Genomic DNA, 131,527 nt, shown 5'->3' with positions numbered 1-131,527 from the left:
GAATAAGTTGGAAAAGGTATATCCCATATAAAATCGTCTCGTTTGTCATAACTGTAGTATTGAGATGACTTTGTATGTCAAATTCGAGGTATAAATCTAAAAATAAGGGCGAGAAAGCCGTGTCAGTGATTTTTATGGTTTCTAGTTCTGTGGGATATATTAATGGAACCAAATCAAAAAAGTTGGAATTGTTAATGGAAAGAACATCATCAATATATCTGAAAGTGAACTTAAATAGTCTGGCTTGTTTGATTTTTTTGTTTTTTGACACTTGTCTGAAGGAACTCCGATTCATATAAAAATAAGAAGAGGTCGGCAAGGAAAGGCGCATAGGTCGTTCCCATAGGAATGCCGACGATTTGTTGAAAAGTTTTCCTCCAAATTCAGCAAATATGTTGTCGATAAGAAACTCTTGCATACTGATCACTTATAAGTCTGTACGTGGAGCATGTTTTACCCTTTTGTTCACTATTAACAAAATACATGTATGCCTTATGATATCCCAAAGTAAGAAAATTTATAGCGTATGCTACCATTTTTATTATGAAAGGCTTTGTGGATTATTTCTTTTAAGCGATATTTCAATTTCACATGGGGAATGGTGGTATACAGGGTTGAAAAATCAAACCTTTTGATAGAACTCATTTCAGAAAAGGACCGAGATTTTAAATTACCCAGAAGTTCTTTGGAATTTTTAAGAATCCACATATGGTTAATACCATTACGCGATTCAAGTTTCACAGTATTTTTGAAGACTCTCTTTCACTGTGGACTGAATTTTAGTCAATCTAATGGACAATCTTTAATGGAGCATGCAGAAGAGCCGGCAATGTACCGTTGTGTGTACGGAATTTTGTGAAGCTTAGGCATAGGCGGATCCAGGGGGGGCCTGTGGTGCCCGGGCCCCCCCTTTCGTGGGAAAAATTTGGTTGGTTATATAGGGAATCATTGAAGCATGGCTGGAGCGGGCCCCCTCTTAGGTCAGTCAGCGCCCCCCCCCCCCCTTAGGAAAAGTTCCGGATCCGCCACTGTTAGGTATGTAGTACGAACAAGGTAAGTCCTCTGATTTGTTGTTAAATGTTATTTTCATTGAAGCCATGAATTGTTCTAGTTGTCTGAATTAAGAGGTCACTCGTAGGAATCGTTTTTTTCTCGCAATATAAACTATACAGGTTGTTTTTACTGTTTATATCTTCGTTCGTTGTATAGTTACCGCATTGGCAATCATACTTTATTTTTTACTTATTTTGATATTAAACAGTTGGGTTTCTAGAAACTATTGAATAAGGAAATGGTGGTGAAATATGGTAGAAAAGAGAGTTTAAAATTGATATTGATATCTGATAAACTGTAGTTTTGTTCACTTGCAATCCTCCTTTCTTACAGTATAGTGTGTGTACCCGAACATAATGTATTGTTCATTTATACATAATCATATGGAAATGATGGATTAAAGTAAACGACCCAGAAAAAAAAAGAAATATATAAGTTATAAACCCCATTTAAAATACAACTCTAAAATTGAGAAAGCAAATGGGGAATGTGCCAAAGCGACAACAACCCGACCATAGAGCAGACAACAGCCGAAGGTCACCAATGGGTCATCAATGTAGCGAGAAACTCTGTATGCTACACTTCTGACTTTGGTGAATACTGTACTGCATCAACTTAAACTGGGAACATAAAGAAAACACGTTCGACTTTCAACGCGTTCTTTGATCAGTGCATCATTAAAAAAGTACGCTTTATAACTAGATCAAACTTTAATATTGATTCCAGAAACAAAAAGGTGTCAGACCACCAATCCGAACCCTATCTAACCCACCAATATTTAGTTTTTCAATTTCCACATCTTCCTACATGCTTACCTTAAATTTTACTTCAAAGAAACCACAATTGTAAATGTATTCTTTCTGCATGCCAAATTTTCAACCAAAGTCTTGTGTCGAAAAAGCCGTTCGGACGGCAACTGCTACTAAAAATTACCAGTATACTAAGAAGCGCATTAATACTCAATTTCAATTCCAATCATGGACAAGTATAGCCCAAAATGGTATAAAAGTAAAATCAATAAAGTACTGAACTCAGAGTAAAATTCAAAACTAAATGTCCCTAATCAAAGGGCAAAATCAAAAGCTCAAACACATCAACATTATGCTATCAAATCAAACAAATGTGTAACAAAGAAGCACAAAAAGACATATAGACAAAGCACATTAGCAAAAATGAAAGACAAGAATACAAAAATTTATAATAACACAACAACACAATAAAGGGATGTATAGGTACAGAGACACGTCATATGCATCAAAGAAACACAAAAAAAGGCATATAAACAAACCACATTAGCAAAATTGAAAGACAAGAATACAATAATTATCATAAACAATAACACAATGACGGGATAAATAAGTACATAGTCACGTTTCATGGATATCACTAAAAACTAAATATATTTTTCTTCCACCAAAAGTTTCATTCGGCAAAATTGTTGGTAGGTATTATGTAAAAAAAAATGACGTCTAGAGCCCTATTTTTTTGTCAGGGAATAGCTAGTTTTTCATACGTTTTAATTGGAATGGATGAATTGGTGGTCTGACAACTAATCTAATGTCAAAGCTCCGTAGTTTTGATCTGGTTAGATTAATTTAATGTTTAAAATACAAATAGGCGTTTATATATAAGTATATATGCTATAAAATGAATAAAAAAAACTGTAGCACATACATGTATCTTCTAATATCTCTATACATCAATACATCAACCCAACTGACAAAATAAATAGAATGACAATATAGATTTCAACATGTCTGTACAATCAGACATGCAAAAATTCACATTGAGTCTAAATAAAAACAGACAAAAAAGTAAATAAACAAAAGAAAACACCAAATAACACCATTAACCTTAATTATTTAAATATATAAATAAAAACAGTATTTTCTTCCAAACGTAATCTATTTCCTGGAAATAATGTTTAACTGAGCTTTAGTTTATGTTACTACTAAAAAAAACATTCAAAACCAGTCGCTTCCGTACTTGATATATCAGACATGTTTCCCAGACACGTATTATTTGCCTTATATCATTGAAATTTATGAGAAATGCTTGGACATATATCAGTGACCTTCTCTAAAGTGTCAGAATGGTGGTAAATCAGTTCCATTTCAAGATGACTGTGGACATATATAAAAGATATCTAAAGAATAGTATGGTCATACATAAATGCCATTTCATATAGGCGTGTTGTCATATATAAAGGCGGTTCATAACCATTATTAAATGATAAAAGTATGTTAAAAGTTGTCCTTAAATAAAATACATGTCACTAAGAACCATCAACAAAGCAGAACATTTTTGGTCCTTGTTGGTCACTCATGTAGCCCCTTCAACTGTAAGGTTTCTTATGTACATCATTAGCGTTCCTGATTAATCCAGAAAAGCACTTCTGACGCAAGAAGTTTATAAAGTGTCGTTTTCATAGTGATTAAGATTATAACACTATTTTAACTGCTGTGACCAAATATTTAACATTTTCCTCTATTATACATGTCTGTTCGTTTTACTCACACATCGTTGTCACTTTAATGGAATTTAATGTGACTGTCATACAAGTGAGAGATTAGCTAGTTATACAACCAGGTTTAAAAACCATTTCTACATAATAAAACGCCTGTACCAAGTCAGGTATATGACAGTTGTTATCCATTTGTTTGGTGTGTTAGAGCTTTTGCTTTTGCCATTTCATTACGGAATTTCCGTTTTTTGTATTTTCCTCGGAGTTTGGTAACTTTGGTTATTTTACTTTTTTTCATCTTTTTATTTCCCTAGATATCTTTCAAACTTTATATTTCCTTGGTTTTTTTATTATTCGTTATGATCAATATAAATATTTGTTTCTGTTCAGTGCATGTGGTAATTTTGACATTATAAAGACAAATTCTAAAAGATCTTGTACGTAATGAACGGGTATGAAAAACAATGGTGAAGACAATTCCAATGGGTACACGTATAAATACATGTCACATTTACTGAGGCATCCTGACATTGCTTCACCATTCAATACATGTACTACAAAATGGCAATAAAAAACAATTAAATCATTATTTACATATATACTAAAAAGATCAAGATGAACGATTGTGATAGCGATTTAAATAACACGAACTAATTCATTGAAGTTCAAAATTGTTAATAAGTATCGATATAGTGACGAATCATTAATACAGTGTCATTATATATTGTAATTAGTGATTTAATTTGTAAAAGATTAAGCAGCAGAAAGATTTGTTTTAAGATATATGAAGTATGAGTTTATTAAGTAACACCTAATCCTAATAACGACATGGATATTAGAAAAATGGTAACTTTCTTCATCTTAGGGATACTTCTGGTCATAAATATAGATACATCAGAGGCAGGTTAGTAATATACCTTTGTTCTAATGACAAATATAATGATTTTCAGGGTTTGTTCATCTAATTTTATGCAGATCTGGAATGTTTCAGCAAGAATAAAATATTTATTTGAGATAAAAAAAAAATAATAACATCATTATTCGGTGTTTCGTGTATGAAAGGATGTTTATGATCACTCTCAACATTTCGTCTATTTCACTCTTAAAATTAGAAATATAACAGATTTCAAACATCATGTTTAGTTATGCACCTGTCTTTCTGAATAAACTATGTGTTTGTCATTGCGAAATTGTCTTACGTTTTCATTCAAACAGAAACATGGCAGAATGACGTAAAGATAAGTAAATGTGAATATACTCCACAACTATCCACCAGAGACCTTAGGACGTGAAAAAACTCATCATAGATACCAGGACTAAATTTGGAATATACGCCAGACGCGCGTTTCGTCTACAAAAGACTCATCAGTGACGCTCGAATCAAAACAAGTTTAAAAGGCCAAATAAAGTACGAAGTTGAAGAGCATTGAGGACCATAATTCCTAAAAGTTTTGCCAAATACAGCTAAGGTAATCTATGCCTGAGGTAGAAAAGCCTTAGTTTTTTTCAATAAACAGTAAATTTATAAATATAACAATATCAATGACAATTCATGTCAGCACAAAAAGTGCTGACTACTGGGCTTGTGATACCCTCGGGGAAATAAATCTCCACCAGCAGTGGCATCGACCCAGTGGTTGTAAATAAACTCATCATAGATACCAGGACTAAATTTAGTATATACGCCAGACGCGCGTTTCGTCTACAAAAGACTCATCAGTGACGCTCGAATCAAAAAAAGTTAAAAAGGCCAAATAAAGTACGAAGTTGAAGAGCATTGAGGACCGAAATTCATAAAAAAAAATTTGAAAATAGCATTCATAGGTTTTTCTTTTCCCCCTATCTTTCTATTGTGGTTATTGTACCTTTGACTTTAGAAAAATTATAAAAATTCAATTTTTCGTCGCAGTTAATTTTTCCATAGCAGATTAGATTAAAAAATGATTAAACATTCTAATTATCAAGAAATTTCTTTTTTAAATCAATATTTTCTGTTGTCAACTGCATTTTGAAATGCATACTCAAAACCTCCGTTCGTCAGATGTCTTATGTACAGTATACAAATGGATCGACATAATAGAAAGGTCGACTTTATAAAAGTTTCTTCTTTGCCCACTTTCAATATTAAGAAATAAAAAGTTGTAATTGTTATTAAAAGTTCTATCAAATTTTAAGAGATTTAATATAGAAAAATGTATAAAAATGACGTATTGTGTTTATGAATTTGATATACCGTGCATGGCCATGATATAATTCGACAGATAAAAAAATGAACAATTATAATTATAGAATAACACAGATACATTCAAAACCAATATTATGTCAATTTACCAAAATTATGAATACTTAATTAAAATACACATACGAGATATCATGTGTCATAATGAATTATATCTCGGTGGGCAATTTAAAACTATCAGAGTTTTAATTAAAAAAAAATGTTATTAAAAACTAGGGTTATCCTGCTTGAAAATGTCCAATATTCTTGAAAATGTTTCCCCCCTTTTAGTCGTGATGTCCCATGCGGTGTTGCCTTCTGTGATTTGGAAAGTAACATCAAAAGGTTGATTCTTAGATCGATAATGTCTTGTGAGAGGACACTTATTGTTGGTTTTGTAAAATAATCGATGGTTATACAGCTGAATATCAAATGTGTCCTTTCTTTCTGCAATATACCGGATGCTACAGGTGCTACATGAATACATAAATTGAGTTCTTCTTAGAATTTGAGTAGATGGTATAACTTTGTATTGTAAAGGAGATGACGAAAGAACAGCTAGTATTGGTAGCTTTACAACAAAACCAAAATCTTCTCCCACATTATTGTAGCAACCCGGAAGATGGAGTAGGTTGCATCCGTGACAAATTAGTAACACTTGAAGTTGTATTATCAAAATTAGTTTCATAAAATGCATATTCTACAACAAACAAAAGAACTACTAGTACGTCAATTGGACATTCGTTGATAATACATTCAAAAAGTACCCTTGAATTTTACTGGATAATATTTTTGTTCCCTTTAAAGATTCTGTATATCGTCAAGTTATCGGAATTCAAATATGGACTTACTGTACACCACTTATTGCGGACCTGTCTCTGCATTGTTATGAGTTACAATTTATGACTAAAATTAATTTAATAATAATTTAAAATATTTGGATGATATATTGGCTCTTAGTAATGACGACTTCAATATTTACACTAAAGAGATTTATCCGGTTAAAATAACCTTAAATAAAGCTAATACTAACAATGCATATTATACTGCCCTTTCCTGGATCTTGATATATATATCATTAACGGGAAGCACAATACCAAAATTAATGATGATAGAGATAATGTTTCATTTCCTATTAGATGGTGACTCACCATCGTATGGTTTTTATATAGGTTCACTCGTGTGTGTAACAACGTATTAGATTTTAGCAAAAGAAATTAATGTTTTACTGAGAGAAAAAGAATTACACCAGGGTTTTCGATATCACAAACTAGTCAAAACATTAACAAAATTTTATCCTCGGTACAGGAACATCATTCGTACTATAAATCTAATACGTTCAGGTATTTCATATCCAATATTTTATGGTAATAGTCTTTACAATGCACAAAAATGTTTGCGTTGACCTCACAAAACCTTTAAAAAGACGTACTAAGAATGGATATAATTACGATTCTGTTGCCAGGTCATTAACGATAGCATATTTTGGCTTTAATATTGATTCACTTATATGGTCTTTGCATCGTAAATAATAACACATTTATTCTAAAACAAGGTGTTGGCATGCAACGGGTTATGTTCTTCTTGTATATTTAAAATAGCATGATAATCAAACTCATACAGAAGGGATTATGCTTGATATTAATATGATGAAGACATAATCTTTCAATCAGTTCAATTGAGGTCTGGAGCTGACTTGTTATTAACTGCTAGTAGTCCTTTGTTATTTTATGTATCATTGTCATTTTTTGTTTCTTTTGTTACCTATCCTGACATCAGACTCGGGCTTCTTTTGAAATGAGTTTCACTGGGAGTATTGCTGTGTGTTTTTTTTTTTTACATTGGCTAGAGGTAAAGGGGAGATTTGAGATCTCAAAAACATGTTAAACCCCGCTGCATATTTTTTGCATTCATTATCACTGAACTAAAGGACTAGTTGAAACGCGTCTGCGGGTGCGGGATTTTTGCGTTGTATTGAAAACCCATTGTTGGCGTTCAACTGTTTTCGGCTCTTGGTCGCGTTGTTGTCTCTTTGACACATTCCCAATTTCTATTGTCCATTTAATCTTTGATGATTGTTTATATGTATTACAAAAAAAGTAAAATCACAAAAATACTGAACTTAAAGGAAAATCCAATCGGAAAGTCCATAATCACATGGAATAACAAAACACATAAAAAACGAATGGACAAGAACTGTCATATTCCTGACTTGATACAGGCATTTTCAAATGTAGAAAATGGTGGATTAAACCTGGTTTTATAGCGCTAAACCTCTCCCTTTGATGACAGTCTCATCAAATGCCGTTATATTTACAATGATGCGTTAACAAGTGCCTTATAGCATAAAGGATCTTTTGGCACCCTACAGGTTGATAAGGGCATTGAAATCAAATATATATATATATACTACAGAATGGATTTGTCACCAAAAGATAACTACGCGTGAAATGAAACATGGGAGTCTGATATAACTATTTACTATCGAATAAATGCCCCATGATTTAAAACAATAATAATGAACAGACATCTTATGATGAAAACTTAATACCATACAAGAAACACTATATGGCATGATTTGAATTATGATAAATGATATTTGCTACCTTACAAAAAGTTGAATTTGTTTGCATACTTACCTGTAATTTTTTTTAATTTTGTTTCAGGATGTGCTCCAATGAGATACGACATCGCATTTTATTTCGTTATTGATAGCCAAGTTTCAACAACAGGCTCAAAGAAGGGTCAGGTGGATTTTGCGAAGGCAGTTGTCGCAGCATTCAGTGTTGGGTACATGCAAACCCGTTTTTCCTGTCATTATTATGGGACTACTCCGACTGAACTTTTTGATTTCAAATCTAAAAGTACAGTTACTGGTATAAATGATGCTCTGGATGACTTCATCGATCTAAGAGGATCCGGAAGTGTAGAAACAATAGAAAACTTGAAGTATATATGGACAGACATATTTACCGAAATAAAGGGTGATAGACCAGATATACCAAATTACTGTCTTATGATAGCAATAGGTGAGAACAATGATACATACTCCCTAGCAGGAAACCAAAAACCAGACACTATTGATCTTAGGATATATGATGCTGAAGCTGCGTATACACATCGTAATTACTATACTGATAGACAACTTGCGCAGACAGCAACTAAATACATAACGATAAGTTCTTTGAGTAATTTTTTATCAGAAGCAGCAGTATTTACAGTTGACTTCACATGCGATTATTGTAAGTATACTTATATCCAATATGATTAAAATACATATCATGTGTCCAAGTTATGCTTACAAAGGATCAGAAAACGCTCAATGTTACTTTTCATTTAAAAGAACAATCGGGGTCCTTTGATTTTGTCTTTTAAAGCCATGGGTAAAGATTCACTAGATTCTATTATATTGTACGTTTTCGTTTTGCAATGTTTGTGTATACTATATTTCATCCTTGCGTTAAGGGAAATCAAAAATTAAATTTGAAATCAATGAATTTAAAGACAAAGATTTAAAATTAAAATCCACAATTTTAAAGACAAAGATTTGAACTAAAATCAATAATTCTATAGACAATGATTTGAGATTTAAATGACAATTATAACAGAACATTCTGTATATTACATTTAATAACGCATTCCTGACGGAGTTATGGTTAACAGTATACTGCATCAACCTCTCAACTATACTACTCTAATTTTAATTTCCTGTAAACAAAATAAGCACAGAAATAACATCAGTTGCTTGCAATAACATATTTGTTTTTCTTGCGATACAATTTTCGATTCAAATTGTTCAAATTTCTAAATTCGAAAAGCATATAAATACAACTGCGAGCACTCTAAAAAAATTTTTGTTGTGGGGATGTATGAATACCCTGCAGCCACGTCCGGTCTGTGTTTTTGCTAAATGCCTTTCTGCTTTGTATCTATCTGATGATTTAAGACCGTTTTTAATTAACTATTTTTATAGTTTAAAATTAAGAATGGAAATGGGTAATGCATCAAAGAGACAACAACTCGACCACATCTAGTTTTCTCTTTTGAATTACTTTACTTTTGTCATTTCGGGGTCTTTCATAGCTGACAGTTCAATAAGAAATTTGGTCATTGTTGATGGTCGTTCTGTGACCTATAGTTAAAACGGTTAATTTATCTTGGTCTCTTCTGGAGAGTTGTTACATTGCCAATCATTCTTATTTTATATATGTGTTAAACGTAGCAGCAACTATATAGACACATATGAGACAAACATCGTGCACCATGCACCTAACATCACACTTTATGAAAATAAGTACTGTTGCAAAATTAGTTATTCTAGTACCACTCTTTATATACTAGTAGTTCAAACAATTTTCAAACGGGAAGCCCCAACTTCAAAAGAAACGAATTGAGTGAATCTGAAACCTAATCTATGAATTTGTTCTTGTAATGGTTGTTAAAAATTAAAATTACATAAACACAGAGAACAGCTAAAACGCATTAGAACGACATCAGTTGAAACCCTTTTAGCCTCATATTATATAAGATAACATAAACTCAGGCAGCTACCACTTAATTTGTATACGGTTGGGGCTTAGGATAACATTTGAAAAAGTGGCAGAATGAGACACTTTGCAGAAAAATGGTAGGATGACAAATAATGTAAAAAAAAAAGGGTTGGACCGAATAGGGTGAAAAATAAAAAGACAGGACAGTTGTTACTGTTCAAAAAATAAATGCAGGACAAAATTTTCATCTTACTGAGTGTACACAACATATTTTTATCATTATATTAAAGCTGCTCTTCATGTCAACAAAACTGATGATCAAAAAGGGTATTTGATAAAATTGAAATGAAATTGACTTTTTATAAATTAAATGCATCCGAATCTATTTTCGGATTTACCTTCACAAGGAAAATCAAAATCGAAAGAACAAGGAATGTATAATAACGTAGTTGTATGATCAAAAGGGCCGACTTTATCTTTGTCGGAAGGAGTTATTTGCTGAAGTTTAGATTTTATCAATTTATATAATATTTTCATTGAAACTACCGTTTGAAAAAGTATACCTCCCGATATTGATAACATAGAACCAACTATGTATGCTATTATATGTATACACAACGTAAATCTAGTATAGTAACATAAACCGTCAACATCAAACATAATGCTATTTCAACATCAGACTGCATGTGAAACATTGAAGTATAGATAGGATCTCAATGGCCTTTTAATTACAGGGACTTCATCATCTTTTCAAGCAGCGAGGTTGTAACCTTTTTGAAAAAATACAAAATATTTCCTCCAACGAAAACAAATAGAAAAAACTGTCATCAGGTCATGAAAATTGCAATTCTATCCGATTTCAATCAAAAACATCAAGTGAATAAGTGAGTGTAACCAATAAAATCATTACTGAACAAATGGCAGGTATATATATGAAATCGCCGTCTGTCAGAAGAAAATAGCCTTACAGTACTAAATATAAAATTATGTTATTATGTTCCCCAAATTGAAATTATTTTATTTTTTTCAACATATCTATTGAATCATGTATATCTTTGTCTTTTTCATACTTTTTACAGTTTGTGATGTGAACTATTTTACTTATGATGAACCAGAAAATTTAAACACTAATGCAGATACAGCAGCAGGTAAGAAAATACTCTTTATTTTCATTTTTAATTTTTTAGGGGGGTCTCATTTGGGGTTTCCCATCCCGGACCCCGCTTACTGCTTTATCAGATTCCTGTATCTCGTTTACACTATGTACGTAAGCAATTCTCATTTTTTAGTAATTTCCCGTGCCCGCTAGACTTCATTTCCCGTTTTTACTGCACGGTAAGTTGAACTTCACGTGTCACGCTTACAAAAAATCGGCAATCCCGAGTCACGATTACACCCCAATGAGACCCACTTTTAGGGGAGTATGCAAATTTAATTGTTCTTACAATTTTTAAAAAGAGTTAAAGTTGAATGAAATAGATCTTGGGGAAATTAATTATGAAAATGTAATAAAATTTCAATACAGTGATGTGCATATTTCAGGTAAAATAACGATATTAATGGATTCGGCATGGGAAATAACATGTTGTGGAGTGATTACATCCTGGATCTTTTATGCAAAAGCCAGTGGAACACTAAAGATCGGAGTATTACGACCTATAGATACCAGTACTTACAGAATTATAGGATTCACTTCAATTATTATTCCAGGTATATTAATGCTTTGGTTTTGATAAATTTACCTAATTTCTGTCTAATGGATTGTTGATTATATGATTTGCTAAACATGCTCGTCCCAAGTGTCCTTATAGGGTAATCAAATTGACTATAATTGTATAGACGGGGAAATTATGGGTTGACCTTCAAGTTGGTGGAATCAAAGCAAGTAATCAGTGAGTAAGCATGTCCTTTTGTCTCAATAATTTAAACCAATTCAGGCTTTAATAGCACTGGGTCTGGTCGAATCTGTGAACTTAAAAGACTCATTATCCGAATACACATAAAACTGTCTTTTATCTTTCATTGATGTCTATCGCATGCTTTAGCAATCTAATTAAAATATAGATCTCCGATTTCGTTATACTACATATGATTTATGTATAAATATACAGCATGGTTGTATAGTGTTCTTATTGTTTCTGTGATATTTTTTGTGGGGAAATGTATCAATTCGGGTGTTTTAGCACTGATTGTGCTGTTTTGATAATACATAATGTGTAATAGGCTTCAAAACACGACAATTATGTATTTCAGTCAAATCAAAATAAACTGAGTGGGAACAAAAATTTATGATAATACGATATGGATGCGAAAAAAATTAATAAAATCGTGTCAGAGAAGACTTAGTTTATGATATATACATGCATTGGTTCAAGAATTTAATTAACAATTTATTTTCACAAGTCAAACGTTTCATGTCACTTTAATTGTCATTGTAAAATTTTCATTAGCATTATGTGCTTATTTCATTATCCGAGCCGACTATTTGTTGTTGTTTGCGATCCAATCAGGTACATGAAATACAAAATTCTATATTTAAAATAAAAATTCTAAGAAATGAATAGTATTATTCCTCCATCAGAGTTAATTTTGCTTATTTTATTATCCGAGCTGATCATTTGTTGTTAGTTGTAATTCAAGATGATGTCACCTTATCATCAGATTATTTAGTGTCAATTGATTTTGTAGACACTTACATAGATACCTTGGTTACTTATGATAATGCTGCCGACGAAAATATTGCTATCAAAGAGGGAGATAAAATTGCATGGTATGTACATGTTGTGTACAAGATGTAAGTTTGTACAAATTATGATTTGTACAGGGTTTTTGTACAAGTTTTTTGACACATACCTGATTGCGCTAGGTAATAAAAGTTTATCTTATAAAATGTATCAGTTTAATGTCTTAAATTCAAATGTATATTCTTCAACCTAACATTTAGTGTTATTCTCCTTGTTCTAAAACTGGAAACTGGACGGTTTAAATTATAATTTTATTTTTCTCCTTATACCAAAATCATATCCTTAAAAAGTCTGTTTGAGTTTTTATAATGTGTTTGTATCAGGCTCAATATTAGACTGTATCATGTAGTTGTGAAAATATGACAGACATATGCTAAACAAAAGACTAGGTGCTTTCATCATCCATTTGTGTTAAGCTGGTCATAAAACACTGACAACTTGTACACAAAATCTGTACAAATTATAATTTGTACAACATTACAACGTGTACACAACATACATATAAAAGGAGTGGAATAAGATTTCGCACAATAAATAAAACCTTAATTTCTATAATATAGTTACTGTTATAGTACATGCCAAACGTTATTTCTTAATAAGGATGATACCATTTTAAGGGATTAAAGACTTGTTAAAGTACATTATGAACCTGACTATTGAAAATATAGATTATTAATTGTTTGTTAATGATATATTTATTGTATATTAACTCAGGCTGTACAGTTATAAAAAACAATATTGTTCATGAAACGTTTAAGGAGTTTCCTAAGGAGCAGATTATTGGTGATATACAGTGTAATCGCATGATATATATCTCGAAAAAAAACGATACAACTTGGTCTAAACTTGAATATTGTAAATAGAACTATTCTTATAAGACAGAACATGATATACACTCACGTTTGAATCAAATTTAGTGTACACTGAGAAAAAAACGACCGTTAACACTGAATAAAACAGACCATTTACACTGCAAAAAAACCTACCGTTTACACTGAAAAAGATCGATCAATTGAAATCAAAATGGTGTTTACTTCAGTAGAAGTAATTAACATATTAAAGTTAAACATATTTACAAAGGTCACATTTTTTAAAATTCAACAAAAGATATGACACCATTCATATCACGACATTAAAAAAAATAACTAAATGGAGTACACTAGTTTTTTTTAAAATCTATAGGTACTCGTCTGGTGCCAACATAATATCGTATGCGACATGTACAACCACTACACGAAGTGACTGTCCACAGACAACAAGACAAGTAACGTATTCAGGAGAACTGGAAACTGGTGAAACGATCGACATTTCGTCTACGTCCCCTATCGCTAATAAAGCATGGGCTCTAAAATTTACAACTAAAAATAGTAAGTATATTTTAAGAAGCGTGTTTTAAATCAAGAATGAAGCTTCAGAATTGAAGCAAAACTTGAAGTAGGATCGTCTACTCTTATCCGTTCCTTTACCATCATTACAGTTTAGTGTCTCATAATTGCCTCGCATCACGACACAAAGCTATTAGTTTCATTAAATAAAAAATTCGTAAGGGTTCCACGGAACCCGGTGTCTCGCCTACTTTTTCTGTTAATCGCAGACTCAACAAAAATGAGGAAAAACATCAATAAAAATTTCCCTCACGATACTGTCTTTTGATTGAAAGAAGCTTCCAAGTTTGGTAAAAAAAATCCAGGATAGTTTATGAATCTAATAAATGTTTTATAAACTTTAACTGCAGACTGTATGTAATGTTAACTGGAAGAAAAACTAAGTCCATTTATAAGTAAAATACGGAAAAAGTGAATTTTTTTTTTATAAAATTTACTTCTGAATAATATCTTATGATCAGAAATAAGCTTTTGTCTAAGTTTGGTAGAAATCCAGGATAGTTTAAGAACATTATAAAAATTTTAAAAACTTATACCACAGAGTGAATGTTTTGTTTCTGGCAAAAAAACTAAGTCCATTTATAAGTAAAATACGGAAAAGTGGAAAGTTATTTTTACAAAATTTTCTTCTTGATACTATCTTATGATCATAAACAAGCTTCTGTCCAAGTTTGGTACAAATCAAGAATAGTTTATGAAAGTTATTAAAATTTTAAAAACTTTAACCACAGAGTGAATGTAATGTTTCCTCGCAGAAAAACTAAGTCCATTTATAAGTAAAATACGGAAAAGTGGAAATTTATTTTTACAACATTTTCTTCTTGATACTATCTTATGATCATAAACAAGCTTCTGTCCTAGTTTGGTACATATCAAGGATAGTTTATGAAAGTTATTAAAATTTTAAAAACTTTAACCACAGAGTGAATGTAATGTTTCCTCACAGAAAAACTAAGTCCATTTATAAGTAAAATACGGAAAAAATGGAATTTTATTTTTACAAAATTTACTTCTGGATACTTTCTTATGATCATAAACAAGCTTCTGTCCAAGTTTGGTAGAAATTCAGTATAGTTTAAGAAAGTTATTAAAATTTCAAAAACTTTAACCACAGAGTGAATATTTGTGGACGCCGCCGACGACGACGTAATGTAGGATCGCTTAGTCTCGCTTTTTCGACTAAAGTCGAAGGCTCGACAAAAAGACATCTTTTGATTGGTTTCCTGATTATGTTACTAATATTCTATTGGCTAAAATTGGTTACTAAATTGGAAGTTTTTACGAAAAGGAGAAGAAACTATACAAGAAAGAACAGAATCTGAATAGAATAAAGTAACATTATCGGTACTCGAGACCCGATCGCTGAATTATGCTGCTAAAGGTTAGCGTCAGATACACATTGTTGGATAATCGAACACATGGGGTCTCTTATATGTCTCTCAAATATGTTATTGCGGAAAACATTAATTTTCACTGAATGTAAATGGGTAGAAATGTATATATCAATATATCATAAATATTTATCTTCTGTTAAGATGTCTAAAAAAACTATGTTTTTATCTTTTTCATCTAATCATCATGAATGATAGCATGTCGATAACATATAATTCTAAAAGATTTAAAATTGTCCAAAAGCTTAGAAATATATAAATGCATTGATAAAAATAGGTAAAACGAGAAAAGCGAAGGTGGATTTGAGGATAACTTGAGTAAAACCATTTTCACGAGACTAATCATGACAAATTTAGTTATATTATAAAATTGAGAATGGAAATGGGGAATATGTCAAAGAGACAACAATCCGACCAAAGAGCAGATAACAGTCGAATGCCACCAATGGGTCTTCAACGCAGCGAGAAAATCCCACACTCGGAGGTCGGCCTCAGCTAGCCCCTAAATAAAAGTGTTTCTAGTTCAGTGGAAATGGTGTAATACTAACCTCCAAAGCATATAAATGAACTACAATTAAAAACATACTAGACTAACTACAATAACGGTTCCATACAACCTTCTACATTGACGCTAGACAGTTCTTAAAATCGTTTAATATCAATTTCCAAATAGCTGATAATTTGTATTGCAGACACTGAAATTATTATCAGGACGAATGAAAACGAAACAGAACTTGAAGAGAACACTGCAGTTGGTAAATCAGCAATTTTTCTGACAATTGAAGATCCTGATGCCTTCGAAGACTACCTATTTACAGTATCAGGGGATCTAGACCATTTGGAGTTAAACATTGAAACGAGTAAGCTTAACTAATGTTCATTTACCCGATACTTTTTATCAGGAAGTCACAATCCATAGTCAGGTGTTGTCCACATCTTCATCCTTAGTTCTCCCTTTTCTTCTTTGGTAACCGACCGTGCGAGTGCTGTATAGCCAGTCAAGGTCGTTAAACACTTCCATATACATTCTTTGGTAGAAGATTATCAAACAGTTTCACATTTCTAAGGAAACGGATGAGTCTAGAACAGTTCTAAAGAAAAGCACGGATCATTTGTCTTAAATACGTATTTTCAAATATGAGAGATACAAAGACAGATAACCCTTAAAGACAACCACTTAACGAGATTTTTTAGCAGGCAGATCAACATGTCACTGGATCAGACTATTTTCTCATTTGTGTCCCTTTTGAAATCGGTCTGGTTATAACGATCTTCATTGTGTCTGTGTCAAACTGCTCAGTTCTTCATAATCACGACTTTTTACCGTCAAATACAATGGTATGCAATCGCTGCACACACTTTACAAAAATCTTCATATTGTGACTCAAAGCTAATAGTTCCCTCAATCAATATACAGAATCCTAGATTATCGATTGATTTCACGGCTTTTTGAAGTCAAATGTACATGATCCGATCTTGATAACTTTTACCCAGACTTTCGCCGATCGCATGAATTACCAATCACTTTTGGGTATTTTTCAATAAATGTACTTTGATTCAATTGACCATGGACATTTTAATGGAAATTGAGTAAATAATTCAAGGTACTTAATTTCCTGACACTCATTGTTAAAGGATTTGTTTACATGTGAAATAATTGTTGGTTTTATCTTATTGGGAAAGTTTCAAAATAAAAATCTTAATTGGTCATCCTGGAAATTTTGACACAAACTTAAACTGTATAACTACACATAATACATGACTAGACTTAAATTCTAGATCAAAGTGTTTTAAGAACGCCATACTTAAAGCAGCTAGTGTAGTGTTTAGATATAAAACATATTTTCTTTTGAACGGAGTAATTTAATCTGTAATTTGCATAAATTGAAAAAAATATCAGTGATCAAAATTGAGAATGGACATGGGGAATGTGTCAAAGACACAACAATCCCAACAAAAGAGCAAAATTCAACCGAAGGCCACCAATGGGTCTTCAACACAGCGAGAAAATCCCGCACCCAAAGTAGTGCTTCAGCTGGCCCATAAACAAAAATGTGTACAAGTTTTACAAGGCCATACTAAACTCTAATCCATATATATAGATGAACTAAAATTAAAAAGCATACAAGACTGACATGGGCCAGAGGCCTGACTTGTGACAGTCACAGAAATGCGGCGGTGTAAGTCATTTTTTGTGAGATTTCAACACTTCCCCTATACCTGTAGCCAATGCTGAAAAAAACAAACACACAGCAATACGTACAGTAAACTCAGTTTTAAAGAAGTCCGAGTCCGATGTCAGAAAAAGTATCTAAAGAAACAAAGCAAAATAATACATAAATTAACAAAGGACTACTAGCAGCTACTGATATGCAAGCTCCAGACCTCGTATAAACGATTGAAAAAATATTTCTTCATCATATGAAAATCAAGCACAATCACTCTCGTTAGAGGTTTAGTATCATACCATCATCACATATAAGAGAGGAACATATCCCGTATCATGCCAACAACTGGTTTTAGAATGAATGTGTATATTTCCGAAGCAAAGACCCTATGAGTGAATCAATATTAATACTAAAATAAGCCATCCTTAGTGACCAGACAACAGTATTGTAACTATATCCCTTTTCAATAAGTCTGTTTAAAGGTTAGCGTAGCTTTTGAGATGGATGCCGATATGTTTGTGCTTTTTAAAGTATGTTACTATAAAAGATTGGATGGAAAATACATGAACGTATAAGATGTCTGCACGGCATGTTGATTTATATTTACGAATGATGTCCTTGTTCCGATGATAAAACTTAGTAAATGTTTTGATTTATTTGTCATATCGAAAAACCTGGTGTAATAATTTGTCAGTAATACATACATTTCGTTCGTTATAAACAAATACGTTGTTACCTACACTAACAAATCGAACAAGTTTGGATATATAAACACCTTAAGATGGTGACAAGGAAACGTCACCATCTAAACATGGATAATCAACAGTAGGAAATGAGAAAAATCATCTCTTTTATCATAAATCTTGGTATTAAGCTTACCGTTAAAGAAATTGATATCAATATCCAAGAAAGGGAAGTGTTGTAAGTATAAGCTTTCTTTAAAGTCAGTTCATCAGGATAACTCTCTCTAGTCTACATACTGAAGTCGTCATTATTGAGAACCAATGTATCATCCAAATATCTAAGTGTTATTAAATGTTTGTATCAAATGTTGTTTCGATGGGTCTTGGCTGAGTTTAGTCAATTGTTACTCATTACAATACAGAAACAGGTCCGCAATAAGTGGTGCATAGTTAGTCCCCATTGGAATTCCGATAACTTTACGATACACGGAATCTACAAAGAGAACAAAAATGTTATCTAGTAAAAATTTCAAGGGCAGTTATAGAATTAAAGCAGGTCCAAATGACATAGCTTTGTTGTTACTAAAAAATGACCTATATGTGTCAGGTGTTTTGTGCATATACCTACATATAATTTTATTTCATTTCTCAAAATATATGTACTTTTCATTTTTGTCTCAATATTTGCTACTCGGACATAGACATTTATCATACTATAGGATGATGCTCATATTCATTTTTATTATGCACGGAGCTTCCATTTCATTATTTCAAATGCTAATATAATAATTCTAACACCATTTTCTGCTCAATCATAACAACGAATTGATAGTTTTTTGTAAATATTAATAGCCTTTTATGTTCACAGTGACCCTTGATTTAAAAAAGAAGTGGCCACCAGGAGGAGTGGATAAACCACAAGTTGTGACAATTGTGGGCACTGATACATGTCAGCATACATCTACTGTCACCCTAACTGTTAACTCGTATAACGAGGTTAGTAAACGAGTGATTAATGTGTGCTGATACTATTGATACATGTTAGCATACTTCTACTGTAACCCTTACGTTTAACTCGTATAACGAGGTAAGTAAACTTAGTAAATACATGTGTACTGATTTTATTGATACATGTTCATATCATACATCTATTGTAACTATTACTGTTAACTCCTATACTAAGGTTAGTAAACTTAATAAGTAGTGTGTATTGGTAATAGTGTGATACTGTTAGCATACATCGATTATAAACCTTACTGTTAACATTTATAATAAGGTAAGTAGTAAGCAGTGTGTATTGGTTATATTGCTACTGTTAGCATACATCTATTATAACCCTTACTGTTAACCGGTATAACGAGGTTAGTAAACTTAGTAGCGCGTAGGTCATGATACATGTTTTTATTTTTTAACATACATCTAATGTTACTCCCACTGTTAACTCATACAACGAGGTTAGTAAACTTTGTTATGCTTTGGTACTCATACATGTTGTCAGACATCTACTGTGACCCTTACTAGTTAATCTTATAACTAGGATAGAAAATTTAGTAACACGAGGGTACTCATACATGTTGTCAGACATCTACTGTAACCCTTACTAGTTAATCTTATAACTAGGATAGAAAACTTAGTAACACGAGGGTACTTATACATGTCAGCATATATGCTATATAGATACATTGATAAGCGTGATTCTTGAAAAAGAAACCATGAGCCCGGAGGAATCAACGGTTAATGAATAGGCTGACGTCACGACAATTGTTTAACTACTGTTGACCTTACTGTTAACTATTATAACGAGGTTAGTTAAGTAAGTAAATAGTGGGTAATGATACATCTTAGCATACATCTACCGTTTCCCTTACTGTTTACTTTTATCACGAGGTAATTAGACTTAATAACGCGTGAATAATAATACATGTTACCTAAATTATAGTGGGTACTGATATATGTCAGTATAAATAAACTGTTTGCCTTCACGTTTGATCTTACTGTTAACTCTTACTTGGAGGTAAATAAAATCAAGTTTCGCATGGATACTGAAAAATGTCCCCATATATCTTCTGTGTGCGCATACTGTTAACCCTTATCAGGAGGTTAGTAAATAGTTATCAAAGGTACCAGGATTATAATTTAGTACGCCAGACGCGCGTTTCGTATACATAAGACTCATCAGTGACGCTCATATCAAAATATTTATAAGGCCAACCAAGTACAAAGTTGAAGAGCATTGAGGATCCAAAATTCCAAAAAGTTATGTCAAATACAACTAAGGTAATCTATGCCTGGAATAAAATAATCCTTAGTTTTTTTTAAAAATTAAAACTTTTGTAAACAGGAAATTTATAAAAATAACCACACTATTGATATTCATGTCAACACCGAAGTTTTGACTACTGGGCTGGTGATACCCCCCGGAAACAGTTGGAACTGATAATGACAACCTGTATCTACTGTTGCCTTACTGTTTATTCTTTTAACACGATTAGTAAACTAAATAAAGCGTGGGTACTAATGCATGTCAGCATAAATCTATTTTTGCCCTTACTGTTAACTCTAATTACGAGGTAACTAAACTTTGGTGAAGCTGTTGGTTGTTCTATGGTCGGGTTGTTGTCTCGTTGGCACATTCCCCATTTCCATTCTCAATTTTTTTTTTCGCTTGCTACTGATACATGTAACATGTCAGCATACATTGTACGCCTATTGGTACCCTTAATGTTGACTCCTGTAAAGAGGTGAGTATATAGCTATCAAAGGTATCATGCTTACAATTTAATACGCTAGATGCACGTTCGTCTACATAAGACTCATCAGTGACGCTCAGATAAAAATAGTTATAAGCCAAACAAGTACAAAGTTGAAGAGCATTGAGGACCTTAAATTTCAAAAAGTTATGCCAAATACGGCTAAGGTAATCTCTGCCAGGGATAAGAACATCCTTAATATTTCGAAAAATTCATAATTTTGTAAACTTGAAATTTATGAAAATTACCATATAACTGATATTCATGTCAACACCGAAGTGCTGACTACTATGCTTGTGATACCTTCTGTTCAGGACTGTGTTCAAAAGACGTTCGCGGTACCGCTATGCATGTATTGTAGCGTCACGCTACTTATGACGTTGAGATTTATGTGCAAATGGAGTTTAGAACCATTACAAGTAGAAACAGCTAGTATTTCTTATTGTGCCTAACAAGTCTGATAATACCACTCTAAGATATTGGTACCGAAGGACCAAGATGAGTTCCAAACTACTTTCGATACGTGCAGGACACAGAAGTGTTGTTTCCCGACTTTTGAAGAAATTAGAGGACATCCGAGACGACGGAGATGAGCTGAAGAGTTAACTAAAATTGTGAACAATCTGTTGAAGAAACAGGAAACACTACAAAAACTAAATGAGGACATTCTAGAAAATCTTGATGAAGGAGAAGTAGAAGCCCAGATCGTCTATTCAGATGAGTATGCTGACACATTAGATGGAAAAATAACGCAAATACAAAAGCTCATTCTTGTCAATACATCCGCACTCAGTACAAATGTAAAAGATTTCATCAGTTATAGCGGCCCTTCTCATTCCGCCCATGCTCAACCCGCTCATGATCATCCAAGTTATGCTCAACCCGCTCATGATCATCCAAGTTATGCTCAACCCGCTCATGATCAACAAAGTTATGCTCAACCCGAGAGATACACTAAACAGAATACATGTAATTCAAACTTCCGTGAACCGGAAACTCAGTTTTCACGTAGTAACACTAGAGTAAATGAGTACAACAAATTGAATCTTCCTACCTTTGATGGTAATATTATGTAGTGGCAGTCATTTTTGGGATTCATATGAGACATCCGTTCACGAAAACACTACTCTTAGAAATGTTCAGAAATTTAATTATTTGAAGTTACTAATCCATGATGAGGCATTGAAACCCGTCACAGGATTTGCGCTTACACATGCAAATTATGAGAAAGCTATTTCTTTACTGCAAGAAAGATATGAGCAATCGCATGTAATAAGACAAAAGTATATGCAAGCACAAGTTGATATACCAGCCCTAAATACACAATATCTAGCATGAAAAACTACTACGATGAAATTGAGATACACATTAGAGGTTTGGAGTCATTAGGTCAAAGTGAAGACACATACGAAGCGTTTTTAGTGCCAATTATCATGAACAAACTACCCGGTGAAATCCGCAGAAATCTTGCCAGACAATATAAATCTACAGATTTACAACTGAATGAATTACGCCGTGAAATTTTCGATGAACTTTATATTATGGATGTAGGCAAAACTTCAGAACAGTTAGAACCCCCTACAGTAACAGAGGTAACAAGAATACAAACGCAAGTAACACTAAACCCAAGCCACACTGTGCGTACTGTAAGGAGCCACACTCCTAATTAATTAACTGTTAATTGCACTAAAGTATCTGATTACAATGGCCGGATGTCAATCGTGAAAAAAAACCGCTTATGCTTTAACTGTCTAGGACACCATAGCTTATCCGCATGTAAATCTACAAAAACTTGCAACAAGTCTCACAAACGTAATCACACCAGCATTTGCAAAGACAATGTTAAAACAAATGAAGACAACAAACCAACATGGGATTTTAACGTAGGCACAATTCAACACAACGCGGAGGAACCAGACACTGTTTTACACTCGCAATCGCCAGATCGTGTACTTTTGAAGACAGCAATTAACCCAGTAGGTGCAGAACATGAAATACTTGATGCAAAAATATTGTTTGACGACGGCGCACAGCGGTCATTTATCACAGAGGAATTAGCCGAGAAATTGAAACTCAAGCCAGCTGTAACTGAAAGCGTTAACCTATCCGGATTTGGAGACAATGCACGTAGTACTAAAATTCGCCATTTGAGAACAGGATTGGCATATCTCATAAATACAGACGGTAAACTGTCGATTCAAGTCTTGATCGTTCCAGAGATTGCAGCACCGATGAGAACCTATGTACGCCAAGCAGCAAAACCTACATATTTGTCAGGAATCAAATTAGCTCACCCAGTAACAGCAGATGAAAACTTTGAAATTTCTGTTCTAATTGGAGATGATTTCTTCTGGTCAATTGTTCAGAATGATATTATCCGAGGCGAAGGACCGACAGCTGTTCAATCAAAAATCAGAAACTTGTCTGGAACGCTACATTCACACAACTCTGACACAGATGGATACAAGAGAGCTTCAATGATGAACGTGATGATCGCAACAAAAACCGATGAGTACGACTTGGAGAAATTTTGAAAAATAGTCACTGGCTACCGAGAAAATTGACACCACAAAGTTAGAAGAACAGATAGATATTCAAAAGACTTATGAAGAGAAACAAATTCGTTACCATGACAACAGATATTTTGTAACGTTACCATGGAAAGAGGATCACCCTACGTTACCGACAAATAAAGCCATTGAACAAGGACAGAAAATATAGTAAGAAGACTTAGCAAAGAACCCAAACTACTGGAAAAATATGGAGAAATAATGGCTGAGCAGGAGAAAGGGGCTTGATGGAGAAAGTGGATACTACTAATGAGACCGATGAAACGAGCAAAATACACTATATTCCGCATCATGCTGTGAGAAAAGATTCAACTACAACACCAATCAGGGTCGTATTCGACTGCAGTTGTAAAGCAACACCAGAATTGCCTAGTCTTAATGATTGTTTGATGACTACTCCACCCAATTTAAATGACTTAGTTGGCATTTCGATTACACCAATTTGCCGTTACTACTTATATAGAGAAGGCGTTCTTGACCGTTGGATTAGAGACACAAGATAGAGATGTCACACGTTTCTTTTGGTTCGATACACCAACAGACCCATCAACTCCACTATCAACTTACCGATGTAAGTCTGTATTATTTGGAGCCACTTCATCGCCATTCATACTGAATTCCGTTCTACAAAAACACTTGAGAGAGAACCGTTGTGAATATACTGACACTTTAATGAATGATTTGTATGTTGATAATATACAGCTAGCTTTAAAACCAGGTTCAATCCACCATTTTCTACATTAGAAAATGCCTGTACCAAGTCAGGAATATGACAGTTGTTATCCATTCGTTTGATGTGTTTGGACTTTTGATTTTGCCTTTTGATTTTGGATTTTCCTTTTGAATTTTCCTCGGAGTTCGGTATTTTTGTGTTTTTACTTTATACTGTTGAGTTTTGCTACAGAGAGTGCATTACTGAAATATTTTGATACATCAAGAGACTTATTCACAAGAGCAGGATTTAACTTGCGCTCATGGGCTTTAAATTCTCAACTTTTGCGTAACCGCGCAAATTCACACAAAGTAATAGATAAAGATGAACTCATAAAAGTGCTTGGATTGAGATGGAATACTTGTAACGACACACTTACTTTCGACAAACCGGAATACACCGATATTAAAGATACACGTCTGACAAAACGAGAGATTTTAAGACAATCGTCGAAAATCTATGATCCACTCGGACTTATTGGTCAAGTTACTGTGCGTAGTAAGATACTTATGCAGACTTTGTTGGAGAAAGGATTAAATTGAGATGAACCTCTTACATCTGAAATAGAACAGAATGGAAGTGCGTACTACAAGATATTAATGAATGTTCACATTTGGAGATTAATAGACCGTATTTCAAAGAAAAATCAGACAACGTAGAATAACATGTTTTTACGGATGCAAGCTTGAAAGCCTATGGGGCATGCGAATATTAAATCAGTGGAAAAGACACCGTACTTATCATGTCAAAGAATCGAGTGGCACCTCTGAAACAGTTAACAATCCCGAGGTTAGAACTCAGTACAGCTTTGATTGGCGCAAGACTCGTCAAGCATTTGAAATCGTACTTGGATGTTACAAGCGTCCCATTATGGAGTGACAGTCAGTTACTTTAGTGCAATTAACAGACAAGTGTGGCTCTTTACAGTACGCACAGTGTGGCTTTTCTAGCATTTAGGAGATTCGCTAGCCGCAAATCGTTACCAAAAATCATGATATCTGACAACTGTACAACATATACCGCAGCGGCGAAGGCAATTGAAATGCTTACAAAATCTACTACTATTCAGGAACAACTCAACATATATGGAACTCAGTGGAAATTTATTCCGAAGCGTGCATCATGGTATAGAGGTTGGTGGGAGCGCTTAATCGGCTTGATCAAGAATTGCATAAAGAAAACGTTAGGACGAGCACTAGTTACTTTTAGAGTGCTAGAGACAATTGTGACCGAGATAGAGGCTATATTAAATGATCGTCCGTTAACCCACGTAAAAACGGACCTTACCGATGATGAACCACTTACACCGTCTCATCTTCTCTATGGAAGACGGATTAAAACTTTACCGTATTCAGGAACAATTAATTTCAAGATTGAGGAGAACGTACAAAACTTAACACATTACACAGCAAAAAGCTAGACAATCTAGTGCTCTAAAACGCATTATTCACGATTTCTGGAAGAAATGGCGACGAGAATATCTCACTTCACTTAGGGAAGAACATAGAATCACCGGAATTACCACTCAAATCATTAAAGTGGGCGACATTGTACAGATTTATGATGATACCCCAAGGACAGTGTGGAATATAGCGACTATCGTTAAGTAAGTTTATGGGAGAGATGGAATGTGTAGGTCTGCCATTTTACGCACTAAAAATGGTACGACATCTAGACCAATAAGTCAGTTATATCCACTTGAACTCTTATCAACAGATAGTCCGTGTGATTCTAGTAACAGTACTATTACTTCAACTAGAAAAGCAAAAACTGATGCCAAGGAGAAAATCAAAAGTTAGATTCAACAGTTCCGTAAAACATAAACACTGTTTAAGTGTAAATAGTTAAAATTTTATTTCATTTGAGAGACAATAGTTATCTGATTTTAAGATTTTTCTCACGCCCCAGGATGTTCATTAGACGTTCGCGGTGCCGCTATGTATGTATTGTAGCGTCACGCTACTTATGACGTTGAGATTTATGTGCAAACGGAGTTTAGAATCATTACAAGTAGAAACAGCTAGTATTTCTTATTGTGCCTAACAAGTCTGATAATAACACTCTAAGATACCTTCAGAGACGAAACGCCCACCAGCAAATCATCGACCCAGTGGTGTAAATAGTTATTAAAGGTACCAGGCTTATAATTTGATACGCCAGATGCGCGTTCGTCTTCATAAGATTTATCAGTGACGCCAAGATCAAAATAGTTATAAAGCCAAACAAGTACAAAGTTGAAGACATTGAGGACCTAAGGTTTCAAAAAGTTATGCCAAATACGGCTTAGGTAATCTCTGCCAGGGATAAGAACATCCTTAATATTTCGAAACATTCATAATTTTGTAAACTTGAAATTTATGAAAATTACCATATAACTGATATTGATGTCAACACCTTAGTGCTGACTACTAGGCTTGTAATACCCTCGGTGACGAAACGTCCACCAACAATGGCATCGACCCAGTGGTGTAAATAGTTATCAAAGGTATCAGACTTATAATTTGATACGCCAGACTCGCGTTTCGTCTACATAAGACTCATCAGTGACGTTCAGATAAAAAAGTTTTAAAGCCAAACAAGTACGAAGTTGAAGATCATTGAGAACCCAAAATTTCAAAACTTTATTCAAAATACGGCTAAGGTAAACGTAGGAAATAAAGGTTACTGCTTCATATTTACTTACATTTACTGTTACATTACTGTTAGCTATTATAACAAGGTCAGTAAACTAAGTAACGCTTGAGTACTGATACATGTCACTATATATAATCTAATGTTATTCTTACGGTTAATTCTCATAACGAGGTTTGTAAACATAATTTATAGTGGGTACTGATACATGTAACCATATATCTACTGTTACTTTTACTCTAATAATTAGGTTAGTAAAATGTGTAAGTAATTGGTATTGATTAACTATTAGAAGATATGGTATGAGTGTAAATGAGACAATTCTCTATTCAAGTTTCAATTTATAAAAGTAAACCATTACTGATACATATTAGCATATTTCTTATGTTACACATACTGTAAATTCTTATAACGAGATTAGAAAACTTACTAAGTAGTGGGGACTGATACATGTCACCTTATATCTACAGCTTCTCTTACTGTTACTCATACGATATTTAAGGTTCTCATCTTCGTGTCATCATGATAAAGGGCTTCATGCGAATTATTTATTTTTGAAAATTTTGTTTACTGTTTTAGCTAAATTTCCTTTATAAATATAGATATGTAATGGATCTTTCAAAAGTTCTGCTGTCTTCATGCCCAGATTGGCTTATTCCGTTCAATTTTTTGGATCAGACAACTGTTTTTCTCTAGATAACTTAAATTTTATATATCAGAGAGAGCCCACAAAGTTAAGGAAAAAAACATTTTGAGTTCTAAATTTTAAATGTCCCCTTTGTATTTTATAATGTGTAGAAAAAAGGAATTCAATATCCTTATAAACTAATTATTCCGATAATTCACAAGCTCAACATTTTCTAATAAATTGACAATTTATATATTTTATCAAAAGATAAACAGTTTAAGCATGTACTATTTCATCATCCGAGATTTTGCTTTCATCATTCGAGTTTTTGCTTTCAGTAAAAAATATATTTATTTTGTTTTGTAAGTTCTAAATTAGTAATAGACTCAGTAAGTTAGATCGGTACTTGGCACTAAAAACTAAAATAATAAAAAAAAACACACAAAGTACCGATTCGAGAGTACTTTTTGTTATTCAAGCAAATTTGAACTATCATTAACTTTTCTGTTTTAACCACCTATCATTTACATACTTTTTTGTTTTAGCCACCTACCATTTACTTTTTTGTTTTAGCCACCTATCATTTACTTTTATTTTGTTTTAGCCTCCCATCATTAAATATTAATTTTTTTAGCCACCTTTCAGTATCTTTTACATTGCTTAAGCCGCCTTTCATTAGCTTTTATTTCGTTCTAGCCACTTTTCATTAGCTTTTATTTCGTTCTAGCCACCTTTCATTAACTTTTATTTTGTTTTGGCCACCTATTATTAACTTTTAATTTCTTTAAGCCATCTATCATTTGCTTTTATTTACTTTTAGTCACCTATCATTAACTTTTATTTTCTTTTAGTCCCCTATCATAAACGTTTTGTTTTAGTCACCTATCATTATCTTTGTTTTCTTTTAGCCACCTATTATTAACAACCTTCCTCACATCATTAAAATACTTGAGACGACCAAAACGACAGTTCCTTTGTTCTAAATCAATGTTACAGATGCTACCAAGGATAAAATTTGCTGCACTATGCCGTTCACATTACCTAAAAGAGGGACGAAATATACCAAAGGGACAGTCAAACTCATAAATGTACCTTATACGTTCAACTTTTATTTTCTTTAAGCCACCCATAATTGTCTTTAAATTTCTTTTAGCCTCCTATCATTGACTTTAATTTTGTTTTAGCCTCATATCATTGACTTTAATTTTGTTTTAGCCTCATATCATTGACTTTAATTTTGTTTTAGACACCGTTCGTTAACTTTTATTTTGTTTTAGCCGCCTATCATTAACTTTTATTTTGTTTTAGCCGCCTATCATTAACTTTTATTTTGTTTTAGCCTCATATCATTAACTTTTATTTTGTTTTAGCCACCTATCATTAACTTTTATTTTTTTTAGTCACCTATCATTAACTTTTATTTTGTTTTAGCCGCATATCATTAACTTTTAATTTATTTTAGCCACCTATCATTATCTTTTGTTTTAGCTGCCTTTCATTGTTTTAGTCACCTACCATTTTCTTTTTTGTTTTAGCAACCTATCATTTACTTTTTTTGTTTTAGCAACCTATCATTAACTTTTATTTTGTTTAAGCCAATTTTCATTATTTTTATTTTCATTTAGGCACCTATCATTAACTTCTATTTTAGTCGCCTATTAGTAACTTTTTTCATTTTAGCCACCTAAAATTATCTTTTGTATTCTTTTAGCCACCTATTATTAACAACCTTCCTCACATCATTGAAATACTTGAGACGACCAAAACGGCACTTCCTTTATTCCAAATCAATGTTACTGATGCTACAAGGGATGAAATATGCTGCACCATGCCGTTCACTTTACCTAATACGTTCAACTTTGAGCTGAAAAACACAACTGATGTATATGGTATGTTTCGTGTACCAATCTTTGGTTTAAGGTAGATGGGGTGTCTAAATTATAATCCATAGAATTTTTTAATAATTTGCCAAAATGTAGTTTATATCATGCTTTTTCAAAAATAATAAAAAAAAAAAGTGGGTCACGGGGCTTATTTTTACGCTACACGGTGTTCAAAATTGACAGATTTTGTATACATTATGCATGGAAAACCAAATTTTCTGCAATAAATCGTAAACTACACCATAGAATTTAGAAATAACATATAACAAGATAGCTTTAATAGTATGCTTTCAGTTAAGAAAAAGAAAAAAAAATGGGGCACCGGACCCGTTTTCTTGCTACATAATAAAATAGGTAAATTCCCAACACATTCTATTGTAAAACTGCCTTTATCTGAATTATCTGCCCTTGCATTTGAGTTGCCTCCCCTTATGTCGCAAAAATGGAAAAAAATTATCAAACAAACGTTTTCTGTTTTTTTGTAAAATACAACCATAAATATGATAAAACATGTCATTTTCTATATTGAAATGAAAGTTCTTACACATGAATTTCCTACTACTCTCAAAATTTGCACATTCTATTAAAGATCTAGACCTTTTTTCTAGTATTTCCTAATCCAAGATGGAGGAAGACACCCTATCTACCATAAAAGATTTATGATCATTTAGAAATCAGTTTAGATATAAGGTATAGAAAAAATGAATATAGAATACTACTACTGTTTAATGTTTACACTTTTTGTAAGATAGTTTTTATGAAAATGCTGTTGGTTTATTCGTTAATGGCCACACTATTCGGAAAAAAATAGTCTTCACAATACCAACTAAATTGTGCACGTCTGTTTAGTTACAGTGAACCCCATTAAATAGTTAATGTTATTGGATAGAAGATTAAAATCATTACCATGAGAACCTTCAAAGTAATCGAATGAATATTTTGGTTATAGTTCTGCTGAGACCTTGAACAGAATAAAATAAATCAGTCATTGGAAACAAAAGATATTAAATCTTTGATTACATAAAAGCAAAAATTTAAACGAAAATAAGTAATATTTTATATTTTACAAGATAATATGATGGCTGTGAAAAAGTTGTCAAATATATTTAAGAATCTAAAAAGATAGTAACCTTCCTAATTTTTGAGACGACTTAAACGGTGGTTGTTCCACTGTTCTGTATGGACATTGAGACATATGTGATGAAATATACTGTCATATGCCCAGTTTCCCTATTAAATTCAGCTTAATCTGTCATTTTGTGTCATTGCAAATATATATTCAAAACAATCACAGTGGTTTTTTACCTCGAATATTTTAGATATACTACGAATTTTCAACCCCTCAGATACGGTGTATTTGGCAAAACTTGTTGGTCCTCGATACTCTCCAATTTTAACTCTTATTTGACCTTTTGACAGTTTTCATTCGACCGCTACTGATTAGTAATTGGAATTGGAACGCACGTCTGAATTATAAAATATTATAATCAAAGGGGTGAATTAGTTTACAACGTCAATTTTTCAATATTACTCGTAGGTTCAAATCAGAAACGAATTATCAGAACTTTGGAATTATGAAAGCAAATGTAAATATTTTTTTATATCATAGGAAATGTTACTGGTTTTTGGCTATATACCATAGCAGCACCAGCATTTGAATACAGTGACATTGATTCGTATCGTGTGTTTGTATGTTGTCAAGACCCATATGGTTCGTCGTACAGTTATTTAATTCTAAGATTGACAGAAGTGAAAATCATTGAGCCATATGTCCCACCTGGTAAATATTGTCATTACTTAAACAAAGAAAATATATGGTATATATTTATGTTTGAAATTTAAGTCAAATTAATGTTTTAAATTGCATCGTTTATCTACTTTCACCTACATTTAAAAATCAATATCAATCATATAACAAAACGAAACTTTCAAATAAGTGGCGGTTTGTGGGGTTTAGAATTACGAAAAAAAACATATTTAATGAGGTCAACACACTGGTTTCAATATCAGATACGTTTATATACCACACTTATAAATGAATAGCTAATATGAATATCAAAGTTACCAGTCTTATAATTGGATATACCAGACACACGTTTCGTCTATATAAGACTCAACAGAGACGCTCAAATAAAAACATTTAGAGAAAAATGTTTATTTGCAAACACAATAGTCTCTTTGTCGCAGCATGGATTTCAAAAGTATCAATCATTTGGTTTCATTGAACCTCCGATGTCAGAAACCTCATTAGATAATTTATGAAACCATTAAAAGATTGAGAATCAAAAGCAAATCTTTTGTAATCTCCATGAAACTTTTTCTTATTGGGACTTGGAAAGATTAAGAACTTAAATTCAATAGATATGTGTCTATAATTGTTTAAGACCGTATTTCGACATGTAGATTTTATCTGCTGTTTGTGTCCTTCGGTTACTATTTCATTGAAATTTATTTTTTGGCTAACTTTATTCGCATAAATTGTAATATGTTATGAAAATCGGAAATTGAAATTGGTTACAACGTTCTAATCAAATTTCTGGTATATGTTATCTATATCTTTTCAGATTGGTTTTTCAGAGCACTGATTCTTAGCTTGACACCAATAGGTTTGATGACAGCGGTGTCCTGCTTTACGTTACTTTTTACCGTATTTTGGTTATAACGATACTCAACAAAAACTAAAGTCTTTTGGAAAGATAAACAACTTTCTGCAAAAAAAATCACAATAAACAAATAGAAAGAAGACAGAACACCTTTTACATAAAACTAGTTTTGTACACTGATTGCATTTGTGATATCTGTATGCGCTGCTAAAAAGATTTTTTGTGAAAATGTTAATACCCTTCATTCGAGGATTATCCTAGATACTATGATAAAATGCTTTCAAATATTACATACATTTCACCTTCATAAGAGAACAGTGAAAGTATAAGGTCCTTAGTAAATCGATATCTTTAGTACTCATCATTAATGCATTACTCATACCCAGATTGAAAACACGACATCAATTCATCTCATTCATAAAATTCGTAGAGTACTGCTTCAAAAGGAGAATATATGATAAGCGAGTTCACAAATCACCTTTATACACTAAAGTGTTATATTATAACAAGCTGTTCATTTATCATTAAAATTAAAATACTTTTGTTTATTCTTAAATTATTATACTATTCTGCATTTTCTTGTGCCAGATAATTGCTCTTATACCTCCTCTTTTTGTTAAACAATATGAATTGGAACACTTTGTACTTCAACCATATTTATAGAAACATTAATACAATAATTGCTTGTAATTTTTCCTTTTGGCCAGAATATATTTGTTTTTTTTTTAATTTGATTATTGATTGATTTTTGGTGTTTTAACGCCACTTTTAATCACCGCCTTTACGATATTTCGACGCGGTCAGTTTTTATTCGTGGAGGAAGCCCGTAGAAAACCACCGACCTTCGACAGGAAAACTGACAATCCTAGTCAATTAAGATTGGGGGCGAGTGCACCTGCACGAGAAGTTCGAACTCACAACCTCAGTGTTGACTAGCTTTTGATTGCAGTAGAAACTACTGAGACCAATCTGCCACCAAGGCCCTTTTTTATTTTGAAAGAACAAACAAAATAAAGTTATGTTCAAATGCACGTTGTTTAACCAAACATAAAGTATTTATGTACTAAAATGCTCAATCTATTTTAAATATATGTGTAAATAATTGAGCACATCTTGAGTTGTACACTTCAATATTAGCCTATATGTATGTATATATATATGACGTGCGATTATGTGGTCACTACCCACGACAACTAAAAACCCGTTCAATTTACTTATACTGACCACCAAAACGTTTAAAGGCAATAATTATACAACTTATACAAAATCACCATTATAAAATCAATGCGCAATCTGTCAATTTCATTCCGCATACCGCACTTTCTCATTTATGTTTGAATTCACGTTGTTAAACAATACATAAAGTATGTATGTGCTAAAATGCTCCATCTATTTTGAACATACGTGTAAATAATTGAGCACATCCAATTGTGTACACTTCAACATAAGCTTTTACTTTCTAAATACAATAGTCTAGAACAAACACAAGTTTGGATACTGAATGGCGCAGTGACCACCTCGACGCACAAAAAAGTAGACAGCTACATGTTACTAAATTCCAAGATTCTTAAAAACTGATAAATGATTTTATAAATTTTCTAACACATATCCGTCTTTGGCTCTATCTGATTTCCAGCGACCATGCATTTTAAATAATTTATCAATTTCAATTCATTAAAACGTAAAATACCAGTATAACCTAAAGAAAAGATAGTAAGTAAACGTAAATCTTTGAGTGTGCTTTTGGAAGTATTATATCTAGCAAACAATTTAATCATAATATCAGATGTCACATGTTCCGTTTTCTTTATAGGTCTAGAATAGAGGGACGAAAGATACCAAAGGGACAGTCAAACTCATAAATCTAAAACAAACTGGCAACGCCATGGCTAAAAATGAAAAGGACAAACAAACAACAGCACACACGACACAACATAGAAAACTAAAGAATAAACAACACGAACCCCACCAAAAAACTAGGGGTGATCTCAGGTGCTCCGGAAGGGTAAGCAGATCCTGCTCCACATGTGGCACCCGTCGTGTTGCTTATGTGATAACAAATCCGGTAAATAGTCTAATTCGGTAGGTCACATTCATGAAATGGAAGGGAATTGTAGTTACGACGTAAGGAACATATCCGATATCATTTGTGAAACGGTTATTCCATAACGGTCAACCAACTCGTGATGGCGTCCGTAAAATTTACGAAGGGATGATTTCAACTTCACCATTTGGAACTCTTGGTATAATAGCTTCCTTGTTAGCACCAACCCTCTATCAAGAAAATCATGATAGTAAATGCAAGCACGGGGATATCGTATCAATTGGGAGATATATACCCCGTATGCAGGTGCTGCTGGAATGTTGCTACTTAGAAATGGAAAGTTCACAATTGGAAAGCTGAAATCATCTCTTTTGTCGTAAAGTTTTGTTTTCAACCGACCCTCATTGTCAATTTCTAGATGTAAGTCAAGATATTAGGCCGACTTAACTGTATCTGTAGTATCAATGCTAAACATATGGAAATTTTATAGAAAATCCACAGCCTTTATCCTTGTTCTATCATATTTGGCAATTTGACGACCGATTGATATAGCATTATTACATGCAGTGCTAGCATTGCTTTCCTTAAAACAAGTTTATTAATGTAGTTATTGGTTGGAATAAATAAAAATATGGACCAAATCAAGTACACCTTTTAGGGTGCGCTCGAATTTAGTTACTCTGCACGAGGTATTTTGGAATTTACAGGTTGGTTAGAACTTTTTGTAAAAAACAAACACTAGCACATCATAGAAAATCAAGTGAGTAATCTATGTTTCAAATTTTATAACAAAAATCTCTGTATTAAAGGCTGTGGATTTTCTATAAAAATCTTGGTTTATTTGCCACAAAGTACTCCTTTTCTATTAAATGCAATGCAACAGTAAATAATAATGCTTTGCATCAAGTTTCCCCCTAGTATATTTTCAAAATGGCCTGTCTCTATTATTCGTTATCTCTGTAGTTTTGATACAATTGATGCTTAAAAAATTCGTACAAAAATGGCTACAGAAGGGTACATAAACCTTAATTGGAGGTTCAACGCTGAAAAAAATCCAAGAATAATGTTGAATGATATTGTAAATGATATGAACCTTCGAATTCTTATAATATCGGAATAGAAAATATGTGATCCGAATTAACCATGCACGTGTGTTAAAGAAGACTTTGCACTTTTATGATGTACAGGGGGTAAGATTTTTTTCTTAAACAATATTATGATCCCAAATTTGATGATTTTTGTTGGCATACTTTAATACAAACACTACATATAGGAAAGTATATGTTAAATCTCAATGTATTATTCTTATGAAAAATGTTTGACTCGGTAACCCCACTTCCCCCCGTTTTGCATGTAATGAGGGGGGAGAGGGGGTTCCAATAACAGCAAAACGGTAAATTGATGTAGCTTAAAACAGATAACAAGGAATTCAAAAGGGACAATAACAGATAACAGTAAATAAAATCTTAAAATCAGTCCGGTTCAGGACCAGTAGATTTTATTATAGAACTGGTTGTATGGACCTATCTATGCCTTAACAGAGACATATATATTCATTTTAATTATTATCCTCATCAGGTATCCTTGGTCATATGTTTTCCTTTTAGTTATTTTAATAATAATGATTTGGATTAAATATACATGTACGCATGGGGGTACAAGGAACATTATCCCCAATTATATGTTAAATTCAAATTTGAACAATTCTCAATATCACAAAAAAGGAAAACATATGGCTAAAATGGGGATAGGCATAGGTCCATACGACCATTTACGACCTTAACAGGAACACCTTTTTTATATATTGTGTACAAGTTTTGATTTTGTACAAATAATGATTTGTACCCAAAAAAAAAAAAAATATGTACAAATTATAGCTCATCATACTGCCTTCAACTATGAGCAAACCCATACAGCATAGTCAGATATAAAAGGCCTTGAAATGACAAACGAAAAACAATTCAAACGAGAAACTAACGGCCTAATTTATCTACAAATTACTGAACAAACTAGAGGCTCTAAAGAGCCTGTGTCGCTCACCTTGGTCTATGTGAATATTAAACAAAGGACACGGATGGATTCAAGACAAAATTATGGTTTGGTGATGGTGATGTGTATGTAGATCTTACTTTACTGAACATTCTTGCTGCTTACAATTATCTCTATCTATAATGAACTTGGCCCAGGAGTTACAGTGGAAAATGTTAATAAAATTTTACAAATTTTGTGAAAATTGTTAAAAAATGACTATATAAGGGCAATAACTCCTTAGGGGGTCAATTGACCATTTTGGTCATGTTGACTTCTTTTAAGTTCTTACTATGCTGTACATTATTGCTGTATACAGTTTATCTCTATCTATAATAATATTCAAGTTAATAACCAAAAACAGCAAAATGTCATTAAAATTACCAATTCAGGGGCAACAACCCAACAAAGGATTGTCCGATTGGTCTGTAAATTTCAGGGCAGATAGATCTTGACCTGATTAACAATTTTACACCATGTCAGATTTGCTCTAAATGCTTTGGTTTTTTGAGTTATAACCCAATCAGCAGATGTGTCAACATAATGTGAATATGATAACGAATCAGGTAAAATATTTCTTGTTAAGTTTTTCACCTCATCGTAGCGTCATGTAATATGTAAATGCGTGAATTTTCGATTTTCAGTGTCGTCAGGGTTCAAACTTGAAAATCATGCCATCCTTTCATTATTTTTGTTTTAAATACTATTCAATGGTCGGAATACCTTGATTTTCTCCCAATTTGTAAAGTATTTTTATGGGGGGGAAAAATTGAACATTGTGACTTTGATGGAGAGTTGTCTCTTTGGCACTCATATCAGATCTTCTTACATCCACTGATGATATGGGGGTCATGTATTTGCAGAAGGATTCCGGTAACCTACATCACATAAACATATTAAAAACAGTCGGGTCTAAGACCATTTCAGTCTACATTATTATTATTCTTCGTAATAAATTCCATTTTCTGTGAACATGTTGTTAGGTGTATAATTTTGTACAAATTATAATATGTACAAAAATGTGTTTAAATTGAAGTTTGTATTTTGACTTTGTACACATTTTTCTTACAAACTATTTATTGTATTTTTTGCCTTTTTACACAGTTTTTGTACAAATTATAATTCACTTATAACTTTTACAATAACTTATCGTATTTTGGATTTTGTTATAAAAAAGCATTGGTGCACCGTATACAATTATAATTCAATTAGCACATAATATAACTTATGTTATACTGTTACACCACTGTCCAAGGTTAGGGGAAGGTCGGGCACAAACTAACATGTTTAACGCCACCACACTCTGTATGTGCCTGTCCCAAGTCAGGAGCCTGTAATTCAGTTGTTGTTATTTGTTGCTAAGTTTTTAGCTCACCTGGCCTAAAAGGCCAAGTGAGCTTTTCTCATCACTTGGTGTCCGTCGTCCGTCGTCGTCGTCGTCCGTCATCCGTCGTCGTTAACTTTTACAAAAATCTTCTCCTCTGAAACTACTGGGCCAAATAAAACCAAACTTGGCCATAATCATCATTGGGGTATCTAGTTTTAAAAATATGTCCGGTGACCCGGCCAACTAACCAAGATGGCCGCCATGTCTAAAAATAGAACATAGGGGTAAAATGCAGTTTTTGGCTAATAACTCAAAAACCAAAGCATTTAGAGCAAATCTGACAAAATTGTTTATAAGGTCAAGATCTATCTGCCCTGAAATTTTCAGATGAATCGGACAACCTGTTGTTGGGTTGCTGCCCCTGAATAGGTAATTTTTAGGAAATTTTGCTGTTTTGGTTATTGTCTAGAACATTATTATAGATAGAGATAAACTATAAACAGCAATAATGTTCAGCAAAGTAAGATTTACAAATAAGTCAACATGACCGAAATGGTCAGTTGACCCCTTTAGGAGTTATTGCCCTTTATAGTCAATTTTTAACCATTTTTCGTAAATCTTAGTAATCTTTTACAAAAATTTTCTCCACTGAAACTACTGGGCCAAATTAATCCAAACTTGGCCACAATCATCTTTGGGGTATCTAGTTAAAAAAAATGTGTCCGGTGACTCGGCCTATCAACCAAGATGGCCGCCAAAGCTAAAAATAGGACATAGGGGTAAAATGTGGTTTTTGGGTTATAACTCGAAAAACCAAAGCATTTAGAGCAAATCTGACATGGTGTAAAATTGTTAATCAGGTCAAGATCTATCTGCCCTGAAATTTACAGACCAATCGGACAATCCTTTGTTGGGTTGTTGCCCCTGAATTGGTAATTTTAATGACATTTTGCTGTTTTTGGTTATTAACTTGAATATTATTATAGATAGAGATAAACTGTAAACAGCAATAATGTACAGCATAGTAAGAACTTAAAAGAAGTCAACATGACCAAAATGGTCAATTGACCCCTTTAGGAGTTATTGCCCTTTATAGTCAATTTTTAACCATTTTTCGTAAATCTTAGTAATCTTTTACAAAAATTTTCTCCACTGAAACTACTGGGCCAAATTAATCCAAACTTGGCCACAATCATCTTTGGGGTATCTAGTTAAAAAAAATGTGTCCGGTGACTCGGCCTATCAACCAAGATGGCCGCCAAAGCTAAAAATAGGACATAGGGGTAAAATGTGGTTTTTGGGTTATAACTCGAAAAACCAAAGCATTTAGAGCAAATCTGACATGGTGTAAAATTGTTAATCAGGTCAAGATCTATCTGCCCTGAAATTTACAGACCAATCGGACAATCCTTTGTTGGGTTGTTGCCCCTGAATTGGTAATTTTAATGACATTTTGCTGTTTTTGGTTATTAACTTGAATATTATTATAGATAGAGATAAACTGTAAACAGCAATAATGTACAGCATAGTAAGAACTTAAAAGAAGTCAACATGACCAAAATGGTCAATTGACCCCTTTAGGAGTTATTGCCCTTTATAGTCAATTTTTAACCATTTTTCGTAAATCTTAGTAATCTTTTACAAAAATTTTCTCCACTGAAACTACTGGGCCAAATTAATCCAAACTTGGCCACAATCATCTTTGGGGTATCTAGTTAAAAAAAATGTGTCCGGTGACTCGGCCTATCAACCAAGATGGCCACCAAAGCTAAAAATAGGACATAGGGGTAAAATGTGGTTTTTGGGTTATAACTCGAAAAACCAAAGCATTTAGAGCAAATCTGACATGGTGTAAAATTGTTAATCAGGTCAAGATCTATCTGCCCTGAAATTTACAGACCAATCGGACAATCCTTTGTTGGGTTGTTGCCCCTGAATTGGTAATTTTAATGACATTTTGCTGTTTTTGGTTATTAACTTGAATATTATTGTAGATAAAGATAAACTGTAAACAGCAATAATGTACAGCATAGTAAGAACTTAAAAGAAGTCAACATGACCAAAATGGTCAATTGACCCCCTAAGGAGTTATTGCCCTTATATAGTCATTTTTTAACAATTTTCACAAAATTTGTAAAATTTTATTAACATTTTCCACTGTAACTACTGGGCCAAGTTCATTATAGATAGAGATAATTATAAGCAGCAAGAATGTTCAGTAAAGTAAGATCTACATACACATCACCATCACCAAACCATAATTTTGTCTTGAATCCATCCGTGTCCTTTGTTTAATATTCACATAGACCAAGGTGAGCGACACAGGCTCTTTAGAGCCTCTAGTTTGTTCAGTAATTTGTAGATAAATTAGGCCGTTAGTTTCTCGTTTGTCATTTCAAGGCCTTTTATATCTGACTATGCTGTATGGGTTTGCTCATAGTTGAAGGCAGTATGATGAGCTATAATTTGTAAAATTTTTTATTTATTTTTTTTTGGTACAACTCATTATTTGTACAAAATCAAAACTTGTACACAATATATAAAAAAGGTGTTCCTGTTAAGGTCGTATATGGTCGTATGGACTTATGCCTATCCCCATTTTAGCCATATGTTTTCCTTTTTTGTGATATTGAGAATTGTTCAAATTTGAATTTAACATATAATTGGGGATAATGTTCCTTGTACCCCCATGCGTACATGTATATTTAATCCAAATCATTATTATTAAAATAACTAAAAGGAAAACATATGACCAAGGATACCTTATGAGGATAATAATTAAAATGAATATATATGTCTCTGTTAAGGCATAGATAGGTCCATACAACCAGTTCTATAATAAAATCTACTGGTCCTGAACCGGACTGATTTTAAGATTTTATTTACTGTTATCTGTTATTGTCCCTTTTGAATTCCTTGTTATCTGTTTTAAGCTACATCAATTTACCGTTTTGCTGTTATTGGAACCCCCTCTCCCCCCTCATTACATGCAAAACGGGGGGAAGTGGGGTTACCGAGTCAAACATTTTTCATAAGAATAATACATTGAGATTTAACATATACTTTCCTATATGTAGTGTTTGTATTAAAGTATGCCAACAAAATTCATCAAATTTGGGATCATAATATTGTTTAAGAAAAAAATCTTACCCCCTGTACATCATAAAAGTGCAAAGTCTTCTTTAACACACGTGCATGGTTAATTCGGATCACATATTTTCTATTCCGATATTATAAGAATTCGAAGGTTCATATCATTTACAATATAATTCAACATTTTTCTTGGATTTTTTTCAGCGTTGAACCTCCAATTAAGGTTTATGTACCCTTCTGTAGCCATTTTTGTACGAATTTTTTAAGCATCAATTGTATCAAAACTACAGAGATAACGAATAATAGAGACAGGCCATTTTGAAAATATACTAGGGGGAAACTTGATGCAAAGCATTATTATTTACTGTTGCATTGCATTTAATAGAAAAGGAGTACTTTGTGGCAAATAAACCAAGATTTTTATAGAAAATCCACAGCCTTTAATACAGAGATTTTTGTTATAAAATTTGAAACATAGATTACTCACTTGATTTTCTATGATGTGCTAGTGTTTGTTTTTTACAAAAAGTTCTAACCAACCTGTAAATTCCAAAATACCTCGTGCAGAGTAACTAAATTCGAGCGCACCCTAAAAGGTGTACTTGATTTGGTCCATATTTTTATTTGTTCTAACCAATAACTACATTAATAAACTTGTTTTAAGGAAAGCAATGCTAGCACTGCATGTAATAATCCTATATCTTTCGGTCGTCAAATTGCCAAATATGATAGAACAAGGATAAAGGCTGTGGATTTTCTATAAAATTTCCATATGTTTAGCATTGAAGCAACACAAGGGTACATAATCCTTAAAACGTTGAATGTAAATGATATGAATCTTTAAAATCTTATATAAAAGGACTCATGATTTTCAAACATAATGTGTTGATCAATTATGTTATGATGATTTTAATAAACTTCACATTAGGTAATTTGTCACGTATATTGATTACATTATATCGAGTTGTCCCAACGATACACTTGTCGTTGTGCTCGATCATACGTATTTACCGACATTAATATAGACAAAATGACCCCACTTTGAAACATTCTTGTGACGAAACTACATTTAGGAACACGGTAAAAATTGGATACTCAGAAAGCTACATTACGTTTATATATATTTTTTCAAAAACAAAAGAAAAATATGCAGTCAAATCTTGCAGTTTTTTTACACACCCCTATGTTGAACAATAGATTGTTCAATTAACAGCATGTTTGGCAATTAAAAATTCATATATTAACAAATTTAGCTTAACCATATACTTTACTTATAGTGGTTGTATAAAAGTTATATAATGGTTTTGTTGTTTTAAGAGATATTCATCCCTATGCATATCGGTTTTTATGCGGTTTTTATGCGTAAATTGTCTCTCATTTTTTTTTTTACCTTTTCTATCTCTTTCATAAGAGGAGTGACTTTTCTATTGTTCTAGTGTCACTGGAAAATCCCACTGTACCTGACTGACTTACAGATACCGTTAAAGGATTTACAACAAAAGGTGCGTTCGACTCCTCCCTGATCAAATTAGCATCTAACAAGTCCTGTATAGCCCACCCTACAAAATCTGAGTTATCAAATGCAGATTTATTGTTTTTCAAAAATACACTTTCAGGTTAATTGATAAAAGAAATTTTATAACCAGAATTAATTATATCTAGAATAAAATCCGAAGTATTGATGCTTTTTCAAAAAGAAATAGAATGCTTCAGTCTATTAAGTACATTAATCAAAACTGATCCGGATTCATATTCAAAATAAGTTTGAAAATTGTCTAAGCTTTGTACCTGTAAAATGTCCGAATGTCTTTTAAGCAGAAGATCCTCTGGGAGCTGTGAAGTCACTGTTCCCTCCGTTCTTGCATTCATTTGCCCAATGCCCATACAACCCACTCTTGTAGCTGATGTCTCTGGCGTTTGATCTGACGAATCTTGAATTAGGGCCCGTTGCCCGCCAACAAAAAAGGACGGTTGTAAAACCGTTGCAACAACATCAGCTCCAAGAGCGACTGAAGACTGGCCACCTGCAGCTTCAGCGGGTCTTTTCTGTTCACTCCTGTTACTACCCTTTGTTACTTTCATCTCCTTCACGGCTTTGGTCTGCCTCTGACTTGTCCGAATCCTCCTATAAAGAAACGGCTTTGAAATATCTCTTATGATGCAAGTTGTCTAAACGCCACTAAAATTGTCTAAAATGTCTGAATATAAATAAAACTGCACCTGATTTCCTTTGTATCGTAATTTGTTTTCGGTCTTCTTGACTATACGGGCTAAATTCTTTCAATTCTCGGCAATTTCGTACCAAAGTAGCTTTGCATCAGAGAAAGCAAATCAGCATTGGAAATCTCCTCATTAGGAATCGAAGCATGTGAAGCAACTTCAGGTTGAATATCATTCAATAAGTTGTCTGGCTCATTATCTGACATGATGAAAATAAATTTCTACCTGTATTTCTACCTGTATATATATATATTCTGTACACCGTGTTTATTTACTTTTGATATATTTTTCATACGTGTGCATGTAAAACAAATTTCGTTGTAGAAGGGTCTAAAAACAGCACAAACAACATTTTCCAAAAGACCAAAAAAGTGAAAAAGTATATTTAAACAAAACGCATTTGACGAACAGGTCGAACAACTGATGTTCTTTAACCCTGCTGACTGCCAGTGGCGATTGCCAAATAAAATTGATCACAAGATGTAACAAAATGGATCTTAATATAAATTTAATACTAAACAGAAAAAAAATTAACTTGTGGCCACGATGTTATGCCACAAACATACGGTGTTAATATTTTTTTTAGTACACCTGATCCGGATTTCGACAATAAATGTCACTTCAGTGATGTAAGGGATCGAAACGGTATTTGGAAGGCCATAAAAAAAGTACCCTCATTTTTAGATAGACTCTTGAATTTTAAGAGTCAATATAGGATGAACGGATCATATAAACCGGAGGGAAAATATGATACAAGCCCAAACGAAAAAATATAAACGAGTTTAAATTGAAAATTACGTTCAAACCTATGATTGCGTTGGATAAAAACCGCAATTTTTATACTTGTGCATGTAAAACAAATTCCGTTGTAGAAGGGTCTAAAAACAGCACAAACAACATTTTCCAAAAGACCAAAAAAGTGAAAAAGTATATTTAAACAAAACGCATTTGACGAACAGGTCGAACAACTGATGTTCTTTAACCCTGCTGACTGCCATTGGCGATTGCCAAATAAAATTGATCACACGATGTAACAAAATGGATCTTAATATAAATTTAATACTAAACAGAAAAAAATTAACTTGTGACCACGATGTTATATATATATATATATGACGTGCGATTCAGTGGTCACTACCCAGTCCCCGATAACTTAAAACCCGTAAAATTTACTTTTATATTGACCGCCAAACCGGTTAACGGCAATAGTTCTACAACTTATACAAAATTCACATTATAAAATTAATGCATAATCTTTCAAATTCATTCAGCATACCGCTTGTATCTTGATCACCGTCAGGAAAGTTTGAGAAATGTGTTTTCTTTTAAGCAGTGATACGTGTACATATTATTTGCAACAATTAACCATATTTTTTTATACTAGTATATAATATTTAAACATTAGGCTTTTTGTCATAAACTTTCAAATGAGGATACCAGATTTGGTAAGATTCTATTTATATTTATTCAGTTATCTAGATTTCATTTAAAAAAAACACACTTGATTACGGTGTAATATTCATGGCTGTAGCATGAAGTCAAATAAAACAGTGAGATGCTAAATAAAAAAATAGTTGCTTAGTTTAACCATTTATATCAAAACTATTCGGAAAATACTGATAATTTGCACAAAATTCTATACAAATGTAATTTGTACAAAATTAAAATTTTAACACACCATATAGATCTGCATATGTTTTGTTTTATTTCTACTGTTAACCAGTAACTATTTGTTCAATTCGTTGTTAGTTTTTAATTAAAATTGAGATCCAATACTGGAACTATTCTTTTCATTCCAATTCTTATAATGTTTAAAGTTCAATACAATATGCTCAGTCAATTAACAGAGATCGTAACTATTTAAATGAATATCGCAAACTGTTCCAGCGCACATGGAGTTATAGCTTAAACGGACAATGGACATTCTTGTATTTTTTATTTGCATTTTGACCATTTGCCATACATGTAGATCTTTATTAACAGGTAGGTTTTTTTAATTTTTGTATTTATATAAACAGTTTGATTTTAGTATACTATATTACACGTTTAAACGACATATCTTTTCGAAATAGTTATAATATTTCTTGAATATGTTATAGACGAATATTTGTGATTATGTATTATTTGACTAATTATAAAAGATTCAAATCCGTTGAGAAGGAAATTTAAAGAATCTGTAAAATGTTTTTTATTAGTATTTACGAATCAATTTAAAATTATTATGTATTTTTTTTTAAATCGAAATTTCGGTGGTTTTGAATTTAGATATCATGCTGATTTTGAATGTCATCCACGTTATCCTTTTCACAAGATATGTTTTTTTTCATTCGTGAAATATGTATTATCATAAATATTGACGGTAGATATATGATTGAATAACTGTTTTGTTTGATTCAAATCTTTATATGATAAAATTTAAAACCAATAACTTTTCTACGTTCTCAACAAAAAAAACTACATTCATGATTTCAGAAGTTTGTAACACATGATAAATTGTGATAGGAGCCTTTATTTGACACCAAAAATGCCGAAGTACAATCCTTGATAAAATATGTTAATTTTTATAGATACATGACATGACGTGAAAATTATTTGTGAAGAAAAGTTAACTTTAATGTCAATAAGACATCACAAACGCTGTACTGGCCGGACCAGTGAGTGTAACTAAGATCACAAACGCTGTACTGGCCGGACCAGTGAGTGTAACCAAGATCACAAACGCTGTACTGGCCGGACCAGTGAGTGTAACCAAGATCACAAACGCTGTACTGGCCGGACCAGTGAGTGTAAGCAGGATGACCGGGTTTAAGTAAGGATAAAACAATCAGGAGCTGACTTTTATTTTACTACCAATCCAAATGGTGAAAAACTGAAAATACAAATGTAAATACAATTTTACAATGTGTTCAATGATAATTAAAGTCCATTAAAAATACGGATAAACAGTTCGTAGATATATAAATCTGTTAATGGTCTTTATAATAATAAATAGATGAATATTCTTGCACACGTCGGGTTCTGTCTTGAATTAAATTGTGTTATCGCAGATACGAACAGTTTGAACGGTAAAATGTGCATAGTTTCTTTATAACATAGGAAAATATATTAAAACAGTTCATCGCTGATGTAAAGACATGATTTGTAATGTTTTAAATGTAACTCACGCTGTGGTTAGCCACGAATTGTTCCTTTGGACAACGTATCTACTTAATGTTCCTTGCAGTTGTGCACACGGCCTGCTGAGCAGTTTCGACACTCAGAAGAGCGGGGAAAGTAACACGGATTCCTACACTGTCCTGTATAAAACTCCTAAAACTGGAGCACGTAAAGCGATGTACGCAATGTAATATTAACAATATAAAATGATGATCAAAATAAGAACAAATGATGCATGAGTTGCAGAACACTCCCCGTCTGAGGTCTATCTGACATCACTATTCTATTATCAAAAACAAATAAAATGCTAAATATATAACAACAGTCCAAAGTTCCACTTAGAAGTTTTCCAACGGGAGGCTGGGTATTTCACAGCTTCTATCTTAGACAAGGCGGTGTTTCCGACGAGATCGCAGCGATCTAAGATCCAACTCCATGGCTGTAGTTCTGATGGAAGAACCTCCTTTCGACACGGATATACGATCCAACCAGGACGTCTTGCGAGACGGACGCTTTCCTTTACGTTTACGGCATACAGTAGACCAGTCGGTGCCAAGTTGCTTTTCTCTGAGACTCAAGTCGAAAGTGTCTATTCTGTTTTCCTCTTGTCCTTGCGTATCCAAAGGCGAAGTGGACCTTTCCTTGGAAATTGAATGTTTTCGGGTGTACTTTTCTATGTCGGCATTCACGTTTGGTGGTGTTGTTTCCGAAGTGAACTTTTCAGTTTCTGCAAATCTGACGATTGAAGTCGCTGATTTTGTTTTCTGTTGCCCATGTAAGCGGGGATAATGTTCTGTAACTGTAACTGTAATTTCTTTGTATGTGGTTTCACAACACTGCCAGTTGGATTTGTTTCCTTTGTAGTGAGTTCAAGGTGAACATGTTGCTTATCGGAGGGTATTTCTCTAACGATAATCCAACCCAGGTTTAACTTTTGCGCTAATGGAGCCTTTGGTGGTCCTAGACGTTGATCAAGGACATGATGTGCCTCTGTAAGGTCTCTTCCAATGAGCAATAGGATTTTGCATTTTCCATCAATCGGGAGAATATGTTTTTGTAGTTCTTGCAAGTGTATATATTGCAATATATCCTCAGGTGTAGCAATTTCGTTCCGATTATTAGGAATGTTATCGCATTTAATCAGTTCGGGCAGATTGAATCTAGTATTGTCTTGTACAGACTTCACGACAAAGCCGTTTCCTCGTTTACCGGAAGTAACCTTGCTGTAGGAGCATCTGGATAACAAATAGTCTTTTGTTTCTGCCTGTACGTTGAATAGGCTGAAGAATTTAGGAGCAACGAGAGACCGGTTGCTTTGGTCGTCAATAATTGCATACATGCGAATTACTGTGTCCTGATTATTTGTGTGAAAGACATTCACAGGAAGTATCTTGGCACAAGATTTACTACTGTTGCAATCTTTGGAGATATCTGTGCAAGTTGAACTAACAGAGGTTAGCTTGGTTTCAGCTAACTCAAGTTGCTTCCCGCCATCGACTGATCTAGGCGGTGAAGGCGGTGCATCTTTGGGTTAGTACGCTCGATTTGTGTGTAATGCGGTGGTGTGTTGTTTACTTCCGCATTCATTGCAACTGATACTTGTGTTGCAATCACGACTTCTGTGCATAGTCGAATATCAGAATTTGTAACTAAGATTGTTTTGCCTCAACAGTTCCTTGCGTTCCTCTATAGTTTTAGCTCTGAACCCACGACATTCATTTAGCGAATGTTCGGTATTGTGTATTATGCACAGATTTTGTTGCTGTGCAGTCTCTCCAGATCGTTGTTCGACCGCTGTCTTGTAAATGTTGATTTTTGTTCCAGGCTGAGGTGTAAACCTTGGCGCAGCACCTTTTTACTTGGTGTGGCTCTTGATCCAAATTGAACCCAGGATCGTTCTTAATTTTGCTAATTTCCTTGATGAAGGCAGAAAATTCTGTGAAAGGTGGAAAGGCAACTTCATATTTAGACTGGTATCTTGAAGCCCTTGTTATCCACTTTTCTTGGAGTCCGTATGGCAGTTTTTCCACAATAGGATTTATCCCGGACGAAGAGTCGAAATAAGCAAGCAAACATCCCAGCAATTGGGATTTTCCTTGTGATATTCTATTTCTGATAGACTATCAGACAGTTCATAGAGACGTGCGTTGTCCTTATTTGTCAAGGTTGGAAAATTTATCAGTTTACTCGTGATAGAGGCTTCCAACATTTCTGGAGCACCATATCGCTCATCCAGTCTTTGCCATAACCTCTGTAGGCCTTGTGTAGGGTTGTTGGCATTTGATGCCCTTTTACTAAAGGCATGTTTACCAGACTCTGGTCCTAGCCACTTAATCAGTAAGTCTATTTGTTCCGAGTCCGAAACTTTTAATTCGTCTATGACGTTTTAAAGCTAGATTTCCATGTATGGAAAGATTCTGCCTGGTCATTAAAGTTTGTTAGCCGGGAGAACAATAGGTCTTTGCGTAGAAGAAATCTAGTTATCTCCGACGTAGGATTGATTTTTTGCTGGTATGCAACAGGGGTCTCTTCTATTACACCTTGTTTTTGGTTTGAGCAGGAATCTCTTCTGAAAGGCTTAGTTTTTGTATGCCAGTTACTTTTCCCAGATCAGGGATTAAGGTAACTTCCGGAGACTTCGTATCGGAAGGTAAGACAGCAGATGTCTGTGACGGCAAGTTCAGTGCCACAGATGGCACGAACGCTGGTGCTTCATGACTCAGCTCAATCTTAACAGGAATTTGATTTATCTTTTGAGGTCCTGTTACTCCCTTTACAACAGTTGATACAGGAAGTTTATTGACGAAATCTTGCACACGCTTGAGAGGGTCTTCCGTTTCGTCAGGGAGATCTCTTACTGCTTGGCTGCCGTCGTATTCCAGGATACGAACCTCGGCTTCTGCGGCTGCAGCTTCTCTTTTTGCTTCGAGAATGTTCATAGCGGCCTTAAGTTAGACCTTTTCTCGGACCGCACGTGCGGCTTCCTGTTACATTTGAGTTTTCCTGCGAACGGCCTCCTGTTCTATTTTAGCTTTGATGTGCTCTTCCTCCTGTTCAATTTGAGCTTTTAGGTGAGCATCCTCAAGTTCTATTTAAGCTTTCATGTGTGAAACCTCAGCAATTTTACGTGTGACCTCTTGTTCCGCTTCGGCTTTTCTACGTATGGCCTCTTGTTTTGCACAGATGGCTTCTTGTTCTATTTCGGCCTTGATTTCTGTTTGTCTGTACCGGGTCTGTACCTGTAATATGACCTCCTGCTTAAGGAGGGCAGCTTCTTGCTTGGCAAATGCTATCTTTGATCTAGCGGACTCTGCCTTGGCACGCTTTCTCCGTGCTAGGCTTGACATGTCAAAAACGTTTGAGCTCCCGCTGTGCGAGGTGGTCATGCATTGGATGTCCTCGTTTTTGTAGATTTAGCCATTGTCAAGGTAAGGCGATGCTCGTGCAAAGTTTCAATTACCAGGTCGACTTTAGACAATCGAATATCCGTTGAGGATTTGCACGTATCAATGTCTAATGTTCTTGTATTTTTGAACGTCTCAATGTCTAATGTTCTTGTATTTTTGAGAAATGTCAAGTTCTTGTCTGTGAGTCTGCGATAATTAGTAGAGGCTTGTACAATTTTATCTTGTGATGTTAACAATTGCTGGATGTCGTTACGAGGTTTTGGCCGTTTCTAATAACTGAGATTCTAGGTTTGACCATAGGGCCTCTTAAGTCGTGATAGAGCTTGTCACGTTTTCTATAAAGTCCCTTTTCGGTTAGTTCACGCACTCGCCTAGTCTCTGCGTTTTCATCTAAATTTGCTGTTTTAGACGGATTTTCTTCTGGTTCTTCGATGACATCTCCCTACGGGGCTGAACCTCTTCTTGCTGTTCCACGTGACTGGGATCCATGATATAAATCAACTATTTGTAGGCAATGCTTGTTCAACGTTGTTGGTTTGCTGCCTAGGACGTACAAGCTGTGTTGCGTAGTGTCAAGGTAAAAGCTATGAACGATGCTTCGTTATATTTCCTGTTCAGGAGATGTGTAGACAAGTTGTTGTCAATTTACTAGCACGAAACGTTGTCGTTGAAACTACGTTATTGGTCTGCTGACTGTCGTGGAGTGTTGCACATTATCCAAGAAAAAACAACAGGCAAGTTGTAGCTTTTTCACTGTACTGGCCGGACCAGTGAGTGTAACCAAGATGACTGGGTTTAAATAAGGATAAAACAATCAGGAGCTGACTTTTATTTTACTACCAATTCAAATGGTGAAAAACTGAAAATACAAATATAAATACAATTTTACAATGTGTTCAATGATAATTAAAGTCCATTAAAAATACGGATAAACAGTTCGTAGATATATAAATCTGTTAATGGTCTTTATAATAATAAATAGATGAATATTCTTGCACACGTCGGGTTCTGTCTTGAATTAAATTGTGTTATCGTAGATACGAACAGTGTGACCCGAGGAAAAGACAGAGAAAGCATCTCCTGTTCTGCGACCATCACCTGCCATTCGAATTCATATCAGTAAAAAATTCACTATAAAAAAAGGTCACAATAGGAAAAGTAATGAATGAGACGAGAATACTTGTATATAATGATATAATTCCCGAAAAGCATATGGTTAGAGAGTTGAGACACAAATACATCGTACAACTTCAACCAATTCCCTCCTAATGAAATCTCCATTTCAGTCGTTCTGAAATAATTGAACTAAAGCTCGGTATTTTTAGTTAGACTTTTTAAACAATCTGTCGGCATACCTTTGGGATCAAAAGGCACGCAACACCTTGTCGACCTTTTGTTTATTTTCATATGACACTTGTCAAAAGCAAGAAGATCAAAGAAGCCAGATCATTTAATTTCACATTCAGATACAATGTATATTTTTGATATTCTTTCCATCAATAATCCAAACTATTCTGATTGAAATAATGGGTTCCATTAATGTTTCCGCCAGAACTAGAAATTAAAGGAACAATAATTACAGATTCCTCCACCTCATTCTCGACTTATACCTAGAAATTGACATCAACGGTCATCTCAATACCAGAATCCATGACCAATGAAACTATTTTAATTCTGAAATTATCAATTTCCCTCACCTTAGTAATACCAACTTCAACTGAATAATGGATATACATTTAAAAACTCGGTTTTCAAGAGCTTGCAGCTGCTACCTATCTTTATAAAACCACTCCAGTCTAAGCAGAAAATTTATGAACCAGGGTTATGTCAAAGTACGTCTCGTCCTTTTTCTCAAAAAATTGTTCAAGGGCCAATAAAGGTAACAGTAGTATACTGCTATTCGAAAGTTTTAAATCGTCAAAAACTATTTTAAGAATCTTCTCCTTTGAAAATACTTGACCAAATAACTTCAATTTAAACTTAATGTGCCTTAGGATATTTAATTTATAGATTGTATCCGAAGTTTTGATCCATCAACAAATATAGCCACCATGACTTATGAACTGTTATCACAGAGATATGTCTCGCTTTTTGTAATTTCGATAATGCAAATGTTGGAATTAAAATAGCAAAACTTTAACATGAAACATGAAAAAAATATTTAAAGTCAATGAACCATGACTTAAGGTACATGGATAAACAATTTCCATGAACATGAGATGAGCCAATGCTAATACAACTGCATACCAAATACTATTGACTGATCAATATATTTGATACGTTTCACTCAGTTTTAGTTTGTAGCCCGGATTTGTTTTTTCTCTATCGATTGATGAATTTTGAACAGCGGTATACTACTGTTGCCTTTATTTATCATTAGTTCCCTAATTAAACAAACCTAAACCCAAACTAATACATATTAACTAAGCAAATTCAGTAGACCATGACTTAAGGTGCGGGGCCAAATAATCTGCATAGTAACGAAATGTGCTAAACTAATACATGTGCATACTTAATATCTTTGACTTACCACTAGTGGTTCACCATAAACTGGACCACATCACAAACTAATACGTTGTTGACATCGCCGACGACGGAAACAACATATCTATGTCTCGCTTTTTTACCCCGTCAAGCGAGAAAATTAGAGAATATAATTTGCAAATTTAATGCAGTTTTTGGCTTATATCTCAAACACTAAACAATTTAGAGTACATCTCGAATGGGGTAAAAATATTCAATAGGTCGAGATCTATCAGCCCTGTAATTTTCAGACGAACCGAACAAGTCATTGATGGGTTGCTGCTACTGAATTGATTTTTAAGGAAATTTTGCAGTTTTTGGTTATTATCTTGAATATTATTTAAGATAAAGAAAATCTGTCAACGGCAAACATCTTCAGGAAAGTAAGGTCTACAAAAAAGTAATATTACCAAAATTGTCAATCGTCCCTTTAAGCAAGGTTCACACTGCCGATCAGATCAACTCGATGATTCCGATTATCCAAATTTCCACGACCAAGCGTAACCAAATTCGTGATCAGGCCTGTTAACGACTTCTACCCGACTGCTACCCGACTATACACGACTTAAACTCGACCATTCACGACTCCTTAATGATTCTATCAAGATTACAACCCATCCACTTATTGAATACATATTTAATCATTCCGACCAATTCACGATCTCTACACGGTCGGTACTCGACTAGCTAGACCAAATCAACTATATTCGTACGGATAGTCGGGAATTGGTCGAGTATGTACAATTTCAGTATCAAAACGTCTGCATTCTTTTATATGATCCGCTGCATCGGGGAGGCATTAAGTGTTACCCTTTTCAGTCCGTGGCGCCACCTTCACCAATCTTGGTCATTGACACTTTATAAAGTTATATGCAAGCTGAGGCATTATATGTGTCCCTTGGACACACTGTCCGTTTATTTGGTTAGATTCAGTAGTTCATAGGAGGTCTGAGTGAAATCATACCTGCGAAATATGAACATAGACACAAAGCAGTTGGATTAGTCGGGAAGTTGCTTATAACTCCAGAGTTACAGGTTAATAACTGTGAAGGAGCTTGAAGAGAGCGTAGATGACTAACTAGAAGGTGTAGACAGCAAAAGGCACCTATAAATCTAGGTGAGGCAGTGGCTGACATGGTGATCACTGCATGTTTGGGCAGTATAAAGTAAAACCATAAAAATATTGAATTCCTAGGAAAATTCAAAACGGAAAGTCTATAATAAGGTGGCAATATCAAAAGTATGAGAGACTTGCAGGAGCTCAATAAAGAGGATCCAAATGGTTATAAAATCTTCCTAAGAGTGAAGTAGGACGTTGATATGCTGTGAGAGTTTTTTCTACCTTTTCTTGAAATGACACTTCAAAATGAGATTTGTCACTGGATAAGTACTAATGTTAGACAGCAATATACGTAATTTTACCATCCCCTTTTACTTGCTTTCTTATTAAATATGCCTATTATTTGTGTCATATATTTTTATATGTATGTAATCAGTATTTTCCATAGATTTGATATCCAAATAGTTGAATGGTTAAAGAAGCCTAATACTTCTTAACTTTAACTGAATATGCCTTACTGTAACTGGTTAAGCAATTGTATCCCAAATTTTGATTCATCAACAAACATTGCCTCTGAGGCTTTAAATAGAACATATGGTTCAAATGCAGTTTTTGTCTTTTATCTCAAAAACTATAGCAGTTAGAGCAAAAGTCACATGAATTTAAATAAACTCATTATAGACACCAGGACCAAATTTAGTATATACGCCAGACGCGCGTTTCGTCTACAAAAATCTCATCAGTGACACTCGAATCCCAAAAAGTTAAAAATGCCAAATAAAGTACGAAGTTGAAAAGCATTGAGGATAAAGTAATGAATAAGTCGAAATGTATCTGTTTTGAAATTTCAGACAAATTGGACTTACCATTGAAGGGTTAATGTCCGAAATGGTTTATTATTTTTATGATATTATACACGTTTTGGTTATCATCTTTAATATAATAATAGATATGGAGACAGTGTAAATGGCAAAAAATGTTGAGCAAAATAAGATCTGCAAATGAGTTAAATTTCTGAAACTTAAATTGCAGGTGAGCGATATCAGGCTCTTATGAGCCTCTTGTTTGATGAATTCCCTCTTGCAGGTTGACTTAAATTGACAATAAAGGAGAGAGTTTTGTATCTTCAAATTTAAAATTAAGATCAAATTATTTCAAAGTTGATGTTCTTTTCTTTGTCCACTTGGACAGATCGAAACCGAGGAGACATATTATTTCGTGTCGAAAATAGACTTTAATTCTAAGGTCCTATTCAATCCAGTATGAGATCAATTCTTTCAAAAGATTAGTATTTCATTATGTTTTAAGGACTATTTAAACAGTAGGAAATACAAACTGCTGAAGAATGCACATGTAAGCATTCGTAACTCAGATGATACGAGTCAAACATATTATTAGCACAATGGTGAAACATTGTTATTGTTTTACGCATCAAACAGAAACAAATTCCTGAATATGAGATAACGTTAATCAAATTGAATTTGACGTGAAAATTAATAATCAAACTTTACTACCAGGGATATATAAACTTAAGTTTTTATTCGAAATTACGCAGACGTCGCTTTTTTGCATACTTAAATGATTCACTTGATAGGGGAAATTTAATCAGACTAATTTTTACAAACCTACAAAAGATGTTGAAAGTACAAGCCCTAATGCGATATTTAAATATTCATGATGAAATAAGTTTTCGATTGCTTTCGAGATAGTGCATAAATAATTAACTAGCTGATAATTATAAATTTTCAAAAAGGTTATAGATCATTAACTCAATGTACGTAATTTAAATGTTTTGCACTGCCTGTTTTAGTAGTCTTTATCATTAAATAACCCATTTACTCAGCCTCCAGGGAAATTTTATATTACATTTTTTTTTTCTTTTTTATGATATTAATATACTGTTTACAATTATACAACCCATAATCAATAGCTAGTAATTAGAAAACGTACACCGTAAAAGTTTCCTAATTTAAACGCACTTAAAATTTATAAATTCTTTATTTCCACATACTATCAATAAAAATATACTTTAAAATTATTTAGAACTGCTGTAATGACGTTCCGTTACTTGAACCAGTTTTCAAACTGTCTATGTATTTCAAAATCTGAAAACAACATGTATACTATTCGTCACTTGAAGTGTTCTAATTTATTGTTGTTATTATTTTTTTTTCATTTCTTTCATTGTTTTTCTTTTTCCTTTATATAATCAAGATTGTCTTGTTTTTTAGTTCCATTTATTTCTTAAATCATTTGTCAATGATAAAGTTATATTGAAAACGAGCTTCACTTAATTCACCATTATGTCAGTATTTCAAAATGTATTTAAGGTTCATCATAACAAACTTTTGAAAAAATAAAAAAAAAATATTTAAAAATATTTCTGCTCAACAATTTATGACTTATTACATATCAATGTGTTCGTCATGGTCATTACTATCATATTGTCACATTGATTTAAATATAAAATGTCAAACAAAAGTAATATAATACCTAATGTAAGTCCTTTTGTAGAAAAAATGCCCTGTATATCTTCTGTCTTCTAAAACTATGAAAAATAAACAAAAACATTCTTTGTAACTATATCTATGTGCTACCAAGGTTATTTAATGCATTAATTGCTTGATTTCAATTAAATTCTAATGTTAGTGTTTGGTTTTTATTTGAAAAAATATATGAAATCTTCCATCTTGGAACTACTTTTGGGAAAAGTATGGAAAGCATGTTTTCAAAAATCATTTAATGGTAAAATGTTATATAATATAAATGAAGTTAGAAAGTTAACTTGGTCGGTGCTTAAATTGAACGGTATTTTACAAAAGCAATTAACTACATCATTGGATAAAGGAAATATCTTGTTTTTTTTTTGGGTAAAATCAGAAAATATAATTTTTAATGCTTATTACCTCCCTTTTTACATATTAAATTTAAGTATGTATACCAACAGTTAGCAAAACATTATGAACTATGTGCATTTGTTCCATGCAAAAGGCCATACATTGAACATAGTTTGTTTGAATCAATAGTTTTTTGTTTCTTGATTATATTGTTCTCTCTGGTAATCATACCACCAATGTCATATACATTTTATATTTGAAATATTGCTTGTTTCTTTGTTTGGATTATTTTTTTGATTATCTAGATCAAGCTGAGACATTGATATTTTTGTAGTATTGTTGTAGAATTAAATTATTTGTGAGAAAAACATCTTCATGAAGCTATTGGTGCACATTAAATTATCATATTGTACTTACATCTATAAATCAATCAATTTCAAAGAGGAATTTGTAAAATCCTCTAACAAATGATCAATCTCATAAGGTTCATCACAGTCTTCATATAGAACTTCATATACAGCATCTTTGTCTCCATCTTTATTCTGGATTACAGAAATTACCCTGCCTTTATACCACTTTCTGTTGCTGTTTTCCTCCACTCATTCATGTAATATTTCTCTCCCTACAAATTTTGGTTCAGAACATTTGCGTTTTGATCTGAAAATAAAAGAAAAATTAATTATTTTTAATCTTCACTAACAATTTTAATAACAATTTTTATCATATAAGTACATGGGATGATGGCATTTTTTGTTAATATAATAAATCAACATTTATATGTGTTAACACTGATAAGGGACAACTTTAATTTGTGTATACGTAGGCCATAACTATCCTTTTAATCACCTGAGGTATATGAAAATTGTCCTTAAATTTATTGAAACTTTATTGTATAGTTATAAGTAAGATATTTTCATCCAAAACACTTGTTTTTCTACTTGATGCTAATCCTTTTTTTCTGAAAATTAACTGACTAGCACCAGGTTTGTAGTAAAAATAGCAACATGATGGGTGCCACATGTGGAACAGGATCTGCTTACCCCGCAAGACGATCAGAGTTCAAACCCAGTTTTTGGTGGGGTTGGTTTTGCTTGTCTTTAGTTTTCTATGTTGTGTTTTGTGAGAAGTTGTCTTTATAACTTATTTTTTTTGCCATGCTGCTGTCTGTTTATTTTGAAATTATGATTTGAAAACTCTTTCGCATTATTCCAATGTCTTTTGCAACCATACAAAATGTACTGTTACTTTTGATTTTTAGTAAACATTTAAATAATGTTATATTGTATATCCTACCGTAGTCTGAAATCGTTCATCTTGTCAGTTCGTTAGGTATTTGTGTTTGAACTCAACACACGGGGAAACTCCGCACTGACGTCACTACGCTACTTCCGGCGTAGAAAAACAGAGGAGAATACGTTTTTTCTGCATTTTTGAATAAAAAAACATTTCTGAAGGCAAGTTTTCATTGTTGTTCTCAATTATTGCTAAAAAATGCCAATTTTCTAATGCCCGTTTCAATCCCGACTTCCGAATGTCTAAAAACATTCTAGAACTTCACAAAATCCCACTTTCGGCCTCCATTGCTTTGTGTACATTCCATTCAGCGTCATCAATCTTGTGGCAGGCAATACAGGTCAAGCAAATCGTATTTTTAGGAATTTTAAAATGACATGCTCCTTACGTCTTTTGCGATTTTCCCGCGGAAAAAGCCCAACCAAAATGAAAGGAAACCTAATTGAAAAAACGATGCCCATGCCATAATTTTGTACAGGAATATAGAGTAGGTTAATAAAAAACAATATACATTCATTTTTCATACAATTTTCTTTTTATTCATTATAAAAAGATCGATATTCTGACCATCATCACTGTAGGTAAATATTCATACAGAATTCCATTGATGTTAAAAGGGATGGCAAAAAAATAGTTTTCCTGTTGTATAAAACCCAAAATTATTGCAAACTATTTTGAAGCAATATCCCACAAAGAAATAACGTAATTGCCGTAGACTGAAAAATCCCCTAATTGACAGTAGAGCAATTTGATTGGGTAGAACGAATTGTCATCACGTGATTTTGACGCCATTGAAATTTAAATGTAAACAAACAAGGTCAGAAGGTTCAGTATGGGACAGCATCGTACACCAAATAATTATGAGTTACCAAGCTTGGCAATGCATGGTAATAAAAAAATGAAAGCTAAGTCTACAGAAAAAATAAGAAAAAAATAGCCTTAGGATAACGACTTATCAACACACCTGGATAATAATTATACCTTTTAACAATTTTACTGGTAGTTGTTACCACTGGTTCATCTATCTCTGTGTCACTTTCAATGGTCAAGGATTTTCTCTGTCTTGTCTTCACTTTACCAGATGTCTGTTGACTTGAAGCGCTCCCTAAATATGGTACCTCAGTGTACTGAAATAATAAAGGAAAATGTAAAAACTAATTACTGATGGTTGTTGATTTTTTATTTCTAATGTTCTAATAGTCGATCATAATATTTTAACATACTTTAATTTGTACAGTGCACAATAGGAAATTTTACATTGCCTATCTTTTTTAATTGTGTTGTGCAAAATATCTGAACAAAATGTATGGTACCATCATAATTTTAATATATTAAGTGGACAAAGCCACAATTATATCAAGCCAAATAATTCAGTTTTATTCACATTATACAATTAAAAAATTGGCATAGTTGTTCTAGTATTAATTACTCCTTGCTTTATACTATTTTCTGCATTGTGTGAAAACTCTGAATGCCTATATTGCATGCATCAATAAAGAGATAAAAAAAATCAGCCTTATTTTAACACTATTGTTGTTCCCCTGTCTACATATACATCAGTTCCAAATACATTACAGTATTTGACTAAATGGATTTCAACAGTTAAATAGTCAATGCTTTGGTAATGCTATATTTACTAACCATTTTTTTTACTAAAAATTTGTATATATACTTTTACTTAAAATTAATATATGGATATAGGAACATGTGGTATGAGTGCCAATGAGACAACTCCCCATCCAACTCTCCATATATATATTTATAAACAAACTAAGTACAAAACTCTCTAAGGTAAACTTCACCTTAAAAAGATTTAGCTATTATATATGTTACTTTTGATTATATCAATATTCACATATATAAGTACAATATTGGATTTTTTGGGGGGACATGACTGTACATGTGGAAGATTATTTCTACACGTTAAAAAGAAAGCAAAATAACCGTGTCAAACACTTCCTTAACCATATGCCAGGTTCTCTTATTCCAGGATATTTATTGTAGCGTGGTGAAACTAACTCTGGAAGTAAAGCATTATGGTAGAATGCTGTTAATTTAGGTATCATCTTGGTTTGCCAAAGTACTGTGTCCTTATATATTCTTTCTATATGTATATCATACGGATTTAATGTTCGCACCACAAAATCTATCCATGGTAAATTGCATACATTCAACAAACCCTGGCATTGAAAGTAATAGTTATGGTTTGTTTTCAGTTTTAAGTTGTTTGATATATTTTCTAGGCAAAAGTTTTTTACTGACATTGAAGCTTGTGTCAAATTAATATTCTTGTCATGAACTAGATTTTTAATTTCAATTAGTCCTTTAGCATTGTTTTCAGTGACTACACCGTCTGGACTTCCTCCTAAAAATTTATGATGTTTGTCAATGACAAGTCCTGATTGTTCAACCTTGGTGTGTATATTTTGTTTCTGTTTAATATTGACATACTCAGTAATGGTAACTTTTTCCTCTTTTAATCCAATTCTTGTAGTTTTGTTGCCTTTGAATATACTGTACAGGAGTTGTTTAATCAATGGTGCTATTTTAATTTTTGAATTTCTTTTTACAACTGAGCCAAAATTTGATGCTGTAATGCGTTTTTTTCTTTCATCTTTCCAAATTTCAGAACATAGTTGAGACGTAGTGTTTTTTTCAATTTTGATGATTTCAGTTTCAGGAATATCTATGTTTTTATTCAAATAGTTAACTTTTAATTTTTCTAATTCTTCAGACGCAATATCTGTTTCGACCTGCAAAGATTCTTTTCCATTATGTTGTTTTGCTTTCTTGGTATTTGATTCTTTTATTGATGACATCTTTCTTTTCCATCGGTTTTGTTTAATAGTGCACTTGTCTTTGGTGGTATTGTTATTGTTAATGCATTGTTTGCGCTGTTCATATAGTTTTTCAAAATATGCACCAGATGTTGATTCGGTAGCTTGCTCCCACACATTTGGAGACCAAGTTGGCCCTTTGTTAAATCTTAAAGCAGTGGCATAGCATCTTGTATGCCATGATCCTCTATTGCAGTGGTTAAGTATCTTTCCGCCATCAAATTTTGTTCTCATATGCATCCAACACTCCGCCAAATTAGTTGTAAAGTTACCTAATAAAGACCTAGCCTTACGTGCAACATTGTTCAGGAGGAGAGCAAGATCCTGTCTCATTCCAGATTGTAAATCAGAATTGGAAAGCATGTAGGAGCCTCTTGACTGCTCTTGAGCCTGTAAGGATGTACCTTGAGTCCACATTTCCGATTGTTGGAGAAAAATGTCATCATCACCATTATCATCATCATTATCATCATCAACTGCATCTGTTTGTGCTCCATTACTGTGGTTTTTATCTAAAGTCTGTTTTACCTTGCAAAAATCTTCATTGCATCTAGTGTGATCACCATAGATGTGTGATGTTGTATTTCTAATATCGTGTTCTAAATTTTTGATGGCTAGTGTTTTATTTTTTTCGGAGGACCTTCTTCTTATGGAACACCGGACAGCACTAACAATTCTTATTCTTGTCCTTTTGCACAACTTGCCTTTACCTTTATAACTTGGATTTTCATTTACTAAATTTTCTAAATTACCCCTAAGACACTTTGTAATATGATTAGCACACTCCATCTTTTGAACAAATTTTCCCCAAACAGGTACACGTTCCATAATTTGTGCATGAATGGATGAGTCGCCATCTGCAATAAAATGCATATAACGGACTCCAAAATCGTTAGCCTTCAAAAAACCTTCCACAATTATGTCAGACTCCATAGATTGACTTGATTCAGTCCAGTTTTTGAAGCATTCATGGTCTTTAGGTGTTATTCCTAGGGAGTTACATCTATTGCAAATGTAGCAGTATTTATTTCGGATACCTATGTGCAAGATTTTTTTAGTTTCTGCACCAATTACAACGGCAACGCCTCCAAGAGCATTATATGAGTGCTTGTGCGACCTTTTGCTCCATCCACCATCACAAATAACTGTTATGGATGGAATATCTAGAAGGAAATGTTTATTTATTTTTTTTTCTTTATTAAAGTCATGATAGTATGATACTAAACCCCTAACAGGAGGGATTGTGCCTGATATTCATATGATGAAAACATAATCTTTCAATCAGTTTAATTGAGGTCTGAAGCTGGCATGTCAGTTAACTGCTAGTAGTATGTTGTTATTTATGTATAATTGTTGTTTTATTTGTTTATTTTTTTTACATCTTCTAATATCAGACTCGGACTTCTTTTGAACTGAAATTTAATGTGCGTATTGTTATAATAGAGGTACATGTATTGGGGGAGGGTTGCGATCTCATAAACATGTTTAACCTCGCCGCAATTTTGGCGTGTCACAATTCAGGAGCATCTGGCCTTTGTTAATCTTGTTTGATTTTTATTTCAGTTTCTTGTGTATAATTCTGCGTTTAGTATGCTTGTTTTTCCACATTTTTCGGCCCGTAATTTCTTCATGAATTGGACAATTACGCCCAAACTCAATCCCAACATTCCCTTTGTGATATAGAATTTCTTGGTCAAATTGTAATACTGTAATTGTCCAGGAATATGCAAGAAATATATGCCACTGGGTGTTCAATAAGTTACAGAAATATATGCCACTGGATGTTCAATAAGTTATAATTAGTTTTCTGTGGTTGATTTAATCTGTTTGATGGTTCCCAACTGTTTTAATACTTATTTACCATTTTTGTATAAAGTATGTATCTGACAAAAGGGGGGTTGCTTGTGTCATCAAATCATATATGTGTATTATCAGCTCTTGATAAAACAGGATGAATGACCATGAGTGTTATTTTATACATATGAAATCGGATTAATCCAATATAAAATCAGAATGGACGTTACAAATGTGAATCTTGTGCGATGTGTTGATACTACACTGAGTCCTATGGTCTCTGTACCCTGAATAACCAATGTAACAAGTTTTTAGGGGCCATATTAATTGCGGAGCCTTATTCCAGTTAAATAAAATCACAATCTTTGTGCTAAACAACTGGCCAATCACCAAAGTTTCTTAAATTTCTGCTTGTAAAAATCATCTGTACAGGCCAACATAATAATAAATGTTGCTAAATATTTAATGAAATTGACATTCAGTTCTGTAGATTATAAATTTATCGTGAAGACTTTTAAATTATTAAAAAATATTATGTAGAGCCCAATACATTGCAATAACAAATACTTGTCAATGTTTATTTGGGCCCCTATAATACAGGTGCTAATGGGCCTTTTGCTTTTGGTGATTTTTTACATTCTGGAAGGTTAGTTCTTTGTATGAAGATATATTTTCTTTATAAAAATTTATTATTCATTATATCGTCATTGTCCACCAACCTTATTAAGTGGCAGAAAGTGGAAGTTTCATAACTAGGGACCCTTTAACTGCCTTAGAGGGGGCCAACTCTGGTCATGCTTCATTGATTCCCTAAATAATCAACTATTTTTTTCAGCAAAAGTGGGTGTCCCCTCCCCCCCTTTAGAAAAAATATAAATCTTTCTCTTACAACATAAATTTTATAGTTGCTATTGAACATTATTCAAACAATAATAAATCGATCAATCATGTAAGGGATACTGTTATGAAATACAGGACTGTTCCGCTCTATAATTATTATATTGGGGTTGTAAACCTATGAAAATCAATGGACATTTAATGTCTAAAATTAAGAAGTGCAACTACACCCATTAAATAATTATCCTACATTTTGTATATTTTACAAATGTAACTATTACACTTTTTGGTTTAGTTTTTTTTTAATTTTATTTTATAATGATTGTCATTTTTCAATAATTATAGTAATTTTGGGGTCCTTTATAGCTTGTTGTTCGGTGTGAGCCAAGGCTCCGTGTTGAAGGCCGTACATTGACCTATAATGGTTTACTTTTTTTAAATTGTTATTTGGATGGAGAGTTGTCTCATTGGCACTCACACCACATATTCCTATATCTGTGAATAACTGTATTAAAATTATGCACACCTTCATGATATCTATTCTTTTCTATTGCTATCTTTTTTTCCAAGTCTATGGCTGATGCCATTTCTTCTTCTACCATCACTTTCCACCACTGATTTATTTCTTTTTCGATAACACTGAATGTGTTCTGTGCCATAGTTGGGGAATCCATGCTTGCCAATTGTTCATTTAGATGAGCTAAACCGTTCCCGCTTACTATTGAACCCCACACAGCTCTGACATTGATGTCATAGTGACGTGTTCCACCGTTTAACAATTTGGGGCTAGTCTCAAAATGAAATTTTTTTCCACATCCCGTACATTTGGCAGCGAGAATTACAGCTAGTCCAAAATGAGCTACCTGAGATTCCAAAATTATTGGAACTGCACCTGAAATAGCCTTTTCTCTTGCTTTATCACAAAGAATAGCATGACATGTTATCTCGGAAACATGTTTTTGCAAACACTGTAAGTTGATTATTCTGTATCCTGTTGCAGCTATATTGTTAATTTCAACACTTCTGAGTACTCCATCGACAGACCTGTACACCTGGAATTTCTTCTTTATAGTTGGCTTTAATAGTTTCATAATCATTCTGTTGTTAGCAATTGCTCTACGCTTCTTTATAATTCTAACTCCAGCCCCCTCTTTCAAAGTACACTTGAACACATGTTTTACATTGCCTGAACCTACTCGTATTCTTTGTCGTTTTGCTCTGTGTTTACCAGGAGCTAAACCAAATATTCGGGACTCTTTCTTTATTCTTGCCATTGTGTAAACCACAATAAATAAATTGAAAATAACTGTCTACAATGTAACCTATTGTAAAGGCAACCAGATGCTCTCCATAGAAAGTGGAACTTAAAATATATATAAAACAACACACACTTTTTTTTAAATTATATTTTTATTAATCTTTCATGTAAAATAGATAACTGTATATGCTGTAATATAAAACAAAATTCATTTATAACAATAAATATTGTATGACCTCGTCATACATGATCAATAGATCAACGGACATAACATGGGCTTCATGGGAGATCGATGAATGGTTTTGTAATCAGTCCATGCATTTCAACAAAAAACATAGTATCTTACCACAATTCAATCTGTTTTTCAAATATTAATAACTGTTTTACTAAATTTCATTAGGTTTCACTTTGTGAAGATCTGTGATCAGCCTGGCAACAACTTCCGGTAAAATCAGGATATCACTACGCCTAAATATTCCCTACAAAAATACGGATAATTTATAGAATTTATGATCGTTTCCAACCAACAAACATATCACTGTGAATTTTTGTATGATTAATTAAATAATATTTTGTTCATCATAAAAAATCCATCATTATAATTGTGCGTAGGAATATTGAACTTTAAAAAGAAAGTAGAGACGAAGACAAATCAAAACAAACTGCTACACATGTTTATAATTTAGGTTTTACATGGTAATTGAAATTGTGATTGTGCATTGAATACGGCTAACATGTTCCGTTTGTTGAAAAAAAAATCAATTTTACCGAAAAATAATCCTACTTTTGAAAGGTTAATAATATTGATAAAGTAACTTTTGCACTACGCTGAAAAAAATGGCCACCTCCATGATTTCTCACATGTTGGTACGCAAATTGACATTTTAATTCATTTATCCCAATCTAAGGACATTTTCAAGTCTTGTATCCCATAGATGTAAACCCAAGGTATTGTAAATTTATTTAATATATATTTGAAACCCTCGTATATAGGCGTCCCATTTTTTTCCCAGAGCTGTGTATGAAAAAATCTAGCGTTGATTTCTTTTTTTGATAACTTTTAATCAATAACGTCTTATGCTTTTGCCATTGGATTATTATACAAAATGGGATGAATGTTTATAGGAAACAACTAGAAATCAATGTTTGGATATGATATAATATAATTTTGAGGGCATTGAAAAGTTGGCCATTTTTTTATTCTTCAACAATTCTGTTTGTTATGATGAACCTTAAAACATATCAACATTCCGGCAGCTCTTACATATTGCGTAATATATTCAGGCTGAAACAAGTATCAAGGAAAACAATACTTTATAATTTTGTGAAAGAGGTCTCTTCCGATATAAATTAATAACTAGAAGATTTTCTAAGGTTCGGATGGTTTTATTACCAGAGAATAAAAACTCTGAAATAACAAAATTATAAACATTAATGATAGTTCATGTAACATATAGAATATATTATACATATATCATATCACAGACAATTTTAATACAGTTCAAACAATTTCTAATATAATAGTGTTACTATAAACAGTAGATACACATTTACTATGGAATGTTCATTCATTCAATCGTGTAGTGAAATGTACATCACATGTCACATGTACTTTAACAAACCGGTTTCTGTGACCGACATTTAAATATAACGGTAACCAGTTTCATTGCGTTTACAACCAAATAGAATTAAATGTATCTTAAAATTACTTGTCGAAAGTACATGAAAGATTACAATTAAACTTAATAAATATTGCAACATTCAAAAAGTATATACTATGTCTGAATACCGACGTATAAATTCTGCCATGGATTTGCTAAAAACGCGCAAATCGCCAATGGAAATAATCCATGACTAACTATCATTTCTATAGTATAAAATAATACAAAAACTACACATTATGCGCTTACCATTTGTGGAGTGAGTTCTCCAGTAAATAAGGAAATTGGCACAAAGTAAATAATCTATATCAGAGTCCTGAAAACCAAAATACAATAATAAGAACGGACTCTTCGTAATTATATAAAATATTAATCACATGACAATGGTATTCAATTCGTCCATATAAAAATAGCATTACATAATATGTATCTCGAATATTCTTTTCACAATATACTGTAACTTATCATACATGCCGCCATTTTCTACATGCAGTATTCGTAAAATACTGTTATTACGATATCTCTAAACATTACATAATTACGCTATGATCAGCGTCAAATATTACATTACTTTATAAAAATATGACCTAGCTTCTTTACCAAAAATACGCTCATTCAAATCTTTCATTCCGATGTTATAAACATGCAATCTGAAGAGTATTTACTCGAAAATAGGAAAGTTAACCAAATCTATTAATTCGTGTCAAAATGTTAATAAAGAAGGAAGTGCAACTTACTAGTCATGTCTGGAAAACTGTAAAGCTGAATATAGCAAATATAATCTGTCAATACGGGTTTCTGATATAATATAATCTAAGTCAATAATTGACGTCCTTCACTGACCAGTGTCCAGGTAAATTCTCCCCAAGGTACACAAAGGAAAACTCAACTTAACCGCCAATAACTAAGAACCAATCAAAACAAGAGTTCAATTTCAACCCCCATGAATATGTATGAGTAACATTACTCAATACGTAAATTATATACTAAATCAATCATAAAGGATAAATATCCTTTAGTAAAAATACTTTGCAAGAGTGAAATAATTAAACTAAAGACTCAATTAGAATTTGATAATTTATTTTTTAATATAAATCAATGATTTCAAAAGTGCAAATTACATAGTTTATGAAGCATGAAAAATCACTCTGCTACATCCACCCCTCTGTTGAAAAAATGACTTCCAAATCATAAGAACTGTCTTCCCCTCTCCAGAAGGCATGGCGTCCTCGACATGATGGAACAATAAAGGTCAGTCTCCATAATCTTCATAATGGTTCTAGAAAGCTCTGTCTTTTGTCCTTTAAATCTACCATTCTCTTCTTGATGTAGTAACCAGTTAACTCTCCTCAACCAGTCCGGCTGTGTTGTGGCCTGTTTTGACGTGGTGACGTAGTCCGTGAGATAAGCTGGTGGTCTGCGTTCTCTCTGGGGTCGAGTAACTGGTGAATCTGGTGAATGTCGTGGTGGTGTTGGCAATATACGACGTTGTCGTTGTCTCTGTGGTGGTGGTGTTGGTTGTTCTGTCTGAGCTTCTGTGGGTGCATCTGCCGGTCCAAGTGATGTGTCAGTCAGCGCACTGCCATCTACCATATCTGAAGTGTCATCTTCATCCTCATGGCCCGTCGCTGTACCATTACCATCGTCAACTACAGGGGTTGGTTCTCCAGCATTCGCCTCGGCTAATAAAGAGCGTCCCCTCCAAAACCAGAGCCCTGTCCTCTCTCAACACTAACATAGCCGTCACCAGTAGCATTGAGAGTACCTGTTGTCTGGTCCACTTCCACACTTGTAGCATCATTGTCACTGTTGCTCTGTGGGCTCATCTGAGACACAATTACATAGTAATCCTGCTCCGACTCTTCATCTGATTACGTTTCATCAATCTGCTCGATGCCTTCAGGCTGTGTCGGTTGTTTCCTGGTAGGCTGTCTCACTTTCTGCCTGGCTACAGGTGCAGGATCCTTTCTCTTTTCTTTATCACTCGGCAGGAATCCAATCGGGAGTAGAAGGTTTCGGTGTAGTGTTCTCTTCTTTCCCTCTCCATTTTCTCTCTGAACCACGTACACTGGGATGTTGTTGTTTGGCTGTGAAACAACAAGGTACGGGTGTTCTTCCCACTTGTCAGCAATCTTGTGTTTACTGTCGAAGGCTACTCTTCTGACAAGTACTCTGTCGCCGGGTTGCAGAATGGCTCCTCTAACTTTCTTGTCATAACCTGACTTCTGTCTTTCTTGTGCTGTTCTTGCTGATCTTGTTGCCAACTCGTAAGCCTTCTTGAGTCGCTATTTTATGGCATCAACATACTTCGTTGCTGGTTCTTTCTTGCAGTTTATGTCTAAACCAAAGGCAATGTCCACTGGTAATCTTGGTGGTCTTCCAAACATCAAGTAGTATGGTGAAAAGCCAGTTGTTGTTTGTCGAGTACAATTGTATGCATGGACGAGTCCAGCTATGTGCGACTTCCAATCCTTCTTTTGTGTTCCTTCAAAAGTACCAAGCATACTGAGCAGTGTTTGATTGAAGCGTTCTGTCATGCCATTCCCCATAGGATGATGTGGCGTGGTTCTCGACTTCACCATTCCAGTGATGTGAAATAACTCCTCGATGATGTTGGTCTCAAAGTTAGCGCCTGGGTCAGAGTGGATTCTCTTCGGCAACCCATAGTGAACAACAAAATGGAGGCTTCTGCTGTTGTTTTTGCAGTCTAGTTTCTAGTTGGAACAGCTAAGGCATATCTTGTAAGATGGTCGGTGATAACTAGTACATTTTCATAGCCGCCTTTTGATTTCTCTAATGACAAGTAGTCCATGCAAACAAGTTCCAACGGTTGAGAAGACTCTATGTTGATGAGTGGTGCTTTCTTGTTGGCTGGTGTTTTACGTCGTATACATCTGTTGCAATGGCTTATCCAATTTTCGACATCTCTGGTCATACCATACCATACAAAACGATCTCTGACTAGTGAAAGTGTCTTGTCACGGCCCTGGTGTCCCATATCATCGTGAAGTGCTGTAAGGACTGTGGTAATACAGTCTTCTGGTGAGACTTGCTGTTTCACTGGCTCTTGGTCAATGTTGATTTCTTTGTAAAGTATGCCATCTGCAATAATTAGCTTGTCAAAGTTGTTGATAAACCAGATGTTCCATGGCGTTCTTTCTATCTGATGTTTGACTGGCTTTCTATACTCTTGGATCCAGTATAACCATTCTTTCATCATCTGATCGTTCTTCTGTGCTGTTTTGATGTTGACCATAGACTTTGGTGGCAAGGATGGATCATCAGCTGTTATCGTTGACATTGACAAACATTGCAGGTATGGCTGCACGTGCTGCAAGTTACAGATGACCTTCACGGATTCAGTACACATGCTGGAAGTGTTGGTCTTTCCGAGCAGTCCTGGTAACCTTGACAAACCATCAGCATCAGCGTTGGCTTTACCTGGTCTGTAGACGATGTTGAAATCATATGCTGATAAGGCTGCAATCCATCTATGTCCAGTAGCATCTAACTTGGCCGTTGTAAGGACGTATGTCAACGGGTTGTTGTCTGTTAGCACAGTGAACTTATTCATGTAGAGGTGGTCTTTAAACTTCTCAGTGACAGCCCATTTCAATGCAAGGAACTCAAGCTTGTGTACTGGGTAGTTCCGTTCTGCTTTACTAAGTCCACGACTGGCATAAGCTATGACTCTTTTCTTGTTGTCTTGTTCTTGGTAGAGTACAGCACCAAGTCCTAGCATGGAAGCGTCTGTATGCAGCTCAAAAGGTTGGTTATAGCGTGGAAAACCAAGTACTGGTGGCTTCCGTAGGTGTGACTTCAAGTTGTTAAAGGCTTTGTTTTGTTGTTCACCCCATATCCAGTTTAATGGTTGCTTATAGTTGGTCTTGCATCTCTTAGACTTGTGTGGCGCTGGCATTAAATCTTTTAACGGCCTGGCGATCTTGCTGAAATCTTTCACAAACTTTCTATAGTAGCCAACAAAGCCGAGAAACTGTCTAACCTCTTCTGGTGATGTTGGTTTTGGCAAATTCTTTACTTTAACTAACTTGGCTGGATCAGGCTCAATACCATGCTTGGAGACAATGTGGCCAATATACTTCACTTTCTCTTGGAAGAAGGCGCATTTCTTAGGTGATAACTTCAATCCACTTTCACGTAATCTTTGTAGGACTCTCTCAAGACGTTCTAAGTGTTCCTCATAGCTGTCAGAAAATATGATGAGGCCGTCTAGGTATATGAAACAGATGTTGAGATGCAGGTCGTCTAGGATATCTTCCATCAGGCTCTGGTATGTTGCTGGGCTGTTGACAAGTCCAAATGGAATGCGATTTAACTCATAGAATCCTAACGGACCTACTGTGAAGGCTGTTCTCTGTTAGTGCGATTCTTCAAGTTCCACTTGATGATATCCAGGCTTCATATCAAGTACAGTATAAAAGCTGTTTCCACCAAGTGTGTCTAAGATCTCGTCGCTTCTTGGAAGTGCGTAGGAGTCCCGAAAAGTCTGGTTGTTTAATTGTCTATAGTCTATGCACATTCTTAGCTTCCCATCTTTCATTCTACACAGGACTACATTTGATGACCATGGAGAATGTGATCGACGGATGATACCAGCTGCCAGAAGTTGTTGAAGGTGGGTGCGAACTTCTTCAAACATTGCAGGTGGGATGTCGCTGTTTAAATGGCCTTTCATCCTTCAAGTCTATTCTGTGGTGAACTCTATCAGTGTGACCAATATCTGTGTCTGAAGTACTGAAGACATCTCTAAACTGACGAAGTAGTTGCTTTCCCTGTTCAAGTTGTTCATCATCTAGTAGATCTATTGGTAGACTCACATCATACAGTACATCATGGTTGTTGGTATCAGGTGTTTCAATGTCAGTAACTGCAACTGGCTGTACTTCACACAAGATGGCGTTTGGTGAAATGTTGATAGTTCTAGTAGTAATGTTGCTGATGTGTACTGGTACTAGTCGATTATCTTTGTAGCTGTAGGAGACTAATGATGGAGCAATGTCTTAATCGGTTGGTATGGCAGCTCTTTTTGTGGGTTGTAGCAAACAACAGACAGGATGGTATGGTATATCATGGTCCATGTAACCTTGAAGTACTATATCTTTGTTTGGTTGAATGTGTACTGTCTTGCCTTCTGCACATTTGATGATTGCTAGTCTGTTACTTCTCTTCTGTAATTCTTTCTCTCGTAATGATAAACAGCGGAAAGTGATGTACCATGGTGTAAATAAGTCTGCATCTTGGAAAAATGTGGTTCCAAAACGGGTTTTAACATCATTCATAGCTGTGTTGAGAACATTCGTTCCAAGGAGTAGTGGTACAGTGTTGTTGTACGTGCTGTCTGGTACTACTAGGAGTAAGGATGGCTGTTGTCTATCTGGTGATGTACCTGGCAACTCTAAGTCTGCTGTAATGTATCCAAGATACGGCATACTCTGACCATCAGCACACTCAATGTTGAGGATTCTGTTCAATGTCTCTTTGGGTTGTTCTACAAGATACTCTCTGTAGAAGGCTTCACTCACTGTGCTGACTGTTGAACCAATATCCAGTAAGGCTGTTACTTTCATACCATTGATTTTGACAGTTACTTCGTTGGTGCTGCCTATGAGACCTGTTGTATCTTTACGTGGTTGTTGTTGGTAAGCAAAGGCTCTGTCTTCCATGTTGATCTGCTGGTAGCTGTATGCTTGTCTGGAATGGTCTAGTCTGACACAGTATGCAAAGGCAAAATGACCGGCTTGACCACATCGGTAACAGATGATAGGTTGAAAGGTTGAAATCGGAGCAGGTGGATATGCAGGTTATACTGGTTGGTAGTAGTCGTTGTCCCAGTAGGTTCTCTGTCTGTGGTTCCTGTATGTTGACGTCGTCTACGTGATGAACCATACTGTTGCTGGGTATCAGGTTGGTACTCAGTGGGCTCCATAGTAGAAATAAAACACGATAAAAATTCCGATATCATACAAAGTACACACTGTAGAAATAAAACACGATTAAAATTCCGGTCACTAATATTATTCAAGTCAAATAAAATATTTCCAAAAAAAATAATTTCAAATTATCTCCCCTTCTGTATCAATTGTAAATACAACTGCTTACAGTATACAGAGTCAAGTAATAACAATCAATCACTAAATGCAAATACCTAAACTGCAGTCAAGAAGAATGACTAACAAATGACTAATGCAACAAGTCAAGACTGGCTTCAACCACAGTAAATATCAAGTACACAATCAAAGAACTAAGGGCAATAACTACAACTAAGTCAAGTATACCTCAGACACAAAGTCCTAATCAGAAATACAAAGAATCAACTACACCTCCGGTATGCAAGGTCAAGTCAAGTAAAGTATGATCTGATGTGCTAAATCTAAGTGTTAATGCAAGAATTGTTAAACTGTGTGTATAACCTCACAACTATACTTAACTCTACACTCTCTATAATCAAGCTAGGTTTATCAAAACATGTTTCAAAAAATATATGTTCAACTACATGTATTTATAATGCCTATGTATTTATTAACTGATAGGTCTAATACCACCACACTATAATTAATATTCAAAATCAATCTTATAATCAACCTATTTATAAGAAATCAATACTCAATAATCAATACACCACAATATATATATAATCAAATACAGTTCTATTAACTAACTCTAGTTAATACTTAATGTCAGATAAATATTGTGTAAACAAACTATCAAACAATAAAATACAACTGTAACCTCAAATATACCACTGGCAGAAAAAATACCAGTTTCCAAAAATCTTTTTACGATTTGCTAAGTCTATTTCAGTTATACTCAGTACAAATATGTATAATCAAGTCTAAAATTCCCAACAATATATAATAACTCTACGATCTAGATGAATACAATTTCAGAACATTATGAGTTGATGTGTCACATCATAATGTATAAGTTATATATACTAAAACTGTATACGATAGTGTTGCTTTCTGTGTATATTTTAATCTGTATAAGTCACAAAAGGTTTTACTAGCAGTACAAACTAACTCTCACTATAACCTAACTGTCACTGTGTAAATGCAAGTGTGTATGAAAATAAAAAAAAAATAATGAAATGACAAAATCAAAACGTCAAGTGCTATGACCAAGTACTGATGCACCAAATTGTTTTTTTTTAAAGTCAATGTATACTAAGTGTAAGTATTGATGCACCACTACCAGTTCACACTAAACGTGGTGTTTCAATCAATCATAGACTAAGTCAGTGACAGTATAACACTATACCCTAGATGTAAATGAAAAAAAATCAAAGTGTCTTTTTCAATCAGGTTTGTGTAAAAATGTGTGAAAAAAACTAAGTGTTGACAGCAAACTATGCTGTATACAAGCTACAATATATATAAAGTAAAATTGCCTACCTTATTAATAAGAATATTTTCCAACACAAATAATCAATACACAAACACAATGTACAATAATCAAAAGCAAATGTCAAGTTTCCAAATAGTGAAAAATAAAAAGTCTAAGTTACAATAAAGTAACTTTCGGTACAAAAATCTTCTAAGTCGGTTATACGGTATACATGTATGTAAACAAATACAGGTGGACATCCACATGGCTAACGGAGGTAAACATCAACACGTGCATGTGATCTGGAAAATATGTATGATATCACTATTGGTACGGGTAGAAAAACAATAATTATGGAACATCGGACATTTGACGGATCTCTCTGTACCACATCATTCCATAATACTTCGTGGGCGCCAAATGTGAAAGAGGTCTCTTCCGATGTAAATTAATAGCTAGAAGACTTTCTAAGGTTCGGATGGTTTTATTACCAGAGAATAAAAAGTCTGAAATAACAAAATTATAAACATTAATGATAGTTTATGTAACATATAGAATATATTATATACATATTATATCACAGACAATTTTAATACAATTCAAACAATTTCTAATATAATAGTGTTACTATAAACAGTAGATACACATTTACTATGGAATGTTCATTCATTCAATCGTGTAGTGAAATGTACATCACATGTCACATGTACTTTAACAAACCGTTTCTTTGACCGACATTTAAATATAACGGTAACCAGTTTCATTGCGTTTACAACCAAATAGAATTAAATGTATCTTAAAATTACTTGTCGAAAGTACATGAAAGATTACAATTAAACTTAATAAATATTACAACATTCAAAAAGTATTTACTATGTCTGAATACCGACACATAAATTCTGCCATTGATTTGCTAAAAACGCGCAAATCGCCAATGGAAATAATCCATGACTAACTATCATTTCTATAGTATAAAATAATACAAAAACTACACATAATGCGCTTACCACTTGTGGAGTGAGTTCTCCAGTAAATAAGGAACTTGGCACAAAGTAAATAATCTACATCAGAGTCCTGAAAACCAAAATACAATAATAAGAACGGACTCTTCGTAATTATATAAAATATTAATCACATGACAATGGTATTCAATTCGTCCATATAAAAATAGCATTACACAATATGTATCTCGAATATTCTTTTCACAATATACTGTAACTTATCATACATGCCGCCATTTTCTACATGCAGTATTCGTAAAATACTGTTATTACGATATCTCTAAACATACATAATTACGCTATGATCAGCGTCAAATATTACATTACTTTATAAAAATATGACCTAGCTTCTTTACCAAAAATACGCTCATTCAAATCTTTCATTCCGATGTTATAAACATGCAATCTGAAGAGTATTTACTCGAAAATAAGAAAGTTAACCAAATCTATTAATTCGTGTCAAAATGTTAATAAAGAAGGAAGTGCAACTTACTAGTCATGTCTGGAAAACTGTAAAGCTGAATATAGTAAATATAATCTGTCAATATGGCTTTCTGATATAATATAATCTGAGTCAATAATGGACGTCTTTCACTGACCAGTGTCCAGTTAAATTCTCCCCAAGGTACACAAAGGAAAACTCAACTTAACCGCCAATAACTAAGAACGAATCAATTTCAATCCCCATGAATATCTCTGAGTAATATTACTCAATACGTAAATTATATACTAAATAAATCATGAAGGATAAATATCCTTTAGTAAAAAATACTTTGTAAGAGTAATATAAGTAAACTAAAGACTCAATAAGAATTTGATAAGTAGATTTTTAATATAAATCAATGATTTCAAAAGTGCTATGAAGCATGAAAAATCACTCTGCTACAATTTTATGCGTCCGAAGCAGTATTTTCCCTTCTCCTCGTTATTTACATCATCAAATGCAATTTCTTACCAAACGTTCACTTGCCATGTGCACATTCACAAATTGGTGATGAACAATACTATCGCTAAGGGTCACTTATGCAAGGTCACTCAAAATTTGAAACTCTACATAGAAATCCTGAACATTCATCAGTTTTTTTTTCCTTTGGAGTTCTAACCAAAGAAGAAGAGCTGGGTCTTCCTTTACTTTACTGGATACCCAAATAGCATAAATGTCCTTACAAATGTTTTTTTGCTTTGTCTTCTATACCCCATAAACATCTTTCTAAACATGATATTAAACTATTCTATCAGCAATAAGAACAAGGCTTAAGCGTTATTGGGAAACTACCTATTCTAGGAATGCTATGAATCAGATATGAAAACTAAAATATTAAAAAAAAATATTCCATACAATCTTTTAAACCCTCTCCTCATGCAACAGTATAAAAATGACTTCTTTTAACTTTTCACGAGTATTTCTTATTCTCAACTTATACAGATTGAAAGATGATATAGGAAGGTACAATCCATACATCATAAAAAAATTCACTCTGATTCGAACAAAACGGTTATTCCATCTGCCACCATTATATAAGACATTTTTGTTACTTTTGGCCCTATATTTCAACAGATAATTGGCCTTCCTATTAGAACCAATTTTGCTCATCTGCCTTTTAATTTGTTCTTTCATTGTTAGTGAAGAAGAGACTGCAAACAGAAGCTTCTCAAGAAAAATATAGTTGCTGGCGAATTTCCTTTTACTTCCCGCAAATTAGATGATGCCCTTTCATTAATACATAAAAGTTCAAACGAGTTTAGAATAAACACACAGTTAAGTTAACCTCATATCTTGATATAGAAATTGACATTGTAGGTTGGTTGAGAACTGAGCTTTACGACAAGAAAGATGATTTCAATTGTGAACTTTCAGTTTTTATATGTGTATGTAGTACTTTCCTCTCAGTAGATACAATATTCAAGGACCTGGTTTCCTATCCTACTTTCCTTGATATGGTGTTGCTCCTTACAAGAATTCATTGCACTAGCGGTTTCAACTGATAAAATCGTCATCCTCTCGTTAGTTTTAAGAGAGCCATCATGATTTGGTTGCCCACTTGTGGTAACCCCAATACTGTCTTCTTTCACACTATTGTAATATTTACTTTTACATAAGTCCAATGAGACTTGTCACCGAATGTTTACATGAATAAGCAACATGACGAGTGGAACTGCAGGTAAAAATCTTTGATAGTCATACAGTTTGATTATCTGAATGATTAAATGAAAAGAGGTATATAGGATGTTTGAGATCTTACAAAACATGTTTAACCTCTTCGAATTTTGCGCCTGTCAAAAGTCAGAAAAAACTAGCCTCCCTTGTAAGTCATGTCATGTCTTGGGTTTTTTTTTTTTTTTTTTTTTTTTTTTTCATTTGTATGTTTTAATTCAGTATGGTGTTAATTTCTCTCAACTAGTGTACAGTAATGTATAAGGGCCCGCTGAAGCCTACCTCCGGTGCGTTATTTTTATCGGTACTTTGATTTCAGTTTATGCCGTTTTATCCCCATTAATAGATTGCCGAAGATGTCTTTGGCACAATTTTTCGAAATTTTTTAGTGTTATCAGTTTAAATGTTCTTTTAACTTCGTAGTAGACTTCCAACACTTTTGATTTGAGCGTGACTAATGAGTTATGGGTAGACAAAAGTAAAATGATAAAAATACCGAACTCCGAGGAACTTTCTAAACGGAATGACCCTAACTAAAATGCAAAATCAAAAACTCAAACACACTAAAAGAATGATTATAAACTGTCATATTCCTGACTTAGTACAGGCATTTTCTGATGTAGAAAAACGGTGGATTAAACCTGATTTTATAACTAGCTAAACCTCTCATCTAGTTTACCAAATTATAATCCAAGTATTCTTAGTGAGTTTTTTTATACAAGTCTTTTAATTAACAATACTACTACCAAGGGTCACTTACGCATGGTTCCTTAAGGTATGAAATTATACAGAATATCTGTACAATGAACTACTAGTATATACAACGCCATTCATTTAATTTGAAACATCCTTGAATATTATGATGTACCCGTCTTAAAAGTCAATCACTTCGAAGTAGAAAAGCTACAACAAATGTTCTTTTCAAAAATTCAAATTGATTTAAAAATGGAAACATATAAGATGTATATTAACATCTTAGTCATAGATTTATAATTATCTTTTTCAATGTCTTGATAAATAAATAAAGGAATCGATTAATTTCTCAATAGAACAAAGAAATGTGAAAAAAATATGTTAAATGTATATTATAAAGAATACACATTTGTTAAAGGGGTAAAAAGGTTAATGAACATTAATGTACCCCAGACTATGTACATAAAGGCTGAATCGTTAAAGTGGCGAGCTAAATCGATTATTGTTTATGCAACATTAATTAATAACGCCTCAGTTATTATCTGCTAGTAAACGTGTTCAAATACTTAAACAAAACTAATTATGGCATCATTGATATTTCACGTCAGTCTCAGTAATTGAATTTCTATTATCATCCAAGGTGATATAGGGTCATACCAAATATATTTCCCAGATTTATTGTTTGATAGTTTGTTGTTTGCTTAAGGTCTAGTAGCATATATTTCATACAGGTTATGAACGATACAATATATTTATAGAAAAAAACACGAGTAAATATAAGTAACTATTGATAACTTGCCGAGACTGAAATTACTGGTCATATTGATGTATTGGATAAAAGAGAGGCGATCAAAGCGATATGCTCAGATCAGAGATGTCTGGTTTATTTATGCTAGCTCATTATCTTATCATATTTAGAAACAATTCTTACGTGCCTATGTAAACTCAAAGAGCAGTGAAAGATACCAGAGGGACATGCAATCACATGCAATCACATATGTCGAAAATAAACAGACAATACCATGACTAAAAAAGAAAAAAGACAATAGACCAACATTAGTTCACAAAACACAACAACCAAAACATAGGGGTGTTTAAACGCTACAAATTTTTGTCAATGTTCCCTAAATGAATTTCGTCAACATGTTTGCATTTAAATATCCTGATATGTAACTTATTAACCTTTAATGTGTTCTCCTTAGACAAATTGTCTTTCTAAACGACTCTTCATAAATGACATGTTACGCGACCTAACGCAATCAATTTTGGTCAAGTTTATTATCGCCCGGGGTTTTTTTCTCTATAGAAGTTGACACCTCAATTTACAATTATCGTTCTCCTACAAATATTATCAGCTACAAAATATAAGTAAATGTACATCGATTATTTACCATTTCTTAGACATTTATTAAAGTTTCAAGGTTACATATTACATGCTATTAAGAAAAAGGACGAACATATGTATATATTTTATAGTTACCCAACCCACTTAACGTAAAAAAAAAACAGGAACGAACTCTTGAATTCTTACAATTTTCCTAAAACAAGTCATAGCTTTTTCTGTGGAAGAATTCGTTCATAACAATGCTGTTCACCCTACTGAATAGAAATGTATTATCTGGATAAGTTTTACGATCTATTTCTGTCAATTTAGTATTTGAGTTATATTCCATATTTTAAAAGGATCATAGATAAAAAAAAATCACACAATCAAAACTACAGTTCAAATATTGTTAATTACTAGTGTGACAGACGGGAACTTCTTATCTTGTCGAAGTATCTAAGATCAAGCCACTTTTTGGTTGGATTCAAGAAGCTCAATCTTTAATTTTCTAAGTGGTATTTTGAAACTGGTTTGTCTTACGTCGTCTCTTGGTTTTTGTCATCGGGTTTTTTTAATAAGAAAAGGATTATGTCGCAGCTTATTAATTTGTGTTTAATTTCATTAACAGGTTACGAGTACACAGAGGGTGTAGTAGTTGAGATTAGTAACGATGCAAATTCGTTTGCTCTACTTAATTTCCTATATGATAAAGGAGAAAATGTCACGGTTGTTGCTGAAATAATTGACCAGCCGACAAACCTTCTTATCAACGGAACCGTTGAGCCTTCCAAGAAGACTGGTTTTGTGAACATAACAAACGAAGATCTGACTTCAATTGAGTTTGGGACATACCACCTGATGATTAGAGTAGAAACGGAACAAGGCGACTTAGAAGTTACAGATTTGGTTTTATTCTATGAAGAAATGATCACTGGTTTTCAGGTAAAAAATATATACTTATTCAAATATACATATAGACGACATATCTTAATTTTCAAAATTAATGTCATCATTTGATACTGCAAATACCGAGTTTCTAATTATTGCGCATCAACATCAATAAACATTGTTTAACATTTTGCACACACAAGCAATAAAGTGTATTATGATTTTGAGTTACGTTGTTCAGCTGTAAATGTAAAGCACTTAGCATTGTTGACACTTCAGTGAAATAAGTGTTGTGAAATTAGCTATCAATTGACTATGTACCTTAAATAAAGGTAATATTGATGTATGTATTCTTCAGTATTTTTAACAGTTCACTCTTGTCCATAGATACCTGATACGATGTTGGCCTTAACAAATTCTGCAAATGTGTTACCGGCAAACATAATAACTGGAAGCAATCTGGACGTGGAATGGTTTGTACGCGATAATATTTCTGAACGTGATATAACTGCTGGGAATCCGATGGAAGTGAAGTCATACCATACTTATGAAGTACCCGATGATTATAATGTCACCGTTGTAGCAAGGAATTCTTTGGACGAGACGTACCTAACAAATATAAAAATAACGGTTATTCGTCCTGTGGAAGGTTTCTTTGTAACTATTTCTAAAGCTAGCCAAGTTGACAATGTTACCACTCATAATATCAGTCAAATAAGTAACTTCACTAGAGAACAATATGTAAATGAAAATGTCACCAATAACATGATTAATCAAGATAAAACAAACAGATCTCAAGAATTGCAAACTGAAATTCTCATATCACCCGAGGATGAAATTCAAATTGATGTTTACTTAGACTCAGAAAGTAGACTTCCTCTAGGAAATCTTACACTTGATATTTATTATGACGATAGTTCAAACGAATCTGTTTATATCGGAGAAAATTTTACAGAGTTTCTTACAAACGGATACCGATTAACTCATGTATATATGGAACAGGGAGATTTTATTATAACTGTAAACATGAACTCGGAAATAAGCTCTCAAATTATGATTTTAAATGTACATGTTTGGGAAGATATCAGTAATGTATCTATGTCGTCTGTCAACATAGCAAGAGTTTACGAAAATATCATTTTCTCGTTCGATAACATCCCACAAAAAGGTTTTAATTATGAAATAAAATATGGTGATAATGTAACAAAAGACGGATCATCAACTGCATTTTATTCACACTTTAACGTTGCACCTTGGGAATACAGTTATAATCAAGATGGAGTATTTATAGTTGAAATGAGAACATGGAATCCTTTTTATGACAGTTTCACAAATTATGAAGTTCGTATACAGTTTCCAATCCCCGACTTAACATTACATCCGAAAATTCGTGATCCGCCATTGGTTCTTCCAATACCTGATGGATGGCGTCTATACACCATTAAGATGGCCAACAATGATCCAACACCAACTAATGTCACCTGCTACTATAGTTTTGAACCGGATCGTCCTCTTCAAAACACATCAGTTATTATTACAAAAGACAAATCTGAGACAAAATGGAACAAGTTCACAACTGATGGATTAAAGAATACTACCGTATTTTGCAAAAATGATGTCAGCAACTACACTTTACAGACGCAAGTGTATATGCAAGCGGTAGAGCTGTCAGATTTTTTAATTTCATACCAGACAGTTATAGGAATGAATAAAACAAGTCGTACAAATGGGCTAGACGAAAACACAATTATTGTAGAAGATGTTCCCGTAACAGTTGAATTTCGTGTATCTATCTTAAATTGTTCAAGATTTCCTTTCAATACATATTTAAAATATGATTTCGGCGATGGAAGTTCTCCGACCGATTTTGCTACTTTGATAACGTTTAAACACACTTACACGATTAGAGGTGAATATAATATTACTGTGACAATAAAAAATAATACTGATCTAATCACAAAAACACTACCAATAAGAATAGGATTAGTAGATTTTTCAGTTAGTTCTTTCTTAGGATCTGTTGATTCTACTGAATTTATCTTTAATATGTCCGGCATTGGAAATGGCAGTTACCGATTGGACGTTGGATCAGGGAGTATATATGATGTCCATCAAGATCCAGGACAAATAAAACACGTATTCACCTCAAGTGGCTATTTCGTAGCAGAGTTGGTATCTTACAACGAAACCTTTAAAGAAATTATGTATCTACAACAGGTTATAGTAGCAGATTACAATATGACTGGACTTAGCTTTATTATTCCAGATAAAGTGGACCTTCCACCAGGAAATTTGACAGTTAGTGTCATAAGCAACCCAAGTTATCCAATGGTGACGTGTATATATGACATGCGCGATTTAATAAATAGAAATATCTACAACATGACGGCCAATATTACTAGAGAGGAACCGTTACATTTCGATTTCACTTACCTGACTCTTGGTAATCATACTGTTACAGTAACATGTAACAATAACTACGATACCCAGATACGTAAACACATAATCAATGTTTGGAATGAATGTTTTACAGTCAATGGTATATTTGATCGTCAGTACTCAAATACATCTAATCCGATGAGGGTATTTACGTCAACAGATTTTGATCTTGCTAGTAGAATGGCTGTGTATTGTTCCGACCAAAGTGTAATATTCCAATGGAAATTATTTACAGTTGTAAGTGGTATAGAACATGTACCTGTTTATGAACATTTTCCCTACACACCTGTGGGCAATCCACGTGGGAGCATTCGTTTTGCAAGAGGTACAGTTCCTGCAAACTTGTATAGAGTCACACTTAACGTGACCTTGCAAAACACATGGGTTTATGAGCCAACGTATTTAATGTTTATAAAGTCACCTCCATTTGCATATATAGGAGGTGGATTTGAAAGAAATGTCCAAGTTCATTTGAAGAATATTACATTGAATGCTCTTAATGTTTCGTATGATCCTGAGCTAGGAAGTGGTGGAAATCAAAAATTGGAATTTGATTGGACCTGTAAAAGGTACTAAATCGTTAAAAAGCTATTTTTTAAATGCTGTAATCTTCTCTGTTATATATTATTATATTATTTTCTTGAATACTGAACCAATTTATAAAAAAAGTCATATTTAAAAGCTGTATTCGGATAAATATATACAAAATCTAATACTTTTATAATAATGCGGTATAAAAAGTAAAAATTAAAATAACGAACTCAAGGGTAAAGGCAAAGTCAAAGCCAAAAGTCCCAAATTCAAATACATCAAACGAAAGGAAAACAACATTCAATTATTTTGTACAGATATTTTGTTATGTAAAACATGGTGGATTAAACTTGATTTGATAGCTAGCTAGACCTCTCACTTGTTTGACAATTGTATTTAAACTATATCAAGTGTGATATTAGTTCGTTCTTGTAACACTTAATATAACAATAATTTCAGGAAAAATGTTACATCTTTAGATGCACTTGCTGTCAAATATACCAGTAATTCATCGTCATTTGAAGACTGTTCGGAACTTCTTACAGTCATATCTCGCGGTATAACGGTACTATTATTACCCGACACGAAAAACCAAGGATATGCTATAACAGTGAATGTTACTCTTGAAGATATGCATCAAGATTTCACCCAATTAATTTATGGCGTTTTTGGAGATCCACCAGAAATGAATATTAAGTAAGTACCAAACAACTAAACTAAAAAAGATTTTTTTCAACTTAAGGAAAACATATTTACAAAATATGATTCTTAAAAATTAAAATATGAGATTTGTGCTCATGCGACAAGGTTAAGAACAATACTTCATAGGAAAAGTACAGTATCCAGCAAATAAGATTTAGAAGCAAAAAGAAAGGGTTTATCTTACCATTACTGCAAATAACGAGGAATAAAGTGATGAGAAAAACCCAAGCAAACAGTTTGTTTAAGATGACAACATTTACACTCAACATCACGACAGCGGTTACAAAGCAATTTGTCGAAATCAATTCTATTTTGAACCAGTAGTCCACAGCACACTACATTTTGATTTTGATGAAATTGTGTCCTAAAACTATAACAATGTCATTTTATGAATTACAATGTTTCAACTACAATCGCACTCAAATTTTATTATAAAGGACATATTATAAAGGACATTTGATTGGATAAAAGTGATGGATTGGAACGCCTATATACACTCAACGTCTTATCAGCGATTGCAAAGAACTTTTCTAAATCAATTTAGTTTTTAATCAGGATAACACAGTCACAATAGTATAGCAGGGGCGGATGCAGGAATTTTCGAAAGGGGGGGTGCTAACCCAGGGCAAAGGGGGGTGCAGGGGGGTGCAAAACATATGTCCCGATACAAATGCATTGATCGGCAAAAATAAAGGGGGGGTGCGCACCCCCGGAACCCCCCCCCCCCCCCTGGATCCGCCACTGGTATAGTAAATACACTTTCAAATTGAAATGTAATGTTATAAAATTATGACAATGTCATTTACATTGTTTAAACATCACTGCACGTCAAACTTTGCATAACAGAAAAGCTGATTAGACATTAGTGTCAATTGGGCAGTTTCTCATGTCCTATCAAATACCTCGAAAAAGCTTCCATCTCACAGTTACATTGACACACACAGTGCACTGATTCTAAATATGTTTACGTATTAAACTTCGTTTTTATAAAAGAAAGACTGTTATAGCTATATATTACAATAAGCATCATTTAAGTCGTCAACATGCAGCTCATTTTATGAAGACATGTCAAACGGTTACTACTACTGGTATTCAATCAATTATGTTATCTCACAGAGAAGCTCAAAACAATGTAAGTTATAAAAGTTTTATGACTTGCTATCCGTATCAACATCAAATAGTAGAGAGAAAAAGTCAAGTGTAATATAAGTCGGTGCGACTTTATCCATCAGCAACAGTTATATTTCCACAAACTGTGACAAAAAAACGGGTGCGTGCGGAGACCTTCTGGCTATGAGACGATTGACATTTTCTTTATTATGAGCTAGAAATATTTTTTACCTTGGCGTCTTTTTGTTAAAATTACGTCGTTGATGATCTACTCACAGTGGCGGATCCAGAAATTTTCATAAGTGGGGCCCACTGACTGACCTAAGAGGGGAGCCGCTCCAGTCACGCTTCAGTGATTCCCTATATAAGCAACCTTTTTCCCAAAAAGGGGGGACGGGCCCCCTGCCCCCCCCCCCCCCCCTAAATCCGCCTCTGACTCACTACAACGTTTTAAAAGATCTTCATTATTCCAAATCATTTCAAATTTCATCAAGGGATCTTCTCAGAAGATGGGCTTATAGCCTGAGGAAAGATAACAGATCAATGTATTCAAGTGAATTTATGTTGTGTGGTACTTCTAACGTACAATTTGTAAATTAATCTTATCTGTGATGTGCCGCATAAGCATTCCTATAAAGTACGACAGTTCATCACTTTTATCCAACCAAATGCCCTTTATAGTATAGATTGGAGTCGCAACTGTAATTGAAACATTGTAAATCATATAGAATGAAATTCAAAACAGTGTGGCTGTGGCCATTGATTGACACATTAAATTCATCCGTTGACTGGGACAATTTACGTGAACGTTTGTCTGTAACGACCACTGTTCACGACGTACCTACGATAGACATTTAAACTGTGGGGTCACCAAATGTTTCTTAACGCCTTTAATTATAAAATAATTCGAAAAATTAATCAGGAATAACCTTTATGTTTTGATTTATATAATTGATATAAATCAAAACATCGTGTTATTTCTGATTAATTTTTCGAATTACTTTATTAAGGTGTTGAGAACCTTTGGTGACCCCATAGTATAAGTGTCTTTAAAAAGTACATAGTGAGCATTGGTCGTTACATACAAACGTTCACCTAAATTGTCCTAGTCAATGAATGAATTTAATGTGTCAATCAATGGCCACAGCCACACTGTTTTGAATTTCATTCTAATGACATTGTAATAGTTTTAGGACACAGTTACATCAACATCAAAAGGTAATGTACTTTATTGTGGAAGTTGTGGACTTCAGGTTGAAATTAGGTTGATTCGACAAGTTGTTAAATTTTTAACCGCTGTCGTTATGTGGAGTGTGACAGTTGAGGTCAACTTTCAAGAACTTCCAAGATGTCTCCATATCAAAAGTCTAGTTGTACCAAATGAAGGAAAATATCATTGAATAAACAATCGTAACTACTCGTCCATCATTGCAGGGAGTGCCACGCTCTTTGCACGTTAAGAACTCTTGCAATAACTCTTTGAGGGGTCCGTAGGTGGCCTGTTGCAATGCAAAATTTCTGTCCCTTTCCAATGTACTCTCATTTCCCAGTGGCAGTTCAAATCTCCAAGACCATCATCCCAGATGGCCTCTATTGTGACAAGACCTACCTATTGTATTTATTGTGAACTTGTTCTCATCCTGAATATGCATGAAATATTTGCCACTGGACGTTAAGCAACCAACAATCAATCAATAAAATAAAAAACAGAGAACAAATCTTGAAACAATTATTTTGGCAAGAGAAAAAGAGTTCGCTAGAGAAAAAAAAATACTGTTGAAAAGCTAACACGTTAAAGTATAAAAATAACACATAAAAAGTTGTACTCTACGCATTTTTAATATTTATATTCTAGATGTAATCTTAACTGTGATATGAAATACGCTACAATGTTAAAGTCAGATTGGGACGGACAATGTCTAGACTGCGAGGCAGTGGAAGCTATAAAATATGATTGGTTTCTAGAATATAAAGATTCCTCCAATAATTGGATAGCAGTTCAAAACTTTGATGAAATTCTTGAAACAGGTATTTGGTTATTAAGAGAAATTTTTATATTTGGTCTAATTTAATGTTTTCTATCTTCAAACTATGATTGCATACACACAAGGGGTGCTAGTGGTTCTCTAGATCTTCTGCAAAAATAAAAAAAAAGATATACAAAACAAAAACACAACATGTATACAATACAACTAAAATTCATTTATACGGCACTCGTTCTATTTGAGCAGTCAAAATGCGTTGACCGTATATTTCTATGTCATATACCGTCACTGACCTGATATCACTTTTCCTCATGAATATTTAAAAAGAAATTGCCGAAATTATAATTAATTATTCATACCGACCTATTCAATCTGTTCTTGTTTCCAATGTTATTACAGATGTCATGCTTCCTTGTCTTGCGAAAACAAATAGATTATTTGATCTATTAGGTTTAACCTTCAATTCAAATATATGATATTACATATGCAACTTTTTATCATGATTTATTTTTGAAAACAAATAGTAGAAGGGTTTTATTTTACTTTTACTTATAACGACTTGGTAACTTTGCACCAGTAGTCACTATTGAAGTGGCAACAAGCTGTTAAGCTAAATTTGCTCAATGTCTCATGCTAGGTTATGTTGTTACTCTGCGTTCGTCGTGTGTCTGAATTCTTCTCACATTTCAAAAATAGTACAATATAAAAAAGAAGATGTGATATAATTACAAATGAGACAACTCTCCACAAGAGCCAAAACGACACAGAAATTTAAAGATATAGATCACCACACGGCCTTCAACAATGAGCAAAGCCCATACCGCATAGTCAGCTTTTAAAGGCCCCGAAATGGCATATGTAAAACAATTCAAACTACAAAACTAACGGCCTAATTTATGTACAAAAATGAACGAAAAAAATATGTAACACATCGACAAGCGACAACCATTGAATGACAGGCTCCTGACTTGGGACAGGCACATAAATAATGTGGCAGGGTTGAACATGTTAGCAGGATCCCAACCCTCCCCTTTCCTAGGACAATGGTGTAACATTACAACATAAGAATGAATTATAAAAATCAGTTGTAAAAGGCTTAACTTATCAGATGGATACAATCAGAAATACTACACAGAGTGGACGTGGCCGGGTACATGTATATCCCATACAACAACACAAAAAAAAACAATAAGTACAGAATACACATTTAAAAAAAGAAAAGAAAAACAAACACAATATAAATTTCACAAAAATAAATACGCTCTATGATAAGAAAAAATAAAGACACAAATAAATAAATACAAGAAAACAGTATAAGAAAAATAATACTCGATCATTTGACAAAACAATCCCAGACTTACTAACTCAAAGAAAGGAGTTTTTCAATGAAACATTTTGTTTAAAGAAAAAGTAGAAGCACATACAACTCAAAGATATTGTGTGCCTGCATGATATGAGGCCTTTTTTATAATAGGGGGAAATTTCACAATATTTAAATCCAATAATAACATAAACACATTAAACAACAATTGAAATGGTTTTTTTTTTTTAGATTGCAGTATAAAGACAATAATAGTGCATTGACTTGACATATCAACGATATAGGGATTCGGGCCGAAACGGAGAAAAAGCTCGACAGAGCCTCGCATTTCCCCGTTTCTAAGCTTCACCCTTATATCGTTGATATGTCAAGTCAATGCACTATTATTGTCTATATATCTAAAAAAAAAAAAAAAACAGCATGAAACATGCACTTATCACACATACAACCATGTTTTCACGCACCCACACATACACCGCCAATCAAGATTGCTTCCCGGCTTTTTATAAAATAATCCTAAACAATGTACAAGATTTTACGAGTAAAGGTTATGGAATATATGTGCTGAAAGATGGCCACAAATATGTTATTTGTCATAGCTACAATCTTGTCCTGTGTTCCTCGTTTGTGCGACTATCAAACGAGACTTCTTGGTAGGTTCGTGTTGTTCAGTGTCTAATTTCTAATAGTGTTTTAGTGGAATTTTTGTCTTTCATCGTCTTTCTGATTTTCTTTTATCCTTGCGCTGTCAAATTAAAAGATTAATTTGTAGCTCATAATAATTATAATACTAATATATTTCTGGAATGTAACAATTACAAGGACTGCAGTTTCGATAGGGTAACAAATTGCATATAATATATGGCTTTTCATATCGTTTTACCCTAAATAACATTTTTCAACTTCTTCAAATTATTTTCGTAAATAAATTATATGAAAATAATCATGACCGTATATAAAGTAATATGATATTGAATTACCTAATTATATTCAATTTTGCTCCAAAATTTCTTTAAACAGGTGTACATGCACGTTCACTGGTTATTTCTCCAAATGCCTTACTGAACAATACGCTTTACCGTCTAGCTGTTAAAGCTACGGGATATGGAAGAGACGGCGAGGGAGAAGCACGAATTATTTTTCGTACTAATTTAGAACCGTATGGTGGAACCTGCTCTCCATTTCCAAGGACAGGTACGATTAAAGTTTCAAAGATTAAAATTTCAAAATACAACAATCATTTAAGGTTGCACTTCGTAAATACAGCTGTTTCACAAACCACGCCTCTTTTTGTGAGATATTTAATATTCGTAGATAGCTTGTTTTGTTAACGTACTGGTTCCAAGATATGATCTCTATGTATCTTTTCATAGAGATATAACTTGTGAATGTTACCAGTATGAATAAACATAATTAGCGGCCGCCTTGTATTCCAATTTAAACGACAGGTTAAGGTAATGTTACTAAAAATGTTAGTAAAGGTTGAGAGGGTGATAGAGCAGATTGGTAACCCGAGAAAACATTGTCAACTGCGGCGAAGCCAAGGTTGACAATGCTTTTTCGAGAGGTACTAATCTGCTCTATCACCCTCTCGGCTATGCGTTATTTTATTTATTATACTGAATGTCTTATCATTATTGTCTTTTAAAGATGAATTTTATTTTAAAGTATTTTCTATGACGTCACGTACATAACATCGTTACAGGTATTAGAAAAATCAACAGAAGTGAGGCAAGATGTTTTATTATTTTTATTTTCACAGTCAAATAATAAAATCTGAGCCAAAATGTAGAACTTAAGCATTGTCTTTAATAACCATGGTGTAAATTCAATTCATTGTCCTTTAAATTATCGATTTTTGATTGGTCTGGACGAGAGGGTGACATTCAAAAAAATTGTCACCCTCTCAGCCCTGTGATAGAGTAAATTAACACCCCCGTATTAGCCAATCAAATTATGGCATTTTAACGTGAAGTATAATAATATATATCAGCCTTATATTAAGACCTTTGAAAAAATTAGTTGTTCATATCAGCTTTTTAGAATTATTTTTTTTTAATTTCATAGTAAACGTGGTACAGTTTTAGCCGTAATAGGAGTTCCTATAGGAAATTGCATTGTCTATATTAACAGAAATGCAAGTTATAATGGTAGTAATGAAGTTTTATAATTTTTAAACTGTAAACAAACTTTATCCTTTAAGAAAGTACACCTTATAGAAATGGTTTACTGGCTAAGTAAATACAATGTAGAACCAAAGCAAGCTTCATGCGATTACGTTGAAGATACAGGAATCCCGTTAATTATAACGATGATAAATTGTCCTGAACTGTTCCAGCAACACAAAACAGAAATAATACATAACAATAAAGATATGTAGTATGATTGTCAATCAGGCAACTTTTTACCAATGACAACAGTACAGGAATAAACGACTTTGGTTTACGATTCGTCCTTCATTATACTGATTGTCAAATCAGCCAGGTTTTCGGCAACACACGAAGTGGTGTCTGTGTTTTACTTTATTGACATGCATAAAATGAAAGATAATATATTTGAAGGGTTTGCTTTGACGACTCTTTTTGCCATCAAGTGCATAGGGTGGTTGGATGAAGGACTAGAAGAGGAAAGAGACCATGATCGAGATTCCAGGAATAATAATCCACTGATGTACGAATATTGGATGATACAGCCATACACGGACAGTTATGGAGACAAGCAGTATTTCAAGACTTCCTTACTGAAAGCAGGTTTGTATTTTCCTCTTTATTGGCTTATATTTCTCACACTTGTGAATTTGGTCTACAGTTTTTTGTACATTGGAAATGTTTACAAAGATATTAAATTTTCGAACACATAAAATGAAAAAAGATAGGAATACAATACGTTGCGCAATACCAAATGTCTTGTTATTGTAAACTCTCGTTTTCTTCAACAAGAGTTGTATAAAAGTAATGTACTTTTGTTTTTTATTGTGTTTCTCAATCTCATCATTATTTCCTTATCATTTTATTATTTAATGTTGATACTATTTGTGCAAATTCAAAATTCATCTTGACTTGTATTAATCAATTTGAGAAACACATAAATCAAATTGTCCTGTCTTAGATAAAACAAAGGTTTTGATTGAAAAAAAAATGATAAATACTTTTACACCCAAGGCGAAATGACAGCAACAGAACTGAGACTTCCAGCAGGCAGCCCAGAATACAATTACTTTACAGAGCTTTCTGTCAGAGTTTGTGACAGATTTGGTGATTGCATGGAATACAAGATGAATGTAACTGTATGTATATCTTATCAAAAATTCCCTTTATAGATATAAGAAATTTCAGCATTTTTATTAAGTCTTAATGCAAAATCCAGAGCTACCATTTTCTATATCAAGATTCCCTGGATGGAAGGTTGCTGCGTTACCGTACAAGGGAGTTATTAACCAAGAGTTGGTAAATTTGAAGTCGTATCTACGAAGAAAAAAATTGAAGACGCCTCCATGAGTTGGTAAACAGTTATGGCATATCGTCGCTTGGCTTCAAAAATGTTGTAAATTACAAATTTTTCAATAAACAAATATCTCACAAACAGGCTTTGAAAACTTTGGCAAAATACATGCTTCCAAAATGTCGTATGTGAACTTGAACATTTTTGTAAATAGTAGTGAAATAAAAACTTTGACATTTCTGGATTAACCAAGAACTTAAAACTATTTTCACAGAAATAAAGAAATGTACAATTATTTTTCCCAAAGCCATTCTACAACGATTTTCAAGTTTTCATAAAACATTTTGGAAGCAAACTTTACAAACAACTTACATTGGCAATTTTGTAATATGTCTTATTTCCCACATTTTGATTGGTCTAACTGTATGCTATTTTGTTATACCAAAGATGTCCTCCTGCCGAGACCATTGGTGTCAAAAAGTATTTTTAGCCAAAAAGGTCATATACAACATTTTAGAAGCCCAGCGATGATATGTGTTTCACAGATGACGATGATTGTATTCCAAATATCTTAAACACAATTCCGTTCTCTATTCTTTGAATGTGAAACACGGATTTAGATTTATTACTTACTAAATCAGTCTTTTATGGTAAGGAGAAGTTTATAGCATGTTACTATATATATGTGTCATTATAGTCACTGTTCATTTACAGGACATCGTGTTCACAGTGGAACGTCACATTAAAAACCATGTTAGCCTCTTTTTGTCCTTTTATGAGATGCTCCAGTGTGTTTATATAAAAAAAAAAGAAGATATCGTATGATTGCCTATAAGACAGCTCTTCACAAGAGATCAAATGACACAGAAATTAACAACTATAGTTTATTGTTCAATCTTCAACAATGAGCTAATCCTTTACCGCTTAGTATACCTATGAAACGCCACGTCATAATAAATGTAAAACAATTCAAATGAATAAATTAACGATTAAATCGATGCGCAAAAATAATGAACGAAAAACAGATATGTAACACACAGAGCAACGAAAGACAACCTCTGAATAACAGGCTCCTGACTTGGGAATAAACTCATCATAGATACCAGGATCAAAATTTCATTTTTACGTCTAAAAAAAAAAGACTCATCAGTGACGCTCGAATAAAAAAAAAATGTTTAAAAGGCCAAATAGAGTACAAAGTTGAAGAGCATTGAAGACCAAAAATTCCTAAAAGTTTTGCCAAATACAGCTAAGGTAATCTATTCCTGAGGTAGAAAAGCCATAGTTTTTCATAAATTCAAAGTTTTTTATAATTATGAACATATCAATGATAACTCAATTCAACACAGAAGTGCTGACTACTGGGCTGGTGATACCCTCGGGGAAATAAATCTCCAACAGCAGTGGCATCGACCCAGTGGTTGCAAATAAACTCATCATAGATACCAGGATCGAAATTTCATATTTACATCAGACAGGCACATACAGAATGTGGTGCTTAAGGTGGCACGGTAGTATTTCCTGGCCCATAAGGGATAATGATAGCCTTTTTAGAATTTTCACCACTTTCTAACACTGCAAAAAATTCTACATTCACAGTTAACTGAAGTACTTTCATTTTACTATTCAGAAATGAATTTGAATATGTATCATGACCGTTTACTTTTTTTGATATTTTTAAAAACCTAAGGCCACTAGTACTTTTAGGTCTTTTATGGTGCAGTGAATAAAAAATTTAAAAAAATTCTCAAAAATTCATTTTCATCTGTATGTAAAATTATTTCATATTTTTCTACACCTGATTCCTCCCTCAGTTTGGGAAAGTATGTTCAGTTGATACTGTATTTTTTGTCCAATCACACTGTTTAGATACATTAACCTAAGTAGGGTACACAAAAGAGCAACCTAAATTCTGGAATGCAAATACTACCGTGCCACCTTAACATCTTAACGGGTGCCAAACCTTCCTCCTAACCTTGGACAGTGTAGTGACAGTACAACATGGTCCGGCTTTTACTTAACAAGGCATTAGCCAGAGAATCACAGTGTTATTATATTAGAAAACCCATGCTCACTGACCGTAATAAGTACGTTTTTAGATTAAAAAATTTTCAAGCATCTGGATGATACTAATTTCAAATAAAGCATCTGGTTAAAATCAGGAATGGTTGAATTGAAATGTGGTTCGTTCTTCCATAAAAGAATAGATTCGTATCTTCTTTGATTATTCTTTTAATAAACGAAATTTAACTGCTTCTTTTATTTGTGTTTTTGTGGTTAATGGTAACTGGTCATCCTTTTTCAGATTCGTTTAGAAAATATTATTCTATTTATATATTTAAGATTAAACCAGACAGAGACTTGGAACCAATGAACACTGGTGACACTGAGAAAATCACACGATTACTTGACACGTCAAATCGTACTTTTAGCATAACTGATGCTGGTGGAAACAACATGGGGCTTATGCGTGTAGTATCCTCTACTGTTAGTTCGTATGCTTCCCTGAATATGGTAAACTGATAAAACTTATATTCATAATAGTTTTAAAGACGGTCAACTGGTTATTACATTCTGACTGATATAATTCTGACCAATGGCGCGTTATTAATCAAGAACTTTTACAAACTAGACAATTATGCAAACAACTGATATATCGTAATGAAAGCATCTTTCTGTTTATTTTGTATTAATTATCAAGAAACATTCCGCTATAACGCCTTTGTAATTTAAATATGAAGTGCAATGCAAACTGATTCACCATGATAGCAGAAAAATTAAAGATTTCTTGTTTTCGGGAATATTTGTATAAATATAGAGTAAAACAGACACTTTGAAGAAGATTTTTACGTTGTGTGTGTGCTTTGTATTTCATTTTTGTTTGTTGATTTTTTTAGACTGCTATGTTTGGGTTTGGGTTTTTATATGTTTTTTTGTTGTTTTTTTTGTTGTTATTTTTTTTTAGGGGGAGGGGGGTATGAATTTCAAACGCATATTTCATTAAAATGAAGCTTAATGACCTTTTCGAGTGGTTGTCTTGTTAAAAAATATATTTCTTTCATATTTTGCTTCTCATCAGACATTGGAGTCCGCCTCTGAAATATCTAGTCCAGACGAAATTTTAGAATATGGAAACGAAAACATTTCTGATGTACAGAACGTTTTAACAGAGGTATGTATTACATAATCTTTGAAATAAGGCATTTTTTTTATACTGTATACCTTCCAAAAAAAGTATTTTTCTATTATTCTATTTGGCGGCATCTTGTTCATAGTTATGGTTGGTAATCTAACTCTTTATTTTATTGAGTTTGTGCTTATACATTGTGTCATAGATCAAATTTATTCAGTGTATGCTCACTTGTGTTAATTTGTCTTTTGATTGAGGTAAGTCATTTCAACTGATATTATATATTGTGTCTTTGTTTATTGGGATGTTACACTATTGTTTCAGATAAGGGTGAAGGTTGGTACCTTTAAAAAGTTTAAATTTGTGAACTTGTTTGCACCTGTCCTAAGTCGGGAATATAATGTTCATTAGTTGTAGTTTGTTGGTGTGGTTCATAAGTTCATAAGTGTTTCTCGTTTCTTATTTATATTAGATCGTGGGTTTTCCCATTTGAATGATTTTACACAGAGCCTTTTTGGGGCCATTTTATAGCTTGTTGTTCGATGTGAGCCAAGGCTCCGTGTTGAAGGTCGTACTTTGACCGATAATGGTTAACTTTTAGATGAAATTTTATTTTAACGCCTTCTTGTTGGTGTAATTATAGTGCAAATTAATAGCTTGTGTGTGTGATATTTCTTCATGCACACACAACATGACTAGTTAAACAAAAAGAAACATTATTAAAATGTTAATTAATAAATTTATGAAATTATTTATAATTCTATATTTATAGATAAAGACTGTGTCATTAATGTGGGCCATAGTAGATTCAGTTTGGCATTCAGATTTCTCAAAGTGGAGAATATATAATAACATATTAAGTTTGCCAAACATTTTCTGAATGTGATGTGACATGAATAAGAATAAGAAATTAAACGAACAGCAATCGTTTCTAAAACTGTGTCGAGATAAAATTGTGAATAAAAACGGAAAATGTGTCGGAGACAACAACTTCCCCCAATAGCACAAAACAATCCAAGGCCACCAATGGGTTTCACTTCCTTGGGCAAATTTACTTCTTTGAATGCAAGTGCCGATTATTTGTTGAAAAATATGTTCCCTAAACGTAACAAATATAATGTCAATCAAAAAATAAAGCATCTTGAAAATAAAGCATCTGTTTCAAAGAAAATTTTTAACCAGAGTTGTTTATTTACAATTACGATTTTTAATTCCTTAAAACAAGATACTGAAATAAACTTTGTCTTTTTTTCTATGAAACAAAGCAGGAACATTTCTATCAATTTGACTTTTAGTTTGAAATAATGAATACTTGTGTTAAAAGGGTAGAGAAGTCGAATGTTTCATTACTATTGCAAAAGGAAAGACACTTAGTTTTGATGTTAACAGATCTCTGGAATTATTCTTTAGTATTCTTATCAAATTCACACCGCTAAATTTTTATGCACAGTGTCATGTAGGTTAAGAATGTCAGGGTCAATGGTAATTTTACTTTTATTACTTCAGATTAAGACGATTTCTAGACGTCCTTTCATAAATGACTTTTTGTTAACAATTCCTATACAAACAACTTCAAAAAGCTATACAACTCTATATTCATTTCAGAGATTTACATTTTTTTATTTTGTAGACAACTGATAATTTTGTCCAGGAAATCTTCAATCGAATTCCTGATGGGGTATCCAATGTTGAACTCCTTCCGGCTGATATCATTTTAGTTGGGAAAAGTTTGGACAAATGTATTCAGAAGACAAGTCTAGTGACAGCAGAAGCCTCGGTAAGAGCTTTTCTGTTGTATTTATCATATTTTTGGATAACAAAATTATAAAGCATGTGCAATTTTTTTTCTTTTTCCTTTAAGCCCCCCCCCCCCTCCCCCCAACCCCCCACCCCCCCACCCCGCCCCCTTTTCATTTAAAGGTACGGAACAGTAATATAGTACTTAAATTGCTTGTGATAACATTAATTTTATTAATTAATATGAATCAGAAGAGGATCGAGAAAAACGTCAACGAGACATGAACCAAACAACACCAAAACAAAAATACATCGATATGTTAACAGACGGTGTTTCTACACTGTCTCAAGCTGTTAATCGCCAAGAATTTAGAAAAAAAAATGTAAATTAACTTATAACAGAGCTTATTAAAAAGATATATCATCAGCATTAAATAGCTCAAAATAAAATTCTGACAATAGGTAACCACTAAAGAGGTTCCTGACTTTGGACGGACATAAGTCGATTGTGCAAAGTTCAACTAGTTTTTGACGTGGGAATCCAAGATAAATGGGTGCTACTAATCCGGTTGCGACATCGTAAACGATTTTATAAAGCTGTTTATTAAAAAAAGACGGAGTGGATAATGCAAATGTTTTGAAAACCGATGTCTTATTGTCTAAAGTTTATGTTTACCAAATGTCTCTTTTCCTTGACATTTACATACATTTTTGATAAACATTAAGATCGCAACATAGAGACTCGAAATCATTATTGTTTTATTTAGTAAGAATGAAGTTCAGTGAATTATTCTAAATTAAAAAACAATCCGAATTTTATACAGAAAATATATTGTTAATGGATTTAATCTGCAATACGAAGAATAAAATAAGTCTTTGTGAGAAAACCAAACAATTTGATTTCTTGATTAATGAGGGCCCTCATGGGGTTTTTGATTATGTGATTACTTGGCCGTTTTTTTAATGATTATTTGATTATTAAGCCAAATATTTCATGATTATTTGATTACCTAGGACTGTATTTTTAGTTTATGATTATTTGATTACTAAAGATAAGCAAATATTTAATGATTATGTGATTATATTGGCAAAAAAATGGTGATTATGTGATTACTAGGACCCCCCCCCCCCCATGAGGGGCCTCATTAATTACACCTCATGTAAGAATCCTGGATTTTGATTGGTTGATAGCTAGTGTATTTTTAACCAATTTACTGTTTTCAAATGAATGTCGTTCATTTTTAACGCCGCCGGGGTATTTGCCAAAAAGGATTTGCCTTTTTTACCCTCTCTGCCGTGGTATTTGCCAAAAAATACTCTATCCGACTGGACGCTTGTAACGTCACGATCATCAATGCGTTTTTAAACATTAACATTCGGTGTAATTAAACAGATATAGCATGTTCTTGAGGGGTATTTGCGAAAAATACCAGTCTTGAGAATGAATTTCCCTCGCCTTACGGCTCGTGAAATTTAACATTCTCTCGACTTGTATTTTTCGCAAATACCCCTCCTAACATGATATATCTGTTTAAAAGAACATTTTACGTTTCAAAACTTCAAGATAAAATTGAGAATGGAAATGGGGAATGTGTCAAAGAGACAACAACCCGCCCAAATAAAAAAACAACAGCAGAGGGTCACCAACAGGTCTTCAATGTAGCGAGAAATTCCCGCACCCGGAGGCGTCCTTCAGCTGGCCCCTAAACAAATATATACTAGTCCAGTGATAATGAACGCCATACTAATTTCCAAATTGTACACAAGAAACTAAAATTAAAATAATACAAGACTAACAAAGGCCAGAGGCTCCTGACTTGGGACAGGCGCAAAAATGCGGCGGGGTTAAACATGTTTGTGAGATCTCAACCCTCCCCCTATACCTCTAACCAATGTAGTAAAGTAAACGTATAACAATACGCACATTAAAATTCAGTTCAAGAGAAATCCGAGTCTGATGTCAGAAGATGTAACCAAAGAAAATAAACAAAATGACAATAATACATAAAGAACAACAGACTACTAGCAGTTAACTGACATGCCAGCTCCAGACTTCAACTAAATTGACTGAAAGATTATGATTTCATCATATGAACATCAGGCACAATCCTTCCCGTTAGGGGTTTAGTATCATACCATCATAACATATATGAGAAGAACATAACCCGTGTCATGCCAACAACTGTTTTTAGAATAAATGTGTTTAGTTCCGATGCAAAGACCTTATCAGTGACTCAATATTAACGCCAAAATATGCAATCTTTAATGACTTGACAACAGTATCGTAATTATATCCCTTCTTAATAAGTCTATTCAAAGGTTTTGTAAGTTTCTGAGGTGAATACTGACACCTTTGTGCTTTATAAAGAATATTACCATAAAAAATTGGATGTGAAATACCTGAACGTATTAGAAGTCTGCATGTTGAGCTATATTTACGAATGATGTCTTTATACCGATGATAAAATTTAGTAAATGTTTTGACTAGTTTTAATTAAGTAAGAATTAGCTTCATCTAAGAAAACTGCATTATTATATAATCTGCTACTGCAAATGTAACATAAAAAGTACTGGTTTTATCTTTTTAATGACCGAATCTTATTGTGTTTATGTAGTCGTTCCATCGTTCCGAAAATTGGGATATGAGCTTTCGTTTCATACTGAATCATCTATTTACAATGTAAACAATCAACTGAAAGTGTTTATTTACTTATCTTAGATCTGTATCTTATTTGCACATTTTTTTATCATTAAAAAAATGCATACTTCAAACAAATGTTCCAGGAGAACGTTTTCTCGGCAAGTAGAGAGCTTTTGAGGAATGTGAGAAAACATACTAGAAAGAAGCCTTTTCCCATGATGGAACTGGATGGCATATTGGAAGCTAACGCAGGTAAGACAAACTAACGACGCAGATACCTAGAGGACTTTTAATCTTAGTAAGATAGAAAAATTCTAAAAACATTTAAAACGAAAGTTGTTACTTCAGTTTTAGATAGGATAAAACCTGTATACGGTCTACCATTCGGTATTATATACTTGCATTTCTAGTGTTACCATCTATATTTTCAGTCACTTTCAGTACTTGGTTTTAAATTTACTGTTAACCATGGCGAGAGAAGGGAGGGTAGTACAATCGAATCTTTAAATAATTTTATGAAAAAAATATTTGCATTTTTATCTTTTACAGAAGTTATTGGCGTTATGTCGAAAAATCTTGATCTGTACCAATCAGCAGGCAGTGAAGACATTAATAATACGCTTACAAAAGAAATGGTGGAGCAGGAACTGCAGAGATACTATGATTATCATCCAGAAAAATATGATGAGTTTATTAAGAAGTATAAGACGTTTGATAACATTGTTGAGAAACTATATATCAAACGTACGAAAATAAGGAGACGCAAGAACAGATTAGCTAGAATAGTAAGTTGTCAGTTATTCATTTGGCTTAAACAAACATGGGTTTCTTTTATGAAAGTTTCTTTCCGGAGGTGGTCAACTGTTAATGAGAAGGCAGTTGTTTGGGTAGTATAAACAAAGGAGATGTGGTATGATCGGTGCATTACGTTTGCGCGCATTACCATTACATTTGCGCGCAGCTTTTGATTACAATTGCGCGCATTTTTTGACAGGTAAAATACAGGCAATAATACTTATTTTTTTTATAATTTGTTCAATTATTAACAAGTATAAGTACTCATTCCGTGAGTCTTCGGTATGATTGACAATGAGGCAACAAACCACCAAAGTTCAAATGAAGAGGATATAAAAGAGGGACGAAAGATACCAGAGGGACAGTCAAACTCATAAATCGACAATAAACTGACAACGCCATGGCTAAAAATGAATATAAGCAATTTAATACCTTTTGTTCCTCTCTTGATAAGCTTTCGATAGAAGTATAATATATATCTGTAATTAAGGGCTGAAGGGTCCTGCCAGTCCATTCCAATATTCAAAATATCCATTTCATTATTCAAAATTGGCTATTTCTCAATGTTCAGGCGTATTTCGATATTTAAGTCCTTCTTTACTCCTCTAATATGCGTTGCGGGACATATTGACTATGTACCTTTTGTTCCTCTCTTGATAAGCTTTCGATTGAGGTATAATATATATCTGTAATTAGGGGCATAGCAGTCCATTCCATTATTCAAAATATCCATTTCATTATCCAAAGTTGGCTATTTCCTCATTTTTACGCATATTGTGGCATTTAGGTCCTCCGTAAATCCTCTTATGGTCATTGCGAATCAGGATATAGCTATAGTGTCACAGTCAATTTTTTTATATTTATTTCACTATTCACCGTTTCAATTTGAATAATGAAACATAAACCATTTCATTATTCATTTTTAAATATTGAATAGTGAACTATTTCATTATTCATTATTGAATAATGAATAATGAACTATGAATAATGGACGTACTTCAGCGCGGTCAATTTAATGCAACAAGCAATTTAATGCAACCGTATGGCCGTCAACACTGAGAAAAAATGTGAACCGATTCAATTGAGAAAACTAGGCTGCGTTGAAATTACATTTTTATGCCCCACCTACGATAGTAGAGGGGCATTATGTTTTCTGGTCTGTGCGTCCGTTCGTCCGTCTGTCTGTTCGTTCGTCCGTCCGTTCGTTCGTCCGTCTGTCCCGCTTCAGGTTAAAGTTTTTGGTCAAGGTAGTTTTTGATGAAGTTGAAGTCCAATCAACTTGAAACTTAGTATACATGTGCCCTATGATATGATCTTTCTAATTTTAATGCCAAATTAAAGAATTTATTCCAATTTCATGGTCCACTTAACATAGAAAACGATAGTGCGAGTGGGGCATCCGTGTACTGTGGACACATTCTTGTTTCAACAATTATTTTCTTCCTCTAATTATTTCAAATATTATGTCCGCCTTTTATTTCTTATGCAGTAATATAGTGAATTTTAAAGTAATATTTCCGTTTCTTATAATAAAAAAAATACAACAAAGATTAAGATATTACCGAAGTTTTATTAGCTTTTGTCTCAAATGTAGATATATATTGAGGGCGCAGATATACTTTACTTTGCTATTGGATTGTAAATTTAATTCGCAGGCCAAGAGGATTTATAAGAACATTTTCAATGCATTGGATGAAGCTTTCAACATCACGTCATCAACGGTAGCATTTGCAGAGCCTGAAAAAGTCATCAGAAAAGAAAATCTTAATGTCAGTCTGGAAAAGAACCACCTTGAGCACTTCAAGAATAAAACAGTAATTAAAAGAGATGGATTCTTATTTGATTTCAATAATGAAACACTAGAAAATGTCACAGCTACTGATATTCAATTGAAGGTATGAAACCCACTTATTCAACACGATCTATTCCTTCAAATGAAATTGCAAAATATCGAGCATTTCTCTCAGTGCAATTTACCTTTACTGTTTTGTTTCTTTTTTGTTGGGGGGATGTTACACCTTATTGCGGCCAAGCTTTGCGAAAGGTCGTTCGACATAATCAGTCAAACAAACTTTATTAGATTAACTCTCTAAGAAACGATCGTTTTCATTGGTCAATTCAAACCTTCGACCTCACACCTGCGAAAATACAACACACGTACTATAACGTTGAATGGACTGATTAATATTCACGTAGCTGGTCAAGGTCGTTTAAAGCTTCCATCGTCGTATTCGCATACATGATTCCAATCACAATTCTAGCTTTTATAAATGTGCATGTGAAATTCATTAGTTTTATACTTTTCTGCTATTGGTAGTAAAGTTTAAACTTTACAATCTTAACATTTTTTCACATCTAAATATTCAATTTAAATGTCTCCTCTAGATCAAGGGACGACATCAAAAATTCAATGTAGGATAAAAAAAACTCAATTCACATATTTTTTTCATTGACTCCCCCCAAGTTGCTTATCCTGCCTTTTCTTTTACTCAATGGACTCGATGAATTAACGTTGTTCTTGAAAAATGAAACCGTATTTTACTACAAACACTTTTCATATTCTTTGCCAAGTTTTAGGTATTCGACATAGGATAGTGATTTTTTTTCTGATTCCGTTTACTTGAGGGAAAAATAAATCACGAAATTGTAAGTAAATTCATAACATGTAACCAACCATGCTTTGTTAAGAAAAAATGGAGATGGCCAATCATGGCACAGGGGATGATTAGATGTAGTTTATAAACTCCAACGATATACTTCATGAGGTTTTGCTATTCTCGGTTGAAAAACGAACGTAAATTATATATTGTAAATATTGGACCGTTGGTTTTCTCGTTTGAATGGTTTAACTCTAGTAATTTTTGGACCTTTTATAGCTTGTTGTTCAGTGTGAGCCAAGGCTGCGTGTTGAAGGCCGTACATTGACCTATAATGGTTTACTTTTATAAATTGTTATTTGGATGGAGAGTTGTCTCATTGGCACTCACACCACATCTTCCTATATCTATGTAAAAAGAAACAAACAGTTTTTTAAAAAAAGTGTTTATTCATTAAATCATTTAAATGTATTGATAAAAAGGTGAGCTTCTTCTTGTACATGCATTTAGTCATCCTTAATTTCTTGATATTTTGTTTATCAGTTTATCATACACGTTTCGTTTTGTATTTCATTTTAAATACGAATACATACTACATATACTTTAGCTGATAGTTCAACAATGTTATGCAGCTCTATTCTTACAGTATAATTACATTAGATGTATGTTTCATTATAATATTTTATTCTGATTGGCTAACTGCACATCACGTGTTATTCCGTAAGCAGTTGCATTGCTCAATACAACTTTTCATTCATGATAACACGTGCTCCAACAATAAAGTGCACAGGTGAATTAAATGATAAAATATATAAAATTCGTGTTTTCATTATCATAGCTAAAAAATGTAATTATAAGTATTGAATGCTTCTTTTTGTAACTTTATAGGGTTGTAAAAGCGTTGACCGTGCGTACATTTTTAGAATGAAGCGCTTCCGCGCTTCATACAAAATGTACTTCGGTCAACGCTTTTACACCCCAATAAATTTACAAAAAGAAGCATTCAATTCTTAAATAAAATTAAAATGTTCATCCATTTAAAATCGAAAACAGTACATTTATATTTAAAAAAGAAGATGTGGTATGGTTGCCAATGATACAACTCTCCACAAGAGACCAAAATGACACAGAAATTAACAACTATAGGTCATCGTACGGCTTTCAATAATGAGCAAAGCCCATACCGCATAGTCAGCGATAAAAGGCCCCGAAATGACAATGTAAAACAATTTAAACGAGAATTGTTCCTTATAAACTACGACATTTCTCACAAGTATCAATTTATTATTTAGTTCAACACATGCAAAAGAAATTATGTTCGCCGATGTAACATTTCAATTTATTACAACAACATGCCTTCACTTAATTCATTCAGGTGCACAAATGATACGATTAAAGTTATTTTGTTTCTATCTTTGGGGGACAATTTCCTCTGTTATGTTACGCTTATAGCTACAGTGTGTATGTTTTATAGCATGAAAATAATAAAAGAGGAATATCAGTGCAACCCATCATTAATTATTGTAATGGATCAGTATTATGAGATACTTATTATAAGTGACTACGACATTGTTAGGAGTATAACCTATCGTCAGTATGAAAGAAATTAAGAGTGGTTCATATATTCATCCGTATAAAAGCGGCACATGTATTTTATTTTATCCTTATATTTCTCATCATGCCGGGTACAAGATAATTGAGTTGCTGCATGCATAAAGAACTTAGAATATTACTTAATACAAAATATCAGTATAATATTTCGACCCCACTATTTGAAGTTAACAAAACATTTATTTAATTCTATTGACCAAAGATTTGTAAACTATACAAATCATTGTTTTTACGTTCGTAGTAACATAGTGAATTCCATTGTCGGTCACCTGCATTGCTGTTGGATTTGAATCTTTCGGCCAATGAAATGAGACGTTACAAGTTGTTTGTTTATGATACGCCAGAATGTTAGCAATGAGCTATCAAACGCTAAACTTCACTGCATTGGGTTTTTTTTTTATAGATAAATCAATCTTTTTGGCCTCACATCATGTAAATTTTCAATGATTAAACATATTTTTTATGAATAAATATATATGAATCGGATACCAGGATGTGCGTTCTTTTCATTGCGAAACTCACAAGGTCGCATAAGGTGCATGAATTGAAATCTCGCAATAATTTTTGAATATACAATATTCATGTTACTAGTCAAAACCATGAGTCAATATCAAATGATTCATTAAACTATATGAATGAACATTACTTTTGGTATGTACCTTGAAGCATAGTACATTTGCTGTTCACCTTCTTACTGAAATGCACGGTGACATGTATTTCATAATTAACAAAAAAGACACATCTTTCTTACTGAAATGCTTGGTAACATGTATTTCATAATTAAGGTGGTACCTAACACTACAGGGAGATAACTCTGTAAAGTCAGCCAGACGTTTTATTACGTTGTGTTGTAAAAGGAATATTAAGCTTCTTAATGATCAGAATTGGTGTTTGTCAAATTGCTATATAACCAGTGTAATTTTTCTGACAAAACGGTTGGTTCAAACTTTTAATTTTTTTTATATTTTTGTTAAAGTGTCAAAATAAATACTTTGACAAAATTTTATGAAAATTAAACGAGCCAAATTAATTTTAGTGAAAGTGTTGGGTACCACCTTAAAAAAAGAAACACACAAACTAAACTTCAATAAGCTGCATTTCGTCTCTACTCCTCATTCGTTGCCATTCATATTTTCAGGTTGCTGTATTTAAAAAATCTCCTTTCTTACATGCAAATGGTGCGACGGGAGTAAACGGTCAAATAATGAAGATTGAAGTTTTAGATGAGGAAGAACAACCAATAGATTTCCCGCTCTCAATAACGATTAGTAATGAAGGAATATCTTACTACAAGGAATATGAACCACTAATTGTTGAAGGTGGATCATCATACATGATGTACTTCCGCTGTCAAATGGCTGATCCGAATGATGTATTCATCACCTATATAAAACCTGGGGGTGTCAGTTTTGACAATATAGAAGTTGATGAACTATTTACCTTGTATGCTCGTTCCGAAATCATCCCTTCCGAAATTGAATTTGATTTTGTATCCGTGGTTAAAGCTACTGATTGGGAGTCTAATGGCTTCAAAGTATTTATACCTAGTGGTCAACTACAGAGTGGAGATGTATACATAGCATTGAAACCAATTACAGGTAACTATTGTATACACACCTTTGCAGTCTTTTATGCATTAATTTTCAAAGTACAATTGTTAGTATGATTTAGCTCTCTCTTTCTTTATTTAGAAGCAATGTTTTGGTATAAACTTAATTACACATATTAAACGGAGAGGTACCATTATAATTCCATTTTTTTTTTAAATATAATACAATTAATATTGAATAGAAAGATTATGTTTTTCAGAGGATGAACAGTCTGTAAATGCGACATTATTGTCAAGAAAACGACGTAGTATAGACAATGTCACCGATACTCCACCCGACCATACCACAGCTAATATTAGTGTTGTTATAGTAACCACCGGATGTAGAGTTTATGATGAACAAACAGAATCATGGGATCCAAGTGGATGTTCCGTATGAATCATTTTTTCATAGTTACATAAACATCACCTTACTCTCATACACCAAATTGTTCTTCTTTCAGCAATTCGTCCAAAAAAGTCTGTTGTTCAAACAATCAAACATACAAACTTACTGAACGATAAATCGTCTATATTCTATTACTACTAATTTACAAAAGTCGAGGTAAAAACAAATTATTGAACCATATAACTTTTTCGAAAATGAAAATACCATTCTTTTAAATTTCGTGCATAAAATGCCATTTCTGGATGTCACTTCATCAGGAACGCTCTGACCTTAAATAGAGGCAACAGTAGTATACCGCTGTTCGAAATTCATAAATCGATTGAGAGAAAACATATCACGGCTAAGTGACCATAAGGGACCTAAAAGTATATTTCAATGATTATGCTAAGTTCTACTGTGCTTGAAGGATTTAGTACCTTTGTTTCTTTATAATTACTAAAAGTTCCATACTCGTTTTTTTTAAATTTCTTTATTATCTTTTTTCTAGATTATATTTTAATAAAACAAGTGTGGCCACAGATAGGTGTGGATACGAATTGTTAAATTTGTATATTAAAGTATATTTGACTGTGTTTTCATTACGGAATTTTGGTCATCAATGTTCTTCAATTTCGTACTTTATATGGCCTCTTAAACTTTTTTGGATACGAGTGTCACTGATGACTCTTATGTAGATGAAATGCTCGTCTGGCGTAAATACAAAATTTAATTCTGGTATCTATGATGAGTTTATTTACATATTGGATGTACCCCTTCCAGATGTTGTTTGAGCTAGTTTTCAATATATACGTCTTGTTTCAGGTATTGCCCTTTTCATCTTTAAATGAAACAGTTTGCCGGTGTTCACCTGGTGCTGGTACGCTGTTTGCCTCAACCTTTGCAATTCCAAATATGATAGATTTTCATTCAGTATGGTCTAAATTTGATATAACGAATGCTGCGGTATATGGTACTCTGATCGCCGTCATTGTGATGTATTTTATTATCTTCTGCATCCTTCGGAGACTTGATAACCGTGATACTGGTCAGGTAAGATATAGGGAAGAACAGGGAATTTAAAATATTATTTAAACAGGAAAATTGAAATATTATTTGAGAAGTTTAAACTATAAATATGTTTTGTTTCTTGCTTTTGTGGACTAAATGTGAATTGATTTGCATATACGAGTATTCAACATTTGTTCTCTTTGTCTTAGGCTTGAATCCGAAAACAAATAGAGTGTCAAACAATCATAAGTATAGCAAAAGTGATTAAGTGTGTGTTGATGCTCTTTTCAGCATTGAAAGCTGATTCACTATTATTTTAAACACAAATTATGAGAGAATTTATGTATTTTAAAACAATCTTCAAAAAGGGAATTAAGACAACATTATCTGCACAAAATTCGTTTACTCTAGAGAACAATTGTTATTATATTGCTAATTGTATTTTCCTTTTAATTACTGTCGCGTTTGAAACTAATGCCGCAAATTTTCAAGTCTATTGAATATTTCAAACGTTCTCATTTTTTTTTCTATTGCTATCACTTGATTTATTCTTACATGATATGAAACCTGTTTAATTTTAGTGTTTACCTACATTTTTATTGGACAACGACTTCTTTGATACCCACTTCTACATGATATCTGTACAAACAGGGCTGCGAGCAGGGTCAGCTACCTCATCAAATGTCAGTTTTATACTAGGTGGTACAGATGCTGATTCTGGTGTTCGATCTCTTAGTGACGGTATTACAAAGGTGATATAATCATCATTATAAACGATGAAAACGGAGTTATTGGACGTTACCGCTTTCTGTGCTATGTTACTGTTTTTAAATTCAAATAATCTCAAAATTCATAGTCTCAAATTTTTTTGGCGACATATATTAGTATTCAAATATATATATATAAAAAAAAACGTTGATCTTCCATGTTTATTTATCAAACTTTAAGAATAGCATTTCTGATGGAATTTGATTCTCAAAAAGTTGAACTATCAGTTTTCCTGTAATTAAAAGTCTTATCTGTCTAACAAAACCAAACCAAAAAAAAGTACAGATTTATATTTTTCAGTACAATCACTTTTTAGTACAATGTTACTTTATTTTTCGTACAGAAACATATAACAAACAGCACAAACAACTTCATTCTTGCGACTCCCGAACCTTTGGGAGATCTCGTATATCTGCGTATATGGCATGATAATAGTGGTGAGGGGAAACTTCAGTCCTGGTACTTACACAGAGTAGTCATTACAGATCTGCATACAAATGAGAAGTAAGAACTGCATGCAGTTTATCAATTTTTGTTTATCTTTTTGTTTTACAACTGTAAGAGCTAATGCATTTACTATGTTGACTTATTTTCAAAAGATTGGATTTTGAAATCTAGTAAAGATAATAATTCAGGTCAATAAAAACAAACGGTACAAAACGCACTACACCAGACGCGCATAGCGACAAATAATGTCATTTTGAAAAGCTGATATGACCAAACGTATTGCTTCATCCGGACAGGGACTCCAAGCTATGCATGTGAGATATACATTTCTTATTTAAAATGATTAACTGTGGATTCATTAATTTTCGTGGGTACCAATTTTCGTGGTTATTTAATTTCGTGGTTTTACTGAAGTCTGTATACAAACCTTTAGGAAATTCTTCATTCGTTGAACATTGAATTTAGTGGTTTATCTGTACCCACGAAATCTACGAATATTGGTATCCAACGAATAATAATGAAGCCACAGTATTAACTTTTATAACGTCAAAGTTCAATAAAACTAGTAAATCCGTATTTTCATATAAAAAAGAAGATGTGGTATGATTGCCAATGAGACAACTATCCACAAAAGACCAAAATGACACAGACATTAACAACTATAGGTCACCGTACGGCCTTCAACAATGAACAAAGCCCATACCGCATAGTCAGCTATAAAAGGCCCCGAGAAGACAATGTAAAACAATTCAAACGAGAAAACCAACGGCCTTATTTATGTCAAAAAATGAACAAAAAACAAATATGTAACACATAAACAAACGACAACCACTGAATATACAGGCTCCTGACTTTGGACAGGCACATACATAAATAATGTGTTAGCCTGATCCCAACCCTCCCCCTAACCTGGGACAGTGGCATAACAGTACAACATAAGAACGAACTATAAAAATCAGTTGAAAAGGCTTAACTCATCAGATGGACAAAAATATAAGGGGACGTGGCCGGGTACTTATACATCCCGACATGCCAGTATTAAAGTTTTGAACTGATGGGCTGGGGATACCCTAAATGACAAACATTCCATATCAAATACGCAATTCGACAAATAACATCTTTAACTTCATGCTCGAAACTAAAACTCGAATCTGAAAATCCAAAACTTATTCAATCTTTGAAAACTGATATTTCAGAAAAGGGGCAATTGTATTGCCAAACCCGAACAAGGAATCCGAGCTTGAGTGAAATACTTTCAAGACTTATTTAAACTTATTAAAAGTTTTATTGCAGCAAATTTTAATAAAACAATATACTTAGTTTATCTGAATTTTTGTTTTGATTGTAATGATCACATGATCCTCCATTTTGTACTACATTTTCAATGATGCCTCTGTATAGACGTCAAATCATTACATTCCAATGCATCTTAGATTTTATAGAAAAAAATTGTATGCTTAAAATCAAATGAAAGTACGTGTATCTTACATTGATTTCTCTTTAAACCAATCTACCAATTTGGATTTCAGATATATATTTCAGTGTGATCGATGGTTTGCAACTGATATTGAAGATGGAATGATTGAACGCATCATTCCTGTTTTAAATGACATCAATTCGGGATTTGAGTCTGCTTTTTCTCATACAACAAGAATTAATGTAACGGAAAACCATCTTTGGTTATCGTTGATACTGAGGCCTCCATACAGTGCGTTTAGTCGTGTTCAGCGGCTGTCTTGTCTGTTGGCATTGCTGTTACTCGCTATGATATCAAATGCTATGTTCTTTCAAACGGAAGCAGAGACGGTAGTGGTGGCCGATACTGTACGTCTTGGAAGTCTGTCGTTTTCTTTTAAGACTTTATATATATCTATAATAGGTGCTGTAATTACTGTACCACCTATATTCTTGTTCACATATCTATTCCGAAATACGCGCCGACATCAGCGACAAGTACAGAAAGAACCAACTATTCAACCAATTACTCCAAAGCTGGCGGCCATCAATCAGGAGGAAAATCAGTCTCATATATCGTATGTCGATAAACTGAAAACGATGCAAAAGTTACGTCGACGTTCCGGTAAGGGGAGAAGAGGCAGTATTGTCTGTCGAGAGCAGGCTAAATTTCCAACGTGGATGAGAAATGTTGCATGGTTGTTAATATTTATTGTATGTGCTGCATCTTCATTCTTCTTGATTTTGTACAGTATGGAATGGGGTAAATCGAAGTCTGAAGAATGGTTGACAACTTTTATTTTATCGTTTGTAGAATCGATCTTAATCGTCGACCCAGTTAAGGTTTGTTTATTAATCTATATATATTTCCTTGTCCTAGATGTCTCAGACTTGACACAACATAAATTGAATAATCTTACATTATCTCAAAATATGAAATTTGACCTATGTTAAGAAACCAGGAGAAATAGGAGCCTCGTCCATTATTTCTGTCTTGTGTCGTATTGTCAAATTTGAATGTACATGGACATCTGAGACGTTAAACTGAAATGCTTTTAATTAAAAAAAAATAACACCCAGTGTAAAGATAGATAATTTTTTTAATGTGCAAACGATGCAAATTAAAATTCCTTGCAATGCAATTTTATACGGGCATTGACTGTATTTAATAAATGTTAAAATGTTTCCTGTCTCAATTAATGTATATCTACATTTATTATGCTAAATCTTGTTATAATTGGCAAACCATTTACAGATATGTCGTGGCTGCAATGTTTTCGTCATTCGTTATATTTAAGGTGTTTTTGTTGGCTTTTCTATTGGCACTTATACTGAGGAATCAGAAAGATGACCAGGAACTTCATGTCGACCTTGAATCGGTTAGACAGTACTCGCACGACAATGCTGGACTAAGAACAGAAACACTGAAAGGTTAGTCTTGCTAGTTTTTTATGATCTAAATTCATTTGAATGTTAAATTTTACAGGTTACCACAACCACAAAACAAAGGTGGAACGACCAAAACAATGATTCAGCTCCAAAATATCATTAAGTAAAATTAGACATTTTGATATATCATGTAGGTGAACCATTTATAATGAGTACATTGACGATTTAGCCCAGTCCGAGGTAAATATCTATAATGGGTATCAGCAGAACGAAAAAAAACTGAGTTCCCTTTGTTCTATTTTAGCCATGTCGGCAATGTTGATTGGTGAACAAAAGTCATTTTTTCTCGACCCCTTAAAAGGTGCCAAATGAACGGAGCTTTGTAAAATGATCATGGTATCTCTTGATGCTGTTCAATCATAATGATTGCATCCACATCAATTAACATAAGTATTATCAGAGAAGTCTATTACTAGTAAAGGAATTCCGGTATCATCCCCAACTAAACTATGGAATCGACTGGCAGATATGTTATAGGTAAAAGTTTTCATTGTCACCTAGAATAAATGTTGTTATTTCCAAAACTAATTTTTCATACTCAACTTAATAATTCAGTTCATTTCAAATTAAAAGGATTATCTTGATTTCGTTTACTAGATACAAACTATCGACTTGTAGGTTCAAAGGAAATAGACGTATAAACATGACGCTTTTTAAATATATTAGGGACATCTTTATTTTTTTTCTTTAAAACAGTTTAATCCATAATATGCCACTTCTATTCTTTCGACCGAAATAGTTACTTCTAACAGCCATTCAAAATTACATTTTTTTTATTTTAGATTTCAAAATGGCAATTTTATCTAACTCCGTCTCTGAGCAAAGAATGGAAGAAAGAAAGCAGCAACTGAAAAAAGAAAAAACCGCCAAAGACGCTTTTTTGAAATTTGTTATCCATATAATATTTGCCGCTATATTGTTCAGTATAAGTTATGTAAACAGAGACCAAAGAGCATTTAATGTGAAGACACACATCTCCAATCAACTGTATACTTCCGACAAAGTAAAATGTGGGTTTTCAAAGGCAAGTTGGTTTTAATGTTCTCATCTCAGCATTTCTGAATAGTAACATCACGGAGGAGCCTTTTACGTTTATCAAACTTATAGCATAGTTTATCGCCTTGTTAAACATAGATTCATACGGACACATTTGGAAACACAAACGTAGTTTGTTTATATGAACAACAAAAGAAAGTAGGAAATGACATGGTAGAAACCATTAATCATAAAAGAAAAACAAACATTGACAAATAAAAAAAAACATAAAGGATACACACTAATTAAAAAAAAAACCACAGCAAGCTAACTATTGAGCAAATTCAATCCTAATGAACTGAAACTTAAACTTGAACTCGGATGCACATGTACTGCGTCATAAGTGTCACCTTTCTCGTTCCAAATAGGAACCAAATAGGATTCCACCGGATGCCAAGATAGATGAATATGTCTATTAGGATAAGAGTTTGTGTATATTAGGATGAGAGTTTGTCTATTAGGACAAAGGTTGTCTATAAGGACAAAAGTTGACTAAAAGACACATTTGTGTCTATCAAGGCATTCAGCTTCACTTGCTGAATGATTTGTAAATTTCCTGACACACTTGAAAAATCTATTACAATCTATAAAGGTATTTGATAATTGAGTCCAAATTCATCAGCAAATATTATTGTGAATACCTTGTTTTGTTCAAACTCATGTTAAGAAAATTTTTCTTTTATTAAATCAAGCAAGCGTTTTCTTGAGAAACTAAATGTACAATTATTTCAACCTAGGTAACATCAGCCAGACAGTTTTTGTCATGGACTAGAAAAGTTTTTGTTCCAGTGCTCTTTCCAACAGCAAATTATAATGGACAATCCATCAGTATTCGAGATAAATTTCTAATGGATGACTTAACAAATGCTAAAATTGGTCTTGTTAGAATGCGTCAAGCGAGAGTAAAGAAGGGTATGTAAAAAAAAACGCCTACTTTAGCGTATTTTCATTCAAAAGAATAGTTTTCTCTGAAAAATTATTTACTTCTACAATACCATTGTAAGCCTATCATAACTATTCTATAGACAGAAGTAAATAATAAAGTCATTTTACCACTTTACTTTGTTAAACATTTCATTCAGTTAGCATAATATTATAGTCAGACAACATTGTCTGAAATCAAACTTTTTTGAAAGGAATGAAAAACGTACGAAAAGAGATCAAAGTTCACTAAATAATTTATTTCACATCAAGATATCTTTCAGAAATTTTAATAGAATAAAAGAAAAAAAAGAAAAGCCTTCGGTTTTATAGAAAGATCAAATACAAATGCTTGTTTATATGAAGTGTTTTATGTAAAACTATCGAAACACCAAAAACTGTGGACAATATAGTGAGAGAAAATTATACATATCTTTACATATACTAGTTAATGTATAGATATATGGCATTGTTAGTTTATTAGTCCCAGTATATATGGTTTAAATCGAAAAGCTCGTCGTAATTTAAAATTAGTTCATTTTCCTAATTTTCAGAAAAGTGTGACGTTCCTGTCGACATAGTAACCGGACATTTCTGCGGTGCTAAATTCGATACCAGCAAAGAAGACAAATCTGAATACTGTGTTGGTTGTTCAAAATCACTGACAGCAGATGCCTGGACGTACACAGAAGCTAAGGATATCTGGGGCATTCCAATTGTTGGTCATTACAATACCTACAGTGGGGGTGGTTACATTCAGAACCTTCACAACACAAAAGCTACTACTTTGGCCATTGTTGATGAGTTAGTTGAACATTTTTGGATCGATAGACTGACAAGAGCAGTTTTTGTAGAGTTTACACTTTACAATGCTAACGTAAACCTTTTGTGCTATTCCATATTTTTGGCAGAGTTTTTAGAAACAGGACATGGGACAAACTGGGTAGATACACAATGTTTCCGACCGTCATTTCTGACTGACGCAACTGGTCTTTTTTCTGTTTTATTTTATTTTCTGTTCATTGTAATACTACTTTATCGAACAAAACTTCTTATAACTAATATGAAAAACCAAAAATGTTCATTTTGGAAAGGGTTCTGGAATGTTATAGATGCATTTATTTGTATTTTCGGATACTCTGGAATAGTGGTATGGGTTGGAAAGTTCGTTTACACGAAGAAGGCGCTGAATCAATATTATAATAATAAAGATGTATTTATCAACTTTCAACATATTGTTATCTGGGATTATGTCTTCAGTATAATACTGGGATTTCTCGTTTTCATTTCAACATTAAGAGTAATGAGTGCGCTTGAATACAACAAACGAATGACTGCCCTTGCAGATACTTTACGTCATGGTGGACGTGCAATCTTTCAGTTTTCTGTCTTAGTTTTTATTGGTCTTGGGGCATTTGCTGTTTTGGGGTATTTGCTATTTGGTCCTGCTGTTTATGAATACAGAAATATTTTTGTAACTTTTGGAAGTTTAACAAATACTCTTATTGGACGGAATAGTCTCGACTCCATGATAAGGGCGGCTCCAAATTTTGCAGAAGTCTATTTCTTTGTTTATGCCTTCTTTGTTATCTTCACTTTGTTGACGATATTTGCTGCAGTTCTGAATGACAGTATATCGCATGTCCGACAGGTACAGCTACAGCAACCAGAACCAATAGGAATACTGAATGTGATGAAGAACAGTATCAAAGATATGTTTGGTTTAGTTGGAATCCACATTAAACGCACAGACAGCAAGAATGAAAGAAAAGAAGGTATGAATATGTCATTAACAATTTATAAAATTAAAAGTAAGAAATGATATTGTTTGAATCATTTTGAGACTAATCTAGACAGATTTTTCTAACTAATAACACATCTTGTTTTCTAATTTAACTTTCTTTTATAAAACCGACCAACAATGATTCTTTTTTACATATTGCATTGTTTTATTATATTCTATTGCTTATAAAAGAGAGCCGGAGGGAACCTAATGATAGTGAACTCATAAATCAAAATAGTATTGACAATGCTATTACAATACAAAATATCACTACTCAAAGATTAACAGCAATCAACAAAACACTTCATAGAAAAATAAAGACTGTGCAATAGTTATCCACAAAACACCATAAAGTATCTCAGGAGCTCCGAAAATATAAAAATATCCTGTGCCATATTTGGCACCCTTTGTGTTGCTAATGCAAGTTCATCGATCACAGTCGAGGTCACAGAGGACTGGATTGGAATAAAACAGTTGGAACATAATCGTCGTCATCTGTGAAACAGATATAACTTGGTAAATTAAGAGTTTCGTTTGCCTATTGACTATTACATTTTAATTAATAATCCGATCAGCCAAAAACATATTAGACCTTCTTTTAAATATTTTTCTTTTACATCTTCAGCCTTATATGAGTGAAAATTGTTAAAAGAAACTATACAAATTTTGAATGGTTTGTCTTTTTGTCTAGTTTAATACTTGGTTGTTTGTTTTTTTCTTTTCAGAATCCAGTCATGAAAACACTGTTGATACTCAAAATGTATTGAAACTGATGAGAGATGTGATAACATTAAATCTTCAAGAAGAGGTACATTGATAATAAATAACTGAGTGAAGTCAATTGTAAAACACAATTATCAAATTTAAGAACAGATTTTTTGCCAAGGCTAACCTCTGACCTTTGTTAGTTTCATGTTTTTTTTTGTTGAAATTTTGGTTCGTTTGTATGTCTCGGATTCTTGTGAATTATTTGCTGAACGAGTCTATATTTTTAAGGGGCCAGCTAAATGACTCCGCTCTACTTAAGTTGAAAACCAATATGTTGACTTCGGCTTTTTTTCTGCTTTTTTGTCAAGTTCTTTTCTCTTTGACACATTCCCGTTTCCATTCTCAATTTTGTTATTATGTTTTAGTGCAGTCATCAACTAATTGAATGTCGTTTACAAGTAGAAATCAGTATGATACATACAAAAGAGGATGTGGTATGATTGCCAATGAGACAATTGTCCACAAGAGACCAAAATGATACAGAAATTAAAAACTATAGGTCACCGTACGGCCTTCAATAATGAGCAACGCCCATACCGCATAGTCAGCTATAAAAGGTCCCGAAATGACAATGTAAAATAATTCAAACGAGAAAACTAAGTACGTTTATTTTGCTTTTCAAGCAATAAAAATGCTTGATATTATAATCATCATATCTTTTTTCAGAGCAAGAACAATATGTCTTCAAAAATCGCCTGTGGCAAGAGTTCAATGGCGTTATCTAGACAGAATATATTTTTACCATATGATACTAGCCGAAGAACATCGCAAGATAAGGGCATTAATGCTATGACTTATGTTTCTGACTATGATGAAATTGATTTTGAAAAGGAAGGCATACAAACTACTCCTCGTGATTACATGGGTTTTGGCAACAGGGATTCACTAACACCAGATGCATCTTCGAGGGATAATACAGCAACACCGCGCGATATTGGAATTAACTTTTAGTATATGCTACTTCAAAGTTTATAAGTTTTTTTATATTTTTTAAGTCACAGAATTGTATTTTTTCAGTTACTGTATATTTCTTTTTTACTACCATTTCTAAAAACTGCTTAAATACGTCAAAACAATTAGCTATCAAAAGGGAATATGTAATTCAAATGTTATTCATAAAATGACAATACACTTGATCAGTGATGATAATTTTTTCTGAAAACTGCAAGAACCGAGTTCTATGCTCAGAACTTAACATCATACATAGTATTTGGGAAATTTCTACTTGTATTTTCACCGATAGTTTTTCTTATCTTTTCTAATTAATATAATTTTTTTTAGAAAATGCTAATTATAAAACTTTATTTGCAAAATTCCCTCACGAGATTAGTAGTCCTACAAAGTTTACCTATAAATAATAATTTCAGTTTTCCTTTGATTGTATACTTTGATTGAATGTTGTTCAGTAATTTTCACCTTTATTAAATAAATCAAATCTGTTTTTCTTTTTATCGATTGAACTTTTATATATTCATGTACGATATACATGAATGAAAGTACCACGGAAGTTCTTATTGAAAACAGAAACTATTGCAGGTGAGATTATAAGGATTAAACACATTATTTCTATAGATAAAGGCAACCATAGTATACCGCTGTTCGAAATTCATAAATTGATTGAGGACAAAACAAATCCGGGTTACAAACTTAAACTGATCGAAACACATCAAATATAAGACGAGAAAAACGACACAACAGAAACACAACACTTAAATGCACACAGAGAAACGAACTATAAAATAACAATGGCCATCTTCCTAACTTGGTACAGGACATTTCAAGAAAAATGGTGGGTTTAACATGGTGTTGTGGCTAGCCAAACCTCCCGCTTTTTTTGGCAATGTTAAATTTAGCATTAAAATAACAACATTACATGACAGGACTACAATACAAACAAATGGGAGAACATACAGGACAGAAAAATACACAAATAAAAGGCATCAAAAGGTACAAGGCTTATAATTTAATACGCGTTACTCGTAAAAGGTCTAATAACTCATAAACTGAAGGAAAGACTTTTATTCAGTTTGTAGATTACTTTTCCCAATTTCCACGCAAAAAACCCTTTGAAAACCATGTTATAAAAAAAGAAGATATTACTGGATTGATTTTTTATTGTGAATAATAGGACATTTATTTTGTATTCACAATTATAACAATTAGAGTTTTAATCCTAATTTCTCGGTCCACCGAACATAAAAGGATAGTGAGAGTGGGGGATCCTTTTACTATTGACAAATTCTTGTTCTTTGGCATCAATTCTTCTAGCATGCAGTCTACACATCGATACTAGCAATTACTATTTTATTTTATTTTTCTTGAAACTTTTGTTGATTTCACAGCAGCTGGACAATTTACAATTGTGTAAATTTGTTTGTTTTTGTTGTGATTAAGGTTATAATACAATGTTGACTGCTGTATCCCTATTTTTGACATTTTTATCTATTACAAAAAGCCTCTAATGTTTGTTTGGTTTGTTCACACATAGTTGACAATATAATGAAATTTGAAGCGACTGTCATACACGTGAGAGGTTTAGCTAGCTATAAAACCACTATTTTCTACATAAGAAAATGCCTGTATCAATTCAGGAATATGACAGTTGTTATCCATTCGTTGGATGTGTTTGAGCTTTTTATTTTGCCATTTGATTAGGGAATTACCCTTTTGAGTTTTCCTCGGAGTTAAGTATTTTTACTGTTTTTATAGCAATATTCATTTTACACAATAACCCACATTTCAGCAAATGATTGCATTGCCTATATTCAAGTCAACAATAAGGATACTACCAATACTATTAATTACTCTTCGTATTTAATTTTTTTTTAAATTGACACAGCTTGACTACTAAATATTAATGACAGACGTTACGATTTCAGCTTTCTTTTTGTCGGTGTTTTGTTTCTCAGTAGTAACATATCCTTTGTCAAATCATATGGCATTTTGGTATCTTTATAGTCAAAATTAGGAAAGACTCAAATAGACGTTAGATGCATAACATATTGGTTAATCGATACAACGTACCTTAGTCTGAACTGATTTGGCTAATTGGTAGATTGGTTATTATTTATCTAATTTAGTTTGTTAGAACGGTATGCAGTTTTAATAAATTTCGTAATATTGTCAAAATAAATTTAAGGTATTTGTGGTGGTGGACACTACACCGAAATATGGCTATCAGCTTCAACAAGACCCATTTATCGGAAGTGATATTTTAAGCAGTGTTTATGCTGCTACTGCTTATGGTATGAAATGCTGACAACTTTGGCAGTTTATCTGATAAAGATGTACCTTGTGCCGTATGTAGGGCAAATCATGTTACTTCCAAAGTTATAATTCCAGGAACATTACATGTCATGCTGGATGGCGAAAAGAATACAATGGCATGTTGGTAGCAGGATATCACGGACATAAAGGTGCATTTTCATTTTTCTGCATTGACCAGGATCCAGACGAACTCAAAGGTTGTTTTGCTAATGACAATGGTTATATTATATATCCTACAATTGCCAAATGTGGATCCTTGAAATGTCCGTCTTATGTTCAGGAAACAATTATTAGTTATGTTGTTTGCTCAAAATAATGTAAATGTGTATACATACATTATGTTATTGACTAGCCTTCTCAATATATATATATGCCTAGATCTTTCAACAATCGATATGTAGGATTAATCACATCATTCAAATCTTAAGAAATGTTTTTCAAGTATAAAACATTATAGAACCCTGCCATAAGAATTAAATGTTTTAAAATTTACACCAACCTATCTATGCAATCAGCATCGGGCTAATCAATTAAAGGGGGATTATCTATTCGTGTATAGACGATTTCGTGAGCAGATACAATTTTGCTTTTACAAAACATTATCAAGGGAATTGAAATCTGTATCATATGTGTATGCATGGCATTATCTTCTAAATATATGCCAAACACTCTAAGGAGTATGCACAGTAAGACCTCTGTTTTTGGCCTCAAAATATAGTAGTTTTACAAAATTGTTAAAATGGAAACTTTCAACTATTTATTGGAATGTAAAATACTCAGTAACATAAAAATGGGTTGCTTTTGACAATACAATGCTCATGTATCGGGTACTAGTGTTATCAAGTCAAACAAAATCATTGAAATCTTCACAATTTTTAGACGATTTCCGTCTTGAATGGAAGTGGTGTGGCTTCATTTGTGTTCAGTCTTTATATTTAAATGTATGTTGTATTTGATGATGATACATAACATATATAAAGGTTATGACTGAACACGGATGTCATGTCATTTTATGATAGATTTATTTGATAGATTTTTCATATTTAAGCCTGACTTTGAGCGTCTTCCATTACTAAAGCAGTTTAAAAATTTCACATAAGCTAATTGAATGATCAATCGGCTGAAGTAGGCACTAAGGTGTTTAAAAAGTGTCCAAAATCTTTAATCAGATATAACTGAAGTTTTAGGCCAAAATTTGCCCTTATTGGACATACTTCTTTGTACATACAATTATACACTTTATGTAAACTATCGGGAGTAAATAATAACATATTCGTTATATCATATATGATACATGTCTAGCGGGACGGCTACAGTGCAGGCGATTTGGTGTCACGATATCTCAGTAGCATGGATTCGAATCCCGACGAGGGAAGAATAAAACATTTGTGAAAGCAAATTTACAGATCTAACATTGTTGGGTTGATGTTTAGACGAGTTGTATATATATATATATATGTAGGACTCTAAAGTGCGATGGTACTCTAAAGTGCGATGTTCACGCTAAAGTGCGATGGTCTACACTAAAGTATGATGGTGTCTCACGCTAAAGTTCGATGGTTGTTTGTTTGTTAAAGTACAATGGTATAGCACGCTAAAGTGCGATGAACCAAACGGATAAGATCATATAAGGCTCAAATGTTAAAGTACACGGATGTTAAAAAAATTCTTTTTGCAAAAGCTAGTAAGCTTATGTTTAAATATGTAATAGGCTTTATAATTTACCGGTAGTGATTTAAGTGCATGATAAATATACGCTTGAAAACATGTACCTTTATTCAACATACGTTTCTGTTCCATAAAATCCACAATATTTTAATGGGGACCGCAAAGTTATTGATAAAACTTCAATTAACGTAAATATTATTAAAATGTATCCGTTTTTTAATAAATGCAGGATACAGGATACGGATACGTATACTATTTTGTATCTATAAAGTAAACTTCAGATACAAGTTCTCCTTCCAGCACCCGAAAAAAAACACACATCTACTTCAGCCGACAAAGCACGGTTCGGTTTAAATTAATTAAGTCATGGACACTTGGTTTCTGGCTGCTTGGTTTATAAGTTGTAACATATATTCTAGCTTATACAGTTTTTATTTGTATAAACGACTGTTAACGTTATAATCCAACAACGTTTCTTACGTCTAAACTTTCGCGGACCATCGCACATTAGCGTGTGTAAGCATCGCACTTTAGCGTATACCATCGCACTTTAGCATGACCATCGTACTTTATCGTCCGACTCGCACTTTAGAGTCCTACATATATATATATATATATAAACGAGTCTAAATTGAAAACTACGTTCAAACCTATGATTGCGTTGGATAAAAACCGCAATTTGCATACGTGTGCATGTAAAACAAATTTCGTTGTAGAAGGGTCTAAATACAGCACAAACAACATTTTCCAAAAGACCAAAAAAGTGAAAACGTATATTTAAACAAAACGCATTTGACTAACAGGTCGAACAACTGATGTTCTTTAACCCTGCTGACTGCCATTGGCGATTGCCAAATAAAATTGATCACAAGATGTAACAAAATGGATCTTAATATAAATTTAATACTAAACAAAAAACAATAAACTTATGGCCACGATGTTATGCCACAAACATAAGGTGTTAATATTTTTTTATGTACTGCAGCTGTACTGTTTGACAGTCAAACTGCAATGACCGTATATGCATATGTGATATACAGTCACTGACCGTATATATCGCCTTGTTTATGACGTTGACAATGTGTTTCCGTAGAGTTTTATTTATGACCTCAATAAACATACAGGTTCGCAGAAATTTTACGTCTTCCACTCAAAATTAAGAATTGATGGCTTTTCCCCTAAATACTTCATTCAGAACAGAAATAAGAGCTGCAGTATATAAAGAATAACCATACATTGTCTCGAAATATAATTGTTATTTGTACTCGGCTCGAAACAGGAAGAAATGCTCGGCACAGCCTCGCTTTCTACCTGTTTCTTAGCCTTGTACAAATAACTTTGATATTTCGAGACAATGTATGGTTATTCTATATGTACAACAGATCCGGATTTCGACAATAAATGTCTCTTCAGAGATGATATGGATTTAAGGTGAGAGGTACGTAAATGAACGCCTCTAGCGGAAAACGGGAAAATCGGCGTTTGTTGCTATGGGAGTTATCTCCCGTACACCAGAAGAAATATTTTCAAGATGTCGGAATATATTCCGCTTCGTCTGAATAATGGTTAATTTGTTGGAAGAGTATTAAATGTATCTCATCAAAATATAGCTAAATTGTAATGTAAAATGAAATATCTTGTAACATTTAAACAGTGTTTTCCTCCCATGAAAATGAAAGAAACTTGGCATGTTGTGATGGCCGAAGAGCGACTGAATTGGGTTTACTGTCCTTTACAAATACTAGCTGACCAACTTAAAGCTTGCATAAAAATTATGTTTCTACAAAACAGTTTAAAGTACAAAGAATGGATCTCGGAACTGTTTTGTTATAAATATAGAATGAACGGATAATATAAACCGGAGGGAAAATATGATACAAGCCCAAACGAAAAAATATAAACGAGTCTAAATTGAAAACTACGTTCAAACCTATGATTGCGTTGGATAAAAACCGCAATTTTTATACGTGTGCATGTAAAACAAATTTCGTTGTAGAAGGGTCTAAAAACGGCACAAACAACATTTTCCAAAAGACCAAAAAAGTGCAAAAGTATATTTAAACAGAACGCATTTGACTTACAGGTCGAACAACTGATGTTCTTTAACCCTGCTGACTGCCATTGGCGATTGCCAAATAAAATTGATCACAAGATGTAACAAAATGGATCTTAATATAAATTTAATACTAAACAGAAAACAATTGACTTGTGGCCACGATGTTATGCCACAAACATAAGGTGTTAACATTTTTTTATATACTGCAGCTGTACTGTTTGAATAGTCAAACTGCAATGATCGTATATGCATATGTGATATACAGTCACTGACCGTAAATCGCCTTGTTTATGACGTTGACAATGCGTTTCCGTAGAGTTTTATTTATGACGTCAATAAAACATTCAGGTTCGCAGAAATTTTACGTCTTCCACTCAAAATTAAGAATTGATGGCTTTTACCCTAAATACTTCATTCAGAACAGAAATAAGAGCTGCAGTATATAAAGAATAACCATACATTGTCTCGAAATATAAATGTTATTTGTACTCGGCTCGAAACAGGTAGAAATGCTCGGCACAGCCTCGCTTTCTACCTGTTTCTAAGCCTTGTACAATTAACTTTGATATTTCGAGACAATGTATGGTTATTCTATATGTACAACAGATCCGGATTTCGACAATAAATGTCTCTTCAGTGATGATAGGGATCGAAACGGTATTTGGAAGGCCATATAAAATGTGCCCTCATTTTTAGATAGACTCTTGAATTTTAAGAGTCAATATAGGATGAACGGATCATATAAACCGGAGGGAAAATATGATACAAGCCAAAACGAAAAAATATAAACGAGTCTAAATTGAAAACTACGTTCAAACCTATGATTGCGTTGAATAAAAACCGCAATTTTTATACGTGTACATGTAAAACAAATTTCGTTGAAGAAGGGTCTAAAAACGGCACAAACAACATTTTTCAAAAGACCAAAAAAGTGAAAAAGTATATTGAAACAAAACGCATTTGACTTACAGGTCGAACAACTGATGTTCTTTAACCCTGCTGACTTCCATTGGCGATTGCCAAATAAAATTGATCACAAGATGTAACAAAATGGATCTTAATATAAATTTTATACTAAACAGAATTTTTTTTTACTTGTGGCCACGATGTTATGCCACACACATAAGGTGTCAATATTTATTAAGTACACCAGATCCGGATTTCGACAATAAATGTCTCTTCAGTGATGTTAGGGATCGAAACGGTATTTGGAAGGCCATATAAAAAGTACCCTCATTTTTAGAAAAAGTACCCTCATTTCAAGATAGACTCTTGAATTTTAAGAGTCAATATAGGATAAACGGATCATGTACACCGGAGGGAAAATATGATACAAGCCCAAACGAAAAAAATATATAAAAGAGTCCATTGGATTCTTCTCTGTTTTAACACAACTTAACATTTGAGCCAAAATCACTTGTTTAAAGTGGTAATCGTTGTCTCAATGTCTTACAAGATCTTGTGTACATTTATTTTTATGAAAAATTTAGACCAGAATAATGTCGGTTTACCAGCCGTAGCTAAATAAATGGCCAAACTCCAGCTCCGACGATACTTTTATCTATCTTTTTTGCCTAACCTATGTGCATTATGTTTGTAGGTCTGTGCGTCCGTTCGTCCGTCCGTTCATCCGTCGATCTGTCCCGCTTGAGGTTATAGTTTATGGTTAAAGTTTTTGGGTAAGGTAGTTTTTGATGAAATTGAAATCCAATCATCTTGAAACTTAGTACACATGTTCCCTATGATATGATCCCTCCAAATGAAAGTTTTGACCCCGATTTCACGGTCCACTGAACATAGGAAATGATAGCGGAGTCAGTGGAGCATCCGTGTATTATGGACACATTCTTGTTTATTTTTGTTTTATTATAATTTTATTAAATTTTTATTTTGACATGTTTGGGATTCGTAGCTGACAATACGGTATGGATCGGGCTAGTTGCTGAAAGTACAGTGATCTATAATTGCTTAGATCCACATTATTTAGAGTCGTTGGATTTGATATTACCTCATTGTATATCTGAAACTGAATGCTTCATTTTGTAAAAATGAGCTAATGGACTAAAATTTCATTTCACTTGCATTTAAAGAAAAATCTGGTGGGTTTACAGAAAATATATAATCTAAATATTCGATCGTATAGTTAAGATATTTATGAAGACGTGTATTTTCGGGAGTAATGAAGTTTTATCATGAATTTTGATTCAAAACAATAGAGTTCAAAAAGTTATCTACAATCTGATGACAGTCACAGTCAATTCTCTTTGGAAAACCAGTCTATTTTCGGTATGTTATATCTCCAAAATTAAAGCAAGAAATTAGATAGTTTGAATCTTTTCTTTGAATGTGTTATGCGTATGCTATATTATTGAAAGGGGGAATTAAACAGACAGCAACAGACACAGTAAATAGGATGATGAAGATTACACGAAAAGACATTTCAAAAAAGGCATTTCTATATAATAATACTTTGAAATATTGTAGTACAAAGTACACAGAAATCACAACTGTCCTTCAAAGGATCGTAACTTAGTTACTTATCCAGACTTCAAATGAGTGACCAGCCAATATCGTTATTGACATAGACATAGAAATTGTTGTTGGCGTAACAAATCTGCTTGTAAATATGCATGCATTTTTATGGCTTGAGTAACACACAAAGTGTTTCATTAAAAACATTTATTGTATATTCATTACTTGGTGCAAACAACACAGCTAATCCTTGTATTCTGAACATACGGTGGACATTTTAAAGATCCACATTTAGCGATCGCTGGATAAATGAAATAACCATCTTCATTTCCAGCCCCAGCTTCAAGTACGTCTGGATGCTGGTCAATACAGATGAAAGAAGATGCACCAACGTGCCCGTGATACCTTGCTACCAACATGCCACTATATTCTTTTCGCCATCCAGCCAGGTAAGTTATTTTGCCAGGAATTATCACTTTGGAGGTAATATGATTCGCCATACACACGGTACAAGGCACATCTGTATCATATAAACTACTACCTAAGTTTTCTTGATATTCCAAGCCGTATACAGAAGTATAGAGGTTGTTGTTAATAGTGTTTCCAATGTGTGGGTCGTGTGGAAGACAAATTGGTTCTGCTGCGCGTCCCTGTTCTGAATAGTGTCCACCCCCAGAAATTCCTAAAATGTATTTTCGAAGCAACATGAAATGCATTGGAATGCAAAGCGTGAGCATGTTTAAAACTCGCTAAGATCTTACAAAATGCCCCCTCCCCCATAATATCATATAGCGATCTTCATTGATTTACATAGCAAAAATCATGCCAGACTTTAAAAGTTAAAAGTGCGGATCCGGCGTCTTATCGCCAGATCTTATTTCCACAAATGAATAGAAGACATTACAATATTGCTGAATTTCTTGTGGAAGAAGCACAAAGAAGTAGGATGGTTGTAAAACTATAGTTTTTTTAACAGCTGAAAGGACAGTGTGAAATAATTGACTCTTTTGTAGATATTTTCAATTTTATGTTTTTATCAAATGACTTCAGACTTACAACTTGTAACTAGTATGCGTAGATTACTTCATCATGTTACCTAGATTAATAAAGGCAACAGTAGTATAACGCTGATCTAAGTTTGAGTTCAGGTTTCATTTTTATTTATATAAAGACTGGCATTTCTTTCGTCAGTGACACAGCTTTTAAAACGAAAGGGTACATCTGAACGTAATAAGTGACAGAAGGTTAAGGTCAGAACATTACAGTGATGACTGATGCAATTGGTTCAGGTCGAGAACAAATGAACAATCAATCAAATTGATTGGTAAGTAGCACAAAATGGGTTCACAGGGCTAAAAAAATGAAATTTGCACTGTTTTTTGGTTTTTAAACGTACAGAGGGACTGCCGCCAGACCTCGCTGAAGTACACCTCTAATAACATTTTTTTCAGTAAAAAATTATAGAAAACATATTTTGGAATCATTGCCAAGCTATCTATCATTTTATTAAACATGATGTAGCTCATTATTTCCCCATAGGTTCCATAACTTGCACGCTTTTTTAAGCAGTATAAGAGAAGTTATCTATCGCCAATATCCTAATGTCGAAGGTGACTTTTTAAATCTAAAGATAACGTTTTTCACTTCCATTTTATTTCAACATACAAATAAGGATATGCGATATGATTTTTTAATGAGACAGCAATCCACCTAAGCACAAATAAAGTGAATGTGAGTTATTATAAGCAACAGAACGACCATTAACAATAAAAAAAAACTCGAACCGTAGGATTGGCTATTAATGCACCGACATTAAACATGTGATACAATTCAATTGAAAAAACTAGCCAGCCCAAACTAGCAACCTAATTGATAGAATAACAATTTACAAAAACAATACCAAAGTTGATTTCCTATTTGATGACAAAAAAGTGTGAATTTGTAGCCGAAAAGTGAACAAATGGATTTTGATTAACTAATGTTTTGTACATTGTTAAAAAGTAAAATAACACAAATACCAAACTCCAAGGAACATTCAAAACGGAAAGTCCCTAATCAAAATGGCAAAACCAAAAAGAACTAACACACCAAACAGACGAAGCAACGGTTATATTCCCGATTTGGTAAATACATTTCCTTATGATAAAATTGTGGAATAAAGCTGGTTTTTAAAAAAATCTATCCCTTGTATGACAGTCGCATAACATTCCATTATATTGATAACGATGTGCGAATGAAACAAACAGAGTCGTAATTGGTAAAAAAGTCAAAAACAGGGTTACAACAGTCAAAAAATGTTGTAGTTTTAATTACAATAAAAAACAAACAAAACGAATATGGCAACAAAGAAAAACAAAAATTGCATATAGGAAGAGCACATATGCAAAAGTGAAAGACAAGAATACAAAAAATGACCCCAGGACATAGTTTTCCCTTTGAAGTTTCAAAATAAATTTCAAACACCGAGAAACACAATTTTCAGTTGTTAAAACTTTTCAGAAGTAGCATTTTAATTTTTTGCAAAAATGTAACAATAGATAAAAAAAAAATGCATAAGAACCTGAGTAAACAAGTGGTAATCGTTGTCTCAATGTCTTACAAGATCTTGTGTACATTTATTTTTATGGAAAATTTAGACCAGAATAATGTCGGTCTACCAGCCGTAGCTAAATAAATGGCCAAACTCCAGCTCCGACGATACTTTTATCTATCTTTTTTGCCTAACCTATGTGCATTATGTTTTTAGGTCTGTGCGTCCGTTCGTCCGTCCGTTCATCCGTCAATCTGTCCCGCTTCAGGTTATAGTTTTTGGTTAAAGTTTTTGGGTAAGGTAGTTTTTGATGAAATTGAAATCCAATCATCTTGAAACTTAGTACACATGTTCCCTATGATATGATCCCTCCAAATGAGAGTTTTGACCCTGATTTCATGGTCCACTGAACATAGAAAATGATAGCTGAGTCAGTGGAGCATCCGTGTATTATGGACACATTCTTGTTTTTTTTTTTGTTTTATTATAATTTTATTAAATTTTTATTTTGACATGATTGGGATTCGTAGCTGACAATACGGTATGGATCGGGCTAGTTGCTGAAAGTACAGTGATCTATAATTGCTTAGATCCACATTATTTAGAGTCGTTGGATTTGATATTACCTCATTGTATATCTGAAACTGAATGCTTCATTTTGTAAAAATGAGCTAATGGACTAAAATTTCATTTCACCTGCATTTAAAGAAAAATCTGGTGGGTTTACAGAAAATATATAATCTAAATATTCGATCGTATAGTTAAGATATTTATGAAGACGTGTATTTTCGGGAGTAATGAAGTTTTATCATGAATTTTGATTCAAAACAATAGAGTTCAAAAAGTTATCTACAATCTGATGACAGTCACAGTCAATTCTCTTTGGAAAACCAGTCTATTTTCGGTATGTTATATCTCCAAAATTAAAGCAAGAAATTAGATAGTTTGAATCTTTTCTTTGAATGTGTTATGCGTATGCTATATTATTGAAAGGGGGAATTAAACAGACAGCAACAGACACAGTAAATAGGATGATGAAGATTACACGAAAAGACATTTCAAAAAAGTCATTTCTATATAATAATAATTTGAAATATTGTAGTACAAACCACACAGAAATCACAACTGTCCTTCAAAGGATCGTAACTTAGTTACTTATCCAGACTTCAAATGAGTGACCAGCCAATATCGTTATTGACATAGACATAGAAATTGTTGTTGGCGTAACAAATCTGCTTGTAAATATGCATGCATTTTCATGGCTTGAGTAACACACAAAGTGTTTCATTAAAAACATTTATTGTATATTCATTACTTGGTGCAAACAACACAGCTAATCCTTGTATTCTGAACATACGGTGGACATTTTAAAGATCCACATTTAGCGATCGCTGGATAAATGAAATAACCATCTTCATTTCCAGCCCCAGCTTCAAGTACGTCTGGATGCTGGTCAATACAGATGAAAGAAGATGCACCAACGTGCCCGTGATACCTTGCTACCAACATGCCACTATATTCTTTTCGCCATCCAGCCAGGTAAGTTATTTTGCCAGGAATTATCACTTTGGAGGTAATATGATTCGCCATACACACGGCACAAGGCACATCTGTATCATATAAACTACTACCTAAGTTTTCTTGATATTCCAAGCCGTATACAGAAGTATAGAGGTTGTTGTTAATAGTGTTTCCAATGTGTGGGTCGTGTGGAAGACAAATTGGTTCTGCTGCGCGTCCCTGTTCTGAATAGTGTCCACCCCCAGAAATTCCTAAAATGTATTTTCGAAGCAACATGAAATGCATTGGAATGCAAAGCGTGAGCATGTTTAAAACTCGCTAAGATCTTACAAAATGCCCCCTCCCCCATAATATCATATAGCGATCTTCATTGATTTACATAGCAAAAATCATGCCAGACTTTAAAAGTTAAAAGTGCGGATCCGGCGTCTTATCGCCAGATCTTATTTCCACAAATGAATAGAAGACATTACAATATTGCTGAATTTCTTGTGGAAGAAGCACAAAGAAGTAGGATGGTTGTAAAACTATAGTTTTTTTAACAGCTGAAAGGACAGTGTGAAATAATTGACTCTTTTGTAGATATTTTCAATTTTATGTTTTTATCAAATGACTTCAGACTTACAACTTGTAACTAGTATGCGTAGATTACTTCATCATGTTACCTAGATTAATAAAGGCAACAGTAGTATAACGCTGATCTAAGTTTGAGTTCAGGTTTCATTTTTATTTATATAAAGACTGGCATTTCTTTCGTCAGTGACACAGCTTTTAAAACGAAAGGGTACATCTGAACGTAATAAGTGACAGAAGGTTAAGGTCAGAACATTACAGTGATGACTGATGCAATTGGTTCAGGTCGAGAACAAATGAACAATCAATCAAATTGATTGGTAAGTAGCACAAAATGGGTTCACAGGGCTAAAAAAATGAAATTTGCACTGTTTTTTGTTTTTTAAACGTACAGAGGGACTGCCGCCAGACCTCGCTGAAGTACACCTCTAATAACATTTTTTTCAGTAAAAAATTATAGAAAACATATTTTGGAATCATTGCCAAGCTATCTATCATTTTATTAAACATGATGTAGCTCATTATTTCCCCATAGGTTCCATAACTTGCACGCTTTTTTAAGCAGTATAAGAGAAGTTATCTATCGCCAATATCCTAATGTCGAAGGTGACTTTTTAAATCTAAAGATAACGTTTTTCACTTCCATTTTATTTCAACATACAAATAAGGATATGCGATATGATTTTTTAATGAGACAGCAATCCACCTAAGCACAAATAAAGTGAATGTGAGTTATTATAAGCAACAGAACGACCATTAACAATAAAAAAAAACTCGAACCGTAGGATTGGCTATTAATGCACCGACATTAAACATGTGATACAATTCAATTGAAAAAACTAGCCAGCCCAAACTAGCAACCTAATTGATAGAATAACAATTTACAAAAACAATACCAAAGTTGATTTCCTATTTGATGACAAAAAAGTGTGAATTTGTAGCCGAAAAGTGAATAAATGGATTTTGATTAACTAATGTTTTGTACATTGTTAAAAAGTAAAATAACACAAATACCAAACTCCAAGGAACATTCAAAACGGAAAGTCCCTAATCAAAATGGCAAAACCAAAAAGAACTAACACACCAAACAGACGAAGCAACGGTTATATTCCCGATTTGGTAAATACATTTCCTTATGATAAAATCGTGGAATAAAGCTGGTTTTAAAAAATCTATCCCTTGTATGACAGTCGCATAACATTCCATTATATTGATAACGATGTGCGAATAAAACAAACAGAGTCGTAATTGGTAAAAAAGTCAAAAACAGGGGTACAACAGTCAAAAAATGTTGTAGTTTTAATTACAATAAAACACAAACAAAAAGAATATGGCAACAAAGAAAAACAAAAATTGCATATAGGAAGAGCACTTATGCAAAAGTGAAAGACAAGATACAAAAAATGACCCCAGCGCACAGTTTTCCCTTTGAAGTTTCTAAATAAATTTCAAACACCGGGAAACACAATTTTCCGTTGTTAAAACTTTTAAGAAGTAGCATTTTAAATTTTTGCAAAAATGTAACAATAGATAAAAAATGCATAAGAACCTGAGTAAACAAGATCGGTATCGTTCCCTGCACAGTCCTTCCTTCCCCATCTAATATACACTACAACAGAAGGTGCTACAGAAAAGGAAAGTATAGGCATATAATAATAATTTTTTTTATCTATATATGATAGCATTTGCTTATAGCACACACACACTACGAAGGAAAATCTATCCGAAATTTCCTAACATATATTTTTTTATAATGATACTAGCAGGTGGCGCAGTTATGTTAACCATTGGTTCGGGCGATTTTGGTTCGATGAAATATAAGACATTGTACCAAAAATTAATTAACACTGTTCTTGCTCTTGACACTCGTTTGAAATTTAAAATTTAAAATCAATTAACGAATTGCATCACTATTAATCCAATAGTGTCGACGTACGTGTAACCCTTTTATTTTCATTTATGGAAATGTTTGGGTTAGTCCATTCAGCGCGTGTTGTACATAAGAAAGATAATCAAAAGTCGTTTACATATAAATTACAAAATAGCACGCTATGCAATTCACAAAACAGTCCGTATGATAACAAATTGCTTGGTCATTAGTAAATCAAGACTGCAAAAAATTTCTGTATATGCTTTAAAAAGTTTCACACAAATTGTTAGCATTATGCAGCACTAAATTCAATAAGTTTACAGTACCTGTGACTGCGAATTTTTCGATCATTCGTGCTTGGTTTTGAATGGTTCCTTGCATTTGCTGTACAAGAGCTTTTAAATTTTGCACATCCTTATGTAATTGTTGGTTGTCTGCAAAGTCAGGATCAGTCAGAAGAATACGTTTTGAATTTTTCGCTGATGATCCATAAACGAGAATTGAAAAAGGACAAGTAGCTTTGCCATTATGACATATGGAATGATTCTTATCTTATCATGGGCAAATGCGAATAAATGTAATATGTTTATGATATTAATTCACGTTTTAAGAAGGCATGTGATGCCACTAAAACCACGGAAAAATATAGCTAGTAAACTGTTTCAACTTCAACTTTTTGAGAAACGTGTCATAAAGTTGTCACTTTCTGTTAGGCAGACAGCAGTACACGATTTCGTTTATTTTCTTTAAACGACCAGCAAACATTT

The 131,527-nt window shown here is 33.3% G+C and overlaps 4 protein-coding genes and 1 long non-coding RNA gene across 7 annotated transcripts; 2 read left to right on the top strand and 3 right to left on the bottom strand.

Annotated features, from left to right (window-relative positions):
* Positions 1–4,289: 4,289 nt before the first annotated feature.
* Positions 4,290–32,928, top strand: LOC143045619 (uncharacterized). 2 transcript variants are annotated; one of them, XM_076218238.1, is made up of 11 exons: positions 4,290–4,421; positions 8,402–8,977; positions 11,305–11,373; positions 11,768–11,935; positions 12,914–12,995; positions 14,152–14,336; positions 16,438–16,605; positions 19,465–19,592; positions 29,599–29,776; positions 31,380–31,550; positions 32,335–32,928. In XM_076218238.1, exons 1-11 carry the CDS (start codon positions 4,346–4,348, stop codon positions 32,430–32,432), a joined length of 1,899 nt encoding a protein of 632 aa, XP_076074353.1. In that variant the 5' UTR covers positions 4,290–4,345; the 3' UTR covers positions 32,433–32,928. The 2 variants fall into 2 exon arrangements, with proteins under 2 accessions (XP_076074353.1, XP_076074354.1); XM_076218239.1 differs by lacking the exons at positions 29,599–29,776; positions 31,380–31,550; positions 32,335–32,928 and adding an exon at positions 28,796–28,920.
* Positions 32,929–55,607: 22,679 nt separating this feature from the next.
* On the bottom strand, positions 55,608–64,635 carry LOC143045618 (uncharacterized). Its single transcript, XR_012968985.1, has 4 exons — positions 64,434–64,635; positions 58,343–58,488; positions 56,486–56,725; positions 55,608–55,779 (listed from the first exon to the last, which is right to left on the bottom strand). It is a non-coding gene; the product is annotated as an uncharacterized LOC143045618 (long non-coding RNA).
* Positions 64,636–65,458: 823 nt separating this feature from the next.
* Positions 65,459–74,718, bottom strand: LOC143045617 (uncharacterized). 2 transcript variants are annotated; one of them, XR_012968984.1, is made up of 3 exons: positions 74,587–74,718; positions 74,100–74,166; positions 65,459–73,598 (listed from the first exon to the last, which is right to left on the bottom strand). XR_012968984.1 is itself a non-coding variant. In XM_076218237.1 (2 exons), exon 2 carries the CDS (start codon positions 71,430–71,432, stop codon positions 70,770–70,772), a length of 663 nt encoding a protein of 220 aa, XP_076074352.1. In that variant the 5' UTR covers positions 71,433–73,598; positions 74,100–74,343; the 3' UTR covers positions 65,459–70,769. The 2 variants fall into 2 exon arrangements, 1 of the variants encoding a protein (XP_076074352.1); XM_076218237.1 differs by lacking the exon at positions 74,587–74,718 and having other exon boundaries at positions 74,100–74,343.
* A 4,826-nt stretch (positions 74,719–79,544) lies between these two features.
* Positions 79,545–116,236, top strand: LOC143045616 (uncharacterized). Its single transcript, XM_076218235.1, has 24 exons — positions 79,545–82,161; positions 82,583–82,819; positions 85,791–85,963; positions 88,262–88,435; positions 89,803–89,991; positions 90,403–90,527; positions 93,026–93,196; positions 93,762–93,854; positions 95,443–95,589; positions 98,334–98,442; positions 98,740–98,975; positions 100,641–100,880; positions 104,332–104,791; positions 105,003–105,175; positions 105,992–106,219; positions 106,759–106,929; positions 107,289–107,449; positions 108,922–109,690; positions 110,146–110,278; positions 111,079–111,320; positions 112,069–112,243; positions 112,807–114,027; positions 114,761–114,843; positions 115,470–116,236. The coding sequence occupies exons 1-24, from the start codon at positions 79,553–79,555 to the stop codon at positions 115,752–115,754; spliced, it is 8,604 nt and encodes a 2,867-aa protein (XP_076074350.1). The 5' UTR covers positions 79,545–79,552; the 3' UTR covers positions 115,755–116,236.
* An 11,842-nt stretch (positions 116,237–128,078) lies between these two features.
* On the bottom strand, positions 128,079–131,262 carry LOC143047016 (short-chain collagen C4-like). The gene is made up of 3 exons (XM_076220013.1): positions 131,087–131,262; positions 130,440–130,514; positions 128,079–128,568 (listed from the first exon to the last, which is right to left on the bottom strand). The coding sequence occupies exons 1-3, from the start codon at positions 131,139–131,141 to the stop codon at positions 128,108–128,110; spliced, it is 591 nt and encodes a 196-aa protein (XP_076076128.1). The 5' UTR covers positions 131,142–131,262; the 3' UTR covers positions 128,079–128,107.
* Between the last annotated feature and the right edge of the window lie 265 nt (positions 131,263–131,527).

The sequence above is a fragment of the Mytilus galloprovincialis genome, chromosome 9, assembly GCF_965363235.1.
Source record: "Mytilus galloprovincialis chromosome 9, xbMytGall1.hap1.1, whole genome shotgun sequence".
NCBI classification, from domain to species: domain Eukaryota; kingdom Metazoa; phylum Mollusca; class Bivalvia; order Mytilida; family Mytilidae; genus Mytilus; species Mytilus galloprovincialis.
The sequence above is the reverse complement of the archived record's forward strand: the minus strand, read 5'-3'. Positions and strand labels throughout refer to the sequence as shown.

Excerpts from the sequence above, each read along its gene's own strand:
- LOC143045619 (XM_076218238.1), top strand. The coding sequence starts at position 4,346 with ATGGATATTAGAAAAATGGTAACTTTCTTCATCTTAGGGATACTTCTG. Across the intron at positions 11,936-12,913 it reads CACTTCAATTATTATTCCAG|ACACTTACATAGATACCTTG; the intron begins GTATATTAATGC and ends TTGATTTTGTAG. Across the intron at positions 14,337-16,437 it reads AAAATTTACAACTAAAAATA|ACACTGAAATTATTATCAGG; the intron begins GTAAGTATATTT and ends TTTGTATTGCAG.
- LOC143045617 (XM_076218237.1), bottom strand. The coding sequence starts at position 71,432 with ATGGAAGACAGAGCCTTTGCTTACCAACAACAACCACGTAAAGATACA.
- LOC143045616 (XM_076218235.1), top strand. The coding sequence starts at position 79,553 with ATGTTGGCCTTAACAAATTCTGCAAATGTGTTACCGGCAAACATAATA. Across the intron at positions 109,691-110,145 it reads TAATCGTCGACCCAGTTAAG|GTGTTTTTGTTGGCTTTTCT; the intron begins GTTTGTTTATTA and ends GTTATATTTAAG. Across the intron at positions 112,244-112,806 it reads TCAAGCGAGAGTAAAGAAGG|AAAAGTGTGACGTTCCTGTC; the intron begins GTATGTAAAAAA and ends CCTAATTTTCAG.
- LOC143047016 (XM_076220013.1), bottom strand. The coding sequence starts at position 131,141 with ATGCAAGGAACCATTCAAAACCAAGCACGAATGATCGAAAAATTCGCA. Across the intron at positions 130,515-131,086 it reads CGAAAAATTCGCAGTCACAG|CACCTTCTGTTGTAGTGTAT; the intron begins GTACTGTAAACT and ends CCTTTTCTGTAG. Across the intron at positions 128,569-130,439 it reads TACCGATCTTGTTTACTCAG|GAATTTCTGGGGGTGGACAC; the intron begins GTTCTTATGCAT and ends AATACATTTTAG.